Source organism: Diadema antillarum, unplaced genomic scaffold, assembly GCF_040938485.1.
Source record: "Diadema antillarum isolate AM-2024a unplaced genomic scaffold, OU_Dant_1.0 scf00000134, whole genome shotgun sequence".
Classification (NCBI taxonomy): Eukaryota; Metazoa; Echinodermata; class Echinoidea; order Diadematoida; family Diadematidae; genus Diadema; species Diadema antillarum.
Window position 1 is genome coordinate 2,614,468 of NW_027271023.1, and position 130,867 is coordinate 2,745,334.

The following is a 130,867-nucleotide window of genomic DNA, read 5'->3' on the forward strand; positions in this document are numbered from 1 at the left end:
CATGTGTTTTATACAACAACATAAGGAAAATAAAAAGAGAATTTCACCAAACTTTACTTTTTGAATAAAGTGCACATTTCATCGACTTGTTCCTGACATATGTTAAGGATAATATTATTGCCCCTGCCTTCTGAAAGAGAGAAGTCGAGTATTCTTTTCTTATGCGAGAAAAATGAAAATAGTATGTTGAATTTTCTTTATTCTTTCTTTATATCGTTGTACACATGTGACATCACAAACTATAATAGTCTTCTCATCTAGCCGTGACTGAGCAGAAACTTCAAAAATTCATAACTTTTGAACGGATTGTCCAACTTTCGTCAAACTCTCACTGCATGATGTGTTCTACTAATATTGCTGCATTCACTCAACCCTCATGTCTATGAAGGTGAACTTGTCATTTAAAGATGTGTGAAAGAACGCCATGATAACACGATTACCATTGGGTAATGATGAAAATGTGAAATGTTAACCAAAACGGTTCACCGGAAGTATACAGTTTCTGAGCGTACCCGATCGTGGTTGCTACAAAATGTTTTACTTTCGATAACATCGATTACAATATATCGGGTCATAGCGGTATCCATCTCTCGCGAGAGTGAATTGCCTGCAGTTTGTTCTGCGTGTGATTCTAAAGGCCCTGTTACACCTTTCCGGGCAACTACTTGCGAGATACGTGCTAGGTACTGTCATGTGCGGGTCATGTGCGGGGATCTCCGGGTAGCAAAAATTGCTCTCCGCAAATCACACGCAAGGCTTGTCCGGAAAGGTGTGACGGGGACTTTATAGTAAATGGACACGAGTCGATCATCACGTATCAATAGCGTTCTACACACCTATATGCACTTCTGAATGGGGGAGGGCGCTTACGGAATAAAAGTATCATTTCATAATTCACACCATTTCTTTATTTCGATCTCAAAATAGTACAAAACAACTCGATATCCTGGCAAATCGCGCCAGCCAGACAAGTTTCTTGTTAGATCTTCCCAACATATAGCACGCAAATGCCAAATGGTGGAGGACTGGAAGATGAATATTAAGATCCTGCCGATCTAGTAACATGTTTTAGCTTTAAAGCCACATGTCTATGACTGGCAAGCAAGTTACAAAATATCCCATTTTCGTCATACTGTAATTACTGCCAAACGAACATCCTATCTTTATACAAAGGCAGAAATCATGGCAACAAATACGGAGTTTGGCTTTTTTAGATCCTGCAAGCGTCAGAGTGATTGACTGGGTCATGCTGTTTTTCGTGTGTAATATGCACAAATCTAACAAAATATCTGCCATCAAGATGTCAATTCCCCTGAGCATGTTTAAGAACTTTGGTTTACGTCTTCCATGGCTTTTAACCCGGAAAATCCCAGAAAACGTCCTTTCCTGGTTTGATGTTGCATTTCTTTGCTACGATCTTTTTCAATCACTCGTTGCTATTGCCTGATGAGTTGCAATAAAAATTTGTTCATTATATAACCCACGTTTCGGTCATGTGTGCCATTGTTTATTTCCATTGTTACAATAAGATTATCAGAAGCATCTAAATTGCTGAAACTGTAGCTGATCCTTAGATAAGCAACATACTTTTGACCATTACGTTAATGCTTCTATGTCAAATCGGCAAATACAATTATGTATGTGTAATTTGTTTGTTAAGAGGGTCCCGTTGCATAAAAAAACAACAAATGCAACCAAAGACGAGACATGAAAACTCGTCACATTGAGGACGAGTTAGGTGATACGCTTGTGGTCATCAGATGACAGTCATCTGTGATCGACAAAGAAAAGAATGTGATATAGGCACCTTGAAGTTATATTGAGCGTGCATGCGAAACCGTTTCTGTAACCACTCGGCCACGGGTCATCCACGGAAATGGTAAGACAGAAAAACAACAACAATGTATAGATATAACGGGGGGAAAGTCAATGCCCACTCAACTAACGCGGCCGTGTGAACATCTATTGCATTGCTAGACGGAAAAGCGGCCTTGTAACGACTGAGGTCGCTATACCATTTCTGGCAACTTGGGAAAAATACGTCCCGCAGACATAAAACCTATAATCGGCTGGTTTTGATACCTTGCCTTTAATCACAATTTTCAGTGTAATGACGTCATCAAATTACAAAACAATGACATGGTCTTGAAAGAAAATTGTTCAAAGTACAACACCTCAGTCGTCGTCATTACATACTATGATCGGTTTGACAAAGTCAACCTGCAAAATTTTGCTGCAGTCGAAGCAATGTGGTCTCCAACACACAAAAAAGAGGGATATGGCGTGTGTGTGTGTCTGTGTGTGTGTATAGGTGCGTTTATATACGAACGTGATTTCTACATGGACGAATATGTAATACAAAATTGAAGAAAAAAAAAACAGTAAAGTAGCTAAGTATTTTGTTTCGTGATCTTGTGAGGTTCGAACCCGCAACCTCACGTCTCTGAGACGTCGCCTTTAACCACTCGGCGACACGTCTCGACGGGAAAATATGGGGAACGTTATGGACTTGAAAGACAGTTGTTCAATATATAACACATTCATCATACGTTGTCAGTTTGCTATTGACATGACGATCTATCACATGAATATGAGGGAGGCATTAGTACCTGTATGAAATTATTATAGGCATGGTTATCAAATTGCCCTAAAATATCCTTATAATTGCCTTATTTTTACACACAGTTACGCTATCCCTTTAAACTCGTCACAGTTTAATTAGAATCATTAACATCATACATTAGTACCATATTCAGTTCCATAGCTGATCACGTTTGCTAATCAATTAAGAGTAATTGTCTAGAATGTGTCATATGGCCAACCTGTATACACACGTATATACACACACACAATGCTAAATGTATGTATCAAACATCTGTAACACAGCTTTGAACTAACTATAGGAATTATCGCTGCACTTATCATCCATACTTTTTATCACTATCTGAAACTCCACAAAAACCACTAATTGACAAATAATCATCAATACAGAAGACTGAATACCTTTTTTACAATGTATAGCTTGTTACATGTATAAATCAGCACAAAGTAACCACGACTACATTGTGTTACTGAATTGATATGAACAAATTTCATTTTGTTACAGTATACTGTATCAGTTTGAAAAGCCCAACCTGCAAAACTATAATTTTGCAGCAGACGAAGTAATGCAGTCTCCAACGCAAAACAAAGGTATACTGTGTGAGTGTGTGCGTATAGGTGTGTTTACATGCAAACGTGATTTCTACATGGACGAAGGTGTAGTACTCCATTGAAGAAAAAAAGTTAAAAAAAATTATTATTTTCTTTCGTGCTCTTGTGAGGATCGAACCCGTACGTGTGCAACCTCACGTTTCTAAGACGACGCCTCTAACCACTCGGCCATACGTCTCGACGAGAAAATTAGAGGAACGTAAGCTTATGTACGTGAAAGATGAATCACGAATCGTTTGGTCCGCATTCCATTCTCATTTTCAGTTTTAAATTGCAAAATTGTCAACCTCATGAGGAGATTTCAAAGAATAAAATGCATGATTACTGCAGCTTATTGTCACATCTACAACATAAATAAGTTTCAGAGGAAATGAAGCAAAATCAGCTGAGATAAAGGTGCTTAAACGTTGTCAAGTCAATGCATGGTTTCTAAAAAAATCACCTCCCATAGACAATACACGTAAACTTGTCCGATTTTGCGTCTTTACCTTTAAACACAATTTAAAGCATGATGACGTCATCAAATTTCAAAACCATGACATGGACTTGAAAGGCAAATGTTCAAAGTACAACATATCTGAATTTGGGATAATATTGAGCTTAAACAACAGAGATACGAGCAAATGAATGTCAGAAACAGTACCTCAAAAAAATTAATTCCACTTTTTTGATTTCAGATGACGATATGATGACGTCATAATGTAATTATGGAAATAATGATACTTGAAACGTCAAGTCCAATTTATATGCTTTTGTAATATGCAATAAAAACATAGGGTCACCTGACGTTTTAAAGAGCTATGGCGAAATAAACAAAGACATGTTTTTTCACTATATTTGCACATAGACGCGCAGGCGAAATTTGAACTTTGACGCAAGTGCATTGCTTTGTTATTTGTAGGAATCGATTAGAAATCAATGGATATTGTTGCTCAAAGTATCAGGAATCCAAATCTGTCAAAAAAAGTGTATTTTCATGTTGCTGACGCGCTGTGCGCGCGAAAATGCGCGGACGGACGCGCACGCGCAAAATTGTTTGAAACGCATAAAATTGTCTGAAACTTCGAGATTTCCCATTGGAAAGTTGTTTTGAGCCTTTTAAAATTTTGACGCGCGCTTACGCGCACTTAATGATGTCCTAGGTAATTAGCATCAAAAGAAGTAAGATAGAACGTGACCTGAACTTTATGTCCACAAAAAATGATACAGAAATGACCTTTAGTTATGAAGTTATGATCGATCATGTAACATGGTCCAAAAATCACAAAATGGCGCCTAGACGACGTCATAGATATGTTACTGTCATGAAAACCTTATTGTGGCTAGATATTGTCATGAGACATGTTCCCTGAAAATGTCATGTTATTCCGTAATGTCATTCTTGAGATATTGATGACACAAAATTGTCCAGAAAGAAAGAAGAATAAAAAGAAATAAAGAGAGATTTTGACAATCACAATAGGTGATACGCTGATAGCGTATCACCTAATAAGTGTGAAAACATGACGAGCCAGGTATCAGCCAATCAGAATTGAGTCTTCGGAGACTCATATGTTTGACTTTCTGACTTATGATTGATCTCAACTTTGACTTGCAACACGGTCCTGTTCATGTGCAGATCTAACGAATTTGATAAGGTCCATCTGATCTTTCTCCAACATCGTAGGGAGCGCAGTGAAGTTCAGCGTTGCCATCTCAATGGAGACAACAAGATGCTATTGTAGGACCTCGATTATCCGGCCATATCCGGATTTTCTGTTATCCGGACGTAGACGGGCTGATTTATATATATATATATATATATATATATATATATATATATATATATCCATCTATTTCCATTGCCAAATTTCACTCAAAGCAATCATTACCGAGCGAATACACGACGGGACATAGTCCAATCATCGCAGCTTTTAAGCAGCTTGCAACTTTTACGTCAGTTCCTGAGACGTTGTCAATGGACTAGTGCCGCCCTTGTCACTGGTACTGAGTGCACAGCAGTGGGTACAGTATAATGCAGCGGCAGAATTTGACGAGTTCCAATGTCGATCTCATAGTCCGTATCAACTTACGAAGTATGAAACATGCCAATACCATGCAGATAATCATAATATTAGTGAATTGGTAATATCATAACCTAGCATGATATGCTAGAAAGCATTTGAGCATATCTCTTTTATCCGGCCAGATCGATTATCCGGACGCCCGCCGGTCACGACGTGGCCGGAATAATCGAGGTCCTACTGTATTTGCAAGAAAACCAGCCAGAGACTTGATGGGTCAGCAAAGACCGATCGTCGACGAGATAAATTCTCAAACTGTGGACAATCATTCAAAACTATACGAACGAACGCGTGATTGTTAGTTTATAAAACAGCAGCTTTATAGAATGAACAAAAGCAATCATAAGTCCTCAATATCTGGGCAAGGTGTTACTTTCATCTTGCTTTTGCTTGTATCAAAGATTTCTTGTCGTGAGGGAAAAGTCTGATGGGATTTCCAAGATGTGCTGCATCTCACTGCCTGAGGGCGCATCAACTCAGCTGCTATACCTAATGCTAGATAATGGATTTTTGCTCGTCTGAATTAGCCTTACAGAGCCACACGATAAAGTTGAAAATAATAAAAGCAATCTTACAACTATAGCTGGCTACCCTGGACCAAAATAAGAATTGAAAATAAAAGCTAAGGGAAGAGTTTTTCGGGTTTTAAGGGAAGAGTACTATATGCAAGGGCGGATTGCACAAAAAAAATAATTATCTACTGGAAATAGAGCCGTTCATAGATAAACCTTGTTGAGGCTTTTACAGTGACAGTGTGTGACAGGTGGAAACATGCAGTTTCCTTTTCTTTGTCCCTCTCCCTACATGTATGTGTATGTAGATGTGGATGTATGCGTGCTTGAACACTTACTACAAGACAGCAGTGTGAACCATGAGAATACAAGTATACATTAAGGCATTTCAAATTTGACTTATTCGATGACGGAGACTGAATTTCTTCACTACGTTCATTAACAGAAAGACTCATTCCAGGATGATAATACTGAGGGTATAGGAAAACTTGAATCTACGTAATAATTCTTTATTCTCGCACATGCTATTTGTGAATACAATTAATGTCGTCGAAAGTAACTTCCTGAAAAACCAGATGTCTTACATTGAGACAATCAAACAAACCCAGAGTTGTTGAAAAAAATAATGACAAGACAATTGAATCAAATTATTTTATAAACATTCTTTGCATTATAGTTTCCCAAATGAATAATATTTAAATCTATGTAAAAATATTGAGCGAGATTAATAATAATCAACAGGTTACGCTCTTTGACACCAGAGATAATTATGTGCATCTTTGTTTGTTGTTGGTTTGTTTGTTTTTTTCGAGGCTCACGCCACTTTCAAACACCCTGCGGCTCAGGACAGCAACTCCAGAATTTTCTCATATGGAATTAAATGTATCGTTAACTTTTTTTTTTTAATATTTCAGCGTATTTGTTCAAATACTGTAAAGATTATCGTAATCATTATATAGACCTGCTGTTAATTTATCATGCAGACATTAAATTGTTCAAATATATGTACTGTCAATTCATGTTTTATTTTCAGAAAAAAAAATGCAGAAATAAAGTCAAACTAAACTGAAATGAACTGATGCAAGTGAATTGAATTGAAACATACCGGGCGAATAATCGAGCGATTGTCATGCAGGCTTATCAAAGCTGCCGGATTATAACAGTCTGCTGGACAGAAATAGCATTTCCAGTGAGTTGAGTGTCTGTTAGTGGCCTCTTGTGCCCAGGTGAATGAACCGCACACAATATTGGTCTGTCTTCCGCACAACGAGACATGAAAATGTTGGATCACAAACTGAATAACAAATAAGCAAGAGAATCTCGGGATGATGGCATATTACAATATCGCGTGAGCGTACTTACTTACAGGGAAAACTCAATGAAAAAAAATGTGGCGGAACAGAAAGATTACTCCCTAGCTCTCATCACTTTTTTTATTAGTGTGATTTGCCGTGATTTTTTTTTTTCACTATACCCTGGAATTCTATCAATTTTGGCTAAATTTGTGCCTGATCACAAAGACCGTCTACAATCAGAATTTTACAGAACGAATTCGATTTCATGAGTGTTTATATGACATGAATAACAACATCCAGAGCATATGCGTTGACATTTTGGGCTTATACAGCCAAGTGGCTTTTTTTTTTAAGTGCATAATTCTGTCTCTCGCCGATTTCACTGAATTATATCAATATGTACGTATAAAATATGCAAGGCTCGACATTAACCTCTTCTTTGGGTGGCCTTTTCGTGGCTTTTTTTTTTGGGGGGGGGGGAGGGTGGTCCGACAATGAACTTTGGCGGCCCCCCAAATAAAGAAAACCATGAATTAGAATGCAATAACTTGATAAAACGTCAAAATAACGGTTTACAACAAACCATAATCATAATTATGAATGTGCGTTTGAAGGTGCGTCAAATAATGTGACTTAGAAGTTAGAAAGTTATGTTTAAACGTTGGCCCTAAATAAGTCTAACAAATTCAAAACTAAATGGAAGCATAAACATGAATCCATGACACCACTTATTCATGAAATGATCATAATTATCTAATATAGGGTACTACCAACTTCTATTGTTAATTAGATAAGATAAAGAGGAAAGATAGATGGTGAATTAACGCAGTATTGAATCGTATCTGTTTTGTAGAACCTCGTTTGTTGTATGTATTATGTAATTTTCACCACTTTTTAGATATAGATATACTGTGTACATACTTTGTAAAATCGTTTGTAATTTAGCCTCGAGCTGCAATGAATGATTTTATTGGAAGAAATAAAAATACCATTAATAAAAAAACAAAGAGTTTGTAAATTAGACTGAGTTCGGCCGTGAAGACTATTTTGCTACACTGTTCGCTGCAGCAGCTAGGTGGAATTCCACCTGTATAGTATTAGTATAGGGCAGATAATTATGTAGCAAAAATTGGTCGAAATGCTCACATCCGGCGGAAAGTGTGAACTTTTGCATATAGGGGTATTTTGGGGCGCTGATTTCAAATATTGCCGGATCCAAGAGATCTGACCACGGGGTCGGCCGCCATTTTGAATTCTAATATGGCCGTCATCACAAAACAAATTCAAAGATCCCTATCTTCAGTTCTGAATGACCTGTGGCACCAAATTTGGTACACATGAACGTTTGACACATTGAATTTGATGACAAATTGATTTGGAGTGTCTGACAAACATCGAATGGCCGCCATTTTGAATTCCAATATGGCCGCCTCGACGAAATTATTCAAAATCCCTATCTCGAATTCTCAGTGGTGAGTGACCCTGAAATTAGGTTCAAACAAGTATTTTAACATACTGAGTTAAAATATTAACTGATGTGATGTGTCTGACAAACGCAATGCCTTCTATTTTGAATTCCAATGTGGCTACGAAGACAAACATCATGACAAACATTCACGGGCATGTCAAAAAGTGCAGCAAAAAGGAAGCATAATGCACCTTTCACTGACGTCACAATATAAATACAGCAGCGCGCACTCTATCAGTTACAAACGCGCGCTCAATCAGGTAGCCTAATTTACAAACCCGAGATAGAGATTTTCAACACTCCAATATGGCAAATATGTATAAAAATTCAAATTGGCTGCCGTGCAGCTTGTCAGACATATCAAATAAGTCTGTTATTGAAGTCATCATATCACCATGCTTTAATATATCAAATTCCAATGGCTAATGTCATTCAGAACTGAAGATAGGGATCTTTGACGGCGGCCATATTGGAATTCAAAATGGCGGCCGACCCCGTGGCCAGATCTCTTGGATCCGGCAATTTTTGAAATCATTGCCTCAAAATACCCCTTGTTGATATGCAAAATTTCATACTTTCCGCCGGATGTGAGCATCTTTTTCACATATCTGCCCCACTATATACTTTAAGGCATGCATGCAGACATAAAGCACTGAGCTGCGAGTTATAAATTCTTCCCTTTTCTGGATGAGAAAAATACATTGAAAAGGAGAGAAAGAGAGGGAGGGAGCAATGGAGAGAGTCGTGCAAGGTGTAATGCCATTCAGTGTTCATGTTGATCTTAATTCTAAAGTTCAACTCAAACAAAACAAAAAACTTGATTGAGTTTGATAGTTTCATTTACACCAGACATGAAACGTGAAAGTTCTGGAATCAATCACAGGTTGCCATACTTAAAACAAATACTTTCATTCTTAAAACAAATATACATACTTGAAACAGTGGCATTGTTCATGTAAGAACAGGATACAAATAATAATGATGCACTATGGCGTCATTGCCCCTAGCAAGACTGCTATTGATCTGCACAAAAATAATCTGTATATTTTCATTTTCAAAACGATGAAAATAGGAAAACTCCCTCTTATCAAATCATCGTTGAGTGCAGTGGATACGAAAATAATGATGACTTTGGAGAAGAAATTTCTGCAGATCATGAATCATTGACGAATAAACACATTGTGAAGCTATGATGTCAGCTTTACACACTTGGCATAATGTATGAGCAATACTGATTAAATTGACAATTGATTGATATGTCAAGCTTCCAACGTCCATCTTGAATGTCATTTCCACGTCCAATTGCAGTAATGCTTAAAGAATGATGCATACGTGTGTTTACTTTTTTTTCTGAGAGCTATTAGATCACGGCATGAGTATCTATGTGTGTGTGTGGGGGGGGGGGGGAGTGGTATTGTGGCATATTGGATACGATTCTTGACTCTCAATCGGAGGTTCCGAGCTCGAATCCCGTCAATTCTTGCTTACTTTTTTTTTTTATACCCACCATGTTTCTCTTGACCCATACAAGGTTACCTGCCAACTCCAGGAAATTTGAACTTTAATGATTATGGCATGCTGGATCCTTTATAGTAGAGCAGTGGGCAACACTGAAGAGGCTACACTGAAAAATGGTAAAGAGACCATTGTTGTTATATAATCTCTCTTCTGTAAAGCAGTAAACCATCCCCTAACGAAGAAAGAACCGTGGCGCCGTCCTCATTCGATCATCTTCCTCTCCTCATTCTCCGGCTCATCTTCCTCCTCCGGCTACTTCTGACCTCTCCATCCTCCCCTCCCCCTCATTCTCCTCCCATCCTCCCTCTCCCCTCCTCCTCCTCCTCTAGTCCTCCTCCTCCCCTTCTCCTCCTCCGGCTCCTCCGGCTCCTCCAGCTCCTCCTCCTCCTCTCCCTCGTCCCCTCCTCGTCCCCTCCTCCTCTTCCTCATCCCCTCCTCCTTTCCTTCTCCTCCGCCTCCCCTCATCTTACTCCCCCTCCTCCTTCCCTCTTCCTTTCCCCCTCCCCCTCCCCCTCCCCTCCTCCTCTTCGCCCTCCTCCCCTCCTCCACCCCTTCCCCTCCTCCGCCTCCCATCCTCTTACCCCCCTCCTCCTTCCCTCTTCCTTTCCCCTACCCCCTCCCCTCCTCCTCTTCTCCCTCCTCCCCTCCTCCTCCCCTCCTTTCTCCTCTTATTCCCCTCCTCCTCCTCCCCTCCTCCTCCCCTCCTCCTCCTCCCCTCCTCTTCCTCCTCCCCTCCTCCTCCTCTCTTCCCCTCCTCATCCCCTCCTCCCCTCCCCTACTCTTCCTCCTCCTCCTGCCATCTTCTTCTTCCCTCCTCTTCCTCCTCCTCTTCCTCCTCCCCCTCCTCCTCCTCTCCTCCTCCCCTCCTCCTTCCCCTCCTCCTCTCGTCCTCCTCATCTATCTTCTCCTGACATCCATAATGAGCAAGTCTTTCCATCTTGCCCGTCCACCATGCACCTCCTATATACTTGTGGAAGAGAGAACCTCCTCCTCCTCTTCCTTCATTCCACATCCAGTCTCCACAAATCCATCATTGTGTACAAAATAAAAACCGAAACATACAGCAGCGTCATTCTCGGAGAAGATATCATTAGCTATCTTACTTTCAATGCCCTTCTTATAATGTTCTAGGATAGCCGGTTCACGGAATCTTTTCAAAGCAAACTAGACCAGTTCACTCTACAGAGATTTGGGAGATACTGTGGGATGTAAGTTTCGGGAAATGATCACGATACATTTCAAACACTAGGTTTGCTTGAATATCATTTTGATTCAAGGGAGAGACTGGGACTTTAAATTGTCGTCGAATACTTGTACGTGAACACGACCCTCGTGATCGAGGTAAGCTTCACATAGATATGTCTCAAAAGCAAAACAACCTGACCTCCACAGGTTTGTTGTAATCCGAATGTGAAAAGAAAGAACATCATTTCATTTTCGGAATTACGAACCTCCGGAATAACGAACCTTCGGTATGACAAACCTTATTCTCTTTTCGGATTCACGAACCTTCGGATTCACGACCCTGCGGAATAACGAACTGTTACCATAAGTGGCCGTTCGTACTCACTTGTTCATTTGTTTTTGTTTGTTCCTTTTAAACACCGTTGTGGCAACGCTCTTGTGCACAGTGGTAAATTCGTCCACATTCTTCATAAAAACCAATAAATGACGATATCAGAGAGCATTTTCAGCGAGGAAGCTGTTAGTGTGGGTGTGGGTGTGTGTGTGTGTGTGTGTGTGTGTGTGTGTGCGTGTAAACGTAAATGCATGTAAACATTGCAGGGATAGATAATGTCGCTTATATAATGCCTTTCATCAAGCATGCGAATTAAAACTATGTGATGAATGCACTCATAGACACGGAATAATTCATAATGATAATGGTAATTCATCTGTAAAATTTAAGATTCCACGGAAAAAAGTCAGTCATTATGATTTAATTTAGTGATTTACTGATTGCGAAGAAAAGCACTGAGGAGTCTTTGGTACTTTCTATCACTATTCATACGCTTATGTCCAATGTTTTTGGATTGAATGCGATAAAAAGGGTTGAGGTGAGATGAGAACCACATGTTTGCAGATTATAGGTAATTTACTAATGTGAACGTTCGTCTATGTGTTATTGCATAGTTGAAACACCACTTTGCAATTCCTGTTCATGTCTTTATGCAGGGCTCGACACTAACGGTGGCCCGGTGGCCCGGGGCCACCAAAAATGAAAGTCGGGCCACCAGATTTCAAAAAAGGGCAAATTTGGTGGCCCGACTCGGGCCACCAACATTTTTTGAAAAGTATGTCAATAAATTCGTAACTTTTTGCGCCGGAAATTAGCAGTTAAATTTGTTTAAAGGATGGATGAAAAGGATTGAATGAGTGCCTGAGAGTGAGTGTTGCAAGTTTGTTGATGTCCAACTTCTAATTCTTACTATCATAAACTTAAATATTTGACTCATAAAAAAAGGACCTTTAATGTTTTTTATCGTTATTTTTTTTATTTTTTATTTTTTTTTTTGGGGGGGGGGGACACCAAATTTTTCTCTCGGGCCACCAAAAATTTGAAATTTACGATTTTGGTGGCCCCATCGGGCCACCAAACAAAAAAGTTAGTGTCGAGCCATGCTTTATGATTTCATCTTTCTCAAAATAGTGCACTATTTTGACTGTTTTCTCTCTCTTTTCACTCTACCATGGCAGGGTTAAAAGAGAGAGGAAGCATTAAAATGAAGTAATGAAGTAGTTGCAGTGATGTCATTTCAGTATATAGGAATTGTGTGAGGAGGAAGAGGAGGACTACAATCAACAAAAACCGAATGAAACCCAATAGATCGTTATGATTGAGATAACATTTAGCATTCAAACCAAGCTTTTAATGTATCTGATGTATAAGTATGCGATATGTTACATCATTATGTAGTATAATTTACAGTATATGAATATAAAATGATGTTCATAAAATTTTGAAGCTCGACCTAAATTCCAAAATTTATTACATACATGTCGTACAAAAACTTGGACCCGTATTAGTACTTGTGAAGTACAAATTGATGTATGTCGCTTTTAGAGTGGCAATGGATTGTTGCTGTTGTTTATATGCTTGTTGGTTTTTCAGTATATGATGGCTGATAAAAAGTTCACTCAAGTCAAATAGAATCGATCAACCCGTAGACCAGTTGTCTGGGTCACTCGTAGTTCACGCGTTACATTGGCAGTTGAAGCATCAGCTGTAACTGGCAACCGTGACGAGACAAGCAGCATCGCTGGTTACGCTCAGCTGTCACTATAGCAAATGGTACTCGGCGCTCACTCGAAGTGGCCAAGAAAACATAACGGAGCTATGATACGTGTAGCCTGACGGCTAATTTCTCCATTTGCTCAAATTGAAAATGTTAATTGACACAATTAGATGAGGTGCCCAGCGGTTGCGCATATCGCGCGGGGGGAAAATCGATGGGAGCGCGCTGCATGGCTGGAATGAAAATAAGACAGCCGAAAGAGTTCATTTTCAATCTGTCGAAAAGGTCTCTGTTTTGGGGCTGCGTATCTCTCCGTACATGATATAATAATGTGAATGTTGCCTCTGAACGTGTTTCAGCTGCAACTGTGAACATCTTCTCAATCTACAAAATGCTTAAAATATCAATTAAATGACTCCTTTGCTAGTAAATCTAATTACAAAACGATTTTGTAAGAAACATTCTTAAGAACAAATAATATTTTGGTTTGAGAGTTTCGTATCAGGATGTTATTATACTCATATACGCCATCTCGACAGCTTGAAAAAATGAAAAACATACAGTGATTGAGCACTGAGGTGACTCCCATATTTCCATGCGTCAGCTGATGGCTAGACAGCAGATAATAATGATGATGATCTGGTTAAGTTTCGGACTCTTTTAATCTTGATGTGATAATGGGGGGGGGGGTAGCTATTTCGGAGAGCAGAAGATGGGTATTTATTTAGGAGATCAGCGATGACAAACTATAAAATCAAATGTTATGAACATTTCATTGAAAATTGTGAGGGAGCCTATCCTCTTTTCGCTGTATCAAGTAAACTGGTCGCACTTTCTACACAAATGTAAATAATCTTTTCCTTTTTTAAAAAATAATTGTTATTATGCAAGTCACTTGTTACAATATTTACATCTAGAAGGCAGCTGCAAACATACTGTTATATCTAGAGCAAATGAGGCAGAAAATTATACATAATAATATTATTTTCATTCTGGACAGGAAAGGTGAACTCGGTGATATTTCACACACACACAAACACACAAACACACACACACATACACACACACATACACACACACACACATACACAGAAAACAATAAAACAAAGCGAACAAGAGAGGAGTGCTACAAATTCTTCTTCAGTGTCTGAAAGTGGTTCAAGCACAACCAGTCAAAAGCTCTATAAGTACGTAAATACAAGCACCAAAACATACCAACAGAAACGACTTGCTTGTCCGCACAGGCTGGCACATTTTGTTTTGTTTTGTTTTGTTTTGTCTCCTTCGTGACAACTCGCACATTTTGCTTTTTCCATATAAAAATCTCTGTTGTTGAAGACGTCAGAAAACTTTCTTTCCAGCATTTCCCTTTCGGCGAATCATCATCAATGTACCGCGAAACAAGTAGTTTGGACTGATCAACGCTGTAAGAAGTAGTCATAAAGTCGGGCGCCCTCTCTCTCTACTCTATTCCGCGTACGGTTTCGGCTGATGTTCCCAGTCGAAACAACATGACAACTTTCTGCCTAAATCCTATAGTTGATGGTGACGGATTCGTTGGGTATGGAACACCTGGCGTTGCCTGCGTTTTGGGGTTAGTTTATACATATACATATATAAGTATACATTTAAGTTTTTATTTCTGTTGTTTCATTTCTCCACTTATTTTTATCAGATGAAATCATTACGGAAAAAAAAAATCACCAACAATGTTCTTATCAAAAATATAGATAAGTGCACTTAATGAGTACATAAAAAGAATTAAAATCATTACGTGTATACCACAGCATGTTTCATATTATAAGGTACGGGTGGACGAGTGGAGGTTTTGTGAATTCATAAAGCATTCATTCATAACTATGTACACTTGTATAGCTTTACAATACTTGCCAGGTTCGAAGGAAGCTCATTTTTCTTCATTATAGTCCAAGTAGAAATATCTTACCCCTTTGTTTTCTCCGTTGTAATTTGTTATTTTCTTTGATTTTTATATGCAGTTCGAATAAAGGTCACTGCAGTTCAATGGATGAATAGAACTTGTCCCTCTAACGTTACTATGATAATCATACCGTTCAAGAATACATTCCTCGTTATTTTTTAGCTGTAACGTCAAATAAAGAAAAAGAAAAATGTTTGTATAGATGTATCCGTGCACAGGTTAATGTTTGGCCATCAACTTTTTGAAAGGAAAAAAAAAGTAGAATTAAGTGTTCAGTAACAATAACTTGCCAATGAAATAAGTTATGTTAAATTCAACGGAAAATCCAATTGCTGCCTGTGGTTTTGATGTCCGTCTTTAAGGTAACGGGACAGTTCGGGTTCTATCTCTCTCTCTCTCTCTCTCTCTCTCTTTTAAATTCTCTGCCTCCTCTCCATTGTGTAATATATTTCTTATAATATGGCATAACATTGGTGTCCGATTACAAGGATGACAATTGCTAATTCATTATTACCTGTAGATAATCGACATAAGAGATTGTAGACTGCATGCTAATGCCTGGCTAAATGATGTTTGCAACTCAACCGCAAGTTTATAGCTCCACAACCGAGCAAATAATAATTATGAAATCAGTTCATTGATAACTGATATGAATGCTACTCATGTTGCCTCTTGTATAATTATGTACACATTGGAAATAGTCTTTATTCCGTATCAACTTTCCACTCCAATAACATGGAACTCGACATCCTGTGAAACAGCACGTGGCTTGAGATAGACTGGTTCTGTGATATTTATTTAGATTTAATGCATGATTTGTTCACAAAAGTTGCCCTTAACAATGACAAAGCTTGCCAGAGGCTTGCCCTACCTAGTTTCAACTAGGTGAATTATTGCCTATGAACGTATATCAATGTGGGAGGGAGCAGGTGAATTAATGCTTCGTTACTATATGCTGTGTAATTAGGAAAAGAAACATCCATATTGTAATGTATTACATCAAAAAAGGCATTCACTGCCCCGTAACCGGCTCGACCCCTGATTGAACAATGATTCTATCTTGCATATAGTGCATGGCATTAATGGCCTATAATAAGCACAACGGGAGTATAACTGATTAGATCATTATATTAATATCAACGGATCAACCAGTATCAAGACGGATTACAAACTTCACGACAACGCAGCTCACTTCTTCTTGTTCTTTTTTTGTTCCTCTTCTTCTTGTAATTATCATTTCTCGTCTTTATTGTTTAATATTGCTTTTCTCCTCTCCTGTTTTATCTCCTCCTTCTTGTTCTTGTTCTTCTTCATTATCTTCTCCTTCTTCATCATCATCATCTTCTTCTTCTTCAAGGGTATCCAATGGGAGAAAAGATGGTGGTGATATATTATAGGGAAGGGGACGGCCCATTGGATGATCTCGATTTCTTAAGCAGCTGATATAAAAAATAGGCATAAATTATATGCATATCTCGTTTGTAACAGCCATGAATCATTATGATGATAATTATAGTAATCGTGCCATTGTGTCGTATCATACACGTGCTTTAAAGGGGAAATCCAGTCCAAATATAAGTTAGTCTGATAAGAAAGAGTAAAATATTACGAGTTCAACGGTATAATTTGATCGAAATCGGATGAAAAATAGGGAAGTTATGATATTTTGAAGCTTCGCTATTTGGGGGAAAACAGGTCTTGAACAGCCAATATGAATATGCAAATGGAAAAGTGAGCATGTCATTTTCTCACAACTTACCATATTATAGTTTGTACATAAAATTTTTAAATTTCCAGTTTTTCATTCAAACGCAATTATGCCCGAGGCTCAAATCCTCGTATATATCTAAGTAAGTATGGTAAGTATATCTAAGTATTCTGAAGTTATTCCAACAGGAATAACATCATATTTCAGACTTCAATGACAGAAACATTGAATTTTCATCATTTTTTTTTTGTACACGATCAATGGAAAATTGTGAGGGTATGACAATGGCATGGTTAGCTCACTCCTTTGCATATTGATATCCACTGTACAATAACTGTTTTGTAGAAATTAGCAAAACTTCAAAATGTCATAACTTCCTTATTTTTCATTCGATTTCAGTCAAATTTGTACTGTTGAACTCGTAAGATTTTACTCTTTCTTATCAGACTAACTTGTATTTGGACTGGATTTCCTCGTTAAAGAGGTATTTTTTAAGTTTCCAATGCGGCATGATGACAAACTTCAATAAAAAACGACATGATTAGCAGCACAAATTTGTGGATCTTCACAGTAACTGTTTGCTTTGAACTTTGCAGTTTCTAACTATATTATGTGATCATTATGTGTCTGTAAAACCATTATCATGCGACCCTCTTTTCATTGACAATGGAGCGACAGTGTCAGGCAATGACTTTCTCCACAACATTGTCAACATTGAATGAGGCCACTATATATCCACATAGACACATTTCATATCAGTTACCAGAAAAGAAAAGGAGGGGGGGGGGAGGGCTAAAACAGTAAAAGAAAAAAATGCATTGACTTAATTCTCTCTGTATTGGCGAGAATTCCATTCTGGCAAATTTAATTTTACCGAGAAAACGGACGCGTAATAATAATCATGACATTATATCTGAAAGGATCGGGGAATCTGGGGGAACATGCAACAGTTACATAGAAGGAACAGTGAAAGGAAATGAACTTACTATTGAGAAAGCAAACCGCCGGAACAAAGGTCATGAAAAACGAAAGGAGGATGTAAGATCACGGGCTGATTATATCCTCTCTCAACCACCCCTCAAAAGCAAACTTAAAGCTCTCTCCAATCAACTCCCGACAATAATGATAGATATCTCCCTGTATTATCGTTATGGTATTGGAGGAGAATATTATCTTAACCAAAGCAATACATAAATAATGTCACTAAAGGCCGCTCAGTAACGTGTTATGCGTATTATCTCCTACTTTAGGCCTGTATAGAGGACGTATACTAGTAGTTATGATCTTCATCTTCTTCCACCAATTAATTAGGCTACCTGAAATCCAATTTGCACTTCACAATATTTAAAGTGAAACGTATACCTTTCCAGTGCAAGAGTTAATTGGTTGTTAGAGCTGAAATTGACTGGCTGCTAGTGCACAGATATTAAATGACATCTTCAGGGGAAATTAAGTTTGTAGGCTAGAATGTATGGGCTGTCAGAGACCAGAAGTCGTTGGCAATAGAGAAATGACATTAAGGCAACTTTCAGTTCTTTTTATAAGCCTACATTATTACAAGTAAATAGGAACTGATCATCGATACCTAAAATTTTAGAGCTCGCAGATCTTAGAAAGTTCCTGCAACGAATCGTTTCAGTTTTGTTTTCCCACTTGTGCAAATAGGTCAACCTACAATTCAACAACGTTCACATCAAGCTATGAATAAGAGTGCTTAAAGGGTACTTAAAGAAATAAATATATAATTACTTGTATTATACGAATAGATATGGATTTTTTTATCAAGAGGATGAAAATCTTGGCCAGTGATGAAGGAAAAGACAGTATTATGCTTTGCCTTGGCGTAGCAGACGTGACTCATATACCAATGGCAAGTCTGGTAAACTACATAGGCATATAGGGCCTACCACAAGCCAAAATACAGAAATATCCTAACACCATAGTTGAGTCTCATACATCTACAAAAGAAAAGAAAAAGAAAAAGAAAAGAAAAGAAAAGAAAAGAAAAGAAAAGAAAAGAAAAGAAAGGAAAAGAAAAGAAAAGAAAAGAAAAGAAAAGAAAAGAAAAGAAAAGAAAAGAAAAGAAAAGAAAAGAAAAGAAAAACTGAAATCAAAACACGAGTAGGAGAGAAAGGGGGAGGGGATAAAACGGAGGAGCCCGGTGGAGGAGAAACAAAATAAAGCAAACAAAAATTCGCCTTGAATCCCTGTCAATAGGCGGAGCTACGAACATCTTTGGTTCAAGTAAGAAAATTAATGAGGTAAGCCTCTGGTATGATTTTCCACAACCCCACCCCCATGTAGATCGTGGACATCTGACATTTTTCTTGACTTGACTTCTGGTTCCAGCGATTACTAAGTATGAGCGACGGCTCTGCAGACTCCGTTATTCTACTGAACGCCCTTTCGGTACTGGTAACCCTCCATGTCCGCTCAGCCAAAGCAGTACTGAAATAGAGACAGAGAAAAAAAAATCAACAACAACAACAAAAGAAAAGAAAACACTCCAAACGAAGTTCCTGGTGCAAGTTACTTCCGTGTTTGTGATCGACATTACATTCAACTAGTCTGGCTCAAAGTCGTATTGCATTGCTCGGTTGGAAGCTCTGTACTTGGACACTGTTGTGTGACACGCAATTTTATTTGCACGTGGAGTAACTGGACATCATGACAAAGTTCTTGGATAATTTCTGGGTAAGATTTCTGCTCGATATTGATACTTTTCGCCGTTTTTTTTCGTGGTCATGTTCTGTCTGAATGCACACGAGACGCAGCGCCGGGCAGATGACGAGACCAACCCGTCGCTGCCACGGTCGGTCGGTGAGCGGGGCAGAGCGAGCAGCAAGGCAGGCTGTTGTAAAAGCCGTACCGGTACCTCGACCGAGATCTGACGCATTCAGTGTACAAAACGCAGGTGCTATTGTTATAGTGTGGCACGCAACGCGTATCAATTTGATTACAACCGAGGAGAAAAACCTAATACCTATGTTCTCTCCAAGATAAGAGGCAGTTTTACCACAGCCCCGTAACCAGCGCAAATAACAGTGAATAAGAATCATCTGTATCAAGTTCTTAAACTGAATTAACCTGTCATAGTGGACTACTTTGATAGCCTAGTTCTATACACAATACTAGTAATTAGCTGCAGCCAGTCCATCCGGATACTACAGTCAGTAGTATACATTGATTGAACATTGCAAATTGGATGTCATATATTGGCCTAGCTATGTACCATTTGTTTTTGTTATTGTCTGACGCCACAACTTGCCCAAGCAAATGAGCTGGTAATGCTTTTAATGATGATACTGGTCAGTACTTAGCGACTGCAACATATCTGTAACACATAGCTTCAGCACTATTAAGAACAGAAGTAAAGGGGGGGGGGGGAGGGGGAAACTGTAAAGAGAACTAAAGAGAATAGGTATGACCATGTCATGAGTCAAGAGGATAGAACTTACAAACCTTAGCTTCCATTACTGATGTAAAATTCAATCAGTTCATTGCCAAGTCATCCAACAACTCTGCAGGTACAGGTGTAGACTACACACAGATCTTCTCCTTGTTATAATTCAAAGTACCGGTACACCATTTGGAGTGTAACACTGTAGGAATTGTACATGTATTCGTCCAGACAGCCTGTGAATTACATGTAGACTTGGGGAACCAAGCAAATTTGATGTAGAAAAAAAAAAGAAAAAGAAAAAAGGAAAAGATATCCTAGCCCTACTATAAAACCAAAGATAGAGATATTTATTATGGGATAGCAATTAGAATTGTTTGTCAATTGATTCATTTTTCAATGTAATCCAAATGCCTACATTAGAAAAAAAAAGATAAATCACTACATTCAGTGCAAGGGCCATGGACTGGGGGGGGGGGGGAGGAGGATTTTGGCTGGAAAAAAATAGGAAAAAAAAATAAGTGCCCTGAGATTCTTCTTGTTGAGGGGAGGGGGGAGCTAGCATTTACCCAAGCAACTATGAGCACTCCCCACCCTTCCCCATCCCATCTGCCTAAGCTCCCCAACACTTTCTCTCCTGTCGAAGTTCATAACTGGTAACCCTACCTGCCAAAATATTGAAAATCCTTCATAAAATGTATAAAATTGGCAGATCACTACCAAATCTAATCATCTGTTTCTTGTGTCATTATCAACTTTTCCTGTAAGTTTCATCCAAATCTGTTCACAACTTCTTTGAGTAATTCTACGAACAGACAATCAAACCAACGGCAAAAAGAAAAAAAAGAAAGAAATATATCCACCTTGCCGGAGGTGACGAAATATTTAAAGAGAGAGAAGAAATGAACCTGATGCTTCTTAAATATCATTACGAGTATTCATTACGACACATGAATACATAACACATTAGTATGGCAAATTAGGTTTGTACAAGCATTGGGGCAACGCTGGAGATTAAAGTTGTCTCGTGCAACTTGGATTTTTTAGTGTTAATCGGCAGTTTTGTAGCGTGTCGTGTGCGTCCATGGAGAGATATACATGTAAGAGTATTTTTGGCCTGCTGTCTATTGCTTTGTGTAGGGTAAAATCAGAGTCCTTTTTGAAGAAGGTGTGGGCATATCAGTGGCAGATCGGGGGGGGGGGGGGGGAGCACACTGGGCAGGCGCTCTACTTTAAGTTTTCTGGAAATAAAAGAATTAAAAAGAGAAAAAGATAGATTTCTATTTTATTTTCTATGGTAGTGGCACCAGAGAATTGCATTGAAGCCTTTTTTTTTCTCTTTCTTTTTCTTTTTTTGCTTGTCAGGTGATGAAACCTGGAAGTGCCCCAAGAACCTAAAAAGATTGCATGGGAGCCTTTTTTTTTTTGCTTTTCAGCTCATTAAACTCATAAAGTGGCACCAAAAATATTTTTTGTGCCCCCCCCCCCCCCCCTTTATGTTTACAGTACCTGATTCACACAGTGCTGGTGTAAATTCTATGAAGTAACAGATCTGTATCATTGTATGTTTTTTAGTGTATTTTGGTGCAGTGAAACTTTTGCTTTCAGCGTTTTGTTTACCGTACATGTGTTTGACTTTTCTCAAGTCAACTTGACTACAGAGGGGATTTTCCCCGTTAACACCAGTATGAGTAGTTCTAACGACACAACAGCCCTTAGCTGGTATGATGCTCTTGTGTTATTGACGGCAAGTCCTATTGCAAAGCAGTTCAGTTGCTGGTTGTGATGCCACTGACAGGTTGATGCGTGACAAAGTTTTAAGTGGTGGTTTGTGCACAGGTTCTAACATACTGAGGGTGGGGGGAGGCAGATGCCTGAGACAGTTCCACTTGTTTTAACAGTGTAGGCAGCAGTGTTTATTTCAAATAGAGAGGTGTTAGTTATTGTACTTGTAGAGACAAGTACAGTGTAACAAACCAGAAAGAGATGAGTCTATAGATGATGATCAAATGTAATCAGGATGTTTAACAATGGTGAACCTAGGATTTGATATTTAAAGGGATCATATAGTTTTGGTTGAGACCTAATTTCAGGTTTCTAACATTTTTTGGTGAGATAATGAGAAACCTCTTGTGAAATATGAAAGAGCATATAATTCTATAAGGAATTCAACCTTTATTTGATGAAAATTGGTTTTGAAATGGCTGAGATATCCAAAACAGAGCGATTCTAGTAAAGTGTGGGACCCACACTTTATTACGATCGCTTTGTTTTACTTTGTTTTTGGATGTTTCAGTCATTCCAAACCCGATTTTCATCAAGTAAACTTTGAATTCCACCTAAAATGGTATGCACTGTACTATTTCGTAAGTGTTTTCTTGGTATCTTGCAAAAAGTTAAAAGCCCAATTCTCATCTCCACCAATACTGTATCATCCCTTTTAAAAGTTTCTGTTAGCCCTGTGAGGTTTCAAAATTCCCATAGAGTAGGGGGACTCACTAGATTCTTGTATGCAATGTGTCAAGTACATGTATGCACCTGTATCTACAGTGTATAGGCAGGGACTTTCATGAATAAATGATGCTGATCAATATTTGTATTCATTATGATAACTATTACTACTTCAACTACAGTTGTACTACTAAACCATTATTACTACTGTGACTACTGCTGCTGCTGCTGTTGCTACTGAGTAAATTGTACTACTAAACTACTGCAAAGTACAGTACTCTCCGCATAATCGGGTAGGCTCGGGCAGAGCGTTTTTTACCCGATTAAGCGGAGTACCCGATTAACAGAAGAGCATGTCTCATTCACAATTGACACACACAATGTGTATATACATGCATTGTACGCTGCACCAAACACCTACACTGTATGCTTAACACGCATGCTTGCACGGCACATTATGCATACTGTACACTTGCTCAGTCACGGGCAATAATTTACACTTTTTTTCTTTTTTTTGACGGACGAATATGTCTTCAGAAAACTGTGTCGTTTGACTATAGACTCCTCGCTATTAAACATGCAGGCGTTTTCCGAAATGAACACGTCTCTTTGCTGGCACTAGTCACGTGGAACGTCAGGTTATTTTTCGAGAAGTGACTGGGGAAAAAGCAAATATATGGAGCTGGTGAATGGCCCGATCTTGCAAACTTCTTGTTTTGTGAATGTTGTTGCAGAGCAAGGGAGGAGCACAATTGTGTTCAACTCCTGTCTGTCTATGCAATTGTGAGTGCCAGCTACATGTTTAATGTTCGTTTACGTGTGGAAAGTCGGTACTGGTGCATGTGTTTTCATGTCTAATCACTCCCCAAATGATCAGTCTTCTTTTCAAATTAAGCAGAGAATGTGATAAGCCGTGGAAAATGTGATATTCACAATTTCTTGCATTAAAATGTGGGTAGAAATTAGATAAGAAGATAATTATTTACCCATTTATGCGGAGAGGCAACCCGATTATCAGGTAATTCTAATGTGCATTGGAACTGATTTTGAAATTACTACCCAATTAAACGGAGTACCCGTTTAAGCGATACCCGATTACGCGGAGAGTACAGTTACTGTTGCTGCTACTACTATTACTACTACTACTCTACTACTACTAAATACTGCACTAGTAATATACATTGTACTACTTACTACTACTACTACTGCTACTACTACTACTACTACTACTACTACTACCACTAATACAACTTTACTACTACTATTGCTACCATTACTACTTAACTACTATTTAAAGTACTACTTCTACTACAGGGGTGGATCCAGGAATTCCTTAAAGGGGAGGCGCCTTTACAAAATTAAAGGGGGAGGGTTGCACATGCCCCCATTTTTTCATTTTCTTTTGTTTAAAAAAAAATAAAGATGGGGTGCGTGCCTGGTGCACCCCCCTGTGAATCCGCCACTACTAGCTATCCAAAGTACTATACAACGTATGTACTACTGTTGCTACTACAGCTACTATCACTGGTACTGCTACATTTGTTCACCATCATTTATCATTATTAATAACTCTTTCAATTGTGATTGTATGGTTGTTCTTATCTTTGAGCAATGATAATTTATGTGTATGAACGTGATAGAGGCAATTATAAGTCAATGCAGTGTAATGGAGTTATCAAATTTTTGTTTGCTTAGTGAAATGCAGTTGTACTTAAATATCAAGAGAGATACTATCAAGAACCCTCATCCCCTCCCATTTCTCCCCCTCATCGACTACTTAGCAAATGGATGAGTCACTTGATGGCCTAACAATAGTTACGTTCAGACGGTGATCCCTACCCTTAACCCGTTGAGGACGAGTCTCGAGTATACTCGGGCAAGCGTCTATGGGAAATGCGCGTTGTAGCAAAATTAAACCGTCCTCAAGGGTTAAGAGTATGTGTAGTTATCCTCAAGGATAGGCTCTGTCTCCCTAACTACGACCCGCGTTCACACAACAAAGCTTCCTTGAGGATAGACTCACAGCCCCCATAACAATGCTTATCTACAGTTCCTATCAAGAAGTTCTGTCCACACGATTCTAAACTATAAGTGGGGGCCCCCCACAGCTCATTGATAGGTCGCTAACCCTGTGGATAGCAACGAGTGTGTTTTCAATGTGCCTAACTACGAGCCTATCCTCGAGGTTAGGATCACTGTTTAAACATTTAATGTGAACGTCTGACTATTTCTGACCTGTTCCCATAAGTATGTTGCATTCATGCAGTACATCAGGCCCTTTCAGTAGTTTCTACTTTGAAAGCAATATTTAAGTTCATGGCCGGCAGAACCAGGGGGGCCGTGGGGCCACTTTTTGTGCACCATACAAAGAAATACATAAGGTGTCATCACTTTGGGCCCCCCCCCCCACTTTTTTTAACCTGGAAGTATGTAAGTGGCACTAAAGAGAACTAGGTAGAGATGTTGAAATGTGAGTGCGGTAAGGTTATGTTTTTCTGCTGAAGACCTTTTTTTTTTGCTTTTTTTTTTTGCTTGTCAGCTGAAGAAACCCGGATATGGAAGGGGAGAGGTGAGCCGAGGACTTGGTTTTTTGCTTGTTAGCTCATGAAACAAATTGATTGTGCCTTTTTTTAGTTCTTGGAATTTATCAGTGTTAACCTGTTCCGTATGGCAACCTGGTGACCTGCATATTAAGTCTACATGGGCATTTCAGAATTCGGTATGGAATGGGTTAAACTACACCTGCCATTCATCAGAGCTAATTGGTACAGTAAATTTCATTATCATTGCCAAACGTACCATTTTTGTTTGTGCCCATACATGAACCTGCAGTAATTATAAGTGCCCTTACACAATGGATTACACTTTTGCCAATTGGCAAATGAAGCATGCCATTTGGCAAACAGACCACATAGAGTGGCTGACATACAATCACAAAATGTTGGGGGTATTATCACCGCCAACAGTATCACAAATTCTGGAATATTTACAGAGTATTTAGCAATGACTACAATATACCAGCACATTATGTCAATTCCACACCTTTTCCAATGAGAGTTGAAAAGGGAGTAAAGGAGCGAGAATATTAGAAAAATTAAGAAAAAGGAAAAGAGAAGGAAGAAGATCAACAAAAGAAAAAAATAGATACCGGTAATGGAAAATTTGTCTAATCCCCTATATCCCAGGATGGTACAACTGTATACTTCACTGCATGTTATTTAGATTTTGTGATGTTTTAGATAGAGCTCTAATGTTCCTAAAAACAAGCGAAAACAAAGAAAAAAACCCTCAAGCTTATGACATTCAGTTATTCGTCAATGGCTGGTGGTCTAACAAACATACTGGCATACATTGTACGTACATTAGGCCCAGGCACACTAAAAAATTATTGTTGTATGGATCACAAAGCCAAAATTTATTTTACTGATTGAGCACAGCTCTCTCAATTGCAAAAAAAGAAAAAAGAAAAGAAGAGAAAGAAGAAAAAAAAAAGAAGCTCAGTGGGCTCCAAGTAAAACATTTTAAATCTATGAACTTTGCATTGGTAAACAATTACTACTGCATGACCCAGTATAGGCATTCTACCCTGGGCTTAGTGTAGAACTCCTATGTAGAGCCCCCGAGCATGAGTTTGAAAATTAAAAATCAAACATTCATCAGCATGCCATTCGTACACACAGTGCTAGTCAATTTCGAGGAAATTAAAGCCTAATATTGATGTCAATTAATGTGGATTGAGTGAAAGCAGCAATATTAGGGCTAATGCATGAGTAAAGGTTTGAGGAAAATAGGACAATTGATTCAACAGTTATGAATTGTTACATTTTTGGTGCCATCATTGCTAGAAGAAGACTAAGTGATGGTTCCTGATGTCATTTTGGACAACAACATAAAGAAAATGTATGGAGAATTCCACAAAATCCAATTTTTCATGAAAAGCACACATTCCATTGACTTGTTACTGACACCTACTTTCTGTAAGAGGTACCCGTAAGTCAGGTGCTCATTCATTATGATAAAAAAATGAAACTATATTGAATTTTCTTTATATTTTTGTTACAATATATTATTGTCAAGAATGAAGTCATGAAATGTAGCAGTCTGCTTTTCTCGCGATGATTACAGCGAAACTTTAAAAATTCAGAATTTTTAAATTGGGGTGCCCCATTTTTCTCAAACTTTCATTGATTACTGGGTTCTACTATTTAAGTATGCTGCTTTCACTCAATCCACATTTATATTTTGCTTGTAGTTTCCTTTGATATTGAGGGTTTTCAACAAAATTCAAGGTTGACTGATTTTTGCATCATGATACAAACTGCAATAATTGGTGATTTTTTTTCCCGTCCACACACAAGAATTGTTGGCTTTTGCATGGCATTTTAAACAGTCCATACTTCATTTTTTTTTCTTGTGTGTATATACGAATAGATCATTCGAGGGGAAAATAGCTTGATGACTTATTTACTTTGGGATGTCGTGGAACCCTAATGAATAGGTCATTTAAAACCATTTAAGCTATTAATTTAGACAGAAGAGGACAGAAGGGACATGTGAGATCCATTTTCTGACACTGCTAATTGACCGTTTCCCCACAGCATGGGTATAAACCTTAAAGACAAGCTGTTCACCGATGTCAGCTTTTAAAGGCCACGTAAAGTTCTAGTGATGTCTTCTGAATAAATATATGTCGAGCAAAGCTGTTCAGATTGTCAGTTGCAGAGGATAAAGGAAAGAGGGAAGGAAAAAGGGGAGGGCAGAAGAGGGAAGGGGGCTAGGAGAGGAAGGGGAGAGGAGAGGGGGAAGGAATAGAGGGAAGTGAAGGAGTTGCAGAAGGAAAGAATGAGGGAGGGAGAAAGGGGAGAAGCTGGAGGAGGAGGAGGATAGAGGAGAAGGAAAGATGAGGGGGAGGAGGAGGAGGGGGACGGGGAGGTTAAGAGTAGAGTGCTGACGAAAGGGGCAAATTGGGAGGGGTGGATGGAGGGGCGGGGAGGGGCGGGGAGGGGCGGGGAGGGTGGGGAATGGGAGTTGCCAAGCAATGACAATGCCCGCCATGACACAGCCCTCTGATACATGTGGCCCTAACTGAGACGCATGACGATGATACCGGTGATGCATATTTTCAGCGACCACCACGTCGGCTGACGGCATTGATCATATCCTGATCTCGGTGCCTGAACCACGGGGTGCTAAAAATAGTACTTGACGGAATACTAGAATTAGATGATTTGATCAGAACATAATTGGATCATACCTAAAAGATCTGAAGGACCTAAAATTAACCCAGGATCCCCCCCTGAGTCCTTGTTCTTTAATCAGTATTATTGCCGGAAAGTAGTCGGCCTTTTTTTAGCAGCCTCTCAATTTCCCCTAAAAAGAAGAAATGTTGGAAGATGACATGTGTATCTCAGTAGCATGTGTCAGATTTTTTGGCAAAATTGAGGTAGACCCATTGAACATCAGGTGAAAGGAAGGTGTCAGCATGCCATAAAGCTGATGCTGCTAATGATTATGCTAGCAATAAAAAATTGAAAGAGATCTTGAAGAAGAATGATAATTCTCTCCATTGCATATTATATGTATATTGCATATGCTACATACAAATAAATGAGGTGATCTCACGCACCCACATGCAACACCCGGAGGTCAAGAGAGGTTACACATTCAGTGTTCACTCTTGCCCTTCCAGTAATGTGGAGTTACTGTGCAGCAGGCACAGGCAGAGCATATAACGCGGTTATCACATCTGATTTTTTCCCTTTTCGTCATGTCTAAAACAATGTCACTTTACAACATAAACTTTTTAATGCAGTTTCAGAGATTATAACTTGATATTTCTTTTCCCAACATACAATATATAGTAATTGCTGAGAAAATCTACAAAACTATACAAGCTTGAAGATAGAGGTAGTGCTCCTAGTTTTGCACCAGTACAGCGTTGTCGACACATAGTTACGAAAATGAAATAGCGCCGCTGCTCTTTGAGTTTTTACAGTTATGCGATAGGGAGAATTCGGTCCTGTTCACCCAGAATATCCTCAATATGCAGGGTAAACACAGAGCTCATATCAGGCTTTGTCATTTTTACTATACTCACGTTCATACAGTACCTTAGATAATATTTAACTGCCCTGAATGATGGGAAATATTATTCCTGTAACCATAGGCTTGTTAACTTGTCACGTATCAGCGATAAGTCTTGTAGTCTTTATCAACAAGCATCACATGGAGATATATTTTTTTAACAGCTGTGCAATTTTGATTCCCCTCCCCCCCCCCCATTCATACATAGTGTGTGTTCCCAAGGGAATTTGGTTCTTTGTTGAGAAGAGCAGACTGTAGGTACTGCCGCGAGCATGACCAATTATGGCCAGTTGAAAGAATGTACAGTATGTTGTTTCTTGTCTTACACAAAACATATAACAATGTTACATCTCCACGTATCTGTGAGGCTGGCTTGTACCCAAGCATTTCAAGTTGTTCATTCACTGTGACTTGGGCAGTACTAACAGGGGTCAGACTTGACTATGAGCTCATGGATAGCTGCAATAACATGAATAGATAACTACAATTGGGAGGGGGGGGGGGGGGAGGGGAGACCCTTTTCAGTGAGCTATCCATGACTAACCACAAGACATCTTGACGTTACAAGAGCATTGAGTTGATTCCAAGTAAACCTGGGGTTGGTAAACTGCACAAGCATTTGCAATTAGTCTAGACAGGTTGATTATCATCCATGTTTAATAGTGACCATTGAGGATGGGCTGATTTTTGCTACAACACGCATTTCCCATAGACATTTGTGACCCGCGACAACGGTTTCAGGCAAAAGTCGGGCGTTTTGAAAATTCATGTTTTCACTGAATCACATTGCCCATTTCCTAAGCTTTGCATTGATATAAAACACTTGTATTCTTCGGCACCATAAGTTGGCATGGAAAGCGAAATAAAATGCACTTTTTAAGTTGTTAGCCTGACAAAATTGCGAGAAAACGAGCTTTGAAGTTTCACCTCTTACTCAAAGACAATGTCCGAGCGGCGATGCGAGGTGAGAATCACCCATCCGCACGATGGTGCCAATCGATGTTAAGCTCCGCCTCTAGCAACCACATCGCCTTCTGATTGGCTCACTGAGAGAGTCAAATTTCCCGGGCACCCTTCCTAGTAGCTCAGTGTGAGCCGAAAAACAATGCGGTTCGCTCGGGTTTGTAGATACCAGTACATCTTTCAAGATGGCGGTTACGATAATTGCACGTATTGTGTACATTGTGTATGGTATACGCATGACGCAATGGCATCCACACGCCATGACCATGTGCATGTAAACGGGAGCGGGTGGCGAATCCACACATTTACAAATCGCGTTTTCGTTGTTGTTGATTTGACTTTATCATTGACGACCCTTTTGAAGGCAGAAAAATGCCAGTGCTGGCAAGGGTCATGATTCTTGTTTGTTTTGCTTTTACAAACCGTGCATATGTTGCCTTGTTCGGTGGTGTTGATTATATCAAAACAAACAAACAAACACGTACGGCTCGTTTGGTGCGATCTTGATGTGTAGTATTTGAATATAACTGGTTACATGTGACCTCTCCTTTCCTCTCATCATCCTTCCCTTGAGTCAGTCTGCTGTCACAATTCTTACTACATGTACAAGTAGACTATTTTTTTTTCTTTTCACACTATTATGTCGTGCTACATGATTTTTGTTTCACTTCCGTTGTCGAACAATGCGGTAGAATAGTTTGGATAGAAAGCCAAATGAAGAGCACGCACTACAGAGCGAGCGTATAAATCACTATAACAAGAACAATGGAGCATGTAATCATGCACGCGTGGACAAAGCATTCCCAAAACGCTGCAATTGGTGTCTCCGAAGGCCGAATTATGTAAATGTGTGCGACGCACCAGCCAATCGCATGCGAGACCATGCGCCGTAGCAACGCTGGGGATATTGGCGCGGCGTTCGAAAGAAGCTCGAATCTGACGAGTGCGATCCAACATAGGGTGCTTAAAATTCCATTTTCGATAGGAAAAACGTAGTCTTATGCTATGAAATTTAGTGTAGATGTAGAAAACATATCAAAGATTTGATTTCTGCAAAAAACCCAAATCGACAAAAATAATGGTAAAGATCTTTGTACCCCGCCTAGGAGGGAATTTGCTCTTGCGACTTTTGCCTGAAACCGTTGTCGCGGGTCACATTTGCTCGAGTATACTTGGGACTCGTCCTCAACGGGTGAAAGATACATAATGCATAAAACTTCACCCATTAACAGACTCCAACCCCAAGCAATCTCTCAAACGGGATATTCTCCTGCCTGCATGGACCCCCTAATAGCAAACTGTAGACTCTGATTGCATGAACTTATAGGCCCTACATAAGCACAATGTGCATAATGACATGTGTCGAAACTAGTTGTGCGACATCCCTAGCGGGCAGGGGTCCAGGGCTCGTTTTTAATGCCAAAAGGGCCCTGGAAGCTGAAGAGTTGTAGATGCTCTCTAGTGCAATCCTGTAGCCTTATTATTGAAGATTGATATACATACACATGACTAATACCCCTTTACCAGATGCTGAACAGTGGATGACATCCAGAGGTCGTCCACTGTTCACCCTAGAACACTGTTGGTATGAAAGGTAGCCTGATAAAGACACCTGGGTGAACAGTGGATGAACAGTGGATGAACAGTGGATGCGATATGCGTGCTAGACTGTAGCACGAACAGTGGATGAACAGTGGACGAACAGTGGATGAACAATGTAATGGATGTCGTTCCAGTATGAAAGGTCTCACCCACACGAACAGCGGATGTCGACCGGAACTGGAAATTCTAGAACTCATTTAAATAAGTGCATGCTTTGTATTACTTAGGCCTACTTATGTACATTGAAAAAAAAAAGAAAGTGTATACACTTCACTGTACAGTATGCATGCATGTGTATTCAAGCAATGACGATAAAATCATGACAATATCAATTAACTGTAATGATAAATAATAACAAGTGTGATTTTGACCTTTTAATCTTAAATGCTCTACTTAGTAATATTTGTCCCCGCCGAACGAGTTCGAGCAGGGGACTATGAAATGGGCTCCGTACGTGTGTGTGTCTGTGCGTCCGTGCGTCCGTCCGTCCGTCCGTGCGTCCGTCCGTGTGTGCGTCCGTGTGTGATCAAAATGTTCAATTTGCTACTTCTCTGTCATTTATGAGCCAATTTTGATTCTGTTTGCTTTATATGATAGCACTACATGGGAGCTTTAAAACTTGTACACAGAATTTCAGTTGTGACCTTTGACCTTGACCTTTGACCTATATTGTACATTTGCTACAAAATGCTACTCCTTCGCCATTTCTAATCCGATTTCGATTCCGTTTGCTTTAAGTGATGGCACTAGGTGAGGGCTTCAAAACTTCTACACAGAATTTTGACCTTTGACTTCTTTGACCTTTGACCTTGATTTTTGACCTATATTGTACATTTTGCTACAAAATGCTACTCCTTCGCCATTTCTAACCCGACTTCGATTCCGTTTGCTTTATATGATGGCACTAGTTGAGGGCTTCAAAACTTCTACACAGAATTTTGACCTTTGACTTCTTTGACCTTTGACCTTGATTTTTGACCTATATTCTGCATTTTGCTACAAAATGCTACTCCTTCGCCATTTCTAACCCGATTTCGATTCCGTTTGCTTTATGTGATAGCACTAGGTGAGGGCTTCAAAACTTCTACACAGAATTTTGACCTTTGTCTTCTTTGACCTTTGACCTTGATTTTTGACCTATATTGTACATTGGCTACAAAATGCTACTCCTTCGGCATTTCTAACCCAATTTCGATTCCATTTGCTTTATGTGATGACACTAGATGAGGGCTTCAAAACTTCTACACAGAATTTTGACCTTTGACCTTGATTTTTTACCTATATTGCACATTTTGTTACAAAATGCTACTTTCGGCGGGGACATATATTACACACCGCGTAATTTCTACTTTTCCTTGTTTGACTTGATTTTAAGGGTAAATAAATTTAGAAAGAAACAATTTTAAAAGAAATAGCTGGCACTGTGGTACCGTATGCCCGAGCGCACTCCAGACAAGCCTCCGGTATGAAACGGTGCTCTACCCGCACCTCGTGTTTACTTAACGAATCATACCCCAGACATCCATCTAGAGTGCGCTCTGGTGACGTCCGGAGGAATTTGGTATGAAAGGGGTATAAAGTTGGGTGGAAGACCACTAAATTTAAAGGGATTGTACAGTACTGGTTGAGGTAAGAATTCATGTTTTGAACATTCCTAAGTGAGATAATGAAAAGCCTCTTATGAAATATGAAAGAGCATGTAATTTTAAGAAGGATTCAACGTTAATTTGATGAAAATTGGTTTTCAAATGGCTGAGATATCCAAAAAAGTGCTAATAATAAAAGGCGACATGCCCCAACTTTATTAGTATCTCTTTGTTTCACCTTGTTTTTGGATACCTCAGCCATTTCAAAACCGATTTTCATCGAATAAACTTTTGATACCCCTTAGAACTGCATGCTCTTTCACATCTCATAGAGTGGTTTCTGAATATCTCACAAAATGTTAAAAGCTAAATCTTCACCTCGACCAGAACTGTACACACCCTTTAAACTGGAAAGAAATACATGTTAATAAGTGGGAGCCACACAGCAACAGTGGAAGATATTCAAACTCAATGGCCTCAAGGCGAGATATCTCATAAAGTGGGAGAGTTGGAGTCTCTGTTTTAAGTCCTGAGGCAATTTTGCTCCAGAAATTATCAATATGTCCTCATGTCGAAATGCAGAATAATTATGATGGTGATATGGTCTTATTTATGCAGGAAAGCCTCTTCAGTTTTACCAGTTTTCCCAAGTTGTCAGTGCCATTTTAAGTCCATACCTACAGTCAGACCATTAACTCTTAATGTGCCAGGCCCAAAACCCCTAACGTGCCAGAGGTTTTTACCTAAAGCTAGAATGTTTCGAAATTGGATCGACAATGAAATTTAAAACCGCCATATCTCTGAAACTATTGACTGTTTTGAATTGAGTTCTACACAACATATATCAAGAAATGTTTGTTCTTTCATGTCATGTAGTCAGTTTGCCATAATTTCTATCTGAACCTGAAATATTGCAGAAGTAATTGATACATCAAAAAAATTATTAGAAATTTTTGTGTAGTATGGAAAAAAAGAGTCAGTCGCAGTTTTTCTTCAATAGAACGCTCCCTTGACTCTGTGAGAAAGTTTTAGAGCAACATCTCCTCTTTCAAATGATAACAAAATTGCCTTCTAGAATTGTATGATTCCAAAGATACTAGCAGTTTATTTTGTCTTAGCAATTTCTCTTTCTGCCTCAGTAATTCATTCCCAAATGTGACTTCTTTAGTCCCAGATCCTGTATTTGCAACTGAAGTAATGTCCCTGGCCCTGGAAGAGTGTCTTTTGTCCACTTGAGAAGGAAGAACCTACTAATCCTCCTTTTATCTCAGCGGACAGGGGGCGGGCGTATTCTATTGAAATCGGCTGGCCTTTGTCCGCGCGTAATTCCTATGCTAGCGTGGGGGACGATTAGTGACGTTTACCAAAACAAAAGGATGAAAGACTTGACCGCCGAACGAAAGCTGACCCTCTTTCAGGGACAAAATCAAAGCAGCTTCCCGCAGGACAGCATCCAAGTGGAACAATGCGAGTGGAACCGCATAGACAATACACGCAGATTCAATAGCATACACACGCGTGGTTTACCAATGAGACTTTTGGTCCATACACATCTTGCGGAGGGTGCGCTCACTGCGGATTTTCCCGACGTGAAAAAAATACATCTAGCTGAAAAATCATGTATTTACTCAAAAATTTCCAATGTAAACATGGTCATATTTTCAGTGGAAACGATGGTTATACTAATCAGCTACCAGTACATATCATTGGCAGTTTCTTGGTGTAACACATTACGGTACCACAATAACTTAAATGATCAATGCTTTTCTCGCTCTTCTTAGTCGCCGATCGGCGACCATGGCACGTCAGGACTAAGGTCGCCGTTCGGCGACCATGGCACGTTAAGAGTTAAGTTATGTTACTCCCGCACGCACTGTGTACGGGGCTGCTTCGTGCAGTTGCGTGCGGTTTCGTACGGGTGTGTGCGTCTTCGTGCCATTTCGTACGATCTCGTGCGGGTGCGTGCGCCTCTGTACGCCCCCGTGCGACCCCGTGCGACCTCATGCGCCTCCGTGCGCCCTCGTGCGCCTCCGTGCGGCTGCGTGTCAGTCAGTGCGAGGGAGTATGGATCCGCACGCGGGCGTACAGATTCGCACGCAGGCATTCGGATCCGCACGCGGGCGTACAGATGCATGGGCGCGTACGGGGGCGCACGGAGCCATACGCACCCGTGCGAAATCGCACGAACCTGCACGCAACCGCATGAAGCGGCCCCGTGCGCAGTGCGTGCGGGAGTAACATAACTTAATGGTCTGACTGTAGATCTTAGAATCTGGTGAATGGGAAATTGCGTGAAGCTGTGTGCGTGTGGCCATATCATGACATATATCACATGGCTATTCCGAGAAAGAATCTCATTGGGCATTAGTGTGTGGTGTGGCACACAAACATTCTGGTACATGTACAACCACCAAAGCATGCAGATTGAGGGTGCAAAGTTTGCCAGAAGCACATAGAGCTACTGTTTGCCTTGCAATGCATGAACCATTTCTATTTCCTCAAAAAGAAACCAACATAAATCACACATTTCCCTCTGACTTTGTGTAGTCTGTCGTAAATGGCCTTTTCTTTTCCCGCTCTCAGTTTGTATGACTTCAGGATGCATTTGTAGCCTTCAATAATAGACTGTCTGAAATTTAATCCATCCTTCACCCAGTTTTCTAAACCCAATTAATCCCTTTGTTTGTAGTCTACAGGAAACACTTCCTCTGTTTTGACCATGCTGTAGAAAAGCGTGTACACTGTACATCATGTCCATGTACATATAATGTATCCAGTTGTGCCTTTTTTGAGATACGTCTTTAATGCTGTGGCAGTCATCCACAAACTTCTTTCTGTTTTGCTGTGTTTTTGTGATGTAAAGTCTGCATACTGTCATTTTCCTTTTTTGAGACCATTTGGTATAACTCCTTTAAAGGTCCTGTTTACTTTTGGGAGCAGTGATTTAGAAATTTTTCAAGATATCACTTTTGATGCATATGTGTACATTAGGTCAGTTGTATCACAAAACATCCTACCATATAAAATTTTTGCAATAAAGCCTAAAATATAAGGAGATATCACTATTTTTCTCATTAAACCATAACTGTAGACTGTTTAGTCTGGAAACATTTTTATTATATCTATTGTTCACATTTTATATATTTAAAAATACTTAATGTTGATTATACTGGTTCAAATTTTTACATTGGTTGTTTCTATCCCTAACTCACATTTTAGAACTATTTTGAAGCACTAATGCTGGGTTTTTGTTTCATCTGCAACTGGTAAATTATGCCTTTAACCATAATGATGACAAAAAAGTGATAGCGAAAATTATGTTCATCAGTTATGATTTGTAATCAAACATCTGTGTAATATACCCATAAGTGAAGGAATACTCACACCAGAAATTTATGTAGGCTGTGGCAACACGACAACTTATGTATCATTTGGTATTCTTACAAGTGTACAAGTGTAGCTCACCAGAGTCAGTGGCTCCAATGAGTCCATAGTGCATTTCAAAACTTTTTACGTTTTCCTCTTCTTCTCCAAAACTGCACAAATGTGGATTTTCACCAAAGTTTGCAGGTAGTATCCCTTGGGTATATAGGATCTTAACTTTGTTCAAATGGGCACCATGTCCTCCCCCACAAATCTTCTTCTCTTACACTTTAACCTGTTGAGGACAGGCTGATTTTGCTACAACATGTATTTTCCATCTATTAGACACCTGCCCAAGTATACTCAGTGGCTCCAGGGCAATGTCCTAGACATCTCTAGACAAGATAACATCTTATTTGCCTGGAAGTTGCAGCGACCTCTTCTCAGTCATGGAAATGTCTCAACTATGTCTCCGATAGGTTACCATTGGGTGTCTGCAAAGTCGTGGAAACTTCTTGGAGACCTCGCAGATGAAATTAGTCTCTGCGACTTGGCTGCGACTATTGACGGAGATGTCTCAGAGATGTTGCGGAGATGTCTCCAAGACCAGCTGGAGACTGGAAAAAGTCTCCAAAATAGTCAAACATATTTGATTCTCTTGTGACTTCCTGGAGACCAGGCTAGTCTCCAGGAGTGGTCATGGAGATGTTTCCCTGACCAGTGAGACTCAAGTCACCACCAGGTTGCCACCTAGCTAGTCTCCAAGCCAGTGAGATACCCAGTCAAGTTTTTGCTATGAGAAAGTAGAGTAGTGACAGTAGTACTCCATTTAAAGGCCCCCAAAACACAGCAAGACCTTTGGAGGTCATGTTGTGCTTACCTCAGATGCCTGGGACTAACGGACACTGTACAAAGCATATAAGTCCTGAGTGAGTCTGGAGTGATTGAGTCTGACGAAAATGTCATGCTAGACAGCGTAGCATGAGTCTGAGGTACTGTAAAACATGATATATTCGCGGCATGGAAATTTCGTGAATTGGAGCCGGCGGCCTTTCTCGCAACATGAAATTTTCGCGACTTACCACTGGCATCCAATGCATATTGTGTAGGCAAGAACTTTCACCTGCATTTTAATTTCGCGAATGTTGCGGCTTGTGAAATTCGCGAAATTAAAATGCACGTGAACATTCCTAGTTTTACAGTAACTTCTAGAGGTTGTGCCATGTTTACTGCAGACAGGGGGACTCTTAATGGTCACGACATGAACACGCCACGCACATCCGGTGACCGGTGCTGTCCGTGGTACAAGTAAACATACAATTTGTATTATATGCTCAAGAGAAACTGCCCACTTCTCTCTAGGAGAAACTTGCATCCACTGGCTTCCATAGAAGCATGTATGCAGACTTTGTGCTAGACGACTAGGAACTCTAAATGGGGGTGTCTTTCACCCTCTGCTAGGTTGCCTAAATTCTACTACTCGTTTTATACATCTGGCATGTTCTCCAGAGGTTCTCCAGGTAAAGAAGACTAAAGTATAAAATCTCCTTTTTTCAATTTCATTTATGGCTGATTGACTCCTGTAGTCCCCCCCCCCCCCCAAAAAAAAAGGTTCTGTGGCCTGTGAAATGTATAAATTGTGTCTTTTCTATCAGACAGTATCTGAACATTACAGCCAGAGCTACCAAGTCTCATGCATTCTGCGTGAGACTCGCGCATTTAGGGTCCGGTCCGTTTCACAATCTCACGCATGGCACCCATTTTTCTCACGCATCGGGACCATAGCTCAAAGGATTACAGTGATAGTTGCAATTGAAGGAATATTTCCTTTTGTCTTTCAAAATAAGTAAAAAATAGTCACTTGAGTATGCACCGGACTGCATCATTAAGAGCTAAAAATCTAAAAAGCTCCCTACTGTGGGAGGGGGGACACCCCCCTCCCACACCCCTCCCTCACTCGGACGCTTCACTCCCTCGCTCGCACGCACATACGCACCAAGATGCCGAATCATGAAAATCTCACTCATAAAAATTTTTTGAATATGGCATCTCTGTACAGCATGCATTTCAAAGCCAACTTTTCTTTATTGTTTCATCCACTATGCCAAAGAAAGCAGCTGATAAATTGGTTATAGGCAGGTCTACTGTAAGTTTAGAGAATCTCTTTTATGCATTCTTACAAAAAAAAAATGTATAGGATATGATGCCATTTAATCATACATTGGTAAATATTCCAGCGAAGATTCACGTTCTCCTGTATATGATTTCAACTCCAATTTTGCATGATTCAAGTGAAGTCAACAATGCTGAAATTGAAGTGATGTCCCAGTTTGTACAATTCGATATGTGCATTCAGGGGTCGCCTATATTTTATATATGCATATATGTTTTTTGCTTTTGTTCAGACCGGACACAGTCGTTCAGACTTCCTTTTCTGTCAGGCTACTTCCGCCTTGGTTTTGCACATTATTTGCATGGGTTCATTCCCTTCATACTCACTAAACAGAAGCCAGGGCCTGGAACTGTCTAAAGGGATTTACCATGATTATGAGAGTGTGGAGGTGTTGACGGAACACAGGGTCAGTAACAAAAATAAATATGGCTCTTTTCATCCATGACTCATTCACGGCACATTTTTTTCTCTTTTTTTTTTGTCAACAGGGGAGGATGGTCCTTTTCAATAGGATTGCAGCTTTGAGTACTTGGCTTCACTTTTCCCCCAATGTTCCCTAATGTTGCAGGAATAGAACATTACAAAAAGTTGATGTTTTCACCCTCATGTTTATCTATACACAGCATAATATAGAGCCATTCAGAATTGGTTCCTTAGAATTAAAGTGAGTGAAGAAAACATTGATTCTTAGGTCTCTTCATTTGGTGCATTCACCCAATTAAGACGAGATTTTTTTTCTTTATATGTTTTATTGATTTCAACTATTGGCATACAATCATAAATCATTTCTAAATATGGTATACAAATAACACAAACAAGAAAAATGAATTTTGTGAGAGAAGAAATAAAGAAAAAGAGAAAAAAGGCGGCAAAGTAGAGGTACGTTTGACCTTCAACCCTCCATCAAGGGGAGAGGGGAAATGAAAAACCGGAATTTACGCGGTAGTTTACAACAAAAATAAGAGATGATTTCGATTCGCCACAGAGAGAGGGGAAAAGGGCAAACTCACTCACACTTTGAATGTATGACTATTGTGATAGAATAGATAGATACATGTATGGGCAATTACAGTATGAAAAGTATAGATACCTGACACAATCATGTGGTGCATTCATATATTGTAGGCTTCTATTAATTTGCAACAGGATTGAGGTTTCAAATTTCACAACATGGGTCTAAGGGGTTCCAGGCTGGGGAAGGGCCAGGGTCAAGTGTAGTGCATGTGGTGGGGTCAGTGGTACACCCCCCCCCCCCCCTATTTTGCAGAGAAGAATATTTGACAGCGGAACCTCTGGAATTCATGGTTTTATTGTATTTCTAATTATTATTATCATGATTATTATTATTCTTTTTTTAATTAATTAATTAATTAATTTATATTATTTATTATTTATTTATTTATTTATTTATTTATTTATTTGTTTGTTTATTTATTTATTTATTTATTTATTCATTTTTATTTATTTTTTTTGGGGGGGGGGGGTGGGGAGGGGTGGTGTTTTGGGGTTATTTTATACATTGTAAGAGCCAAAAGTGTATACATGTACATTTGTATGTGTGCGGGGGAGAGGGGCAGCCCAACCACCCTTCTGTGGCCTCTGGGTCTTGAGCAGAAAAGTGCATATTACGGCCAGGGAGGTTGGAGCAAGAATACTACTGCCCCACCTCCCTGGTTTAAACTGAACATTCTTGCAATTGATCTATCGTGATGATTAAAGAAGAATCCACTTCAAAATTTTATCAACTTCAGAACAAAGAGGAAAAGACATTCCCTACAGAACAGTGCAAAAATCGGAAAAGAAATCAGGAAGTTATGACATTCTGAAATGTCACGTTTTTGGAAAACACTTCTTGTCCAGTCATTCAAATCAGCAAGTTGATGATGGCATGCTCTCACAATTTCTCATATGTTACATTCAGAAATGACAAATATCTCATATTTCTGCAAGAAATAAATTATATAAAACTTGCCTTAAAAACCACCCAAAATACAAAAGAACAAATGTTACTTCTATATTTTGATATGGGAATATGCCTTTACTTACATAAAATAGCTAAAAATAACAATTTTTCCAAATTTCATATCTAACATACTGTACATGAAAAATTGTGATGGCATGACATCATTAACTCGCTAATTTTGAATATTCATGTGGACTGGTCAAGAAATATTTTCCCTCAAAATGTGAAATTTCAAAATTTTGTATTTCCCTTATTTCTTGTCCTGTTTTTGTCATTCTTGATACGTTGTGTAGGGAATCTTTTTTTTTTTCCTCAAGCCTTTGAAGTTTATATATTTTTGAGGTGGATTTCCTCTTTGATTGCCAAGTGCAGCTGCCCAGATGTGTCTTCGGTCAAGGACAGCTGCAATTGTGTCTTTGATAGTATTGTCTGTCAGTCTGACAGGAGATGTAAGAGGCCATAAAGTTGCAGTGGAATGAAATTGTTCATATTCATAGCACTTGTCAAATATCCCTTGTTAGTCTTAAAAAACCAAAAAAAAAAAAAGAAAGACCCAAAACAAAACCAAAACCAAAACAAAACTTTTGCCCGAGAATTCATTTCTGTAGTCAGTGACATGAGTTGATATCTTGTAAAACTAGAAAACACTTTCATTTTAATGTGTGTGCTCACAAACCACATTCTGATTTTCTAAAAACTTTGTCAGACTATATGCATGAAGAGAGAGAGAGATAGAGAGAGAGTGTGTGTGTGAGAGAGAAAGAGGAAATAAGTGGGTAATGATTCCAGCTTTAATGAGCTTAAAGGGACTGTGCAGTACTGGTCGAGGTGGGGATTTAGGTTTATAACATTCCTAAGTGAGATAATGAGAAACCTCTGATGAAATACCAAAGAGCATGTAATTGTAAGAAGGATTCAACGTTTGTTTGATGAAAATTCGTTTTCAAATGGCGGAGATATCCAAAAAGTGATGATAATAAAAGGCGACAGGCCATGCCTTTTATTAGGATCTCTTTGTTTCACCTTGTTTTTGGATATCTCAGCCATTTCAAAACCGATTTTCATCAAATAAACTTTTGATACCCCTAAGAATTGCATGCTCTTTGACATCTCATAGAGTGGTTTCTAAATATCTCGCAAAAAGTTGAAAGCTAAATCCTCACCTCAACCAGAACTGTACAGTCCCTTTAAACTATGTTCTAAACTCACTATATAATTATAGTTCAGGGTCCCCATTCTTGAATACTGCTTTCCAACTACAAGTAAGTTTTGTTCATTTATGATAGTAACCCTTGCAACAATATCAAAAATGCAGTTTATTGGTTGATTAATGTCATATATGCTGTGGTAACTACAATTAGAGTAGTATACCATGTTCTGTATGTGTGGTGCAGCTTCGCATAGCTTTTGAGCAGCACACTTGCCACACTTCATAATTGTTCAAGTGAAAAGAATGTTATGAAATGTGTGGTACACATTTTATTCCTTTTTTTTGGGGGGGGGGGCTTGTAGGATAGAAAGAGAGGTCTCCCCTTGCTGTTCTTTATATCCCCCTTCAATTAATAGGCTGGTGTTGATCAACACTTTGTCTGAATGAGCAAAACATCATGAAAGTGAAGCTTAATGGAAGTAAAGGGTTGTCAAACACACTTGACACGCCACTTGAGTTGAATGGTGGATGATAAATTTTCTTCTTTCTGAACTCACAAGTAGCATGTAGAGGGAGGAATAAATTGATAACAACAGAACTGTTCTTTTTCTCTTTGCTGACTGGTTAATGAAATTGAAATGAGGTTCATTTTTCCAAAGGTTCTTTGATCTAAAAATGAAATAAGGTTTGTTATTAAGAGGGTTCATTAACCCATTGCAGATGGACTGTTATAACACGTATTTCCCCATGGACACCTTGCCTGAGTATTCTCGGGACTCGTCTTCAACGGGTTAATCCACCAAATATGTGACCATGCATCACAAAACAAACAAAAAGTCGCACACATTGATTTTTTGTGAGAACTGAAAATAGGGGAAACAAGCCAACCTAGCCAATCTTGAGATTTTCATATTTTCTGAAAGAGCAAGTCTTCAATCTTCTACAATATACTAAAGGTAAGAATCATAAAACAAACAGGAAAATGTGTTTTTAGCAGTTTTTTCTCGAACGCTTTTTGGTAGAAATGTGTGATGAGTTGTGTCTTTGATAAAGAGTCCCTTTTTCATTCGTAGATTAAAACCCCTATCCATCCTCTCCAATTTAAACTCTGATAACTTTAGATTTAGAAAGGATAATGCTACTGCTTTGTAAGTTGGCATTGATCATTTAAAGAATGTGTTGATAAAGCATGCTTAAATTCAGCTTAATCTGATAATCCCTTCTTTGTTGTTGCTACGGTGGTTTGCATCATGTTTTTTCTTCCATTCATCGCACTGCTAGCACGGTTAGGTAAAGATTAAACGCTTGAATAGACTCTGTACTTCAAAGTCTGTTTTCTCAGTTCACACGTTACAGAGTATGTGCTTTTTTTCCAATGTTAGGACAGATTAGGAGAGTCCTTTTGAATTGAGTTATACATCATTTTAAAGCTTAAAGTCTGTTCTTTCAGAATCTGCTCTTAACTAAAAATCCATATCTGGCGACTTTTTGTTGGTTTTGTGATGCAGGGTCACAAATATGCATGTACATGGAATCTATAATGATACACACTGAACGGAGACCCTTCAGGTTATTCATGGGTATCTTTGTCCATGTTTTCTTTCTGCACTTACCGGTAAGGAAAAGATCAGGATGTTCATGAAGATCCACGTTTCTAACTGAAAACATCCTGGTTTTTATGGGTAGGGCGATTACAACCCTTCTTATCTTCTCATGTGACTGACCTAACGACAGTGGTGTTATTATTTTCAAGCGAAAGCAAGCTACGTGTTGTAGTTTACTTTCTTTTTGTTTTCTTACATTTTTTCCCCATAGGTGAAGTCTCATTTTATTGCTCTAGTATTGTAGGTAACCTCTAGGTATGATGTCAATATTGGTGTGATATGACATTGCCTGAAGTTTGACTCCAGCAAGGTGGAAGTGATTATCGGTTTTGAATGTGAGCAGATACTTTTGCTATTAAACAGCACACTAATGCTCTTATGAGGATTTTTTTAGCTCACCTGAGCCGAAGGCTCAAGTGAGCTATTGCGATCGCTCTTCGTCCGGCGTCCGTCGTGCGTCGTGCGTCGTGCGTCGTGCGTCGTCCGTCGTGCGTTGTGCGTCGTCCGTTGTCCGTCGTGCGTAAACTTTTTACATTTTCATCTTCTTCTTGAGAACCCCATGACCGATTTTCACCAAACTTGGCAGGTAGCATCCCTAGGGGGATAGGATTTCAATTTGTTCAAATGGGCACCATGGCCCACCTGGGGGGCCCCAGGGGGGCCCAAACACCCTAAAATTAAGGAATCTTTAAAAATCTTCTTCTCTAGAACCAGAAGTGATAGAGCTTAGTTAATACTATGAGTTAGTACATTGATGACTGTAGTTTCAAGTTTGTTTATGGGGGAATCAGGGGTGCCCCCCTTGGGACCCAGGGGAGGGGGATGGGGAGGGGTCCTAATGGGGCCTAAATCGTACATTTTCATATTCACTTTGATATCCCCATGTCTGATTTCCACCAAACTTGGTAGGTAGCATCCCTAGGGGGATAGGATCTCAATTTGTTCGAATGGGCACCATGGCCCACCTGGAGGGCCCCCAGGGGGACCCAAACCCCCTAAAATTAAGGAATCTTTAAAAATCTTCTAGAACCAGAAGTGATAGGGTTAGATAACACTATGAGTTAGTACATTGATGACTGTAGTTTCAAGTTTGTTCATGGGATTGGCGGAATCAGGGGTACCCCCCCCCCCCTCCCTTGGGACCCAGGAGAGGGGATGGAGAGAAGTCCTACACTACAATTGTAATGGGGCCTGAATTGTACACGTTCATCTTCTTCTTAAAAACCTCATGATGAATTTTGACCAAACTTAGCAGGTAGCATCCCTCGGGGGATAGAATCTCAATTCCTTCAAATGGGCACCATGTCCCTCTTGGGGGCCCCTATGGGGCCCACCTCCCACCTCCTCCCCCCTCCCACATTAAGGAATATTTAAAATCTTCTACTCTAGAACCAGAAATGATAAAGCATAGTTAATACCATGAGTTTGTACATTGATGACTTTACGTGTAGTTCCAAGTTTGTTCATTGCAGATCCAGGGCTGCTTGCCCCCCCCCCCCCCCACCCTGGAGTTGAGGGGGGGGGGGGATCCATATGCAGACCTAAGTTTCCAATGTTCTCAGGTAAGAGTGTGCAAGAATGCATGGAAGGTGAAATTGCGATACTCAGGTGAGCGCGTGACCCGCGGGTCTCTTGTTTTTTTCATGTTGTGGAATGCTTGTTTGTTTGTGCTGTTAAGTTTTAGTCTGTTGGAAGGCAGGAAAGGACGGAAGGATGGATCGTATTAATTACAAATTGGGCCAACGTCAGATAGAGTAGGAAATTGTGAGTATTAGTGGTTAAAGGGCACATCAGAAATCAAACATCACTATGCTAGCCAAACTCATTATTAAAGTAGACCAGAATTCACCTTGATCTGGAATGTTGAGATTTACATGATCAACAGCGACAAAAATGTCAATGCATTCATAGCTGAATAACAAACCTTACCATGTATTTCTCTTTCAGGCTAACAAACCTTTGGAATAAAGCCACAAATGTTCATCTTGCCTTATTTGAGTTTTGGATAAACGAATATCTAGGTATAGAGAATTTGTGTGTTTCAGAATAACGAACCCTTATTAGAACAGTGAATATTACTGTGTAAGGTACCCTGCAGGATACCCTGCAGTACGACATAAAATGTCATTATGGGTCTCATACCTATAAAGAAAGTGGACCATCGTGAGCCCCATCACATTGTCATACTTGTACCAAAGAGACCAAAATAAAGCGATGAAAATTTTGTAAATGATAAAGCAGTACCAGCTTGATAATAATAATTGCTTAGTATAAAGGAATACCAGCTTGATAAGAACTGTGATTAGATTTAAATGATGAAGGTGAATTTCTCTGCAAAGTGTATCATGTTTGAAGGCTGAACATATTTCTTGTATATTCAGAGGGATTATTCATTCATTGTTATTTTTTTTTTTGCCATAGATTCATAAAATTTCATTTTTTAAGGAGTGATACCATTGCGTGAGTGGAGCCCCTCCCCCCCCCCCCAAAAAAAAGGCAAAAAATAATAACTGAAGTTCAACAAGTTGGTTTTTCAAACAGACATTTAATCTTGTATTTTATGATTTTCTTTTCTTCATATACTTTCTTTCAGGTACAACGAGATAGAGAACTATTTTTGTAGATGTGAAGCCAGGATGGCAGAATCAGATTACGTCATATAATAGATTTATCATTATCAGATTATCCATTTTGAAGAAGGGACTTCTCCCCTACACCAAGCAATACTTCAAGTTTTGAACTCTTCTGTAAATGAAGCTGCAGAAATTTTGAGGATGAATGACTCAAACTAGATTGGTGAAATATGTCACATCTTGATTGAAGAAACAGTGTGTTTAACCAAGGTTGTTACTGCTTATCTTTGCTTTTTGAGAATAAAAGGATATTCCCTCAAAATATTGCAGGGAATGCAAACGATTGGGCAATCATTTCATGTCACCTTTTCTCACAGCTGAACATCCCTAGATGCCCCTTAACTCTTTATGTGCCACGTTCGCACGTCCGACTCAGTCGACGGCGTGCCAACTTCGCATATTCTGCTCAACAAACAAAGCCGCCAAAACCGATCGATAAATCACTAATCACTGCTAATCCCGCGGCACAATGAAAGCGTGTCTCGTGCTTTTGTTCCTCTCATATACGGCTTGCATTCTATGTGGCGATTGACTATCAAGCGGCGTTCCCAACTAGATTTGCTCGTACATTCTAAGTTTTTGTCACGGTTTTATGTACAAAAGTCATGCCTTTACAGTAATGTAGCAACTGGTCATTCAAAAGAAAAATAGAAAATAGATTCGTCATACAATTTATATCGAAACAAAGCTTGGCATTCCTCTTTAACTTTGCCTACTAGTGTGCCCGTCTTAACAGAAATTTGTAGGAGTTATACAAATTGGAAAAAGAGGATTCTTTCTCAGAGCATGACTACCTTCGTGTCTCAGAATAACGTGGCACACAGAGGGTTTCCACCATGGCACATAAAGAGTTAAAGGGAAGGTAAACCCAAAGAACAATGTGGATTGAGTGAAAGCAGCAACATTAGTAGAACACATCAGTGAAAGTTTGAGGAAAATCGGACAATCGATGCAAAAGTTATGAATTTTTAAAGTTTTGGTGTTGGAACCGCTGGGTGAGGAGACTACTAGAGGATATGACGTATGAGTGGACAACAATACAAAGAAAATATAAAGGAAATTCAACAAAAATTCACTTTTATAGAATTATGAAAGAGCAATGGACCAACCGCTTTCAGAAAGCAGGGGGAATAATTGCTACCCTTAACATTATGTCTATATCAAGTTGATGGAATTTGTAATTTTCATGAAAAATTGATTTTTGCAGAATTTTCTTTATATTTTCTTGGTATTGTTGTCCACTCATACGTCATATCCTCTAGTAGTCTCTTCACCCAGTGGTTCCAATACCAAAACTTCAAAAATTCATAACTTTTGCATCGATTGTCCGATTTTCTTCAAACTTTCACTGATGTGTTCTATTAATGTTGCTGCTTTCACTCAATCCACATTGCTCTTGGGGTTTATCTTCCCTTTAAAGATGCAGAAAACAGCACCTATGATGTAGTTCTGCTGTGCATGATTGACTCCATTGAGGTAGGGTTGTGGATTAGGAATAGTGCTTGGTCATACTGCTAATCCCATTGACAATGTTTTGACAAAGTGCCTTTTAGAGAAGGTTACAGCTCTGAATTGATAGAAGCACAATGAATAGAAAAGCCGCTCAAGTTTGCCTTCATTTCAGGCTTCGCTTGATTTTTTTTTTTTTTTTTTTGGGGGGGGGGGGGGCTGGGTGGAATTAGATATGTTTGTGTGTCATTGTATGTGGAGTGTACAGGTTAAAATGGGGGGAGGGGGCAGAGAGCAGTGTGTAGGTACAGTGTAGGCTTATGTGCATGCATGTTTAAGTGTGGTCCGGTACCCTGATACACCACATGGTGGCCTGCAGGCTACTTTATCGAAGAAGAAGAAGAAATTAGAGTGGTTTGTTCTCTGTGGTCTCCCTGGTGGTATGGATGTGCCCTCAAGTCAAAAATCTGATCCTCACTGAAGTTGATAATGCACCAAGTTCAGTGCTGCTTACTGTAAAACGAGGAATGTTTACATACATTTTAATTTCGCAAATTTCACGATAGCCAAGATTTGCGAAATTAAAATGCACATGAAAGTTCTTGTCTACACTATAATGCATTGAATGTTAGAGGTAACTCGCGAAAATTTCATGCCGCGAAAAAGGTTGTCGGCTCCAGTTCGCAAAAATTTCATGCCGCGAAAATATTGTGTTTTACAGTAACCCGTTGAAGACGAGTCCTGAGTAATGCTCAGGAAGGTGTCTATGGGAAGTGTGTCAGTGTTATAGCAATATCAGCTCGTCCTCAACAGGCTTTAAAGCGAGTGTGGTTTTGACCTTTTCAGACTGTATGTTAATTGATCGACTATCATATAACTGATAAATGTCTCAAAAGTTAATGAACTACAATGTAGGTGGGTACTTTTCTTAACCCGTTGAGGACGAGTCCCGAGTATACTCGAGCAGGTATCTATGGGAAATGCGTGTTGTAGCAAAATCAGTCCGTCCTCAATGGGTTAATTATATGTGCAATGCTTCAGTTTGACCAAGACTGGATATCACATCCGAGAACTATTGAAAAGCCTTTGCATGAGTAAGAATTGTGATGATTCTGTAGTCATGAAACATGTCCAATGTTCATTTGTGTTCTGCATTCTGTAAAGAACATGGTATTTAATGTGACAACCAGAAAAGATCCATGCCATGACGTGCATATAGACACGATGGAACATTTCTATTCAATACGACTTGTGATGGGCATTAATTTTTTTTCAGTCCATTTCACTTAAAACTAAAATATATGAATGTGACATAGTATTTTAAATAGCAAAATGAAGACAAAAAAGTTCGACTGTTATATGTGTGTGTGTGTGTGTGTGAGAGAGCGAGAGAGAGGGAAGGAGGAACAAGAGTAGGCAGAAGATTTATCGTCTGCAAAAGCTCCCCTGACGTTTGCAAACTAATGCGTCGAAACCGAGAAAGGAAGCCTACAAGAGCATGAAGCTTGAAGAGTGGAGCAGAGGTTCTGTTCAATGTTGCAGCAATTGATAATTGCAGGCATCTATTACAAATGGGTATCATTCAACGACTGCAGCTTTCTAGTTATGTGTGCCAACGAGAAACACTCTTTTGTTCAAATTAATGGTTCTTGTGCAGAGTCGTTTTTATGGCAACTGATCGACAAATTGCCCTTGAGCAATTAGTGTTTATTTACACCAGTGAAGGACAATTTGTCAATCAGCTAGTCTTTTGTAGTTTTGCATGCTGAAGGCCTGAAGCAAATACAGACAGTGGGTGTATGTTGAAAAGGTAGCTTTTTCCCCCATGCTCAGGAACCGGGACTTATGATGTTTATATCCACTGACTGCAAAAGCCAGAGCATAGCCGTTGTTGAGCATGTGTTTCATGTGTTTTGAGTTAAATCATATAGTGGGCTTGTTTTGACTCAAGATCCCTGTGGTTTGATGAAAAAATGAGTTGTATTCCTAATGAATGGGAAAATTGTTATGATTGTTTATCCTGTTGAAGATTAGTCCCGAGTACACTCGGGCAAGTGTCTATGGGAAATGCATGTTGTAGCAAAATCAACCCGTCCTCCGCAACGGGATAATAGCGGCATGTGATAAAAACAAATTAGCTGAATTGTGGGTGATTCATGTCTGTCTCATGAAAGTTATTATGATATCAAGATGGACTGTTGGCCCACTTCAGCCTTGTGGTGTACCCAGGCACTTATTGTTTGAATTTGCTGTGCTTTTTCATCAGTATTGAAGTTTGTAAATCCTCCAAACTTTGCCCGTAAGTATAGCCATCCCACTTCCTTGTAACAGTGTGGCTCAGTTCAGGGAGGTGAAACGAACACCTCCCTGCTCAGTGTCAGAGGAATGCCATGGTGACTTAATAGTGGGATTTACACTGATAATGCAAATTAGATGGATTCACACTGATGCAAATTACTGGGATGCAAATCTTGAGATATTTGCCTGTGTGGACATAAAAATCCCACTAAATAGTGCAACCAACATTTCAATACAAGTCCCAAGAAATCTTGCAATTATTTTGAAATTATTGGAATAATTTGGTGCAGCGGCATGTGTGTGAATGCTGGAACAAAAGAATCTTGAGATTTTTTGTCCCGTCATTCATGCATGCTTAAACAGCACACGAACACAAGGGCAAGGGTCACCATTTTCATGTAGTTTCGTTAGATTTCAGACATGTGTAGTTTGATCTCTAAATTAGCGCGATTATAGCAATTAGCAGGACATTTTTGTACATTTGAACTGGTGCAAAAAAAAAAAATCTAAAGATTTGGATCACGATTATTATCCCACTATTTTGTCTGTATGAATGTGACTATAATTAAGGACTAAGAGGATTACGTACATCTCTATTCATTGCTGATTAGGTTTTAGACATCTGTGCCGACCATTGAAGAATGCACTCCCAGCGGATGTGGCAATCATTGAACAAAGTGCATTAATGGTTAAAGGGATAGTACGGTATTGGTGGAGATGAGGAATGGGCTACTAAACTTTCTGCGAGATACCAAGAAAACACTTATGATATAGTACAGAGCATACCATTTTAAGAGGAATTCAAAGTTTATTTGATGAAAATCGGGTTTGGAATGACTGAAACAGCCAAAAACAAAGTAAAACAAAGCGATCGTAATAAAGTGTGGGTCCCACACTTTATTAGAATTGCTCTTTTTTGGATATCTCGGCTATTTCAATACCAATTTTCATCAAATAAACGTTGAATTCCTCATAGAATTACATGCTCTTTCATATTTCATGAGAGGTTTCTCATTATCTCACCAAAAAATGTTAGAAACCTGAAATTAGGTCTCAACCAAAACTGTACGATCCCTTTAAGAGTGAGAGCTCAAAAGATGTCTATCCTTTGCTTGTTTGAGGGAGATATCAGAGTGACACATTGTACATGCCCTTCTATAGATCTCAGGAGGATTATTGAGAATCTTAAATTGCATCACTAAGATTAGAAGAGCTTGGAATCCTCAGCATGAATGTGTGATGTTAGCTTGATGTATGATCTGATGCACAAGATGATTGATTATAAAGTAGACATTAAATACAGTTTGCCAATCATTTGCTAATCTTTGTGTAAATTTGTATCACCATATCTGATAAATGAATTTGCAGTCCAAAATAATACAGGGCCTGTGGAGTGTTTTCAAAAGTGTGTGTGTGTGTGTGTGTGTGGGGGGGGGGGGGGGGGCACTTCCGGGTTTCATGAGCTAACAAGCCAAAAAAAAAAATGCCTTCAGCACAACTTTCTGAAGCCACTTCCCGGTTTCTTCAGCTGACAAAAGAAAAAAAAAATTCCGCTCTCATCTTTCTCTGTTCACTTCCGGGTTTCTTCAGCTGACAAGCTGAAAAAAAAAACATAACCTTACCGCGCTCACACTTCAAGGTCTCTATCTATTTCTTTCCAGTGCCACTGATGAACTTCCGGGGTAAAAAAAGTATGTGTGTGTGTGTGTGGGGGGGGGGGGGGGGGGGCAAAGTGGTGGCACCTTATGTATGTATTCCTTTGTATGGTGCAAAAAAAAAAGGTCCCCCCGGTTCTGCAGGCCATGTAATATGTATCCATAATATGCATTCATAATACAAAAGGGACACCAAAATGCATGGTTACAGTTATACTTCAGCAATGCTATTTTATTTTCACCTGATTCCATTAGAAGTCCCTGGATCAAAAACTTTTAACTTGATATTAATTAAAGCAGCAATGCATTTCAATACATTACAATTTGGTTCAATTTATCTTATTAAATTACAATTTTATTTGCAATAAAGTTCATTCAAATACAATACTGACATTTTTTTTTCAACGGCAGTGTGCCCTTATTGTTACAGTAACCAAAGCTTCATTTCTCTGTATTTTAATATTTTGTCAAATCTTGAACATTTAAGAATGATTAAATGACTGGAAAAAAAAAATGTTCTTTTCACACATTCACCTGGTTCTGATAGTGTTCATTTGATATTCTTTATTCTCCATCAACAGGATACAGACTTTAACAGTACTGGTGGATACGAGGTCCTCATAAAGCGAATGAAAGATGGCAGAGAAATGTGCAAAGCGCTGGAAGAATTACTCAAACAGAGGTAAAGTGTGGCAACTTCTTTAAAGCAGTTCATGTGCTTGGAGTATTGTGTGTTAATTTTTCTTGCGATGAATTCTTCCGTTCTCTCCCATGCTCTTTTAAAGGAAACCAAAACCCTTTATAAATGTGGATTGGGTTAACCCGTTGAGGATGGTTTGATTTTGCTACAACACGCATTTCCCATAGACGCTTGCCTGAGTGTACTCGGGACTCGTCCTCAACGGGTTAAAGTAGCAATAGAACACATCAGTGAAAGTTCAAAGAAAATCAGACATTCCATTCAAACGTTATGAATTTTTAAATTTCAGTGCTGTCATTGCTGGATAAGGAGACTTCTGCAGTTCACGATGTCATTCTGGACAACAGTGTAATACAAATATAAAGAAAATGCAACATATTTTCACTTTTCTGGAATAATGAAAAAGCACTTACTTGTTTCAGAAAGCAGGGGGAATGATAACTCTTGTCATCAGTAACAAGTCGATGGAATACACTGTGTACTTTTCATGAAAAGTGAAATTTGTGGCATTCTCCTCATATTTTCTTTATATTATTGTCCAGAATGAAGTCATAAACTGTTGTAGTCTTCTTATCCAGCAATGATGGCACCAGAACTCTAGAAATTAATGACTTTTGAAGTGATTGTTTGATTTTCCTCACATTTTTACTGATGTGTTCTACCAATATTGAACTGCTTTCACTCAATACACATTTACATCTTGTATACACTATGTGGGTTTTGGTTTCCTGTGATTATGGCAGATCTGAGTATTAATCCTTTGAAGAGAAATTTACCCCAAACATGGATTCACTGGATGCAAAAATATTTTGTAGAACACGTCGGCAAAGTTTGCTGAAAATCTCGAAAAGTGGTCAAAAGTTTTGGTTAAATCTGCAGTATGTCTTGTCATCGCTATAGGTGTTATGGTTGCAACAATATGAAATGTCACAATGGTTCAGTGATATGATGTGTGGAAGATATGAAGGGAATTTTAACATAACATTATATAATATAACGTAATATAATATAATATAATGTAATATAATATAATATAATATAATTATGATACAACTTTTCTTTCTGAACGAAAACTGTACATTCCCTAACCTTTTGCTGATATGTGTCGTGGGTGATATTATTTCCCCTGCCTTCTGAAGGAGGTAAGTAAGTGCTCTTCATTATGCCAGAAAATGAAAGTGCTGGTAGGGTTTGTGGAGTTTTCTTCATACTTTCTTTTTATTATTCCATTACTTTGCCATAAAATTGTTGTAGCCTTCTTTCAGGCAGAAACAGCACATTTGAGTGTTCAGACTTAACCATGTCTATGAAAAGTCATAACTCTTGTACAATTTGCAAAATTTTCTTCAAACTTCAGTTCTGTTTTCTTCCAATTATGTTTCCATTTATTTAATCCAGATACCTACATTGTACTGTACTTGAGGTTTAGTACAGCTGTCAAAGGCATGAAATCTTTGTTGTACAGGATAACTGATATATTTGTATAAATTTTCAAAATTGACATGCAATGTAGAAAAGAGTAGCTTGCACTGTTGTAGAAGAAAATAAATCAATTAGGTGAATGATTAAGGGGTTTCACATTGAAAAAAAAAGTTTTCTAATCATAAAGATGTTCTGATTGTACATGTATTTAGAGTTAGGGAGCATTCAGAACAGAGTCTCCTTATGAACTGCTGTTAAATTGGGAATGACATTGGATATGACAGCTGTGTCACAAACTGCGTATCCTATCAATCAAACATGGAACTCCTGTCCATGCCTATGATATCCATGCACTATCCGCAATGAAGCTACAGCTACTCTCAAATTTATCTCATGTAAATCTGCTTTGGAAGATGCACACAAACCCCCACAAGCTGTGATGAACAAATACTTTCTCCAGAGCTGAAACTGAAACCACTGCAGCTGAATTGTGCTTTGTGTGTTTTTTTTTTTAATGGACATACCACTTTCTTTTATCCAGCTCATTGTATTGTCATATTTTTCCCCATAACACAACACATTTTGTGTGCATTATTAAGCATGGCTTCTTTCTGATTCTCAGTTACTCCCTGAGTGTTTCCCCCACTAAGTTTCCTTGTGCACTCATGATCAATTGGCTCTTGCTTAGTATCACACTATGGAAAACTTAGCACTTAACCTAGTATTCTCTACCAACATTCTCAAATTTCCATCACACTAGACTTTTAACGGAATCTACCACTTTTCTATAGAACCATGTTTATGCAGTGAGTTAAATCATCAATGCCAGGCTGGTGTATGCATGCAACAGGCTATATTTTCTCTGCCAGTGCCATGTAAATGGTGGCACTTGGTAAAGTGGACAAGGATACAGCAATCTGACTAGAAGGTCCCAATTTCTAATCCCACCACACACTTTGTGCTTTCAAATGAGACCCCTACTGAATATTCATGGTTTTTTCCTAGAAGTTTATGAGACAAGTAACTGCACAAGCTGTATTTACTGCATAAACTGGATATAATATGATTTATGCAATTTTTAGGTTTATGACAGATCTAAAATGAAATAAGAATGTGCTGTTCTATAGGCTTGAAGAGATTGTGTATTGCATCATGTATTGATTTTATTGTAAAGCCTTGTGTGCTTTATTGTTTATACATTTGTATGATCTTAATGTATTGTATCATTTGGACACAAATGTTCGGTGAGAGATCTGTATGACAAGAAATGATGCGGATTGATTGTAAAATATTACACTGTAGATTACTGTCACCTATCATTTGTCACTGTGGTTTGATAGGGCCCATAGAACCTATCGAACCAGTTTTATTGAAAGAAAAAGTTTCTTGTAAAAGTGGAACTTTTCGCGCTCGGCCGGGTAAGAAGAGTTTCGCGGGTTTTTAATTCCGTGGAATCAAGACATCAACTACTGGAACATATGGCAAGCAAAAATATTTGCGTGCTCTTATCTTCACGCTAGTTTCTGGTCGCGCGAAATACGTGAAAATTTCAACACCGCGAAAATTTCCACTTTTAGAGTAACAACGTGAAAGTTTCCACTTTTACAGTACTTAGCATTACATGCTATTTACCCACCTCATCAATGGAGTGCCAGGTGCATGTTTGTCAGGCGAATTATGGTGGAGTTCCACATAGATATTTTCCATACTTGTATGCGTTCACTGCCTAGTACGCTTTCTGATATCAGCTGCAACAGCCTGCAAGTGTCAACTGATGGACTATTCTAGTCACCTGTTCTAAACGCAAGTTCATTCTTTGATTGAACACAAATTCCATTTAAATAGTTGCATCAGGCAAGCTTAATGCATTATGCGGCTTTGAAAACAAGTGAAGTGCCTATTCCTACAACTGAGAAAAAAAGAGAGGTCATTTGTACCAATGTGTACATGAGCTAATTACGCACTGGCTTATTCTGTGGAATATTTACAATAGAATTGATCATGGTTACCAGTATGCTCTCCTTTTCCCCTCTTTGGCAGGGCCAGAGCAGAGGACACTTTTGGGAGGAGTCTGCAGAGGATAGCCAAAAATGCTACGGGAACGGAAGAAATTGGGTGAGTGCATGCTGCTGTTAGGCCCATTCGCATTATGTGAGAGTTACCGATTTTTGGATTGTGTTGTAAAGTAACAAATCAAGATTATCAGCCGCAGTCCACGTATGATGGCCAAAAAACTAATTTGGCCACAAGTGAAACTGCTGGATATTTGCATAATGGCATACTTTCCTCCTTTTTTCGTGAAGCCAATTTGAATAATCAATAAGAACAGATGATTTTAAAAAAAACAAAAACTTGTAAACAGTCTGGAGAATTTAGAAATATTCAAAGCAGGAACTTACAAATATTTGGTGACTTTGTCAGTCATTTGTGGTGACAGCCAGGCCACACATTAGTGGGTGAAATCAGTTTGTGGCAACAAGCCACACATAATTAGTGGGTGCAATCTTGTTCGACTGGAAACTGATACAAGGGTTTTCCATCTACCATGTATGGCAATTTGTATGGTTTGTAACAAGTTTCTGACCATCAGCATTTACCAGGGCATGAAGGCAGGCATGGAAGGGGGGTCCTCATTCAGTCCCTCTCACAGAGTTTTGTGTAGACCTGCAGTCTTTGTGATCATAGGGCCCTGACGTGTGCTGTATTTATCATGACGTCATCAGCACTCTTACTATTCATGGAAACTTTGTCAGGCAGTCATCGTAGCAGTTTCATGAGAGGCATATTATCATACGTTTTGTTCAGTAGGGTGAAGAGTATAGTCCCATTCAAATCACTCCTGGATATTTTACAATCGATTCAGCACAGATATGGGAATTAAGGACTTTGGGTTTGTCCATTTAAATACGTACATGTAGTTCTAGATGTTCATGCTTTTGCCGTGAATAATTTGTGGTACAATAATGCATCCGTGATATTGTACTGATGTTGTATGAATGAAATGAGAAGTTTAATCTGCTTTTTCAAATGAATTTATAAAGTGACATCAAATGAGGGAATGGTATAGAGTTTCATGAATATATTGTCATATGCTTCTTCCAATCTGTATGTACAACACATTGTATGCGGTGAAAATGCGCAAATACATGCATTAGAACACGATTCCATTAGTTTCTTTAACATTTGATGTTCAACTTTGACAGAACATCTGTCCTTCTTCTCGTTTGATTTACTCTGTTGATTGAAAGTCAACTTTAGAATGATACTCAATTGCACTTTAACTCAGTGCCAATTTGCCCAAGTGTGAGAAAAAGAAACACCCAGTGTACCCATGGTACCCAATGTAGCCTATTTATGTGCTCAGAAAATGGGCAGAAAGCATGCCTATTCAAGTCACATTTATTTGTGTGTCTTGGTGTCTAAAAGATGATTGTATTGCATAAGAGTTTGAGTCAGTAATTGCCTGCCTGTGCTGAACTCATCTTTGTGCCAGATGATAATCCTCCCATTTTTTTTTTTGCCATCATGTGACCTTGTTCTGAGAAATTTTAAACATGACTGTTTTTTTCTCTCTCTCAGACAAGGAGAAATTCCCAACTGACAAGGTGAAAGCTGTTTGGAATTACAGCATGTAAAGAAATGTGCCAACAAGCTGACATATTGTAGATGTAAAGTCTGATGAATCAGAATAGTCTGACTGCCATTAAGATATCAAATGTGGTATCCTGTGAGACTCTTAGAATAGCCACTCTTCTCATATGACTGTGACATGAGCCCCTAAAAGGGAATCCTCCTCCTCCCCCCACCCCCCCCCCCCAAAAAAAATGAAAACAAAACTCCACAAAAACAAAGTATATTGTAAAATACGATATATTCGCGGCATGAATTTTTCGCGAATTGGAGCCGACGGGCTTTTTTGCGGCATGAAATTTTCGCGAACTGCCACTGGCATTCAATGCATATAGTGTAGACAAGAACTTTCGCTTGCATTTTAATTTCGCGAATCTTTCCGCTCTCGAAATTCATGAAATTAAAATGCACGCAAACATTCCTCGTTTTACAGTATTCTGTGGATTCAGGGAATACAGCAAGGGGTAGTGACATCTTTTAATAGTGGAAGTAAAATGATCTGAAGAAAATTATCGGAATGTATACTTCATTTCTTGTAGTTATAGTTTTTCCTGTGTCTAATGCTAATCTGAAAGTTGATCTCATTAAAGTGTGACTACTCTGTCAAAATCGAAGCAAAGATATTTTCAAAAGTAGAGTGCAGCCTACAGGATCAGGCAGAGGTGAACATTGCAAGAAATCTGTAGGAGTTAACAGAAAGATTTTAACGGAAACTTACAAGTGTATGAAAGTAAACCTAGATGAAATTTGCAGTGAAGAGTTAAATGCAAAGGCTCGCCTAGGACATCCATGGTTAAACCAACCTAATTTCTAGATATCTTTCTCGCTTCCTCTCTTTGACACCAATCCCCCATGATGCTTCAGTGGCCTGCGAGGGGCATGGGATGAGCTTGTTAGCCGGACAGAGCAGATGGGCACCTCACACGTCCAGCTGGGGGCCAAAATGGTCGAGGAGGCCAAGAAGATCGAGGACTTCCGAGAAGCCCAGAAGGAGAAGAGGAGGAAACCAGAGGAGTCGACGAAGAAGACACAAGCCGTCAAGAGGGACTGGTTCAACAAGGTTATACAGGTGGGTCAACCGACTGTTTCTATTATAAGCTATTACAATTGATGGATACAGTGTACTTCATTTCCTGCAGCCTAGTAACGAAGTAACATTAAATTCTTTTGCCTGCTCCCTCCAATTCCATTCCATAGGCAGAAATTCTCTATAGTTGTCGTATGGTTGTTGCTCGGTACAATGTAGAACAAGCCTCTGGCAAGCTGTGTGGTTTTTAACCGGTTGAGGACGGACTGATGTTGCTACAACACACATTTCCCATAGACACCTGCCCGGGACTTGTCCTCAACGGACAACTTTTGTGAATACTGCATGCATGAGATCTTTTAATCCATCGACAAAATCAGTCTATTGGATCAACAGATTCTCTTTTATTTCATAGGGGCTGTTTGGGAGGGGAAGACTGTTGGTTCTGGCTGGATTAAAGGAGACCTCTGGATGATTTTCAGACTTTTGCATTTGGACGTTTCCACAGTAAATGGGCACTTTTCAGGGATGTCTCTTTATTTTTCTGTTTCCGATGTGCAGTACCCTGAATACAATCTGATCTTCAAGAACACTTCAATGAAAGATAACTTTGTCCCCAAATTGCTTCAAACAAGCAATCAATTAAAATTGATGCCAAAATGAAAAATTTTGGGTGAACGCGTGTAATGCAGGACAGAAGTCTATGTACTAACATATGAAGGTCAAATTATGAATGCTCATTGAAACTTTGCTGTTTTTCAATTGAATGGCTTAATTTTGATGAGAGAAGATAATAACAGCTGTACAATTTCTATTGAAAATTGTGTTTTGATACTATTTCTAGACTTAGTGATGAACGCATGTAACATGGACAGACCAAAACGCGACAAGACAAAACTCCTAACCCTACACCTAACCCTTACCCTAATCTCTACTCTCACCTTACCATTAACCAGTATTTAGCCTGGGGGGGGGGGGGGGGGGGGGGGGGTAATTGCCCGGATACAATGGCAGACATGTTTCCATCAAACACAATGAGTAGCCTATCTTGCGAATCGGCGAAAAAACAGACACCATATCATTACAGAAAATATCTGTCTCTTCGCACGCAATAATTTGTCCCGCATGTGGTAAAATCTGTCCTTTTATATTTGCGCATCATCGTATTATACTTTACACAGTTTTTCATTTTCTGTGAAAATGTGAAAGCTACATGTACAATAGAAGGAAGTCACTCAATGTATCACTTTACCAGGAAGTTTCCCATTAATTGTCATCTTCTGGTTCTCTTGACTACAGGAAGAGAGTTTGATATTAAACGATACATGTACTGTCTTTAACTTTTACAGTATTTCAGTTTTGATGAAATTGATCTTTATGGCATTGCTGATGGGATTCTTGATAATAGATAACTTGAAACAAGTGACTTCACAGAGAAAAATGATTATATGGTTGTTGAGCTCTAGCCAAGAAACACAATGGGAAAGTTCAGCAGCGTACCAAATTCCAAAACAAACATTGAGAAAATATCTCATCATTTTGAGTATAGTATTCCACAAAACACTCTGCTGTGTACACACAGTGTTTAATGTTTAAAGGTATTTGCTTCAAGGGTAGTGTGAAAACTAAATCCACCAAAATCCTTTAGTTGTAAAACCAAACAACAGTGTAGTAAATGACAGGAATAGTCCATTGTATCATAATATTTGTGTGACAAACATATTAGATATGTTCCTTTGTTAACAAATATATTACTAATGGCATTGAGAAACTTTCCCCTGTTACATTCAAGCTTTTGCAAAGTCTGCCAATTTGCTACAGTATGTCTGTGATACACTTCCCACAGACATGATTATTATTGTTTTTTTTTTACATTGATCTAAAACGATACTGAATTGCAATGAATCCTCATGATAGCTTTAATTATGATTTTATCATCTCTCATGGTTGTGTTTGTACATGAAGGGCTGATGAAAATGTCAATGAGGTTTTGTGTCTCCTCCCAATGACCATTTCTCCCTTTGGGATTTGAGAAGAAAACACATGATAGTAACCCTTTGTGTGCTGTGTGCGATGACTGGCACAGAGATCCCCATAGTCTTGTGCACACTGTCAACAGTCTCTGGTGCAGAAAGGGTTAAAATATTGAAGGAACATCTTTACTTTCACATACAGGAAGTGAGGGACACTCCCCCTGACTGTGACAAAACTAACACTTATCCTTCCCTAATTCCTGCCACATATACGACAAGCAAATATCGTAACGAGTAGATATCCTCTTTGCTCCCAATTGGTGACAACACTGATCCCCCCTCCCCCCACTATCACACTATCTTGAGCTGGTGTTAAAAGATCAAGAGGGGGGTCTCGTAGATGGTCGTTGTCCCTGGAAACGGTGGGAGGATCAGAGCAGAAATAGACAGACGGCAGACGACAGTTTGGAAGACAGACGACAAACTGTCATGACCCAGTGCGCTATCTTGGGATCCTGGCAACAAAAGTGCAATAATTATGGCAGGGCCGTTGTGGTGAACAGAACTAACACTGGCAGGATTAGTTTGGGCAGTAAAAAATAGAAGACTAGTGTAATCATGTCATAAGGATCTCTCATATGTGCACTTCCACACCATTTTAAGTTGGCTGTACTAAATGGTGTAAATTCATGTGAATGTAATGATAGAAGTTTCATAATAAACTGTCAGATAGTCATTCAAAACTGTCAACATTAAAACCCTTTTCTTCCAGACTGAGTGTGAAAAAACAAAGTTTGGTTATGTTTGATAGCTGTACAGTAAACAAATTCAGTCTATAACTAGTGTAGTATTCTTATCATTTTACCGTATACATGTACATGATGTCAGTCCTGCTCTGTTTGTTTGTTTGTTGTTGTTTTTTGTGTGTTGTATGTTCTATTTTGGTTTTGTTTTATATTGTTTGTATGTACTGTGTTGTTAGTTATGCCAGATACAAACTGTGCTTTTTGATGCTATGCTTCCTTCAGAAATGTGCATAAATTGTTGTTCTGTTTAATGATTTGGTATTGAAGGAAATATTACTTTGAATTGGAAAATTTTTCATTAAAATCAGACATTAACTATGAAGTTTGCGATTGAATTTTAAAGTTTCACTTTTTTTTGTGTGATGAATACACACAAATTGGAAGAGGTGGTGATCTCACCTTCCAACTCTCCTATTGGTATGTACACTGAAATTTGATTGAAATTATATCTTGTTGTTGTTGCTGTTGTTGTTGATCATATATCAACTGCAACCTCTTTCTACCTAGAAGTCATTAATTGCTAGGTCATTACGAGACTACAATGATGTGCTGTATCTTTTTCTTGTTATTTTCCCATCAGAAAGGGAAATTTAGTCAATATTTTGTGTACATTTAATGGGAAACATTGTCGCCTCTGCCAATAGTTGCACCAGCACTGATTTATATGGTGAAAACGTGAGAAACAATAAAAATCCCCTAGCTTTCTTTCACATGTTTATAGGTCAGATTCTGTTGAAACCTCTACCCAATGTGATTGTCTGATTCTATTCTGTGTATCAAAGCTTACTAGAACTTTTACCCCAAGTGTGCTCATATGACTTTCACTCATATGCCTAATTCAATTTTTAATTTAACAGTCATGCGCATGTGCCCAGTCATGATTTTTTTGTAAAACTTTGGTATTACCAGACTATTTTCGCTGTCTTCACTTTTTCACTTAAAAAAAAGTTTTACATCCTATAGAATGTCAACAGGCCACTTAAAAGTAGTTAATACCCCCATTCCACAGAGATTTCTTCTCATCGGTCACTCGTCGGAGGCAAATTTTGTTACTTCCCTCCACCCGCCGAAGTGTATCGCATTGCAGTCTGATGAATCTGAATTGCGTTGCTCAACTATCATGTCAGTGCCAGACATTGCTCGTGTGATCCTCATCGGACGATCTTGCCTCAACAGATCACGCCCAGCGTGTCTGACACTGACCTGATAGTTGACCAGCACAAGTCGGATTCATCAGACCAGCCATCCGATACACTTTCATGGGTGGTCAGAAGCAACAAACTTTGCTTCTGCTGAGTGACAGATGAAAAAACATCTCTGTAGAATGGGCACATAAGAGGGCTTCATTTTTGTGTAGATTTGTAAGGGCACAAATGAAGGAAAAAAAAATGTTTGATTTGTTATGGTCGTTTTGACAGCCAGTTTGTGAAGGCTGCCAGCATGACTCGCATGTTTCTCTTCTTTGGAATGGTCTCTGTGGAAGTGTTGAAGTGCCAAAGTGCTTCAAGGGCAGTGGTGCAGACTGTTGCTGTGAAACACTTAAGTATCAAAGACAGGGTGACAATATCAACACCACTGCCAGAATGGTGCAGAATATAGTCAGCACAAGTTGTATGGCAAAGCTCTGCTGTAAGACTTGTAATGTACTAGTATTTTGAAGAAAAAAAAATGACTGAAATTCTCTGTTTTGTGCTTGATCAATTTCCATCTACTCTGAATCTTTTGGACCTGCCCACTTATTCTTATTCTAACTCCCATCGCCCCCCCAGAAAAAACAACCAAACAAATCAAAACCAAAAACAACAAGTTTAGAAACCCTTTCAAACTCAGTATACAGACTTCCATATCAGCACATTCATACACACAGTCATACACACACAACTTTTACATTAACACTGATATGACTATGCCATACAAATTATTGAATACGCCTATTGCTATTTGGTTTTTCATCTTTTGTTCTTGACATTTTCAAAAGGACTTCCCCTTAATGTGTTTCTGGATATGTCATATCAAGTGTTGATGAAGTTCTCAAAAGCAAAGTATGTTATACCGAACTGCTCTTTTGTGAGATGGTTTCACAAGTATAATAGTGATGTGTAGTTATCACATTAGATTGCTTGGGAAGTGAACTTGCTTGACTAGCAGTATTGTGCAAATCAGTACAATTCTGTTCCTAAGGTGAAAATCTCATGAGCAGTGAGTGCCAAATGCAAGATTTATCCTGCTTGTGGGGTGAGATGAAAGATGTCTGAGAGTCCTCGTAGAACCTACTCCTATTACAGTCTGCTTTTGAATTGGAATGTGAGGAAGCCAGCCTTGATCAAAAATAGCCATGGCATCAGAGCTGAGGTCAAATTTCCTTGTTGCAGTGACATCTACTTGTCATCTTTGCCCCTTTGATAAGTGCATGAAAAAGTCCTTATAAGTACTAAATGTTTATCTACTCTAAAACATGATATATTCGGGGCATGATTTTTTTTGCGAATTGGAGCCGATGGCCTTTTTTGCGGCATGAAATTTTCGCAAAGTGCCACTGGCATTCAATGCATATAGTGTAGACAAGAACTTTTGCGTGCATTTTCATATTGCGAATCTTGGTGTTCGCGAAATTCGTGAAATTAAAATGCACGCGAACATTCCTTGTTTTACAGTATTTATTTCTACAATCAGTTTGCATATAGTTAGCTGCCTGAAAATAAACATGATTACGGCCCTATGCTTTCATTAATCCTCTGTGAATGCTCGCATGCATTTATCAGTTGACTTCTGGCACAGAGTTAAGGTTTCCAAACAACTTTTGGGTAGTTTTGGGCATTTGATAAATGCAAAGCTGTGTTTTAATTATGGGGTTAGAAATGCATTCGTGAATGGGGTGAAAGTGCAATCGCAAACTTGTTAAAGCCAGATATGCGTCGTTTTAATATGCGTCATTTTGAAATGCGTTTATAGCTTGGACCTGCCCATGCCAACCACTGCCAATTGTTCTACATGTACACATCTACGCTCCTTGCGTCAAACTGCGCAGTGACAAGGCCTTCCAGTGGACTTACAACAGAGTTGATAAATGCAACAATGCAAAAAATGCGATCCGAAAGGTGTTTGCAAACACGTTTTATATAACTCTGTGTCAAACATGGGAAAGTTGATAAATGCAGCCCAAGATTAATGGCATCTGTTAACACATAGAGAGAAAGGCATTCTGTAACTCTGTGTATATAGCAGTGCTTTGCAGTGCATCTCACTTTAAGGAGATGTTTTTAAAGGCAGGAAGGGTATAAAGGGATGAATCTTAGAGCGTTTCATATGTGATAGTAAGAATGAATATTCCAGGCTCGTTTACAAAACTGTCGTGCCTCGATCGAAGAAACTTGATGACTGCCTTATCAGATTTCGTTTTTAATTGTCTTTGCTCTTCTTCTCTCGTATGCTGTAACTGGAAGACTTGTGTATAAGTACAGGAAATAATGTGAAAGCAAATCACTAGGACAGTTTTGATACAAAGCTGAACAAACAGTAAGTGAAAGTCATTGTTGAGGGGGAGTATGAATCATGTAACAGAGCTCTCTAATCTATGGGCTTCTCAAATTGCAGTAAATGACCAGACATGGTTCTAGCTCCTGTTTTTCAGTGCTTGCCATTTTCCCCTGCGTGCCATGCAAGGATTTTATAGTTAGATTGTTTCTACTCTCTTGAAAATAAAAATTCTGTGAACATTCATGACATTAAACATTTGCAAATTAGAGTCAGTGGCCATTTTGCAGCATGAGACTTTTGCAAATTGCCAACCATGACAGTGTACAGCATTGTACCCCTAGTTGGCATTCAATGCACTGTGTAGACAGAAACTCCTCGTGTGAATTTTCTTTTGCAAGTCTTGGTTCCTTGCCAAATTGGCAAAAGTTTCTTGCATACAAAAATTTCTTGATTCACGGTACACAGTCAAACCTGCCCTAGCAACCACTTGCCCAAAGCAACCACATGGAAATCCACTACAGGGAAAACAAGTGCAGGGGTAGTTATAAACCTTGTATTTAAAGCAACAACCTGTCAAAAGTGACCATAAAGTGTGACCGTTAAGTGTGCTCAATGACCACTCACTTCTTCAGGAAATGTCAGTCACCTCAACAGTCTCCATCACTTTAAATTTATATTTTTAGGGGTTGTTTCTAGGAAAGCATCTATAAGAAGAAGAAGAAGAAAAAAAACCAACACCCTAGCCTTTTTGGGGTAATCAACTCCTATGGTCATTGTCAGTGCCTTATAGCCCCCTTCCATGGTCATTTAACCCCAGCAGCACTTATCAGGGCTAGCTAACCCTGTGGCCCTTGTCAGGACTATTGTGTAGCTAGCTCTGCAGCCCTTGTCAGGACTGAAATGACACAGAATGAGAAACATTCATGTCAACACATACAAAAAAAAGCAAACAAAATAAAAGTTACACTGTAAGAGTGACAAAAAGCAAATAATAAACATGCTGTTGGCATGAATGGTAATCTAATAGAGAAATCTTTGTCAACTAAAGTATTTAATGCTTGGTTGGAAGTACTTTGGATGTAAATGTACTGTGTTATTTATAAAGGAAAGTACAAAAGGTAACAGCAGTCATTATATATTTTGTTTAGTGTTTTTTTGTGTGTGTGTGTTCATGTAAATGACTTTACATGAGTGTAGATATAGTTTATATTGGGATGAGCATGTCATCACACAAAGCAATGAAAATGCCTATTACAATCATGGCTATTGCATTGAACCTGTCTACAACAACCACCTGTGTATTACAACCACATTTCATTTTTCCCTCGTGGGTTTGACTGTATCTCCCTCTTGTCAAAACTGATAAGCATGAATGCATGGTGTAAATGCACACATGTCTCATGGATGAAATGTGTCAGTGGGTTAATACACCCATGAAGCAAAGTTGAATGCAGCTAGTTTTATGCACTGTACATTAACCCGTTGAGGACGGGCTTATTTTGCTACAACACACATTTCCCACAGACACCTGCCCGAATTTACTCGGGACTCGTCCTCAACAGTTACAACTTTGTTCACCCCTCCCCCCTCCCCTCTTCCCTCTCCCCTCTCCCCTCTCCTCATCTTACCCTCACTCCCTCTCTCTCTTATTTTTTTTTTCATTCATTCTTTCTTGTTTTCTGTGCCCAGGCCAAAAAGACCTATGAGAACCGGTGCAAAGATCATGACCAGGCAGATGACCACTACATGAAGCAGAGACTGGTGGTCACACCCAAGGAAGTAGACAAGGTACAACCTCCCCCCCCCCCCCCCCACCTTTTTCTGTGGTTTTATCATAAATGATAGAAAATATAATCTTTTGTAATAAATAAAAAGTCATAATGTCTTCCTCAGTCAAAGAAATTAAGCAAATGAGAAACATCAGTGAAGGTATGAAAATTTTAAGTCCACTATTAAAAAAAATGTCAGTAGAAAAATATGAAGACTCAAATACAATAGTCTTTGGTCTTCTGATGTGATAGTTGTCTTACCTCCCTGGTGAAACCCATGGCAGCTACGGTATATGGAGCTGTTAGTAACTGTGCTCAGTCTACTGACTACAGTGTACAATAAGAAGGGATTCAAGCAATCTTTCCCAGTGATTTGCTGATGCAGGGTACACACTAAATCAAATAAGGTAGTTTACCATATTTTTTTTTTCTGCTGTCACACCTGCATCTATATCCACAGATTCTAACACATCAGCATACTGGAAACACAGCGATAACCTTGACCATATCATGCCAAAGTATTTCCCCACGAAAATTACTTTGCATATTCCTTCTGTTATTTCGCTGTTTCTATATTATCAGCTTTAATTGATATGGATAGGACTAAGATTCCTACTTTACATATACATTTTTTGCTGTTGTTGTTGGTCAGAAAGAGTTGGACTCTAGACTGAACCTCCAGAAGTTAATGCCACAACATAATCACCATAGCATCCCCAAGCTACAATAGCCATGCAGATGATCATGATACTTTGAATTAGTGTTATGTGATGTTCGTCATTAGCTTTAGTCAGGAAGTAATACATTTGCCACCCGTCTGTGAATTCACATTTTCTGCATGAATTGCAGCTCAATCTTTTCCCCAGGGTATCATATTCCTAATCAAAGCTAATGTACAGCATAGATCAATTCCTCAGATGAATTCAAGAAAGAGTTGACTTTTTTTTTTTGGGGGGGGGGGGGCATTATTAGTTTATCCAAATTGATGAGAAGATTAGGGTAGGCTTGTAACAAATGAGGGCACACACCAACTATGTTGTAATTCCCAAATAAATGCATCAAGTGGATGTCTGATATTTAAGTGTCAAAATTTTTGAAGTGATCTCTTCTTTTTTTATTCAGTTAAATGATATTTAAAACACTGTAACTTTGGTTTATCTAAATTGATGAGAAGATTAGGGTAGGCTTGTAACAAATGAGGGCACACACCAACTATGTTGTAATTCCCAAATAAATGCATCAAGTGGATGTCTGATGTTTAAGTGTCAAAATTTTTGAAGTGATCTGTTCTTTTTTTATTCAGTTAAATGATATTTAAAACACTGTAACTTTGGTTTATCTAAATTGATGAGTAGATTGGTATAGGCTTGTAACAAATGAGGGCACACAGCAACTATGTTGTAATTCCCAAATAAATGTGTCAAATGAATGTCTGATATTTTAAGTGTCAAAATTTTTGAAGTGATCTGTTATTTTTTTATTCAGTTACTGTAAAAGTAGATATTTTCACGCGACTAAGTTTTCGCACTTGGCTGGGTAAGAAGAGTTTCGCATGTTTTTAGATCCGCGGAATCAAGACATCATGCACAGGAACATATGGCGAGCAAAAATATTTGCGTGCTTTTATTTTTGCGCAAGTTTATGGTTGCGCGAAATGCGCGAAAATTTCAACACCACGAAAATTTCCACTTTTACAGTAAATGATATTTAAAACACCGTAACTTTGGTTTATCTAAATTGATGAGAAGATTGGTGTAGGCTTGTAACAAATGAGGGCACACAGCAACTGTTGTAATTCCCAAATAAATGTGTCAAATGAATGTCTGATGGTTTAAGTGTCAAAATTTTTGAAGTGATGTGTTCCTTTTTTGAGTTGAATGATAGTAAAAATACTGTAATGCTTGAGGCGGAAATGCCTTCATAATAAAAGTGTTTATCAAGGCAGGGCTTGGGGATCGATCAGTTTAGAGAGTATTCAATCAGTAAAGTTTCATTTGAAAAACGGAATGCTGTCGGAGGTGAATTCTCTGTCTGAGAGTGAGTATGAACATCAGTTTGGGAGATCCGTTGGTTAGGAGCGTGCTAAGTGCACGTGCGATGTTGGTGGCATCACCGTCATGTGAGTCGATTGCCTCTCTCGGTACCCCTCATCATCACAAGGTGCAGCAGTTTATTAAACAGATTCCACTTTAATAAGCATTCCCGTCTCCACGGGCAACACAAGGGAAGGGGGGAAATCCAGCATACCAGTGTCTTCTGACTGGAGGTTGGGTGATAGTAGACCTCGTAATTCGGATTGTGATAAGAGTATGTTACGAGTAGAGGAAACTCTTAATCAAAAAGAAGAAAAAAATGTTCCATTCCTCGTTATTCTCTCATGAAAGTTGTCTGAGGTGTGCGCAAATCCAGTTTGGAAAATGGTCTCAAATTGAAAGATTTTGAAGAGTGAACTCATGACTTCTTACTCACATATTAACTTCTTTCCAATCAAATTTCTGCACTATCACTCGCCACTTTTATATTGGAATGTTTGAATACTTGATAGATTGTATATTATGTCATACATTTTAGAGAGCCTATTTTTTTTTTTTTTTGAGAATTGGGACTTCCTGACTATTTTGCAATTGTGGTAAAATTACGTGTGCCAAGACTTAGGTCTGCTATAAACCGTATTATCAAGCACCTTGTTCATATCCAATACTGTGTACTAGTACATGTACATAATTTGTAGGCCCCTCACATAATACTGTAAAAGTGGAAATTTTCACGGTGTTGAAATTTTCGCGCATTTCGCGCAACCAGAAACTAGCGCGAAATAAAAGCACATGAATATTTTTGCTTGCCATATGTTCCTGTGCGGGATGTCTTGATTCCGCGGCATTAACAACACGCGAAACTCTTCTTACCTGGCCAAGCGCGAAAAATTAGTCACACGAAAATATCCACTTTTACAGTATGCACATTGCATTTATGTTAGAATCAGTTGATATTTTTGCGGTCAAAAACATTCAGAATAGCACCCCTGCCATATAAATGACATTATATACAGTATGTGTGTATGTAGAGTGGTTAAATATAGGGTGTATATATTATGCACTTGGTATCATGTATCTGTCCATCTGTCTGTCTGTTGGTATGTATGTATGTGTGTATGATTGCTTGTTTGTATGTTTGTGTACTTTTAAAATATATTGTTTACTTTTAAGATATATGAAGATATGTGATCAACCAGCTGTCGTAACAGCATGAAATATCTTGTATAGACCGATTCTGTGACGCGCTATGTGTATTTTTGGCATGGGCAGCGCCATTACTGCGGTGTCTCAGCCGACCCCCCCTCCCACTCCCCCACCCCTCTCCCTTCATTAGCACGCGCACGGAATGAAAAACTGATGCATGGTTGCTTTAGCCAATGGGCGTCTCGTACTGAGTGCGCGAATGCTTGCTTAGTATGCGAACCTTTGTTGCAAGTGCGCGATAAACATGTTGCCCGTGGGGTGGGGGAGAGGAGGGGGGGTAAGCTGAGACACCGCAATTTGAGCTAATGGCTGCGCCCAGTGCCACAAATTGTCTGCTGCCCTCAACGAACCCGAATCGGTCTATACTTCCAGTTGAAAACATGGAACCACATCCAGACTTATAAAATACACAGCAGTAGCAGGACTGAAATTAAAGGGATTTTACTTTTAATGTCTCAGTGTCCTGCAAATATGTTCCTCATTTTGCATCTTTGTTATCTCTGTTTCATCATTGCAGCTTCAAGCAAAGAAGGAAAGATGTGGCACTGCGCTTGAATCAGCAGGTAAGTTTCCTGTTAAGCCAGTTTGTTTGCTTACTTTAATTCATTCATTCCTTGAATCCTTTATTGAATGCCAGATCCACCTGTCAACACAGTTGAGGCAAATTCCAACCTTTTTTTGTAAGACAGTTCTGATTGTGTAATGTCAATGATGTTCACACGAACATTTTTTTTTTCTTTTTGGCATTTGCTCATTTGCTGAGCTTCAACATCAGTTGTAGTAGTTACCTGTGGTAGGATAAAAATCCTGTGCAGTGAAGTCTGAACTAAAGCCCATTGGACTCTGGTTAACTCTTCCTGTTCTGTTGGCAACATGTTCATACACAATGTTAATGGGATATTAAAGCCAGCAGTCATGAGCGTGTTAATGAAACATTCTGCCTGCCTTATGAAAGCTGATGGGGAAGGGTTATGACTGTCGGTAATATGTGCTGTAGTGTGGTAGTATGATAGTCAACTTTTTTTGAAACACTGATGTTCACTTCTGTTACCTTTTTTTTTTTTGGGGGGGGGGACATAACCATTCTGAGATATGAGTATTCTCTTTCAAAGAAGAAAATTTGATATACAATTTAAAGACCACATTTTTAGATAAGTAATGAAATAGGACAGCCACAGCATTGGATTGTAACTTAAACAAAGTGTACATCTGATATATTCTGCAATTGAACTCTCTCTGTATGATGTCAGTATGAAGTGCATATCAGTTCCTGTCACTTTATACTGTGTCGACAAGTGGGTCCTCCTCTTTTTCATATTTGAGCAATAGGAAACATATAATGATCAAATGAAACAGGAAAATCCAACACATTCATCCCAGGCATATTTTGTGTTTTCCGTTCATCTCCCGGAAGCACCTGGTCGTAGAGCACGGTAATCATATTGTAGGCTATTTCAGCAATCAGGGGAATTTCACCTGTAGTGTACAGTATGTAGTATCCAGCCAACCGCCCACATGTAACCCTCATGATCTGCTTCTCAAAAATCAGCTCACTAAATGTCTCTATTTTTGGATGTTTACTTGACTTTGTCTGCACGGTGAGTACCTATACTCAGTATTATACCCACTGCCCCTCCCCCTCCGTATGACATTATTCATCCACCCCTCAGGCATGTAAAATACCATTGTTTTCGTAGCATGCACATACAAAGAGGCCAGAGTTCAGGTAATATGGGTAATCATTTCTATATGGTTTCCTGTTTGGTACCCTTTGCACATTATATGGTGCGATCAAGTGATGTTGATGAGAAATGTTGCAAATGTTGAGTATTGGCTGGCTGATCTTCAAGGCAAACAGGCCAGAAAGGGTGTAAGAATGTCAAGCAATAAGCCAATTCGTAGTTCTACTTTGCGCATGAGCAGAAAAAGGTCATTGGTACCAAAACGCATGATGGTTTTTAAATTCACGGAGATAAGCATCTGTCATATAATGATTATTCATGCAATCCTTGTACATGATACTTGCGATTACATCCACCTGACTGCAAACCTGGTATTTGGCAATACGAATATAAACATGTTTTAATGCATTCAATACAAAACAAAGAAATGGATGCTTCCCCCAAGGGTTGTTTAACAGACCATTCTGGTCACCTGGTCTCGCTATGCAAGATCATTTTTTGTTTAACACAAATTCCATAAATTGTTATGCCGGGCAAACTTACCAGTACGCATTATGTTGCTTTGAATATGAGTGAAGTGCCTAACCAACTAAGAAAATAGAAAGGTCATTTGTACCAACGTGCACATGAGCTAATTACGAAGTGGCTTATTAAAGGGGTGGGTCACTGCACTACTACGGCATGCCTCATCCCCAATCCTGGCGTGTACAGTACATGGGCTTCAAAGTTGTTATGACAAGTAAGACTGCTTTCCAATACTTGATCACAACATCCTTTAAATGATCGAAACAAAATTGATATTGGAGATCCTAAATCATAATTGTGCTGTTCTGGTATTTTGGTAATTATGAAATGTCATTGTGACCATATCAAATGCTTCTTTATGTGTCCTCCAAGAAAGCCAGTTTATGGGATAGGATTCACTGACAGTCTCCTCCAAATATTACCATGATATTGATTACGTGCTGAGGTAGAACTTAACCAGAAATACAGTATGAGTAGACTGACATTGCTCATTTTAAGGGATAGTATAGTTTTGGTTGAGACCTGGCTCTAGGTTTCTAACTTTTCTCTCTTTTTTTTTGGTGAGATAATGAGAAACTTCATATGAATCATGGAAGAGCATGTATATTCCAAGAGGAATTCTACATTTATTTGCTGAAATTGGTTTTGAAATGGCCAAGCTATCCAAAACAAGCAATACTTACAAAAGGTGTGACAACCTTTTATTATGATCTCTTTATTCTACTCTGTTTGTGGATATCTTAGCCATTTCAAAACTGATTTTTCATCAAATAACTTGAATATCTCTCAGAATGGTATGCTCTGTAACATTTCATAAGTGGTTTCTTTTAATATTATCTCACAATAAGTTAAAGGCTGAATCCTGACTTCAACCAATACTATACCGTCCCTTTAACCTGCTTCCTTGAGGTTGAGAGCAAAGCTACAAGCAAAACCAATAACAAGAGAATGGAGAATATGATCAATGTGCCATGTTTTATTACTGTGATGTTCCTGGTGCGTGGGAGTCCCAAGTGTGTCCGTACTACATGGGGTGCGTTTATCAACTCACTTCTGAGGTAGAATGAAGGTTTCCAAACATCTTTCAGGGAGATTTTGGGCAGATGATAAACACAAAGCTGTATTTGATTATGGGGTTAGATTTTATGCCTTTCTGAAATGCTGAAGAAAGTGCGATCTCAAATGCGTTTCAGTCAGAAACGTATTTCTCTGAAGATAATAAATGCAAAGCCGTTCTGAAACATGCTTTATAGCTCAGACCTACCAATGCCAACAACACGATCTCTGCTCCTCGGGTCAAACAGCGCAATAAAACTGTGCAGTGACAAGGCCTTCCTCTCAACTCTCGATAGGGTCGATAAATGCAACGACTCAAGAAACGCGATCCAAAATGCCTTTGCAAACGCATTTGGATAGTGGGTATTGAAATGAATTTCAAACATGGGAAAGACGATAAATGCAGCCATAGAGGAATAATGTAAAATAAATGCAATCAATATCAATGCAAAACTAGTAATAAAATCACCATAAATAAAAGTATGAAAATTTCATGATTTAGGTATTATGATATGATTAGTGCTCAGTGCAGTTTTGATTGATGCTACAGTGATTCTCGAAGATGTACTTCGGTGCTGCAGGGTAATTTGCTTCCCTAGTACAATGTTTTCAGAGACCTTTAATAGTTTCATTCCAAGTCGGATGACACATTTATCAATAGTAAACAGAGAAAATATGTGGTATTTGCTTTGCTTTTCTCACCACATGTGTGATATTTCCACAAGCTCCATACTTTCAAGGGTGCTGCAATAAATCAAGCAAATATTTTCTCAATCTGTCTTGCAAATACTCAATGCCTGTGTGCTCTTGGGTTTCACCTCATTTGGTGCAGTCACATTTCAGATGCTTCCTAGAGACGATATCATGGACGCCTCCCATCCCCATCTAAAGTGCATTGCCCCTTCATGATCAAATTAACTCTCATGCAAATAGTAGACAGAATATGCAGGAGCTGTGGAAAAAAAAATGCTCATAAAGTGAGAAAGTTAAAGAAGTTTAGAGTTTGCCAATGTTTTCACAAGTTAACAATGATATCCATTGTTAAAAGAAACCAAGACCCAAAGAGAAATGTGGATTGAGTGAAAGCAGCAACATTAGTAGTCTAACACATCAGTGAAAGTTTGAGGATAATCAGACGGTTGATGCAAAAGTTACGAATTACTAAAGTTTTGGTGTTGGAACTGCTTTAAAAATGCATAATTTTTGCATCTATTGTCTGATTTTCCTCAAACTTTCACTGATGTTTTCTACTAGTGTTGCTGCTTTCACTCAACCCACATTTCTCTTTTGGTTTTGGTTTCCTTTGAATACCACAAGGGGTCTCTCTCCTTACACCACCCTTAAAAAGAAAAAAACCAAACATTGAAAAAGGTCTGTTTCTGGACATGATATAATTGAGTTTTCTCTAAAAAAAAGATTAAAAAAAAAAAATCTTTCCATCACCATTTAGGTGCCATAGATTTCACAAAATACAATTTTGACAGTCAGAAAAGTAAAATTTATGAGAATAACGGGATCATTTGTAAGTTTTGCTGCATAGATACGGGCAAGTCCAAGATAACACGCGCGTTACGTATGGGACATTCAGAGACTTTTATGACCTGAAAAATAGTGTTAATAGCCTTTGATCATATTGAACTTTATCATGGTGATTGATATCTAGGAGAAGTATAGTCATGTAAAAAATTGAGAAAAATGACCTTGACAATTATATTCTAGAAGAGAAATTACGTGCCGTTATGTATGGGACCAGAAAAATTTTGTTTTTTTGAACATCTTTTTCAACCTCAAAACTCTCTGAAAGTATTTCATTCTACAACTTGTAACTCACTGTGATGAAAGTCACAACACTCAAGATTATCACAGGTAAGTTTCATGTCATTAGGCAAAAAGCTCTAATTACAGGTTCTAATTAAAGACAGACATGACGTGTTACGTATGGGACAGTTACGTATGGGACACTTTGTCCCCCATTCATTTAGTGTGTGGAGAACCATGTTTATGGGTATTTTGCATAATTATTGAAGTAAAATCAGTTGAAACTACTCAAATACTGATCCAAATTGTCAAGGAAACAATATTCCCCAAATATTCACCATCATAGTCATATTCAATCATATTTTTATATTCTTATAACCAACCGGAGTATGCATGCCCTTTGTCCCCCATTCGTTTAATGTGTGGAGAACCATGTTTATGGGTATTTTGCATAATTATTGAAGTAAAATCAGTTGAAATTACTCAAATACTGATCCAGATTGTCAAGGGAACAACATCCCCCAAATATTTACCATCTAAATCATATTCAATCATATTCTATATTTTTTATGACCAACCTGAGTATGTATGCCCTATTTTTATCAGGATAGTTACTACTAAAAAATTGAATATTTAAAGTGTTTACTTCCATTGATGAAGGGCAGTTTGCCATTAAGTTTCAATAAAAAACAACTTGACACAAGAAATATTAATTTTAATAGATAAGCAATACCTGATGCGTGGAATTCCAGTAATCAAGTAGATGTATGATGTCTGTCTAGCAGTCAGGTCATTGATTTGAGTCACACCTCAGTATGTATACCCATGAATTTTGTTGTGTGCTCTTTAGTAATTCATATTATTGGTTTCCAGTCATCTCATAAAATGTTGAAAACTGAATCCCCATTTCTACAAAAACTATACCATCCCTTTAATGCTGATTTTCATAAGTGCATTTTGCCATCTTCCTTTCCCCCTTTCTGAAAATTGTTCAGTCAAGTACATGTATTGTTTCAAGTGTCTATAACTCAAAAAGTAGCTACAAAGTTGGGATGCTTTCTTCAGGATGATTGACCATTTGTGTACTGAGAGACCTTCCCAGCCAGCTACATGCATTTACATGCAATATATATGAGGATGTCCCATACGTAACGCATTTGTCTCATACGTAACATTATTTCAATGCCTAATAAAAAATATTTCTTTTACTGTTTTTTTAGCTCACCTGAGCCAAAGGCTCAAGTGAGCTATTGCGATCGCCCTTCGTCCGGCGTCCGTCGTGCGTCGTGCGTCGTGCGTCGTGCGTCGTCCGTCGTCCGTCGTCCGTCGTGCGTCGTGCGTAAACTTTTTACATTTTCATCTTCTTCTTGAAAACCCCATGACCGATTTTCATCAAACTTGGCAGGTAGCATCCCTAGGGGGTTAGGAACTCAATTTGTTAAAATGGGCACTATGCCCCACCCAGGGGGCCCCCAGGGGGGCCCAAACCCCCCAAAATTAAGGAATCTGTAAAAATCTTCTTCTCTAGAACCAGAAGTGATAGAGCTAAGTTAATACTATGAGTTAGTACATTGATGACTGTAGTTTCAAGTTTGTTCATGGCAGAATCAGGGGTGCCCCCCTTGGGACCCAGGGGAGGGGGGTGGGGAAGGGTTCTAATGGGGCCTAAATTGTACATTTTCATCTTCTTCTTGAGAACTCCATGACCCATTTTCACCAAACTTGGCAGGTAGCATCCCTAGGGGGTTAGGAACTCCATTTGTTAAAATGGGCACCATGACCCACCCAGGGGGCCCCCAGGGGGCCCAAACCCCCCAAAATTAAGGAATCCGCAAAAATCTTCTTCTCTAGAACCAGAAGTGATAGAGCTAGGTTAATACTATGAGTTAGCACATTGATGACTGTAGTTTCAAGTTTGTTCATGGCAGAATCAGGGGTGCCCCCCTTGGGACCCGGGGGGGGGGGGGGGGGGGGGGTGAGGAGGGGTCCTAATGGGGCCTAAATTGTACATTTTTATCTTCTTCTTGAGAACCCCATGACCCATTTTCACCAAACTTGGCAGGTAGCATCCCTAGGGGGTTAGGATCTCAATTTGTTAAAATGGGCACCATGCCCCGCCCAGGGGGCCCCCAGGGGGCCCAAACCCCCCAAATGAAGGAATCTTTAAAAATCTTCTCTAGAATCAGAAGTTATAGAGCTGAGATAATACTATGAGTGAGTACATTAATGACTGTAGTTTCAAGTTTGTTCATAGGAGATCCAGGGGTGCCCCTCTTGGGGGTAGGGGGGGGGGGGGAGGTGGTTGGAAGGGTCCAAATGGGGGCCTGAATTGTACATTTTCATCTTCTTCCTGAAAACCTCATGATGGATTTTTGTCAAACTTGGCAGGTAGCATCCCTAGGTGGTCAGGATCTCAATTTATCAAACTGGGCACCATGCCCCACCCAGAGGGCCCCAGGGGGCCCCAATTCCCCCAAATTAAGGAATCTTGAAAAAATTGGGCCCTTATTGTACATTTTCATCTTCCACTTGAGAATGCCTCGTCAAATTTTGGTAGAGCTGTGAATAATTTAGATTAGTGACTGCGTGAAAGGTGAACTTGCGATACTCAGGTGAGCGCTAGACCCGCGGGTCTCTTGTTTCTTTTTTCTATGGTATTTAATGTCTCTAAACAATAAATTAGAACTTTCCAAAAGGGCATTCAAATAACCTTGGCAATTTTAGAAAAAACCTAAAAAAAATGACCTCATTTTGTTACGTATGGGACATCTCATGATAGGACACGAGCTAATTTGCATAATCATTTGCTTAATCCCTAAATTTTCATACCAAGTTAAACTATTTGATGAACTTCTTATGTCCACATATTAATCAAATATCATTTGCTTTCCTTTGAATAAATATGAATTTTTATAAATGTCCCATACGTAACGCTGTGTTTTACATTTATGCAAATGAAGCCCTTGAAATTTGCATAAATTTTACATAATATCATTTTTTCCTTCATGGAAATTAAAACTTCAACTCATAAGCTTCAAAATGATACCAAATATGTCAACATTAAGCAAAGATGAAATTTTGCCTTCTGAGGGGACCTTATCTTGGACTTGCCCATACATTAAAATCTGACATCTGTTTAAAAGTGAATTCCTTACTGTATGTCAGGAAAGTGTTGATGTTTTCCATCCAGCATAAGAAAGATTTATTCAAAATGCCATTTTATAGTAAAAAACAACAACAACACACATCCACCATTTAGGGTATGTGCTGCTCCTGGTGAAGAAATTTAGGGTTATGATTGACAGCCGTTAGAGATGAAAATAGGATGTGACATGATATGATATGAAGGGTCCATTTCTGAGGTGTTCGGATGAGGATGGGTAGCGCATATATGTGAGAGATGACGCGTCCCTCGCCCCCTTCATAATCACATAGCAAAGTAGAAATTAAACTGGCATCATTTACCTCACAACTCTGTCGTAGCATTGGACACCACAATTTATGAAAACCATGTTGGATATGTATGTAGCACAGATACATTTTAAATGTTCAAATTACCTGTTAAAATTGCAAAGTTAAAGGGGAGATGGAGCTTTGTAGATTATTTATAGTGATTGTTCATGCCCAGATGATGTGCGCAGTCACCATGCTTAATCACTGTAGCTTCAAATACTTGCTGTTTACAGTCATTGTAACAAATGTTATTAAGTGAAAGCCAAATACTCTGTACTTGAGTTATTTTTTTTTCATAATCTAATTTAGCTGGTTACTCATACTTGTTAGACTTCTGACTGTTTCAAAACCATCTCAAAATTGCTCAATTTGTTCTTCTGTAGGAGAGATGGAGATACTCCAGGCAATTGTTGTATCTCGAAAGTAAATTTTCATATTAAGTGCAATGGTGAGAGATCTTACAAGAGATCACTCAACTGGGTAATTGACCCGTTGAAGAGGAGTCCCGAGTATACTCGGGGAGTATACTCGGGGGAGTATACTCGGGCAGGTGTCTGGGAAATGTGTGTTGTAGCATTGCAAAATCAGTCCATCTTCAACGGGTTAAAGGCAAGTTGAGTAGAGCGATCTCTTCTTTTGCCTTGCGCAAAATCTTCTGTCCTGTCACAAAGAAAGACCTTCTTTTACTTTGTACATCACTCCAGATATTAAAGGGACTGTATTATGGGGAGACTCGGTATTGCGAAGTTTGGTGGTTGGATTCAATTTGGGAAACCATGTAACGCTTCAGAAAATGCTGCTCACAACAGGCTTTTTCACATGAAATGGACTGTTGTGCAGTAACAGACTTCTTCCAGGATTTGTACAGTTAAGGCTTCAGACCGTGCACATATTTGCAGATGGGCAGTTCTGTCAATTCCGGCAGACCTCATGTGCTGTTTGCGGTTTTCGAATGTACCACGGTGGGCAGCCAATTATGGTTAATTCAATCGAAGAATCTCAATGTCTGCCCAATGGTTCCCTTTATTGGATGTGGTCCAGGCCAGTGACTGATAATGTGGAAACTGCCAAGCTGTTAGTTTGATGGTGAGCCAGTGTGGGAGTTTGTTAGTGTACATGGTCAGTGACATCATAGCGTGCAATACAATCCCAACTTGATGGAAGGTATTTGCAGACTATAACCACAGGCTGTTAATGTATGTTTTAGCACAATGTCATGTGATGAGCAGTTAACCAGTCATGTATAATGAGAATCATTCAAGGTGTTGTTTAAAGATTGACATAAATTTTGTAGATATTTGACCCATAATCAGACTTTAATATTTTAATGACAAAGGGTGCAATCTCGATTAGCACTTTAACTTTTGTACAGCCGGCCCAGTTAAACTGATTGTATGTTGAACTTTTGATATGTTTACATGCCGTGCACCAATTATCATGTGTAATGTTTCCTCTTGTCTGTGAGTGAATATTGCAAGGGATCAAATGACCAAAACAAAACATTTGGTGATTTGGAAGGGAGGAATGTGGAAAGTATCAGCGTTTTCTTTCATAACAAACGTCAGACATCTCTGTCAGAATGTGGGTTTTACCCTTCCACAGGTCTTGCCAAACTATTTTCATTTTATTTTCTTTCACTTTTTCAAACATTTTGTGAGAACCCAGTCCAAAATTTAGCTGTAATTCTATAGTTAGACACACCCACTCAAGTGAAACATTAGGGAATTTGTAGGTTCGTGATGATGAGCTGGCATAACTTCAAGTTAAATCTAAGTTTGTTCTACCTCTAGACTTTACCTGTTGAGGACGGACTGATTTTGATACAAAACGCATTTCCCATAGATACCTGCGCGATTATACTTGGGACTTGTCCTTAGCGGGTCGATGACAGTCAAAATCTCAAAGAGCTTCAAGTTAGGGACTATGTTACTCGCATTGTTTACTAGCTATTAACCCTTTCCATACTGAATTCTGATATCCACTTAGACTTAATACACAGGCCACCAGGTTCCTGTATGGAATGGGTTAACTTGAAGTCATCATCATGGACACTTCTAACCACAGAATCACTGTGTTATGTAAGCACCCCCCCCTCCCCCGCCCCCTCCTCCCCTCCCAGTCATACAGAGGTAGCTGGCATGTTTGACTGCTGCTATCATCACACTTGTGGTTAAGTCAGTGCACCTGTGACCATATGCACCTAGAAAGCATTTAGAGGATAATGTTTAGTGGATAAATTTGAATCTTGTATATATACTGTGTTCAGTGGTGTCTTCTCTCAGACTGCAATAGATACAATCAGCTACCGCTTCTATTACTATCAATCGTTGGTAGCTGCATCTGCTTTTCACTTTGAAATTTCGCACCAATGCTCACTATTATGTCGATGGGGGTTGTAGCAAGAGATTTTATACACCTTTTCTGGATTTTATCACTCATTGGTGGTGCTTGGTGATGCTTATGAAAGTGATGAGTCTTCTCGTCCATGATGTTTAGGATGTGAAAGAGCTTTTGGTTTCACCTAAAGTCATCCGAATGCTGTTGAAGGTGCCTGCATACCGATAAGCATTGCTTTACAGTACCCACATATACTGGTCATTAGGATATGATAGGGACTCGAGCCCTGTTTTAACAGACATTACTTGGGCAATCAATGTCGTGACAACTTCCAGAGAATAAGATTCGTCACCTTGGACAGTAAAACAGCAGGAGATTACAAAAGCAAAAAGCAGAATGTTGCTGCTACCAACATCCGAGCAACATTTTTTGGGACCATTTCTACAGGCAGGGCAAAAAAAAAAGTCTTACCCGGATGCTACCCGGATATTGTCATGGTAACTCTAGTTTGAAAGGCTCTGTTAAAAATAGGGCTTAAGATGAGTACCACGTATGCTATATATTTTGCGATAATTTTCATGATTTTCACAAGTGGAATGATATGACATTGAAAACATGCTAAAATGTTCCCTCTGCCAACACCATGCAATGTACGCTTTCTCCAAGGGGGGAAATTGCTAAGTTTTCTCTTGAAAAAGAGATTTATAACACTTATTTCTTAGCCCATCTCTGTGTTTCTCAATTACTACTTTAAACCTCATTAAATCTGCTTCTGCAAGTCATGATTCGCAGAGTGTTGTATTTGTAAAGAATAGGGAATATGGTATATAGGGTACATACATGTACGTCATTTTAATTGTAAAGGAAGGTCATTAGACAGCTAGATGCCACAAAGCCAGTCTGGTATTTTTTGTCGCATTTGGGGAAATCCCCTCTGTCAGCCCAAATTCAGAGATACTGTGGTGTGTGTGTATAGTATCAATTTGACATGCCAGTGTGTCTTAGTCTTTCTTTGTGTGTGTGTGTGTTGTGTGTGTGTGTGTGTGTGTGTGTGTGTGTGTGTGTGTGTGTGTGTGTGTGTGTGTGTATTACAGTATATGCCCATAAATACCCTTTGAACCCAAATCCCTTTCATTGCTTGGCAATCTTTCAAGGTTTTATGATTTGTTTGTTTGGCTTTTGGCTTTACTCCTCTGTCACCATTTAAAGACACTGTTTACCATTGCTTGCAGATGAAACAAAAACCCAGCTTTTAATAGTGCTTCAAAATAGTTCTGAAATATGAGTTAGGGATAGAAACAACCAGTGTAAAAAAGTTAATCAGTATAAAAAAGTTAATCAGTATAATCAATGTTAGGTATTGTAAAACATACAAAATGTGAACAATAGCAACTGTTGTAATAAAATTGTTTTTAAACTTAACTGTGTACAGTAATGGTTTAGTAAGAAAAATGGTGATATATCCCTATATTTTAGGCGTTATTTATACCGTGAATATTTGTAGTTTTACAGAAGGTTGTGTTCAGCCATCAATAAATCTCTTGGCTTTTTGTAGTGGGGACCCTAGCACATTTCAAACCTCAGGGGCCCGTTGCATAAAACTTACCATTGAATTTCAATGGTAACTACCGTCAAAATTAGGCATCACAGCCAATCAGCATCAAGGATTATAAAATTTACCGCTAATTTGAAGACTTACCGCTAGAAAGGAGCGGTAAGTCCAGCGGTAAGGGTTTTATGCAACAGGGCCCTGCAGAAGTCCTCCCCCCCCCCCCCATATCCAGTGTCAGTATGATCTCATTTCACTCTGTAGTGCATTGAGGTATCTCTTTAAAAATCTTGAAGTGACATTTCTGTGGGCAATCAATCACAGTGTTTTGCTTTCAAGGTAGACTTGTACCTCGTTTACATGTAGCCCCAGCTGGTGGATTTTCGAGCGTTTTGTTTACATTACCCCAGCTCGCGGATCAGACTCGCCTTGTGGGGTAAAATTCGACCGATACCCACAATGCTTCACGAGCCTGACCACGTACCTGTGTACAACAATTACGCGTGCTCAATTCAAGACCGGTGACTGCTGATCGATGTAGAATCATGTAGCTCATGTAGCTCTCTCAAATATGTGGCTATAATTTCATGGGCCAATACTGCCCTGACAGTGCCGTCCAGTTTATCTCGCACCTCTTCTCTCGACCAGCACTTGACCAAGATGTCCTCCTCCTCTGTCCCCCAACTCTTTCCTCTATTGTGCCTTTCCACTACCTTAGTCTTCTGCTTTGCCTTAGGCATTTCTACAACTAGTCCACAATCACAGCAATTCCGAGAGATCAACAAATGCTATAAAACAATCACAAATTCGAGAAGAGAGCAGTTTGAGAAGAGAGCAACAATTGCATGCAAGAGGCGAGGCTGCACGTACGTACGTGTACTGTGCATGTGTGATGTATTTACAACAAATGTCGACCAGTGCAGTTCAGTATGTGTACGTATTCGAATTCGTGCATGGTACGCGTATGTAGCCACATGTACAATAGGTGACATTTCATCATGGATCTGTAATGTTACTAGTTTATGCCTACAACGTTTAGTCCATGGTTATAATGCTCATCGTGATAATCGCCACCGTACCCATCTGTGTACAGGCGAGATTTCGCACGCTCTTACCGGAAGTTCACCCACCAATTGCTGGGGCAGATTCGCCTTTCTGTTTACACGGACAAAAAATTGCCGGGTCTACCCCAGCTCGCGGGTCGAATCCTACAACTTTGCTTGGGCAAAAAAAGCTGGGACAGTCCCACCTCGCGGGGAAGGATAATTGTGTTTGTTAACACGTAGAGAAAAAGGCGAGTCTGCCCCAGCTCGCCGGTTCGACCCGGGAGCTGGGGCTACGTGTAAACGCGGTATTGGTCGACACCTTAAGGCACAAAAGAGAAATACTTTTAACTTTAATACTAGAGTGCAGTCACATTGCATTTTCATATTGAGAGTTTTGCAATGTCAGCTGCATTTCATCTCTTTTTGAAAATATTCTACCTAAATTATGAATTCTAAACTCTTCATTGGACAGTGTTTCTTAATGCACCACGAAGATCAAAGCGAGATTGCATACATGTATGTGATGATTCCATGTTTGCAATAAATTATGTTAGAACTGATTTGTTTCTGTAGTTACAAAACTTTGTGATTATTATCTGTATTTTTTTTTGTTTTACTCATGACAATGTTTTGTCAGGAAAGAAAGTTTGAAAAAATGTTGACATATGAGAGTGTGATAATTCTTGTGCAAATGTCCTACACATCAATGTAAATATTATGCTTTCTTCAGGAAATGCGTGCAATACCAGGGTATTTAAAGTTACGTTAAATGTGCACAATTATGGGAAAAATTATATGTGCATCGATCACTACTCTGTTGGTGGTTCCTTGGGAAGCTCCAATCAGGTTTCCCATTTCACAAAGCTGAGCCATTAATTTACTAGCAAAAGCAATTATATATGCTTTAATACTACATATTGACAATTTAGAAGTGCGCAGAAGGAAAATGAATAAGAAAGGGGTTGGTGATGATCGACTGGCTTCAAAGAAGAGTCTGCGTGACTAATTGCTTTGACTTAAATGACTATTTTCTGTGACAACATGCAGTAACTGATAAGTCTGACATGTGTACTTGATAGCAAACCAGTATCTGATGAGCTTCATTTGAAAGTCCAGGTGGAATGGTTCCTTCAGTCCCACATGCATGTTTATCTGTGGTGATCGATGGTCTTGTCTCTCTGATTTACTACTGCACGTACAGACGCACAGTACCAAGCATCGGTCAAGAGTCTGGATGAAGCGAGGAGAGAGTGGGAAAAACAGATGGAAGAACTGTGTGTGGTAAGGACTAGCCACAATGTGAAAAGTCTGTTATCTCTATAAGGGGAATTCTGGACCAGATAAATATTAATATAGTCTGGTAATTAGAAAGAGGACAATTTTAAAAGCACACCAGTGAAAATCTGATCAAAAAAAGGAAGTTATTGTATGATTGTGAAGTTTCACTAATTTTTACAAAAAAACACTTAAAAACAGTCAATATGAATATTATGCAAATGTGTGGGTTGATGTTTGTCCACTTCACTACTTACATCTAATTTGTAGCAATACACAAATTTCATGACATTTCCGGTTTCTGTTGTTGTTTTTAGGTTCAAATGCAGTTATGCCCCTTCCTCAAATCCTGATATGTCTGATGACTGATCATCATATTATTTTGAAGTTATTCAGCCAGGAATAATGTTATGTTCTTCACTTTTATAGCAGGAAAAATGATTTTGTCTTTTTTCAAATGTATATATTACATCTTCTCTGACCGAGTGTAGTTTTGGTATTCAGTATGTCATCCTCAAGGGAAACTGATAGTTTAAAAAAATATTGATATGCAGTGCAAACAGCATACGAAACTTGCAGTAAGTCTCATTGAATAAGCCATAAGCCAACCTCCCCCACCCCCTTCAAAAAACCTAATTATTTTGGACGGATTTCCTGTGTTCTGATAGAGAAAGCTCAATGTCACATAAACTTTTCAACTGAAACCTTGGACGCGGTATTCATCCTTAGACTTTACAGCGTTGTAACCTTCACACAATTCATTTTGTTTTGTTGACACTGCTTGTCTTCAAAAATGAAAATCAGTTTTCGATCCACCTTTATACTGACCAAAAATTGCGATATGACTTCCTTTACCAAATGAAATGAAGGAGAGTGACTTGCATCCTTCATAGCACATCATTACAGTGTTATAAACTTAATACTGTAAAAGTGGATATTTTCGCGCGATTAATTTTTCGCGCTTGGCCGGGTGAGAAGAGTTTCGCGTGTTTTTAATTCCGCGGAATCAAGACATCACGCACAGGAACATATGGCAAGCAAAAATATTCGCGTGCTTTTATTTTCGCGCTAGTTTCTGATCGCGCGAAATGCGCGAAAATTTCAACGCTGCGAAAATTTCCACGCTGCGAAAATTTCCACTTTTACAGTAGCAGTTATTATTATAATGACTTTAATGGGAGCTGAGTGTAGTGGCAATGGAATGATATGTGACCTGCCACAACAAAAGGATCCTAAAGTCGCTGACGGCTGAGCCGAGAAAATTGAGTTTGAAGTCAGAACATCAAAATCGGTCAAAAACGATCAGATTTCTGTTTTGGGCATAATTTTGTAGTCTAATGTATCGTCTATCATTTGCCAAAATTTCGAAGCTATTCAATGATCAAAGGAAAGGCAAGAAATTAGAGTTTTTCTGGGCCATGATTTTCTGACTTTCGACGGAAGAGAAACGTGTCCAAAGATTTGGATTTAGTGCCGCAGATAGACTCCGCCCCTAGCAACAAGGGAGTGATCTTATTGGTCAGTGCGTAGCACCCTGGTTACTGATTGGTCGTGCGTAGACTGCTGGCACTAAGCTTGAATGAACATTGTGGAGGTTGCTATGAGCAGACCTTCTATTGTCAAGCGAGGTGGAAACTGTCTTACCTCCCCTTGGCCATGATTGCGTCGGAAAGAAAACTTTGAAGGCGGTTTTCTCGAAAGACTGATTTCCTAGACCACATGACATGGTCACATAAAATCCCCAATATCTCCTTTTACTTTTATGAGTCATGTTATATACAAAATTAAAACAGAAGAGTAAGAGAATAATTTCTTGTCATTTTTAGAAAATCGTCCTCCCTACTTTCGGATCCTTGTGTTGTAGCGGGTCACATATATCAAAGATGGGTATGATGCTTACAGGCAGTTTTTAGTGTGTACAAACCAGTGAGAGAGTTTTATGTTGATTTCATTTCAGATTCAGTCAGTTTTACTTGTGTGGTTGTGACCAATGTCACAATATCGTTGCATTATGTCAAACTATGATATTTGATATTACTGGTTATGACAAAAATTAGAATGAAAATTGTAATGATCCCTTTGTCATGAATGACTGTAGGCTTACTCTATCTAGTCAGGTCAGCTTCAACATGATTGTGTCATTTTGTTACAAGCATGTGTGCATGATACGTACATAATATGTACAAATATGCAGCTACATACATGCATACATACATCTATTCACACATATATACATACATCTCAATGTATATCTGTGATTGTTTTTCTTTTTGTGTTCTTTGTTGTCATGGAAAAGGTTTTACAACAGATGGAAGAAGAGAGGATAAAATTCCTTCGGAACTCCATGTGGGTGTCAGTCAACCTTGTTTCATTACATTGTGTCCAAGACGATGAGGTAAGATGAAACTATACACCAGTGATATGTTTCTACAAAGCAAGGTTTTGTGAAACAGATGTGTGTTTTGTCAAATGACTGCGACAGATTTTCATCCTCAGTGTTTAACCCTAATCAGGCGGGGGGGGGGGGGGGGCGGAATCCGCCCCCCCTCGACGTTTCGCGCAATATCTTCGCGGCGCGATAAGCTCCCGCCGCAATGTTTCATGACTTTTTTCTTTCAAGTATCGCGCAACTTTTGAGACCAAAATTGTTGCGCCCGCGCGTACCGTTTTGATGCGACGCCCGTTCGAAAAAAATTTGTCAACCCCAAAATTGCTCCAAAACGTGATTTTGTGTACAAATCCAATGCAAATTGTGTTTTTTCAATTAATTCACATAAAAATTCATATCTTGACTTAGAATGGACGAAATTAATTTATTTTAGCATAATAAAGCTTCGAAAAATGTCTGTGACAAATTTTGGCCAAAAAACAAACAAAAACAAAAGGTCGAAAAACATAAAAATACATAAGAAATTAAAAAAACAATCAAATACGTAAGAAATTAATTTCGATATAGATTTTTTTTTTATCCTATGTCTCAGGAGAATGATACAAGAAACATTTTTAAAAAGAAATTAGCTTAATTAGAGCATTAATAAGTGATTTAGAGCCCAAAACTGATTTTTTGCATAAATTGCAATAATCAATTAATATAAGATATAAGAAAAATTTTTCGGAGAAAGCAACCATACATTTTGATAGTATACATCGCGGGGCGTCGCGTGTGCCGATTTTCGGCGCGATCATGCGTTCCATAGGCGAGATCTGAAGGGGGGGCGGAATCCGCCCCCCCCCCCCCCCCCCCCCCCCCCCCCCCCCCCCAGATATAGCATAGCCAAAAAAGCCCAGCCTGATTAGGGTTAATGCCAATTATTTCGTACAACTATACCAGTAAATATGTTACTGTATAAGCTATTTTTGTTTTCGCATACGGATATTTTTGCGAATGGGGAGATCAGAGACATTTTTGTGAAATGTTGTTTTCTAGAAATGACACCGACGCTATCATAAATGCGCTATTACCACAGCCCATGGTGACATTTTCGTGTGCTGTTAAATTTGCAATCCACCTTTGATTCGCAAAATTTGCAAAAATAACAGCTTATACAGTATGTTCATTATGAGAACATCTGTTTTAATTGGAGTAATTTGCCCAACTGTTTTAATTCTCGCTATCGCCAATGACGTAAAAAGTACCCGGATGTTGATTTAAGCGTCATTTACGGTGCATTATGGGATAGTCCGGTAGCAAAGTCACTTCCGTTCGTACGCGCGTGATACGTGACTAATGCTATTTACACACACAACCGACTGTATTCTACGTGTACTTCCGGTTTTCTCGACTTGAATTACAGCTTTAATATGATTTGAAATTTCTCCATTCTTAAGAAATTGCTGTTAATACGACTATTGGTTGTTGCTGCGAAGCTGCCATGTCTTGTTCGCACGACAATGAATGAAAAAAATCTGCAGAAATAGGACCCTTACTGGTATGCGAGACGTGACGTGGCCGCGTGGGTGAAGTTTGCGGGTGACTCCACAGCGCAGTACGTGCACGCGCGACTTACTAGTACAGTGTAGTGGTAGTATTATAGTAGCACTAGGTAGTAGGCCTAGTGCCTACGTACTTACTTGGAAGAAATTGCTTCGGAGACAGGATAAGTTCGAGATCACTGTTCGTTCCCGATTGTGTTCGCGACATTTCGACAGAGAACAAATGAAAAAAAAAGATGGGCATTCCATGACGATATACTGCATATCCAGGTGGGTGAATATTTTCCAGCATATTTTCAGCGTATGCAGAGATGACTGATCTGTGATGTGCACATCGATCGCATGATCAAGCAGTACGCCGTACCGGTATATGTTATGTAATTAGCTTATGCGCTGCGTGCAGTGGTGCATGTTGACCGAAATATCGGTCTGTATCTGTCCGTCGGGGAATGTTCCGCGGAGACTGCGTCTGGCTTCACCGATCCCCTCCGTCTACGGAGGACAGCGTTAATGGCAAAATATAAAAGAGTCCTCCGGACAGACGGATCTTTCTGTCTATGGTGCATGCTAATGCAAGGCCGGCCGCCGGCGGGGACTACAGTGTACGAGTATGACAGGCCTGGCCACTCGCTGGCTCGGGCGGTACACAGCGGCCTACATACTGTAGGTACCGTGGTCGGCGCTGCGCTATAGGTAAGGTACACGTACGCGCACGCTAGCGTTGTGCAAATTATGCCCCGCGCCGGAAGTGCCCTTGCTACCAAGTGCACTAAATCTTGACGAAAAAGCCACATCCGGGTACTTTTTACGTCATTGGCGATAGCGAGAATTGGCTTTTGGTTCTTTCCACTTTTCCAAATTCATGAAATTCTTCTGTTGAGATGTTTTTATTGCAACTGATTGACAAATCATTGACCTTATTTACACCAATGTAGGGCAATTTGTCAATCAGTTGCAATATATTTCTACTTTCTTTCTAATACTTAGCAAAACCTAGCCACATCGTGAGAAAGTCCTACAGGCCCATTAATGAGTAACACTGTAACAGTCCCACTGTAAGGTTGCTGTGTTACAAAGAATAGAAAGATCACCCCATACCTGGAGCCTCATCCGTGACAGTTTTTGTGACATCTCTGCCGATGAAATAACACACACTTAATGGAGTATAATGCCAATGGGTGGATGGCTGAAGACGAGGCCCTTATTGTCTCCCCATATAATTCCATCTCATTTTTCAGCATTGTGAAGACACGCGGAAGTCTCTTGAGAAGTGTTCGGAAGAGAAGGACATCAAACTCTTTGTGGCCCAGAAGAAGACAGGAAACAGAAGACCAGGTGGGTGAGATAGTATGCAAATAATATTCATCATTGAGGGCATCAAGTAAATATTACCCACCTAAGGTACCTTTGCAATAGTCTAACATGCCTTTGGTGATAGCCGATGGTGTTTGGACTGTTTTGAAAGTACCAAGTGCGAGTAATTATTCTATTTTTTAAGCAAAGTGATACATGCTTCTATGTGATTTTTATATAAATGCTATGCTCTGTTGTATATTATAGGGCCTATATTTTATTTGTATCATAAAATGCCTGAACAAAATGATATGTTATATATGTTATGTAATATATAATTTTTTAAAAATAAAATGATGAAGCAATTTTTGTCATTGAAAGAATTACAAATTAAGGTATTTTGAATTCCTTGGCAGCCTTTTTCGCAAGTAAATAAATCTTATTCGCTCACCATGGCAATGTGAAAGTGCTTATGACCAGTCATTTAACTTTACTAATGACCGGTCCAAAACAGAATTATGTGGTAGGCAAAATAAATGCCTGGTCATTTGTACACTTTTGATCAGTCATTAGATTGGGATCTGCTCCATCTTGTTATAAAGACTTCTCATCAATTATGGTGAGTAGAGTATACCGGGACTAGGAAGTGGTTATGTCACAGTCTTTTAATTATAGCTTGGGTTGGAACGAGATACAAGCATGAACACTTGGGCCAGGTGAAGGTGTTTAGAACCAGTTTCCATGGCAATGATGAATCGCTCTGACATCACACTTTGGTGATCTATTATTAAGAGGCATTTTGATACTGGAGCGACCCAATGGATCCTGTACACAGTCCTTAGAATGTCAGAATCTGTTAGGAAATGATGTTATCACTGTCAAAGTGTTTGAACCAAAGAATGTCATCCTTTTTTCTTTTCTTTTCTTTTTGTAAATGAACAAGTGTCATTTCTGCAAAGCGCATGACCATATGGAGTCAGTAATGTATCCTAAGTGACTACTTTTTCGAAAGCTGGAGTCGCAGAAACTATTTTCGCTATGTGTAAGAAAGGCTCATCGCAAAAAGCGTGATGTTCCTGTAGAGGTCAATTACAGGGCAATATGGTATGAATATATGCGTACCTATTTTTGTTTTGTTTTTTTGTTGTTTCTGACATTTTGAACCTCAGCCAGTGGAATCTGTCTGAAGCAGGAGGGGGATGTAATCATTTGCACAAAATAAAAATCATCTATTTTTGGTCTGTGTGTTGCAGTTTTGAGGGGATGTATTCTTTTCCCTTTAGGGAGGTGCAGAAGCCTTCCTCTGCTTTGATGTGATGAAGCTGATGACGTTTTGAATCACACCTAAATTCATTGATGAATGATTAGCAGATGCTTTCAGCAGCTGCCATGCTATTGATAGCCAGTGCTTGTACATGCATAAGGAATAACTCAAATTGTGATGAGAATATCGTAGAACAGGCCAGCGCAAATGTTCTGATCATTGTGGATCAAATAATCCTCAGCATGTATTTCATAGTAATGAAATACAATTATAGAAATCAAAAGGACTAACTTACTTTCTTTGGGTCGATTGATTATGGAGAACTCAAAAGTTTATAGAACACCCAAGAGTACAAAGGACTTATATCAACAGTTGGTAACTAGAAAAAAAAGAAAGAAAATGACTGAATGAACTTAAGGCAGGCTGTGCGTTTTGACGTTGATAATGTCTTGAAAATTCATTATTTGATTGAATTCAAGTATGGCTGAGATATCCAAAAGCAAAGAGGTGGGACCCACCTTTTATCAGTTTGTTGTACTTTGTTTTTGGATACCTCAGCCATTTCAAAAGTCATTTCCAACAAGTCAGCTTTGAATTCCTTTAGAATTGAATGTTCTTTAATATTTCAAAAGTGGTTTCTAATCATCTCGCAAGAAGTTAAAATTTGAATCTGCCATCTCAACCAAAACTATACCGTCCCTTTAAGCCATACCATGATCTTCATTCCGTGGGAGGGAATAAGGAGCAATTCAGTAATTTTGAATAAGCCTGTCTTGAAAAAGAAATGTTAAGGTACATTCTAAGGGACTATTTTGAGATGCCTGTAAAGAAAGCAAAGTTGCTATATGATACTATGTGTGTGCTCTCTCTTACATGCAGCACCAATTGAGTATGAGAACTTCTACAACAACCAGAAAACAGCAGCAGCAGCACCTAACGGCAGAACGATGCCCTCACCATCAGGGGACGCCCAGCGGCGGAGGGATCCACACACTGCCCTGCCCTCCATACCCAGCAACACCCCAAATCCAGTGACCAACGGGAACAGGCGGTCGTTGCCACGGCAGCAAGACGGTGGTAAATTTTGGAGTTTGCGCATTTGGCTAGGGGGGGAATTTGAGGGCGGGGTGGAGAAGTTTAAGCACTATCAGGTCAGAGGCCACTGCCAGTCGTAGTGACCGTTATCAAAGTAATAATTTGTGATGGTAACCAAAATGCGATAAAAAGTGACTTTACTAACAGATTACTTTTACACAATGGTATCAAGAGTGACAAAAAACTTTAGGCAGAATCAAAGCAAAGTCACTGTTTAAACCTGATCATTGTAGAATTCTCCATAAAAGGAGCCAGTGTCCTAGAAGAGATGGAAACATGAATGAACAATTTGTCAGGCCATGGTCTTATCTGTTTGACCATCTAACTGGACATATTGATTGATATCTTTTGACCATCTATTTGGCAATAAATTTATCTGCCGACTATCTTGGGCCATGGTCCTACCCATTGACATAGATATACAGCCTCAGCAGCTTATACTTGTCAGATTCAAAAGATTGCAAAAGCAAAGCAGCAATAAATTAAGAGACTGATGCACTAGCCTACAACAAATCCTGGAGGTTTATTGATACAGCTGCCCAATGACAGATGAAAAGAATGTTTTCAAGATTTTCTGTCATTTAAAAAAAGAAAGGTCAAAAAGAGAAAATTTTGAATTGGCATTTGAATGGTTTCAGAAATGATCAAGAAAATCAGTTGTAGCAGTGATTAAAGTCTGAATGGTACGCTATAGGCATCTATTTCTGTGAGTGTATTCTGAAATTTTGTGCACAATGTATTCCACTTTGTTCACCATCATTAGAAAATATAGAGAGGCCAGAAGCTGTCAGCTGCTGCCTGTAGTGTACTGTCACATAGTGTACTAGTGTTCATCTTGTCTTTCCTGCCACTCAAAGTATTTATGCCTCATGTCTCCAATTACACATGACAATGTAACAACGAAATACCCACCCCCCTCCACAAGTACACACACACACACACACACACACACACACACACACACACACACACACACACAAACATTGCCATGGCAAGCTTGCACACAGCCTTGATACTGACTTTGTCCTATTTACACAAAATCCACATTTCCATGGTACAGGCACGCTGGATAATTCAGAAACACACTGTATCTGATAGTGAATGCACTTGTATTTCAAAGTCTTTTTGTGCATTGTAGTGCATAGTTTGGCTTTTGTTTCATTTCATTTTCTTTGCACTACAGTATGTGTGTAGAGGCCAGAGTATTGTAATTCATGTCAGACAAGGAGATTGACGTTTTGTGTATTTCATGCCAAAAACACAAACAGCTGACTGAGGCTCATTTCAAAGTTACTTTGTGTCAGCCAGTCTTTGGCACTAGTAATATTAAGTGACATTTACCTTGACATTAAGGCCCAAATTCACCCGGTAGTTTGAATCTTGTCCATGGATTACTGCTATGTACTTTTTGATTGCGTAAATGTGCACGAATGGTGGCATATATGCCAACAGACATCAGATACGTTGTACACTGTAGTTAATACACCGGTGGCATGTGCATGTACATTGTACAGCTGTGTATTTTGCTGAAATTTTGGTCATGGATTTGATTCAAACTACTTCTTTGAATTGAGATATATATGTTCTGAGTGTTGGGAAGTAATGAAGTGGTCATAATCAGTGTGAATTTTCTTGGCATATTTATTAACAGTGTTGTGTAACTTGCACTTAATTTGACATAAACGTGTTGCACATTGTGACAGAACATTCACACCCACATCCGCTCGTACACAGGAACTTTGGTGAGTATTGGAAGGCGGCACCCAGGAATCATCTCCCCAAACAAAGCTGAAATATTTAATGCAAACATGGTTTTGATTTGCCAGTGACATTAATACACCTTTGTACATCGTGACTGACATGTTCATGTTCAGCTGGTACCACATCTTACACCCCCCTTCAGTATCATCCTAACCACAGATTTCATTTCCCATTGTCTGCATTGTGTCCCTCCATATTGATGTTGTGGACTAACCAGCAAGGGTATAACAATTAATCGGTTATGCAATTAATCATATTTTGTAACGAGTCTGAATCAAACTGATTTCTCGCCTAGAAAAATTTTGCTATGGCCATGTGTCCTTGCTGAGGAATTCCTGAAAATTGTCAGTTTGGCCCACCAGAATTTTTTTTTTGAATTTTTTAGACATTTTACTTTCCCTCTTTGGAAATTAAATGAAAAAAGACCGTTGATTGCATTGGGATACTCTAGTTCAGAGAAGTTGTGGTTTGGGATCATTTGATTAAACTAAACAATTGCATTAATTTGCTAATTTGATGTGAAATGAAAAAGATCTACAATGTATTTGATGACTGAATTGGTGGAAATTTTTACCAGATTAAAATGGAATAAGGAAGTTTAAATATTTTCAGAATGTAGCAGTAACCAGTGAATGACCTCAAATTTTTCAGAAGTTGGGAAGTACTCATGAATGCTTTGTAGGCCTGTGCATAATTACATGTATGTGTTGCTGTTTTGCTAAACCTCTTGTTGTGATTGAGGTAATCTCATCACAAAGGCATATATCAAGATTTTTTATTTCATATGACCAGCAAAAGACCATACCATGCCCCTTTATCAGATTATAACCATCAGTTATCGGTTGAAACAAAAGGAAGACAGAGCTGGATTTTTTTTATTTATTCCTTTAATAGGTGATTACATTCCAGTTTTGACTGGTTTGATAACATGTTCAAAATATCTCAGCAAATGGTGCTTTTGAAAAAGAAAAAGTTTTGGTTTCCATGGAAACGGTGGTGGTACTTGGATGTGGACTGCTTGCCAGCAGCAAAACAGTGTGCATTCAGAGCATGGCCAGTATTACACACTTTAGGTGCCATATTGTTACCCCTACCATATGCGGTGCAATCCCATCATGCTGCATAAATGCAGGTGGTCGATATTTTTCTCTGGCTAGATTTAGTTGTGTCTGTCAAGATTCAGGCGTGAAAAATAAATGGAAAATTAATGCTCATTTACATTGACAAAGGGCAATTTGTCAATCAGTCACAATAAATGAATAGACAGTTGTTCAAATAAATGATTCTTGACATTTTGAAGTGACTGATCCCCACCCAAATATGTATGCCCATGATTTTTTATACTATAGCTATTACTCAAAACACTGAATACAAGTAATTGGTGTGTATTTATGTCAATTAAGGGCAATTAGTCACAATGAAAATAAGCAGTTGGTTTCACAAAACTCACTTGGCATTACTCTATACATAGAAATCTCTGTGAGGGAATTTAGTTTTAAACAGCCTGACAATGAGTGGCAAGTACAGAAAATCCAAGCAAGCAACTGCTACATAATTTTTTTTTTTATTCATTGCTTTGAATGTACAATGTGTACAAGCATGCCATCCCAAAGAAAATGCTCAAGGTTTTTTGGCACTTATGAGCCAAATCAAGCCAAATGCTATTGTTTACTGCGCTGTGTCTGTATTGAGTACAGTGTGTTGTACATCATACACTATCTGTCATTCGTATACATGTGCAAAACGCTTTCACATTTTCGTCGTCTTCTCCAAAATTGGAGGGTGGATTTGGACATAGCTTGGCAGGAATCGATGACCAATGAGGGGAGGGGATTATAGTTTGTACAATGTTGATGGGGCCCCCAGGGACCTACAGAGCGGGACCTGAATATCCCAATTGAGCAAATTTTCATGTTTTTTTTTTAAATACTTTTAAAAAATCTTCTTAATAACTCGGACTGGAATTTCATGAAGAGATGGAATCATAAAGTCAAATATGACAAAATAGGGAGGTACCATGTAGGAATCACCTAGGATGGGGCCAAAATGTGACCGTGCATCACAAAACCAACAAAAAGTTGCACCCCTTTATTAGCTCACCTGAGCCAAAGGCTCAAGTGAGCTATTGCGATCGCCCTTCGTCCGGCGTCCGTCGTGCGTCGTGCGTCGTGCGTCGTGCGTCGTGCGTCGTGCGTCGTCCGTCGTCCGTCGTGCGTCGTCCGTCGTGCGTCGTGCGTAAACTTTTTACATTTTCATCTTCTTCTTGAAAACCCCATGACCGATTTTCATCAAACTTGGCAGGTAGCATCCCTAGGGGGTTAGGAACTCAATTTGTTAAAATGGGCACCATGCCCCACCCAGGGGGCCCCCAGGGGGGCCCAAACCCCCCAAAATTAAGGAATCTGTAAAAATCTTCTTCTCTAGAACCAGAAGTGATAGAGCTAAGTTAATACTATGAGTTAGTACATTGATGACTGTAGTTTCAAGTTTGTTCATGGCAGAATCAGGGGTGCCCCCCTTGGGACCCAGGGGAGGGGGGTGGGGAAGGGTTCTAATGGGGCCTAAATTGTACATTTTCATCTTCTTCTTGAGAACTCCATGACCCATTTTCACCAAACTTGGCAGGTAGCATCCCTAGGGGGTTAGGAACTCCATTTGTTAAAATGGGCACCATGACCCACCCAGGGGGCCCCCAGGGGGCCCAAACCCCCCAAAATTAAGGAATCTGCAAAAATATTCTTCTCTAGAACCAGAAGTGATAGAGCTAGGTTAATACTATGAGTTAGCACATTGATGACTGTAGTTTCAAGTTTGTTCATGGCAGAATCAGGGGTGCCCCCCTTGGGACCCGGGGGGGGGGGGGGGGGGGGGGGGGGGGGTGAGGAGGGGTCCTAATGGGGCCTAAATTGTACATTTTTATCTTCTTCTTGAGAACCCCATGACCCATTTTCACCAAACTTGGCAGGTAGCATCCCTAGGGGGTTAGGATCTCAATTTGTTAAAATGGGCACCATGCCCCGCCCAGGGGGCCCCCAGGGGGCCCAAACCCCCCAAATGAAGGAATCTTTAAAAATCTTCTCTAGAATCAGAAGTTATAGAGCTGAGATAATACTATGAGTGAGTACATTAATGACTGTAGTTTCAAGTTTGTTCATAGGAGATCCAGGGGTGCCCCTCTTGGGGGTAGGGGGGGGGGGGGGGGGAGGTGGTTGGAAGGGTCCAAATGGGGGCCTGAATTGTACATTTTCATCTTCTTCCTGAAAACCTCATGATGGATTTTTGTCAAACTTGGCAGGTAGCATCCCTAGGTGGTCAGGATCTCAATTTATCAAACTGGGCACCATGCCCCACCCAGAGGGCCCCAGGGGGCCCCAATTCCCCCAAATTAAGGAATCTTGAAAAAATTGGGCCCTTATTGTACATTTTCATCTTCCACTTGAGAATGCCTCGTCAAATTTTGGTAGAGCTGTGAATAATTTAGATTAGTGACTGCGTGAAAGGTGAACTTGCGATACTCAGGTGAGCGCTAGACCCGCGGGTCTCTTGTTTTCTTGAGGACTCAAAATAGGTGAAACAGATCAACCAAGTCCATCTTGAGTTTTTCATGTTTTTTTTTTTTGAAAGAGCTATTCTTCTGCATTATTCCAAAGTTCGGGATCATTAAGTAAATGGGAAAGTGTGTTTTCAGCAGTTTTTCTACAACCCTTTTTTCTGTAAAATAGTGAGATTAGGTATGTCTTAGGGACCCCTTTTCATTTCTTGAAAATCTTTTGTGCACTCTTCACTTTCAACTCTAATAAAGTTTGAAAAGACATTGCTACTGCTTTGAAAGTTGGCATTAATCATGGACAGAATGTGTTAATAAAGCATGGTGAATTTCAGCATAATCTTATAATCCCTTCATTATTGTTGCTGCGGTGGTTTACATCCTGTTTTTTGTCCTATTCATCACACAGCTAGCACAGTTTGGTAAAAATTAACCTGTTAAGGATGAGTCCTAAATATACTTGGGCAGGGCTCTATGAGAAATGTGTGTTGTAGCAAAATCAGTCCTTCCTCAATGGGTTTAAAGTGCTTGAATAGACTATGTACTTCAGAGCCTCTTTTCTCAGTTCACACTTTTCCAGAGTGTGTGCTTTCTTTCCAATATTTAGATAGGGTCAGGGGAGTCCATTTAAATTGAGTCATAAATCACTTTAAAGCTTACAGTCTGCTCTTTTTATAGAATCTGCACTTAAACTGAGAATCCATATCTGCATGGTGACTTTTTGTTGGTGTTGTGATGCAGGGTCACAAATATGCAAAATGAGCAGATTTTCTTAGTTTTTGACATTTTTATTGTCTTAAAAACAGGTTGCTAGACATCTACAAAACTTGTCAGGAGACATCAGTTGGGGGGGGGGGGGGGGGGGTCATATTTTGTATAAATTGTAGTGGTACCCCATGGGGACCCCTGGGGCATGGCCCAAATACCCCCAAATTCTCTGACCTTTCATAATTTTTGATATTTTCATCTTCTTGAATCCTGGGGTCTAGATTATGATATAACTTGGGAGAAATCGTAAAGGGGGGGGGGATTATAATTTGTACAAATGTTAGTGGTATCCCCAGACGGGCCCATATGTTGAGGCCTATATAAGAACCTTAAAATAGAGTGTTTCCAGAGGGGCCTGAACCCACTCCCATATTCCAAGATTTTTTGAATAGTTTGCCTCAGGTGGAGGGCCATGATGGCAATGTGTGCTGTTCCAGCAAGCACTGTTACTGCTGGTCTCTTGTTTCCATAGTAAACGAAATTTTGAAAATGAATGTTACTATTTGTGATGATCTACATACAAAACAAAAATGAATAACAGTCTGTTTTGATCCCATTTTTATACCTCTTTTGTGATGAAGCATGCATGAATATCTGATTGTATGTATTCATGAATAATATATATACACATTCACTTATATTTGTTCAAAATTGAGTTTAAACATATCCTTTTGCTACTGCAATGTAAAAAGGACATATTTTAATAAATAACTTTTCATCAAATACTTTAACATGAAGCTGCCATGATCTTTGCATTTGCATTGTTGTAATTCCATTTTGACACCTTTACTAATCTACAGATAATGGAGATACAATCTGTGTATATAACAACAGTACCCTATATGATCTGTGTGTGCAAGAAACATCTCATCCTTTAACTTCTTGTGGTCATTCTCTTTGTTTCCCTGGCTACAAACCTTTTTTTTTCCCCCCTCATTAGTGCACGTAAGTTGTGGACTTCTCATCAGCCCCAAATGCTTTTTATTGTTCAATTCTAACCGTCATATTTTTGTGTTTTTGTTTTGTTTGTTTTGTTTTGCTTTCTCTCTTTTTTTTTTTCTCTCTCTCCTTCAGATTTCTGTAATTCATCCCACTCATTTCATTCTGATTTTTCAATTATTTTGGCTTGTTTCATCCCGCTAGACCCACTTTACGCCGCCGTGGATTCACCTCCGCCCCAGTCCAGTGCGGGGTCTATGCAAACCTTAGTCCGGGCACGGTTTGACTATAAAGCCCAGGTAAAGGAGAGCTTCTCACTTTATGAATCATCTAGAAAGAAACTTGGCAGAAAGGAAATACATACATACATACACATACACACACACACACACACACACACACACAATTATATAAAAATACATAAAGAAAACAAACAAATCCAAGTGACAAGTCATAAAAATGTGAATGAATGGGCTTCTTACAAGTGTTTGACAAATTTGTCAATTAGTTGTAATTAAAAAAAAAACCAACTCAATGCAAGAATTCATAACTTGAGTGTGGACTTTTGTCATATGTCAGCAGCTTTTCTTTATTTCCACCCTTGATGCTTCTGTTCTATATTCTATATATTTCATATGTACAATTGTATCCTTCTGTTTCTCAAACACTCTTATATCTATCTAGCTATCTATCTGTTCTTCCGGACATGTGTAGAAATATCTGGGCCCTATTGCATAAAACCCTTACCGCTGGACTTACCGCTCCTTTCTAGCGGTAAGTCTTCAGATTAGCGGTAAATTTTATAATCCTTGATGCTGATTGGCTGTGACGCCTAATTTTGACGGTAGTATGGTAAGTTTTATGCAACGGGCCCCTGGTGTATATACATGGTGTACAATATTAGAGTTTCAAAAGTTTCAGCAGGTATGATTAAAATATATTGAGGCTGTCACAAAATGTCAAAATTATGAAAACAACATATGTGACCGTGCACCTCAAAACGAACATAAAGTCGCACACACTGATTTCGCGTGAGGACTGAAAATAAGTGAAATGGGTAAACCTAGCCGAACTTGACTTTTTCATATTTTCTGAAAGAGCGGGTCCTCTTTTACATTATGCTAAAATTTGGTATCGTAAAACGGGCAGGAAAGTGTGTTTTTTAGCAGTTTATCTCGAACATTTTTGGTAGAATAGTGTGATTAGGTGTGTCTTTAGAATCCCGTTTTCATTTCTGAAAAACCTTGTCCACACTCTTCACTTTCAACTCTAATAACTTTTGAAAAGATAGTGCTACTGCTTTGAAAGTTGGCATTAATTATAGACAGAATGTGTTAATGAGGCATGCTTAATTTCAGTTTAATCTGATAATCCCTTCATTGTTGTTACTCTGGTGGTTTACTTCCTGTTTTTTGTCCCATTCATCACACAGCCAGCACGGTTTGGTAAAGATTAAGCGCTTGAATAGACACTGTACTTCAGAGCCTCTTTTCTCAGTCACACTTTTCCTGAGTTTGTGCTTTCTTTCCAATATTTAGATAGGTTAGGAGAGTCCATTTGATTTGAGTTATACACCATTTTAAAGCTTAAAGTCTGGTCTTTCAGAATATGGTCTTAACTAAAAATTCATGTCTGGCGACTTTTTGTTTGTTTTGAGGTGCACGGTCACATATAGTAGATGTCTGTGACCCCCTCATTTGTGAAAACATCTGTGCTTGAAAATAACAGCTTATACAGTATTGAAGTGCCCAATGATGTAGGCATACAGTATTGTACATCCTTGAGATAGCAAAAAATCAATTCAATTTTAGTGGTTGATAATTGTGGTTGCTGTTCAATATCATACATCTGCTATTTACAACTCAGAGGAATGCTTGTTGCAGGGTACAGTACTTGTGTTCGCTGTGACCACGCAAGTCTTAGTGAAACGTCCTGCAAAACCACAGGACTTTCTCTAGAAACCCCTCTTCATTAGACACAATCTTTTGCATACACAGAGGCCTACATCTTACATCTGATAACAATACAGAAAACGTTCAACAGCAGGTGTATGCTATTGAAGTCTATAGCAGGTTTTTAAACATGTGAATACCTTTCTGCTAGACAAGCTTGGGTCTGCTCTGCAAGTAAAGATGACATTTCTTCACCCACTTGTGCATTTAGGATCTCGCCCGCTGTGTATCATATGATGATGATAACCTGTGATTTGATTATGTAAGATTGTGGAGTGTTTGTGTCTGTATGTATGTGTGTGGTGTGTGGTCTGTATTTGTGTTTGTATGTGTGTGTTTAGCTAATATAAAAAGGGTTTAATTAAGACATGCATAATAGGATTCTGTCACCTGCTGTCATATTTGTTGCAATGTACTCTAACCTTCTCGCAACCCAAATCTCAATCTGCCATTGACATTATGTGGGAAGAGTTTGCTGATAGTATTAAGAGAGACAGCATTTGATGCCAGCACATTTGTAGCACCCAACAGGTAGACACGTGTACAGTGTGCGTAATGGAGTTATAGATGACAGCCAAAAGGGGAAGGACTTTTCCTAGAGCTTTTTCTCTTATATTTTGTTTCAAGGTTGGATCGGGGCAAGGGATGGGACTACCAAAATCCAAGTCACTTTGCAACACTACAAAAAGTGTTGTGGGAGATCAAAATCATGTGAACATGAGAATCCTCCTCGGAGATACACGTATTACTTGTCTTGTCTTGCTGAAGATGCCCACAATCAATAGGTTGATCATCATGGCACTACACTTACTGTAAGATGAGTGAAATATATGGTGCATATTTTCAAATGTGTCAGAGAACATAAGTGTGCCTTTAGTTTGAATCCTCACAAAGAGAAATAACCAGAAAATATTGATAACCGTATCCGGGCAATTACCCCCAGAGAGCAATTACCCCCCAGCCAAATACTGGTTAGTGGTAAGGTTAGAGTAAAGATTAGGGTTAGGGTTTGGTTCAGGATTAGAATTAGGATTAGGGCCAGGGAAAGGGTGCGGGGTAATTGCCCAGGGGGTAATTGCCCTAGACCCCTCTCTTTTGTATCAAACTTTGTAAGCTGCATCTTTGCAATACAACAAATTATCACAATGAATACCACAGAACTTTAGAAAAAGAAATCTGTCACTTCATTCATGAACTAATGATAGCCATCTTTACCTTAAAGTTAAACTGAACACTATACATTCCTACCGTCCACAGATAACTCAATTGTTATCAATGGGTCTATGTTGTATTGCAAAGATGCAGCTTACAAAGTATGATACAAAAGAGAGAAATGGCCAACTTGGAATTCTGTTGTTACATTTCCCAAGGACCCCTTCCCCCATTGTAATTAATCATTCACAAACACACATATGTGCACACATAGACATGTTCCACTTCATTTAAACTCAACAATTAGATTGTGAGAATTTTGTACATATAGATGAAAGTCACGCTTTAAATATGACTCCTTGCCAACATTCGTAAGTGGTCTCACTGGAATTCCCAAGCTGACACCAGTGAAACAAACTCATTTGCTGTTTTAGATCTGTAACAAGTACCAGTAATATTAATAACTAAGAAAAAAAAAGATTGACTCATGAGGCTACCACCTTCCCAAAGAAAATCTTTGAAATACGGGAAACAGAAAAGTGAAAACTTTAGCAAAATTTGGCATGATGAATGAGCTGTATCGAAAAGCAGAATCATGCAGAAATGTGCCACTCTTAAAAAATATCAAATTGGCAACTTTTCCAAATAAGATTTATGGTGCTGTCACGGAAAGGCCATCACAATAAATTGTTCGACCCAGAACCGGACAAATAGATCGGTTGATTAGTATCACTGCTATCATTTAGCTTTATCTTGCCTGTGTGGTGTATGTGCATCCTTATTAATTGGACAGCTGTTCACACGCTCCTCAAAGTACATACTGCGTATCTAACTCTTGGTTTCGGATACGTATGAGAACCATTGACTCATGGTCAGATGGATGCAGTGTCTCTATCGACAAACTTATTGTTCAGGAGCCGGAAAGGCACACACTGAGATGTTTTATCCCTTTGTGTGCCTGAGCACTTTAGCCAGAACTTGCTGTTGTTCTTTCATCAGCATCCAACTAGTTTTCCAAAACTGGACCTGATAGTAGATCAGCCAGTTACGTCTTTTACATAATTATTTGGTTTTGCATTCACACTTCATTAACCTCAGAAGCATATGCAGGAAGTTATCCTTTCAAATCATGAAGCAGATTTCCAGTTTATCTCTCACTTTCATTATTGCTTTTAAAAGGATGCTATTAAAGATGTAAAGCACATTTTAAATGTCATTTATATGTCAATATGAGATATTGTACTGGTAGTTTATAATAACATTATTTTTGCCAGCAGGTGTAGATCATAATTTTCAAGTAGAATTAGCTTGAGGTGTGAGTTTTCGTCAGTTTGTCTCCCTGTACAAATGAACAAATGAAATTTGTAAAATCGCAACTGCCTATCTATAATTTAACAAACATGTAGGGGAAAAAAGGAACCACGGGGCATGTTTGTTAAATTATAGATCAGCAGGTGCGATTGTAGAGGGAGACAAATTGAAGAAAACTCACACCTCAGCCTTCACCCCTCTACTTGATAATCTCTTGCTTAGAATTAGCTCATTGCTTCTGAGATACATTCACTGTCCTTTGCCATACTGACTTTGACTGTTTCTGACCACTGGGATTGGGATGGTGTACCCTGAGCTAACAGAGAGTAGTCCAGGATGGACAGTCCGTAAAGGTGGTTGGTCAGGAGCATTTAAGGGTTGGACAAAGCACCTCACCTGTGTCACACTCATTTAGCCTGTTGAGGTCGAGTTCCGAGTATACTCGGGCAGGTGTCTATGGGAAATGTGTGTTGTAGCAAAATCAGTCTGTCCTCAAAAGGTTAATATGTGTTCTCCTCCCTGCTGATGTTTCTATTTCTGTCGTATGTTAAAAAAAAGAAAAGGGAAAAAAAAAGAAAGACTAAACATGCAAAATTATATTCAGTCATAGTTCAATCCCAGTCTTTGTTCAGACCCAGGCTTTTATAAAGGGCTCAGCCAATGAGCATTGTGCTATAACCATAGAATTTGTGCTAGGTTTCTTGATTATGTGATGAAATGATGAAGATAAACTGATCATGTTATTTTTATTTTCCCTGTGGGAATGTGAAATCTGTTCAGTCTAGTTAAAGATTGATGTACTGCAGAATCTTGATGCTGAAGGCTGTGCTTCAATAACACTGAAAATGACTGCATTGTCTTAGCCTACTTTAGAAATAACAACATTTACTTTCAAGTGTGTAAGGTATCAAGATGAGATTTATGGTCCATGTCTTTGAGTCATAGTTGTGAATCATGCCTGAAGTGATGGGAAATTTATGCTCGGTGTGAAATGTAGAGGGGGTATCGGTGCTATTCTTATAATCTCTGTAGAAATATAAAAAGCAATGCATGCGTGAATGTGATGTGCAAATATCCAGCATACTACCAGTAGATAGATTGAGTAATGTAAGAAATGTGAGATCATGAAGTATGCAACAGGCATACATCCTAGTTCATTTAAAAGGACAAGTTCACCTTAATATACATACATGTGGATTGAGTGAATTCAGCAATTAGTATAACACATTTATAAGTGAAAGTTTGAGGAAAAAATCAGACAATCTGTTTAAAAAGTTATGATTTTATTAAGTGTCATTGCCTCTTTCAGAAGGCAGGGGAAATAACAGTACCCCTAACAAACATCAGTAACATGTTAAGAGAATGTGTTCCTTTTTCCAGAAAATGACATTTTATGGAATTCTCTCTGTATTATCCTTACATCATTCTATGTATGTGACATCAAAAACTTCAGTAGTCTTCTCATCCAGCAGCGACTGCACAGAATCTTTAATCATTCATAGGCAGTTTTTTTTTCTGTCATATCGAAATTGCAGTATAACTGAACAGTAAAGTATAATTATAAAGGTATATGATAATTTGGGGACCTGAATTTTAACTTCATTACATCAAAAATTATGTTATAACTGTGTTCATTATATAAGGAGTGTTCTGTTTTGTGAGTATTATCACAATGATAGTTATGTTTAGATGCATGATGTGTTCGGCATTTCGTCACATTTTGATATTTTGTCTCTTTTTTTTCAAACTCCTACACAAAACAATTCTCTTAGGAGTGATTGCCATGAAGTAAAATCAAGTGTAGTAAAAATAGATGGCAAGGTAAGTCTATGTTATCATACTAGAAGTAAATGTGTAGCCTGCATATAGGTTCTGGCAGTATCTTCATGTTTGTAGTTTGGAACACAGTGGAAATGTTAAGTTGTGCAGCTGCATTGTATATGCATAAATGTGATTGTGCTCATCTGCCCACAGCGGTTTCCACTGGATGGCATTTTTGCATTTTTGCTTGTCAGTTGACCATTTATTCCCTTTTTTGTTTGTGTGTATACATCCAAAGTGTGAATTATGTTTTTCCTAAAACCACAAAGAAGGGGGAAATAGTCTGCAACTTCTTTCTCAATTTCATGGAAAGCTGTTATCCCCCCCCCCCCCAAAAAAAAAAGGTGTCTGCAAGTAAGGTTTAGACTAGGAAATGGCTTACTAACCAAAAGGTAGATAGTCTAATTAGTTTTGCTCACTGGCTGCCATTTATACTTCAGGAACTCTACAAACTCTACAAACTCTAGAAATTCATTTTTTTTTTCCACACTGTCATTCCTCAATTTTTCAACTCTGTATGATTAATGCAATGCCATGAATGTTTGCCTATCTCAACAAATTAGAACTAAGTTATCAGAAAGCTATCTACACAAGATAAGAAGTTTCTTGCCCAAAATATGCTCATTTAGTGCCTAGAGTAGCAGGGCTGCCAACCAGTACATTTTTTTGTCCTTAAAAAATAAGAAAATTTTATTATTTTATTAATGAAAAAAAAAGACTTTTTATATTAACCTTCACTGAACATTGTAGTATATAACAGTTTCCCCTCCTTTTTTTCATCTGAAATATATGTGTGGGTTTTTTGCCTTCAATATGTTTTTTTTTCATTGTGCTTTAGAAAGTTGCTTGATCTGCAACAGTTGAACAGTGCTGGTGAAGTTTATGTGTAGAGTGCTAGAATAGTATTTAGCATAGCATCAAATTCATTTTGTATATTCACTACACAGTCTATGCACTCTATTGCTGAGCTACTCGTAGTGAAAACTTTGTGCGTTTTGTATCAAGCAATGCATTTGGTTGTATATGTGTTTGAATAGTGCAGAAGCAATCATGGTGTTCAGAAATTACGCGTAGAGAGCTCATAGTGCAACACATTGTATATCTCACTGCCTTTTAACTGAAAAAAACTTGCTTTTTCCCCCTCTTGTGATGAAGAGCATGATGTAGTTGACACTGGTGAACATTGATTTGCTCTGTTTTGTTTCTTTGTAAAGTTAAGGATATGATCAGATGAGAATGTTAGTTTTGAGAAGCGGGATTCAGTGTAGGGTGTAACTTGAGCAGGGGAAACTGTGTGCTGTGGAAAAGGACAGGAAGATTCATTGTATGGAATGGATGGTATCTGCAAATAGGAAATAGCAATGAATATGAGACAAGGATGTCACCAGCCTGGGTATTGTAAAGATTGTGGTGGGAAAAAGTCAAGGGTTTCTGACTACAGAGTCTTTGAAAAATGATATCTACAAGAGACTTTCATTTTCCTTATGGCATTGATGAAATCATCATAGGAAAATGAAAAGTACCAGGGGCACTGGATGAAATCATAGAAAAATGACAAGTATCAGGGCACTACAGTAGCACAAGTAATAATGAGTCACAGTTTCAATCACATTGCAGCAGCAGTGTGAGCACAAGCAAACAAGTAATGAAGACAGTTTCAAATTGCGTTAATATGTAGTAGTTCAAAATGTAGGCTCTATAGTGCTGTCTTAAGTACACTGTACATGTATTCGTGATGATGATAGTTAACCCGTTGAGGACGAGTCCCGAGTATACTCGGGCAGGGGTCTATGGGAAATGCGTGTTGTAGCAAAATCAATCTGTCCTCAACGGAATAAGTGACAAACCTTAACATTATATTCCCATTAAATTTGACTTACTGTACCTGCATATTAACACACACAAAAATATAAGTAAATAGTTGCTATGACTACAAGATATGTCTCTCTAAATTGATGTAATGCAGGGTTCTGATTCTTGTGCCGTGATAGTCTGAGAATACTTTTCCACCCATTCACCATATCTTTGTTTTTTTTGTTTGCCAGCTCACTAATTTCCTGCGTGGCTTTTAGGATTGTATTTGTGTTGTCCCCGTCTCATCCGTCCGCCACCTGTCACTCACATGCACTGTTGCCATGGTGAAGGTTGGTCCGCCCTCATCTCATGCCTGCCAAAATGCTGCCTGGCGGCAGGAATGGCGCTCAGTCGCATCGTCTCATGTAGCACAGCTGTCTTTAGGACATGGCATTTTTTGGTCTGACGTGATTGCATTGTGCATGACCCATCTTTATTTTTTCCGCGCTTTTCCAAAGGCAGGATCAGGGTTGAGATTCTGGAAAACTTTAGAGCATGATGCATCATGCATGTTCCCGTACTTTTATGATACTGTTATTATTATTGTTATTATTATTATTATTATTATTGTTATTATTGTTATTATTATTATTAACTTTATCATGATTGTTCTACTCAATATCGATAGCAGTAATCAAGAATGCATCCATTGAAGGCAGATTGTATGAAGTTAGATGTTCCAAGGGTGAAGTATGTCTGAAAATGGTAGCAGGGAACTGTCATTCTCATCTTAGTCCAGTGTCTCTACAATGCACTTTTCTGTAGGGGGGGGGGGGGGGGGACTCTTGTGAGTGAAGTACTGTATAATTTCCAATCATTTGTGACATTTTTTTTTCAGAATGACTTGTGTTTATGCTTTTGTGACATGAATACTGTAAAACATGATATATTCGCGGCATGAATTTTTCGCGAATTGGAGCCGACGGCCGTATTTGCGGCATGAAATTTTTACGAACTGCCACTGGCATTCAGTGCATAGAATGTAGACAAGAACTTTTGCGTGCATTTTAATTTCGCAAATCTTGGCGCTCGCGAAATTTGCGAAATGAAAATGCACGCGAAAATTCCTTGTTTTACAGTGTAATGTCTGTTATCAAAGGACACTAGATTACCACATGCAGGATAACTGAAGGATTTTTGTTCAATTGTGACCGTGCACCTCAAAACGAACATAAAGTCGCACACACTGATTTTGCGTGAAGACTGAAAATAAGTGAAATGGGTCAACCTACCCGAACTTGACTTTTTCATATTTTCTAAAAGAGCGGGTCTTCTTTTACATTATGCTAAAATTTGGTATCATAAAACGGGCAGGAAAGTGTGTTTTTTAGCAGTTTATCTCGAACATTTTTGGTAGAATAATGTGATTAGGTGTGTCTTTAAAATCCCTTTTTCATTTCTGAAAGACCTTGTCCACACTCTTCACTTTCAACTCTAATAACTTTTGAAAGGATAGTGGTACTGCTTTGAAAGTTTGCGTTAATTATGGACAGAATGTGTTAATGAGGCATATTTAATTTCAATTTAATTTGATAATCCCTTCATTATTGTTACTCTGGTGGTTCACTTCCTGTTTTTTGTCCCATTCATCGCACAGCCAGCATGGTTTGGTAAAGATTAAGCGCTTGAATAGACGCTGTACTTCAGTGCCTCTTTTCTCAGTTCACACTCTTCCTGAGTTTGTGCTTTCTTTCCAATATTTAGATAGGTTAGGAGAGTCCATTTACTTTGAGTTATACATCATTTTAAAGCTTAAAGTCTGCTCTTTCAAAATATGGTCTTAATTAAAAATTTATGTCTGGCGACTTTTTGTTTGTTTTGAGGTGCAGGGTCACAATTGATGTCGCATTTGCCCCATCACATTTATGAAGTGATGTACAACTGTACGTCTGAGGCACTGCACTAGCGCATGTGCATCCTGTTTGTTTTCTGAAAACACAAAAGCACAAAAGTCATCTGTGAAGACTGTACAGAAATAAAGGGTAGTTTTTTTTTTTCTCATGGGCTAGTGGAATAGTTGGCTTTACTGTGAAGCATGTCATCATGCAATTTTTTGTTATTATTTTTTGTGGGCTGTCAAGGGGGAAAAAGACATTCAGTGTATAATTGGTGTAAATAGTAAACAAATGGGCTCATTTTGAAGGCATTTATTAACCTGCCCATTTTGGACATAAATTTAGGATGCTACCGGCATTGAATGCTCCATTTAAAGTCTGAAAACAAACAAACAGACAAGCAAATAAACAAACAAAGAAACAAACAATAACAACAACAACAACAACAGAAAAAAAACCCATTGTGTGGGGCAGAAATTGGTGATTCAATCATTCACCTGCCAAGGCACCTGGATATAAATAAACTTGGAAAGCTTCACCTTTTTTTTAGTTGAGATGTTCACATTTATGTGGCAAGCTGATTTGATAAGTTGAGATACAACGGTGTACATAGTACTGTCCATGTCTTTTGGAAGAGATTGGTGGCAACTTCAAATGCTCTTTGAATGTCAAAGATTACTAAAATATTTTGGGATTTCATTTGTATTTTCTTGTCTTCATTTTTTAAAATGACTGTACAAGGACTTCATTTTTTACTGTATTGTCTAATTTTCCCCAAACTGCCATCCAGTGTTTCATTTGATATCTCTCTGCAGTCGCTTAAAATGCATGTGTACTTGGGGAGACTTCCTTTTAGTTCAGTTGTATATGGATGTGCTTTGTATCAACTTGAGAATGAGAAAAGGTATAATCTACGATTTGACAGCCTTTGTTTCCTTACCTATAATGAATTTGTTCATAGCTTTAAAGGTTAATAATGATATTCCACAAACATTGAGGAATTTCAACACATGCTGTGTTTATAAACCATGAAACCTATCTGATATAACTGGAATGGTTTCATATTCATACCTTTGATGATTGTGTTCATAGCTTTAAAGGTTCAATAAATTTCCACAAACATTGAGGAATTTCAACATATTCTGTGTTTATAAACCATGAAAGCCATCTGATATTACTGGAATGGTTTCATGTTCATACCTTTTCCACAAACGCTCATGAATAGCTTTAAAGGTGTAATAATATTCCACAAATATTGAGGAATTTCAACATATTCTGTGTTTATAAACCATATAAGCCATCTGATATAACTGGAATGGTTTCATATTCATATCCTCTAATGATGGTACCTGTGATATTGCTATTAAATGTCAATTTATAACTCAGTCATCATGCCAACTGTTTAATAGGCTGCTTCATTGACAACAGAATGGCCAAGACAAGTACAGCTGTAGCAGTTATTTATTAAATAATTTATCACTATCACTTATGAAAGAGGTGACATACACAGGCCATTTTTCCCCATATGCTTATATTCCCCTATGAATAAAAAGTGTTACTTTTGTGAATTAAATGTTGCCATGCCAACAGATGGGTAGTCCGAAGTCCTCTCCAAAGACCACTATGACACTGGGCCGCAGATTATTCTCTGCCCGACCAAGGGGGTGAGATGCTTAGCTCACCACACCACACACTAACATCACAAGGCGCTTTCCAATCACACACCACACTCCCAATTTTTCCACAGTAGGGTTGTTTCTTTTCTCTTTCTTTGTTTTTCTGTGCCACCATGCAGTTTGGAAAGGGTTGTGAGGAAGCCCACAGGAAAAATGTGTGCACTTGTATAATTTTCATCTTGTGTTTGTCTGCACAGGTTTGCCTTTTTTTTTTGAAGGACCGCCCCAACCAACTGATTCACCAGCTCTGTGCTAATTCAGCACTCATGCTGCACCTCTTCTACGTGGTTTTCACTGCTAAAAGTAGAGAAACAAAACGTGTGCATTATTTTATGGAAATAGAGGTCAGTTTACAAGTAGTCATGAATTCATTCAATCTTCCATCCTTGGCTTGTGGCAAGTTATCTTTCTCAATCTTTTGTGGGTTTTATTTTTTTGGCCATTAGAATTTGTTTTAGTAATAGAAAATGACTGATAAAAAAGGTCAGAAAACATTAGACAAGTCTTAGACCAAACTTTGAGGTAACCATCAATAGAGTGTAAGTGCTTGAGCACTGACAAAGCTCTGAATTACATAATGATGTGTGTCTAGTGTACAAAGGATGCTGAGAAAAAAAAGCTTGATTCTATGTGTTTTATTTGCTGCAAACTGCAATTTTCACCTCTTGTCACTGTGAATTAGAGACAGACATGCTAATTTCACTTAAAATTGCATTATCCTAGAATCTTTATCAATATTTTTTACTCACTCTGTAGATATTATGTTCTCAACAAAATTCTTTCCATCCATGGAGCAGGATTTTGAGTAATGTGGAAATCACATGGGGAAATAATAATTATTATTTTTAAATGTTATAAAAAACCTGGATTTTTATCAAGGTTATTCTTGTGCATATGACCCTGTAACCATGGAAGACTGTAAAGACCCCAGCATTGGTATATTTTGAAATTGTCTGTACAACATTCTCAGCAGTTCTGAATGATTCTGACCGAATATACAGCCTTGTATATATATATATATATATATATATATATATATATATATATATATATATATATATATATATATATATATATATATATACATATACATATGTCATTTCCTTACATATCTTTATTCATTTCATAAATCGGATGAATGTTGTGTTTCTGATTAGGAACTGTAGGGCAAACTAGCTTGTGCACTATAATGCATGTGTCCATTTTCTGTGTTTGTGTTTGTATTTTTTTATTTAAAGTTTTGGACGCAGGACATTTGAAATCTGTTGTTTGAATTATGTTAGGCTTGCACACAGCATCTCAAGGAAATAGACTTAAAGTTCATTATTCCAATAGTAAATTCTTAATACTCTCAGGTGCTCATTCCCAACATGAGGGATGGGGATGGGGCTGGGGGTGATGGGTGTGGAAAGGCTTCTCTTAACTCTAATGATCTTTTAGACATGAGGAGTATCACCAAGTGTGGTACTCCTTCAAGAGTTATATCAACATCATATTACACATGAGATGTTCTTTTCTCTAGTGATCGATACCATGACTGTGGCTGCAATTATATATATATATATATATATATATATATATATATATATATATATATATATATTATATGTATATATTATAAAACAAATATGAGCTTTTATTATGATGTGTCCTCTCGTATCTCCTTTTTTCCCCTGCTGTCACTTTCCATTCTTTAGTTTTATTTTTTGTCTGTCTTTTGAAGTATTTCAGAAGCATCTTCTGGAAAGATTTTTTTTCTTTCATAATTTGTTTTTGCTTGCAGTATTATATTAATTTGAGTAACCTTTCCAGTTCAGCTACCTGGTAATCCTTTTTGTAGGATGCATTTTAAAGGGATGGTATCGTATTGGTTGAGGTAAGAATTCAGCTTTTAACTTCTTGCGAGATATTCAGAAACCACTTTATGAAATGTTAAGAAGCCAACAATTCCAAGAGGAATTAAAAGTATATATTATTAAAATCAGTTATGAAATGGCTGAGATATCCAAAAACAAAGTAAAACAAAGGGATCCTAATAAAAGGGTCCCACCTTTTATTAGGATCCCTTTTGTTTTAGATATCTCGGCCATTTCAAAACCAATTCTCATTAAAGAGGTTTCTCATCTGAAAAAGTCATCATGGAAAAATGTTAGAAACCTCAAACCCCATCTCAACAGCAACTGTACCATCCCTTTAAGATCATTATTCTCTCTTAGGTTTATGGTGCAGTGTATGTATATGGCACACCATGGTGACCGAGGGTTTTTCAACATTTTGTCAACATTCTTGCAAAATCTTGTCAATCCTAGGAGGTTAGAATATTCGTGATGGCACTTCTAGTGTGAGTGTAATGAATTTTTTTGGGGGGGGATATTATTTGCCTTTATGTTTTTTTAATATTCCTGTTAACCTAAAACATTCACAAATATTATTTATTGATATTTTCCCTGTTCTCATGAAAAATACATGAAAGGTATATTTTGTTTATGTTAACACACTCTATGATTTCTCATTCATCAAAAATTCTGCAATACTTCTGCATTATACATGTACCAGTGTCACAGTGTTCTTTCTCTACCTTTTTTCTTGTTTCTATCATTTTCTTTAGTGTAAAAATTTCATGACTTGTGTTATTATTATTTTGCTGCAGTATTATTGCATACCTAATGGCATGGTTTATGATATGGTTACTAAAATGAGATATTAACTTGATTTGCATGATGAACATTTGATGCATCGTGTGATTATGATGAATGGATATAGAAAAATGTTATTTGTGTTTTATGTTATCAGAACTCTCATGCATCATAATTGATATCAAGTTGCATGATATCTTTTCATCAATTATCGATGGAGATAGGTTATTGATTGATGAAATTTGACTTTCCAGCATTACTTTTTGCCAGAAGAGACAAATTTTTGGTAAGAATATCAAACATCAATTATGACGTTCATATTAAAGTGGCAATTTCAATGTAACATAAACCACCTCTTGTTGGTAGGACATCAGCACATCATTCATTTGAGCACCCACTGACAAAAACCAATAGTCAAGATGTTGCTGTAATGATAATTATATTGATTGTCTTATTTGGTATTTGTTCCTGTCTAATTTACATGTAATTCAAATCTTCTGCCTTGTCTTACCTGATAACAGAAAAGATGAATTAAAAAGTCAGATATCCCTTTTGTATTTCTGGTTATATTCTACAGAAATTCCTCCTGCAGTCAATGCAATCTAATGATTGTGAAAACAGGATCTTGGTCTCAAAAAGCAGACAAGCTTTAGAAGATGGCATTGCAAAACGCTGACAATCTAGCATTCTTGGAGTTTACTGACACGGAAACAATAATCAAAGTTCCCTGCCCCAACAATTCAAGTTTGATCAATCCATTGTACAAGTATGTGCATAGCGAAAGTGCAATTAGACGACCATAACATAGACTAAAAACTAAACTAGATGTGAATGACTTTTAGGAAAAGATGTCCATTTGAGGGAGGAGAGATGGACAAAGAGATAACATTTTTTGAAAACTTTCTTTCTTTCCTCTCTACCACCTTTCAGGGACCCTCCGAGCTAAGTCTTTCCACTGGTCAAATTCTGAAGATTCTTAGTCAGGACTCCATGGACTGGTGGACGGCTGAGCACGAGGGTCGCCGCGGGGTCATCCCCGCACAGTTCGTAGAGTTTCTCACCCTGAATGACTCAACGGAAATAACTTCAATTTGAGCGCCTTCCATCCTCAGCCCCAACCCCACTCCCTCATCCTTCCCACTTGTCCAATTTTTCCCCATCACCCCTCCCCACAACCTCCCCATTCTCCATTATCAACTTCTCGCAGTGCTCATAGACAGTTTGCGCACTGCAGGAGTTGGTTGGAAAGTTTCATCTGACTGCTGGATATTACAAGTTGAATCTGGACCCCTGCGACAACGCACATGGCAATCAGCTGCATTTCCTCCAAACTCAATCCCGATATATCAATTTTAAGATGCAATGCAATTGCTCTTTTCGTACTCAGTTTTCAATTTGATTGATAGATCTTGTGTTATCAAACGCTGGTACTGGTGATTGTCTGTATAGGATGTATTGCATTATACATTATATTGAAAAATATGATGTGCTGTATGTTTACTTTTTCATTCTTTCTTTCTTTCGAGGGGGGAAAGTAGCCTTTAGTTGCATACTGTTTGATACAGGGTTTTTTGACAAGAAGGCTTCCAAATGAGTGCTTGTGTGGCTCTGTGAAATAGTGACAATAGTTTTAAATGTCACATTTCATTCAGTATTTTATTTCTTTTTGTTCATTTTGTTTGTTCAAGCGATGGAAAGAAATTTTAAGATTTTGCCATGAAATGTAGAGGAATGTTTTAGCTTATCATCACCCACTAAGAAAAATATGTACAGAAAAGTGCAACATAACAGGAAAGTACACTGAAATCATTCTTGGAGATTTGGAATGCAATAAAAAAAAAAAGAGAGGTTTCAGCTGTATTATTGTGGGATTCATATCTGTCATATCTGTATGATTCTCCTGTATTACAACACATACAGCTTTGCCACAGAATTCTTCAGTTTTTGTTCAGTTATACTTTGCATTTCTTTTTCTGTGGGCCCATCCTTTATGTAATAACATCTGTTTGTTTGTATTGATGTGCCGTCTATACCAGACGTGAAACAAGTAGACTTGACTTCATCAAGGTTTCAAAGACGAGATAAATGTTTAATGATTTGAGCAAATCCCAACTGTTCCCCTCCTTTGTAAGAAGTGCACTGTTCATTCCACCAATCATCTGTTGGGGGAACACTCCAGCAAAGTTGCACAAACAGTAGTAAATAGTTTGGGCAAGTTTATCATCAGCATAAACTCATTTGCTAGCAATGACCTTTGACATTGCACGTACCCCTCTTCCAGGCCCTGTTGCATAAAAAGCAGCAATCAAACACAAGTCAGGAAATCAACCATTATTTGGGTATTGGCCAATCAGAATTCAGTATGCAGAGACTTAGGCTTAATTTTTTGACTTAAGTCTGATCTCAATGACAGAGTGGAATGAAGCATCTTTTACTTTCTACTGGATTGAGTTTAATGCTGGATTGATTTTAAGACTTAAACATGTTTATCGTTTGTAACAACAATAATTGAGGTAAATACCTGAAGCGAAAACTGAAGAACGTCATTGGAGCTACAGTCATTTTAAATGTTAGTAAGTGTACTATTTGTATGCAAGGAGGCAGTGTACTTTCCCTGTTTTTGAGTGGTGTGAATTTATGTATTGCTGAGGTAGAGAGTGTACTTTACAGAAAAGAATATGAGCCATTATTATTATTTTTTTTTTGGAAATTGAAATTGGTGACAATATCCCACAAAAACTGCTTAAAACATCTCAGTCATACAAAACAGTTTGTGCAGTACCTTTATGTACATTGTAGTTACAAGTTTGTCAAAATCATTAAGTAGTATTTGCTCAAACATAATTGAGCCATTGCCTTTTTTTTTACTTTGTATATGTCAGAAATAAGTTTATGGATCATCTCTCATGTAAAATGCAATGCAATAATGACCTAATTATGCAACTTATATCAAATACCAGTTTGAGTGGCATTTTAGTATGAACTGTAATTTCTATGAATTTTTTTAATGTGCTAATGGTTATTGGAAGAGCTGGCAAGTGAGAGCTACTAAGTATAATTGATGAGTAAAAGAAAAGCTAATATCACATTAATTTGTTATTTTTGATAGGATCATCTTCTGTATTCATTCACTGAAAGTTTGTTGTCAAGGAAGTTGTTAATGTCATTATGATTATGGACTTTTGATAATTTTCTGTTATCATATTTGTACTGTGTCATCATTTCTGAATTGTTGTTAAGTAGTATCATTAATCTAAACTGTTATCAAAGATTACCACATGCTTTCCAAAAGCTTCTAAATGACAGCCCATTGACAATTTACAGCAACAGACTTCTTGTGCCCTATCTTCATTATAAATGTGAATAAAATCTATTGTTAAAGATAGTTAGATATGGCTGTAGCTCTTTTACCGTTAAGAAATGAGTGATGCTCAAATGTTAGCAGTTCCCCCTACACACCCAAATACAAAGGAGTGGGGAGAACAAAATCTTTTTTTGTTTGCACATTGTTGACTGCAGAAACACATTCTTTTCTTTCATTTTGTTTTATTTTTGTTTTTTGTTTTTATTTCGAAGCCACATGTTTGGACATTTGGTCCAAATATCCCTATAAAAGTGATTCATTCAAAGATATAGAAGAGAAAAATGGAAAGTGTGTGACTTAGATGGGAAATGGCATGATGAGTCAAACTGGTTTTCATAACAGCACTCACCAGCTATAAAGTACATTTGTATGTCTTGTTCTCTGTAGCCTGTCCAATAAATATAGTGTTGAGTTGAGTGTAGAGTTTGATGTTTTGCAGGAGACAAACTTCCAGCGACAGGATACAACTGTGCTGTTGGTATGCACACTGTGTGTGCCAAGCAGGCCTTTCCGTCAAACATGTTGTCTCGCAAAACCCACGAACATGGTGAAGATGTATGTCTAACATCGTTACCATATCAATTATGCAAAGCCCACATAAGGGAATATACTACTCAGTAATGCTATTGCTGCTCTACTGATTTTTTTTCTGCAGCTGCAACATGTTGGACTCTTACTATGATCATTGTTATCTATTGTTTTGTTATATACTTACTCTTGCAGAGATTTTCTCTTCCATGGAAGAATGAGACACAGTACATATGTTGCATTGTGTGTATATTCTGATCAAATATTTGTATAATATATATGTATATCGGGGCTTGACATTAGCTGTGGCCTGGGGCCACTGGGGACACTAAAAAACTGCTGTTGGGCCACCATATTATCATAAAGGTTATCTTTTTGCAGTCGTATTGATCATCTCTGCTTCAAAATGAATTGTTCCGTTTTCTTTTTATTTCAGTCCAATACATTTCTGTTTCGGGCACCGAAATTTCAAATTCAAAGATATCAGTAGCATGAACAGGCCCGCAGAGTAAAAAGTTAGTGATGAGCCCTGTAAAATAATATGATTTGTCATAGGCCTATTTGATGGACCTGAATGGTGCCATTTTTATGCTCTAATATAAGCCCGTAGCCCATTATCTGTGAGAACCTCAAATTCGCACTGACTTCGTACATGTACTGGGCTTTGCAGGCTCCTGTAGGCCGATGGGCTATAAATTCTAATTCTGATCCTCTGTTCTGCTTTTAGTTTGCGCAGGTATTGAAATAGTCTTGACATATGATTTGGGTAAACTAACAGATTTCCTCACCTAGAGTGGATAATCTATTTTAATTACAAGTGAGAACAAAATGCAATGCCTCTTCTGTATACAGTGAATTATTTCAGGCAAAACCTATCAAGACAGGAACCATATTATTTAGCCGTACTATTCTTGTGTGCCTTGAGTGCAGTCGATATCTATATATGCATTATCCTTTCGCAGCCATATGTACATTTTGTAGCTTCTTTTTGATATTGATGAAAGATATATGCCTTTTTAAAGTCTTTCCATGCCGCCGCCCAGTGTACATATTAAAATTATGAATTATTCATATCCACAAAGACTGGTGGATCTATCTACCCATTGATCACTATAAAAGAACAGGATGATATATGCAGATTTTATACATATTTTTTTTTATAGATATTACTAAGATTTAACATTTTCTATGGCTCCTCAAGAGTTGGATTAATGTCATTTTAAAGTGTACCAATACCCTGAGTATTATGTTTGCTATATTTGTAGAATATACTTGAGACATGCCCTCTGCAAAATACAGAATTTTTTTTTTGTCACTGCGATTTTTATTCATTGGGGTTTAAATGTGAATTTTACCGAGTATACTAAAACAAACGTGACTTGAAATAGACTAGTCGATCACAAGATTTTTTTTCAATTGAATGATTGCGCTATCAATGTTTTTTTTTTTTTTTCAACTAAGTCTTGAAAGATAGTAATATGCAATGCGTGCACACAATCAGCTAACCGATCAACACGGAATCTTGATATTATTCGTAACAAAATACATGTATTGCTAGAACGCGCACACATCAGTACCGGCGCTTATGGAGTAGAACATAAACATGCAGAGCACAAGTGTCAAATTGTTATAGAGGTATGATCTGATATATCAAAGTATGCATAATTTCAGGGGCTGTCACCAGTAAAATATGGCTGGGGTTTTTTTGTTTGTGTGTATTCTATGTGTACACAAATTTGATTTCCAGGGTATTGGTACATTTTAAATCGTGGTGACATTGTTCGAGATGCGATATTATGTTTATATGAGTATGGAAGCAAGGCAAAGGAATACAATGAAATTGAGGTACTGATCTTTGCCTTTTTTCAGAATCAGCTTAAACTGTCCAATATCTGCTTGTTTTGTTCGTGACAGTTCATTGATTACAGGTGAATTTCAGACAGTTTTTGCATTTAGTTTCTATGCTCTGATCAGATTGAGATGAAAACCTCTGTTTCAGATCAGAAAAGTTAGCATTAGGTCTCCATTCTCAGGAGGGAAAAAAGACTAAGTTTGTTTTTGTCATTATTACATGTGTAAAGGTTTACATTTCATAATCTTAACTACATAGTAAACATGCTTTCAAGAACATCTCTGAATTGTCAATTGTTGCAATCTGAAAATGTGTGCTTCCGCTATTCATATTTCATCTTTTAACAACTTCCCAAACACCAGATGTGGGAAAAAAAAAGATCAAGGTTTATCCATAATTAATATTTGAGCTGAGCAATTGAAATCCAAGGTAACAGTTACCATGGAGATTTTGTGTCTGTACGCTTGTCACACTATAGCTGGTCATTTTTCATTAGTGTACTTTAATGGTGGCTACGGCTGAGACTAATACAAAATCGGTCATCTTCTAAGCTGTACATTAGGTGGTTTCTTTCTAACAGTATGATGCACGAAAGCCAAATGAAATCAAATTTTGAACTCTACCGTTGTCTTCCAGCAGACAGTCAAACATGCACTCTATAGATATCTTGAAGTGACACTAGCCAAGGACTACATTCTGATGAACCAGAGTGTTCTGTATGTTATGATTAATGTATAAAGAGAAATTAATGTAATGTCAATTACTATTCTCTTCAAAGAATGTCGGCACTTTTTTGTTTCCTGTGATGCCAATGTATATTTGTAGATAGGAGAACTTTGTGATGATGAAAAAGTACTACTGCAGTTTCATAGAATATTTTTTTCATTACTTCTGATATCAAGTAGACTAGCCAGCTATTATATTTTTTTATTGCTATCATTTTATTTTCTTATATGGACATGTGCATACAGTAGAGAAGAACATACTGCATTCACTATAAAGAATTATATGAGATTGTTTTGTTTTTATATTCATACGATGTCATTGCAAACAGTGCATCCGAGTGTAAGCAATTACTTTCTTACATGATGTGCTTATGTGATTAAAGACCATGTAAAATGGTATGATCAGTGATCAAGAACATTTACATTTTTCTCTCTCAGGTGTGTCTTTCACTCTCTCTTATCACTGCACCATCACTTCATGCCCATCTTCTGACAAGGGCTGTGAAGCGGAGACAGATATATTATCAGATTCATCGCAAGAACTACCCATCATCGTCATGGCTACTGAGAATACCAAATGAATCGTTGGGGGAAATATTGATTTTCTTCTTGGTACTGAAATACCTCACTGTTATCGGAAGTAGATGTCGTGCTCCAGCTTAGCTGCAAATCAAAACTTTGTGAAAATATGAAACAAATCTCTGATACAGTGTACATGTACTCTTTGGTGGTAATTTTTTTTTTTCCTTTCACTTCTTGCAATATCATTGAGGGAATGTGGACCTTAATGTGCCACATTTATTTCCATGTTCATAATTTTATATATGCTTAGATACACAGTGTCCACTATCCACTCTCACCCGCTAAAAAAACCACACACACACAAAAAAAACAGCCCATGATAAGAGGATTTTCTTGTATGATTCAAGACCTACGACACACAAGGGTGCTCACAGTTTATACTCACATTTTTCTAGTATTTTACTCCCAAGATAAACCTAGTTTCATGACATTTGAAAATGCGTACACGCACACACACACACACACACACACACACACACACACACCATATACAATACATGCACATAGTATCAATCATTTCCCAACTTTCTCTTTTCCTTTCTCTCCCACACGCAAGACACTTATACAAAAGTACTTTACACTCTATCTCTCTCTCTTTCATTCTCACACACACACACACACATGAACACGCACACAGAGCCATTGTGAATGAGTACATCCTGTATGACAACAAACCACACATGGACAGCAGTTTCTGGTCTAAACAGTAATCATGCCCGATCTCTATTTCTTTTCATCAAGCTGACATACATGATAGTGAAAACAGAGTACAGTGCACTCCCATTATAACAAACCTAGTTATAACAAATTTCTCATTACAACAAAGTCAAAATTCAGGTCTCAAAATTATCACCTATATATCTTTGAAAATGCACTTTACTGTTCAGTTATTATAAAATTTCAAAATAACGAAAGAAAACTGTCGGTCTGGAGGACCGAGTTATAACAGGAGTGCACTGTAAAGTAATATATAATATGCCACGACAATCCTTTATCAAAAGATTATTTGGATATATTTCTACACCTACATGCAAGAAACAAACAAAAAAAGGGAAGTGCGGAGAGGAGAGCTTCACGCCGTAGGCATATATTTCTCGATGTTCCCTACTGAAAGTATATTCAGTGAAGAGGGAACATTTCATGACTTGTTTCACGCCACATGCTTCACTTGTTCTTCCATAGTTGCTTCACATACAACTACACACTGTATCCTGAATCGGGATCATTTAAATTAACATTCTGCATGCATGCAAGTCGTGCATGATTATCTTGAAGGGAACCAAAACACAAATCAAAAACAAAAACAAAACAAAGACTCTCAGGCTTTATGCTATCCTGGTTAAAATCTCTGTTTGCTGAAATGAGAAAGAGAGAGAGAGAGATAAAAGAAAGAAAAAAAAAGAAAGCTGTTGGAAGGCAATTTGATTTCTGCATTGAAACTCTTCAAAGAACAGACAAACTGTACAATGTACATTTGCAAAGGTTCTGAACTGATTTCAAACATCATTGTTAACCATCATTCTCAAATCTACAGAGCATAGTCTAGCTGTTGCAGACCCATGTACTACAGGAGTTTATTTCAGCTACACTCGCAAGACTATTTTATTGCCTAGGCTTTGAGCACAGCAGTTTATCTTCAGGAAATTACTAGGCAGTCGTCACTGCAAGATAGTCATTACAGATGACCATGAGCTAAAAGCTATATAAAACTCAAACTACAAAGAAAAAACACAGACAATATTGGCATCATAAAAATAATTTTGGCTTCATACTCAATCCTGTCCTCTACTCTCTTAAAGAATTGTAAGACCTGTGGATCACAAGACAGCAAAAAAAACAGGCTAGGACTACTATGAAACATATTTAAAGCATTACAGAGGTTTAGAATGTATGATCTGATGCACAATGCACACCATTTATTCAGTGGTATGCTTGATAACTGCAAATGAACAAACACTTTCATTCTCATATTGATGTTTTAAAGGTTAATGACATACGTACCTTTCAAATTTATGCCAAGAAAGCAATTGAAAAATAAGGAGAAAACTCGTACTTGAAAGGGACAGCTCTTGCCAAGAAAAAGTACACTGTATTGATGATAGATAGCCATGCTCAAAGACCAAAGTGCCACAGCAAGGCTTGAAGCTTGGGCTTCCAGACTGAATGCCAACGTGCAATCCACTGGACCGCTGCATCTCCATACTTTATCAAAGCACCCTGACTGCAGCTGCAGTGGAGATGTGATAGTTATTGCCAGAATCTACTCCAGTTTCATTACATGAATTGTTATTTGAATTTCTTCTAGTTACCTTGAAATAAAGAGATAAAAGATATAAACCTTCCATTGATTATTGTTGATTCAGGAGCAAACAGGTGGAGCTTTGCAGAACAAATTAAGAAAATATTTACCGAAAAGGGATCTTATTTTTTGACTTGTAATTTCTTCAGCAAAGCTTTCCACAAAATATTTAAACAGCAAAATTTCCCACAACATACTGTATACGCCACATATTTAGCAAGTCTAAATTTTCACGAATTGTGACATCCCGATGATTTCACAAGTGGTTAAAGTCGTGATCGTGGATTCTGTACTGAACGGAGAAAAGTATAGGCATATGTCACATTAATATATACTGATCAGAGTCCATATTTTTGTGTGACATTAATTTTGCGAATAGCAACTGACTCGCGAAATTCGCAAAAATAAAAACCTCACGAAATATTTGGCGTATACAGTATAACAAAAGATACTCTAGAATCAAAGTGATAGCAACATGCTATTAACACTGCCAACCTCTTTTAGGAATTGGATTAAGAATTTATGTGAAAAAAAAAGTATGTTTAGTATCTACACACACACACAGATATATGAACGTCTCCAACGTCAACCAACATTTACATTTGACTCCTTCTGGTGACTACATTCAAAGGAATTCATCATTTCCTAATCCAGACACCTACACTAGGCTATTGAAAGGAGTTTTGCTGCATTCTTTTTATTTACAAACTGGAGAGATTTAGCTGCAATACATTCATCCAATGTTGTATAGTGCTGCCGAACCTACATGTACATCTACCTACTACAAAATATAGGTGTCATGGTCAATGTTAATGTTATTGTTTCCCACTCCAGTTTTGTGGAAGTATCCGGTTTTTTTTTTTTTTTTTTTTCAGAACTAACACAGCAAAACTGTCATTACTGCCTCCGCTGAGACAGACTGTGGGGGTATAAAAGGTCATACATCTAAACACGGTACAAGATAATAAACAATCCCCTCTTTATTCTTACTTTGCATGAACACATTTAATGGCAACACAAAAATATAGCAGCAACAAGTGCTGACAGAGTATTCTAATGTGCAACAAACTGAAATTGCTCAAGTTTTGCAGCCCACTGGAAGGACTACACAAAACTTTCATATTTGAAGTCGATCAGATTGATCAAAATCACAGCAAGGAAAATGAGACAATGCATAACAGCTACAACATCGAAAGCTATGTTATCCCCTTTTATGGGTTAAGCATCATTTGCTCATTATGGTTGTACACATGCATAAACTATATTGGCAAGTAATCAAAGGCACACAATGTTAAATAGAATTTTGATTTAGAGTGCATTTCAAGCTCCAAATATTCCACAAACCAACATCTGGATTTCCTTATTTTTCAGTGAAAACATATGTCATTATTTCATAGAAGTTATCTACACGTCACTGATTGCATAATGAGCACTTGTCATCCGGCTACAACTGTAGGTGGGGCTTTGAGAAAACTCCCCTCTCCACAAAGATCAGTTCATCCATCTTGTAGGCAAAACCTACTGCCCTACACAGTACATAATTTGCGAACAAACAATAAAAATATCTATCAACAGCCTGCATGTAGCATGTGTGTGACTTGTCAAATAAAAACACAAGGAAAACGCATCAGCACAAGACTCAGCTGCCATAAGATTGCGTAACTCAAGTCCAATATACCATGTTGATTCCGGGGAGCGGGAAGTCATCCTACAAACTCACACTATTAACTGGCTTCCTTGACACGTCATCACATATCCTGGAGATTGTCAAAATGTATTCTGTGATATTCCCATCGACACAAAGTCTGCGACAGGAAGGCTTGCACATTCTTGCCTAGCCTGGCTTCATATCTATCCCGTCAGCTGGTAAATTCAATCACAAGTAGCAACTTTATTCAGCTGACATTCACAGCTTTTCACTTTGCAAAACCTGTTCCCCAATTCACAATGAAAATGTAAACTCTCTCGAGCTACATGTAATCCTGTATAATGTCAGACTAATTTGACATCTGGGCACAACTACTTTATGCCACATTCTGATGCTATATCCCTCTGAGTTCAAGGGAATCTGCTTCACTAGTTATGAAAAGCTGTGAATATACTGCACTCTTACACTGTATATACAGACAAATGTGTATGCTTTTGAAACAGCTTATTTACAGCCACAGAAGCTGATTTGATTATTATTATTATTATTTTTAAATGTGGTAGTGGTGGTAACAATGAGATACTACAGTGAAACCCCGTTATAACGAGGTCCGTGGGACCGGCGATATTACCTTGTTATAACCGGTACCTCGTTATAACCGTACGCATAAAAAACAAAGAAAAACATAAGGACGACGTTATAATATACCCATTAACGAAAGTTAAGAACATCCCTTTGCGTTTTATTACACAATTATGGCTCATTATTATCGAGAGAATAAAGGGAAATTATTCTATATCTACAAGTGTATATCATTTTTATTTCTATATTATATTAAAATCAGATTGTATAAAATGCATTTGTTCAATTTTTCTAAATGCCAGCGCAAATAAAGTAACATAAATGCGTTGTTTACCGTAATTTGCGAGATATTTTTACGCTGTTGGTGTCAAGGAGGAATGCGATAATTTCATGAATCATTTCGGCTGTAATCTTATACAATGCATGCTCGTTGCGCCCAAAGGGATTAAAATGCGTGGTTGTTTTTCTTCCGAAAATCTCTTCGCGTTTTGTACATCCGCTCTTGAAAAATATGCGACAGGATTGAAGTTAGAAGGTTGTGATCCTTTTTACGCAGATCTGTTCCTCATAGACCATTCTGAAAGAAAGAAAATCTTCATTGTGAAATGCGTTGTTAAAATTGTGATAATAAACAAACCCAGATTTATTCAAATTGTTAAATGCGTTTGATTCTTTTTTTTAACACCGATTAATGCGCTATTTAACTATTTTAACGCTACTGTCAACCGGCGTGATCGCGATGATTTCAGAATAACATACATGCGTCGTTTACCGTAACTTGCGGGGTATTTTTACGCTGTTCGTGCCTAGCGGGAATGCGATGATTTCATGAATCATTTCGGCTGTAATCTTATACAATGTATGTTCGTTGCCCCCGAAGGGATTGAAGATGCGTTGTTCATTTTCTTCTTCGCGTTTTGTACGTCCGTTCTTGAAAAATATGCGACAGGATTGAAGTTAGAAGGTTAAGTCGTGATCCTTTTTACGCAGATCTGTTCCTCGTAGACCATTCTTAAAGAGAGAAAAAAAATCTTCATTGTGAAATGCATTGTTAAAATTGTGATAATGAACAAACCCAGATCTATTCAAATTTTTAAATGCGTTTGTTTCTTCTTCTGAACACCGATTACAGTAACTTAACATGCGTTATTCAACTATTTTTACGCTACTGTCATATCTGGCGAGATCGCGATGATTTCAGAGTAATGTGTCGTTTACCGGAACTTGCGAGGTTATTTTACGCTGTTGGTGCCCAGCGGGAATGCGATGATTTCATGAATCATTTCGGCTGTAATCTCATACAATGTATTATCATTGCGCCCGAAGGGATTAAAGATGCGTTCTTTATCTTCTTCCGAAAATCACTTCGCGCTTTATTTTTACGCTACTGTCACCCGGCGAGATCGTGAAGTCATTAATTATTTCAGCTATAATCATACACTCATATTTGCTAACCAGCATCAGCGAAAGAACTGGAAGTCGGGACTACAAATGGAAAGGATACTAAATGTTGAGTTGCACACGCATTCCAATTTCCATATTTGCCACGAGTGTCATTACATGAAAAGTTTTTGAGTGCGTTATCTTATTAGCTCACCTGAGCTGAAGGCTCAAGTGAGCTATTGCGATCGCTCTTCGTCCGGCGTCCGTCGTGCGTCCTCCGTCGTCCGTCGTGCGCAAACTTTTTACATTTTCATCTTCTTCTTGAGAACCCCATGACCAATTTTCACCAAACTTGGCAGGTAGCATCCCTAGGGGGATAGGATCTCAATTTGTTCAAATGGGCACCATGGCCCACCTGGGGGGCCCCAGGGGGGCCCAAACACCCTAAAATTAAGGAATCTTTAAAAATCTTCTTCTCTAGAACCAGAAGTGATAGGGCTTTGTTGATACTATGAGTAAGTACATTGATGACTGTAGTTTCAAGTTTGTTCATGGGGGAATCAAGGGTGCCCCCCTTGGGACTCAGGGGAGGGGGGTGGGGAGGGGTCCTAATGGGGCCTAAATTGTACATTTTCATCTTCACTTTGAGATCACCAAGTCTGATTTTCACCAAAATTGGTAGGTAGCATCCCTAGGGGGATAGGATCTCAATTTGTTCAAATGGGCACCATGGCCCACCTGGGGGGCCCCCCAGGGGGGCGCAAACCCCCTAAGATTAAGGAATCTTTAAAAGTCTTCTCTAGAACCAGCAGTGATAGGGCTTAGATAATACTATGAGTTAGTACAGTGATGACTGTAGTTTCAAGTTTATTCATGGGGTTGGCGGAATCAGGGGTGCCCCCCCCCCCCTCCCTTGGGACCCAGGAGAGGGGATGGGGAGAAGTCGTACAGCTGTAATGGTGCCTGAATTGTACATGTTCATCTTCTTCTTGAAAACCTCATGATGAACTTTGACCAAACTTAGCAGGTAACATCCCTAGGGGGATAGAATCTCAATTCCTTCAAATAGGCACCATGTCCATCTTGGGGGGCCCCTAGGCCCCCCCCCCCCCCCCCCCCCACATTGAGGAATATTTAAAATCTTCTACTCTAGAACCAGAAATGATAAAGCAAAGTTAACACAATGAGTTTGTACACTGATGACTTTAGTTCCAAGTTTGTTCATTGCAGATCCAGGGCTGCCTGCCCCTCCCCCCCCCCCCACCCTGGAGTTGAGGGGGGGGGGATCCATATGCAGACCTAGATTTCCAATGTTCTCAGGTAAGAGTGTGCAAGAATGCATGGAAGGTGAAATTGGGATACTCAGGTGAGCGCGTGACCCCCGGGTCTCTTGTTTCCCTTGTTGCGCTGTGGTCTGACCTACAACATAACGCACGCGTGTGATCTCGCGAAAAAGAAAATCGAATGATTATGTTTAATAATTTAGTAGGAACATCTGATTGTATTAGTGTGTCTTATTGCGTGGTTTAGAAGAAAACATGGAAGAAACCGTTCTCTGCAAAACGGGAAAAAGACATGGATAGCGTGAATTCGATTTTCAATATGTTTCGTTTGTCGCGTGTTTGAAAAGCGGCAAGTCAAAAAATGGTACCTCGTTATATCCGACCAAATTTTTTATGTTTTTCTTTATCATGATGCGCCAAAAATGTCCTCGTTATAACCGGAATCTCGTTATAACCGAACTCGTTATAACCGATTCGTTTTGCCATAGGTTTACACGCAAAGGAAAACGGGACCGACACGATCACCTCGTTATAAGCGGTTCCTCGTTATAGCCGCACTCGTTATAACGGGGTTTCACTGTATACCCAAAAAACATTACAAAATTGCTGCCCACAAGCTAAATAGTATACAAGTGGTAACTGTACACCAGCCTTCATGTACAGCAGGTTTACCTAAGTTCTTACATTATCCTTCGTAACAGTCTACACTGTTTCAGCACACTCGTGAGTATATTTGTCGGCACAAACTCCAATTGAGATAGGAGAGCACTAAACACAAACGGCTTAGTGAGCAATGAAGCCATCCACAGTCTTGGCATGCTCTGATAGAAACTTTAGACTTGTTCACACCGCCAACAACACTATGGTGTACTCAATATCACGCTCTCGCTAAACAAGTGTCATGGCAAATATACAGTACCTACAGAGGATTTCATCTAATAAACGAACGCCACAGACCATGTTTGCGACCTACTTGACGAGAATCTGTTTCACACCACAAGGACTTGACAACATGCAATGCTGAGCAACTTTTAGTTGATTAGTTGTCCAACCCTTACGTTCACAACAACTGTAAAATATTGTACATCAGTGATTTGCAAAATATAAAATTACAAATACAGGATAATTTTTGTACATCTTCACAGCTCTCTGAGCTTATTTTCTCTTAATAGAAAAAATTCAACATTTTCTACTTCTTTATTCTACTGATAGAGACTCTCTTCATTTCTTGCTCTTCTTTCTTTTTCAATTCAAACCCTCGAGTTTCTGAGTTTCTTTGTTCAACTACTGGAATCTGTCATAAATAGGGTCAAAAGAAAAGAAAACAAATCTGAAGAACACTGACAAAGCATGTAAATCTTCGCAACAACTGATCACATGACAAGGACGGTGGTTTTCAAGCCCCCAGAGTCACCTGATGGTCACTGGAACTATCATAAAGGTGGTTTTTGTTCATTCCTACGCTCGGAAAAGAAACGGCATCAAAACCAAAGATGGCATTCGAGGCCCTTGTCTCTCTTGCCCGAAGCGCCGAGGAACTCATGTACGTGCTCACAAGCCAGAAAGCGTTCAAATCTTTTGGAGGTGACCGTCATTTACGACATTCTCGCGCCTTTCAAGTCCGACTCTTGCTAGGCCTGACTCAGAAAACCCTACGGATCACAGAGCACCGTCCCGATAATTAACTGACGCACAACCCATAGACAGGACAAGTTTCATTAGGAGACACTAAAAGTGTACATCAACCCATAAACCTGCTGCAGTATGATTTCAAAAGAAAATCACAAGGAGATAAACAAAACACATGACATGAAATCATAAAGGAGGATAGCGCATCTTTTCTTCTGCAACGACTGCACCATGAAATTGTTTTTTTAGTCCATTAGTCCAAGCTACACTTATTACCTCCAGCAAGACATGAACAAAAATGATGAAATCCACCAGCTGTGTACTCTGTCTTCAATGAACCAGCTGGCAATCCTTTCTCCTCATTCAAATTCAGTCCAATACAGTAAGAACCCACATTTGTGACTGTGTGTTGCGTTATTGTGGTAAGTACCACAAAACAAATATGAAAATACGTGTTCCCAACATGATCTGAAGCCACACTTACCTTTCATAACATCACACATGTAAAATTTTTTTGAAGCTCAGTATCCCACATATCCCCTGACTGTGCTGCATACAAATGCACTTAACTCTGTGCGGGTGTACTGGTAGACTACATTTCTGACAGATCATGGTTTATAGTTACACCTAAGATGTACAAGACATGACCCATGAGGCTCATTCCCCTAATATGGCTGCACATTACTTTGTAATACAAAACCTACAACATAAAGCCATACACGACAGAAAAGGTACAAAGCAGAAAATGACCATCAAGAAAGGATGCATCTCACATCATGTCAAATTGCCCTTTCCAGACCTATTACACAAGGTATGACGGTTAGCTATCTGTAACTCATTCTGCAAAGCTTTTACTAGAGGGTTGGGTGAGAAGGTCACTCTTTCCTGGACAGCATCTTCGTTGCAATCCAACAGAATAAGCTCTACAGAGAGACAACTCACAGGAGTCAACCTGCATTTCCACCAATTTCAGTTGGGCCTTTCTCTACCCTGCAGTAGAGGGCGACATACGCTCATATTGCCTGCCCACCCCTTTCTGGTCTCATACATATATCAACATGCATTCTGCCTGCTCCAGTTCTGCATTTGTTGCACCCCCTGATGCACATACCACTGATTATATCGACCTCAATCTCTTACCAAGAGGAGGCACTAAAATATGATAAACAAATGAGTAAAATATTGCTCTCTGTCCTACCACATCATCTAGCCAGGACCAGTCTACATTTTTCAAATACCTGTCAATCACTGCTAGCATGCCCAAGGCATATAACAGGGCTCCAATCTCTAAGATCATCACTCTGTGACAATAGACCACAGTAGCACTCTACTGGTACCCCCAAGAATGATATTCGATACACCCTCCTCATAAAGAAAAAAGCAAAACAAACCAATCCAAAACTAAATCCGAACCATTTTGCTCCAACGCTCTGAATTTACATTTTACGCTTTCCTCTAATCCACATTCATGAGTAATCTTCAATAGCTTCAAAATTTATTCATCGAATTTCTTCATTTCATGACCACATTCATTTTTCTTGTTTCATATGAAATCTGCCATCTGACATAAGATATACTTCAGTTTCTAGCAATCAAACACTATTGCAATCATGATGCAATGCATATATTCATACATTAAGTAAATACAATGTATGCTGACTTTTTCCTTATGGTAACAAAAAATTGCAATCTATTTCTTATATTGAATACATAAGTTCTGTATAGAAATGAAAGGAAAAGAAGAACTCTAATTTGTACATCATGAAAGCATGCAAATACAGTATAAAAAGTTATTATTATCTACACTCTTGAAATATTGTTCAATTCAACAGACTTGCCACTAGACATCTCACAGAGAAAAAGAGATGGTGGGATAACTGAGCAGGTTCCACGACTGGTTCTACATATTACGGGTGAAAAATGATGTGCCAGTCCATGATAAACTCACAAGAATTTACTTCTTTCAAATTCAACTCTGCATCCTGAGTCCAGTTGGCATGTGCACAAACAGACATCAGCAGTGAGGCAACTAGCCAATTGATGGTATGTGTCAGATGCAGACCTCCCAACCTTTCTGACTGAAAAATAGAAATGATTTGGCTCAA

At 38.6% G+C, this 130,867-nt stretch overlaps 1 protein-coding gene across 4 annotated transcripts; it reads left to right on the forward strand.

The window, feature by feature from the left end:
• The first annotated feature begins 19,361 nt into the window (after positions 1-19,361).
• LOC139720916 (proline-serine-threonine phosphatase-interacting protein 1-like) lies at positions 19,362-117,911 on the forward strand. Of its 4 annotated transcripts, none has more exons than XM_071632244.1 (13): positions 19,362-19,646; positions 51,908-52,008; positions 55,489-55,563; positions 57,943-58,147; positions 66,051-66,149; positions 69,887-69,932; positions 83,977-84,056; positions 86,347-86,445; positions 89,222-89,318; positions 91,420-91,617; positions 98,855-98,949; positions 104,838-104,886; positions 113,818-117,911. In XM_071632244.1, exons 1-12 carry the CDS (start codon positions 19,620-19,622, stop codon positions 104,841-104,843), a joined length of 1,128 nt encoding a protein of 375 aa, XP_071488345.1. In that variant the 5' UTR covers positions 19,362-19,619; the 3' UTR covers positions 104,844-104,886; positions 113,818-117,911. The 4 variants fall into 4 exon arrangements, with proteins under 4 accessions (XP_071488345.1, XP_071488344.1, XP_071488346.1 ...); XM_071632243.1 differs by lacking the exon at positions 104,838-104,886 and adding an exon at positions 110,166-110,239; XM_071632245.1 differs by lacking the exon at positions 113,818-117,911 and having other exon boundaries at positions 104,838-105,206.
• Positions 117,912-130,867: the final 12,956 nt, after the last annotated feature.

What these genes read in the sequence shown, in the direction of transcription:
- LOC139720916 (XM_071632242.1), top strand. Translation starts at nt 19,620, where the DNA reads ATGACAAAGTTCTTGGATAATTTCTGG. An exon ending in AGTTCTTGGATAATTTCTGG is followed by an intron (nt 19,647 to 51,907) that starts GTAAGATTTCTG and finishes CTCCATCAACAG; the next exon opens with GATACAGACTTTAACAGTAC. An exon ending in GACAGGAAACAGAAGACCAG is followed by an intron (nt 89,319 to 91,419) that starts GTGGGTGAGATA and finishes TCTTACATGCAG; the next exon opens with CACCAATTGAGTATGAGAAC.